The sequence below is a fragment of the Mytilus edulis genome, chromosome 5 (assembly GCF_963676685.1).
Source record: "Mytilus edulis chromosome 5, xbMytEdul2.2, whole genome shotgun sequence".
Taxonomy (NCBI): domain Eukaryota; kingdom Metazoa; phylum Mollusca; class Bivalvia; order Mytilida; family Mytilidae; genus Mytilus; species Mytilus edulis.
Genome location: NC_092348.1, coordinates 22774663 through 22905579, shown reverse-complemented (window position 1 = coordinate 22905579; position 130917 = coordinate 22774663). Strand labels below are relative to the sequence as shown.

Genomic DNA, 130917 nt, shown 5'->3' with positions numbered 1-130917 from the left:
GTAGTAAGTTTCTGATTGTTGCAATTTTTTATATTGCCTGTGTTGCCACTCTGGTATTCTGCAACATGAAATATGGATTTATTGAAATAGCTACCTATAAGCCATGATTTCAAAAATATATCTACACGAAATTGGTTTTTATTAACGAATTTGACTAAAATATGGTTATAATTATTGTGCTTATCAACTTTTTTTGTAAAGAACAACAAAATGGCGTCTATTTAAAAGATCAAACCTGTTGGTTTTGTTTCACCATTCGTAAGTCAGGAACCTGATATTCAGTGATTGTTGTGTGTTTTTCGTTTCTCGTTTTTTTTATAGGTTTGACCGCTGGTTTTCCTGTTTAAATGGTTTTACACTAGTCATTTATGCTTCTCGTTATAGCTTACTGTCCAGTGTGAGCAAAAGCAACGTGTTGAAGGTCGTACGTTGACCTTTGAATTGTTTACTTTTATAAATTTAGACTTGGATTGAGAGTTGTCTCATTGGCAGCTATACCATATCTTTTCACATCTATACATAGTGCAGCGGCGAAATCTGAAAAGACGCTTAGTTAAGGATTTTAATTCACCCAAAGAACACACCCATGGATTTTTTTAAATGAAAGAATACATGTTCAACTTATATTTTAAACATGCCGTAAGAAAATCGTATGGTAGAATTTCCGTAAAAATGACTTTTTATGACGTTATATATAGTGTATAAGACAAAATTCACTGACACACTGAAATGTAAATTATTTTTCGGAATCACAATATTACGGCTATTTTTTAATATGCAAATGCAAGAATATAATTCTGACTATAAAAATAGACAATAATCATTTATAAAATATTGACCATCAACATTTTAAAAACCGTTTTATTTCAGTAGTTGTGTTAAACACGATTTTCAACGGTTTCCTTTAAAAACAGGATTATAATAAAACGCTTCATTTGTGTTTTTTTTGCATAAATATTTACTTTATACAAAACAACTTTTATTTGTTACATTTGTTTTTTAATTTACAAGATTTTTTTAGTTTGAATAGGATACATCAATCTGTTACTCATGTAATTCCGGAATGGCGGTCCGAGCTTATCTAAATCTCATTTTTTTATCACTGTGCAAGCCATTGGAATAGTTTGAATTTATTTCACTTTTAAACATGTTTAAGTGTTTATATCTGTCTTTATATTATTATATAAGTGCTTTGTTGTTAATTGCATTGCTTTTTGATATTTTGAACATATATATTGGATATAAATGTTATGTTTTTTAATGTTATAAACATTGTGTTAAATGATCGTTTAAAAATATTCCGGATCTGTAAGAAAAAATTTCCGGAAAATGTCAAAGTTATGTAGTCGTTAAAAACTTGACCGAACAAGTGCGAATAGATGGACATCGTCCTTATATTGACGTATTGACATTACTTATCAGGCTAAAAGCATGAAAAAATTACTGATAAAGGCAAAGTACGTTTTGTTTATTATTAGCTGGTTAAGAATGGAAATATGAGATAAAGAAGATTGCAAAAGAGAGAGCTGTTTTCTTTCAATCATATCATTTCGCAAAACATTAAGGTAAAATACCGTAGACCTTGTCGTTAATCATACACAAGCTAACAAAATCTTACTCTTTATAAACAAGAATTTATGGAAACGGAGGAGAAAATCGATAGTTCTTGCATAATTTCACCTGCTACAAGAAAAAAAAAATGCCGATGGTTAGGTAAAAGCTTGCTGAAATAAAAGTAAAATAACAAAAATACCATAATCCGAAGAAAAGTTAAAACGGTAAATTCCTAATAAAACGGCAAAATCAAAACGTCGCGAGTTTTTCTAACTTTGATCTGTCTTATTTAACTAAATCAAGTAAATTGTAAAATCGCGATATTAAATCGTCGCGTAATTGACTAAAAAAGGCATTACGTCACCAAACGTATGGATAACAACAATTACTGTAAACCAACTAATTTTCGCGAGCGATTTATTTTCGCGACTTTTGCGAGTAGAAAAATAACGCGAATATAAATCGTCGCGAATTTTTTTAACTTTGATCTGTCCTTATTTAACTAAATCAAGTAAATTGTAAAATCGCGAAATTAAATCGTCGCGTAATGGACTAAAAAAGGCATTACGCGAAATAAAGTATCCGCGAAAATAAGTTGGTTTACAGTATACACCTTCCTAATGTCCTCTTCTGTTGTCAATTCAATCAATCCATCCAAACCTGACCAAATTTATTTGTTTATTAATTGATGAACAAATCTTTTCTGAACATTTCTAACCAAATTCAAACGACCGTTGAAAAAATGCTAGGATGCATGTCGCTTGCAGAAAGCATAAAATTGAGAATGGAAATGGGGAATGTGTCAAAGAGACAACAACCCGACCATACAACAGACAACAGCAGAAGGTCACCAACAGGTCTTCAATGAAGCGAGAAATTTCCACACCCGGAAGCGTCCTTCAGATGTATTAATGAGTACTGATATAATAACTTTATTTCAAATTGGGCTTGCGTTACAATTATATCAGGAATTAGGCAAACTATCAATTAATACATTGTATGCTCATGAGTTTGGAAGCTCGTATGACGATATAATGCGATACTTATAGCTCTTCATCTTTTCTTATTAGCTTTATATTGTAAATACTTTGGCCAAGAGCATCACTGAAGAGACATGTATTGTCGAAATGCTCATCTGTTGCAGGAAAATTGGTATCAATAATGTTATTAACAAGCTGATCAAGTCAAGAAATTGACAAGGTCAAAACGGCATGTACGTTCCAAACTGTGTTGTTCCGTTGTCGTCTAATGATTGTCATATTCAGGAAAGATCTCCTAACAAGTACATTAATACAGAACCGGTGAAAGGCGAGAATACTTTTCATTCTATTGTTAGGGCTGTATTTTAACTGCAGACATACATGACAGGTTCAAGCTATGTTGAACAAATGAAAGTTATACCAGGGCAGGAAAGATCTCTTCAAGTCGACGAGCGAACCAGCTGTGTACCATTCAGTAATCCAAACAAGCGCCTTGAGTCACGCTGTCAAAAGCAAGCAGCCAATAGTGATATATTACCCTGTTCCGACATTTGTAAAACTCAATCATACTTAATTTGAGTTTTGTTGCGATTTCGGTACAGATATTTTTTTTTAAATTTCCACTCGATGTTTGGGTTTATGCAAAGACGCAATGCAAAATGCACTGTACAATGACTTGTCCCTTGTTTCTTTATTATGTACTAGAACACACTCGCGAAATCGCGGGGAAATAGAGCGTATGTAAAGTGTAAAAAAAAATATACTGACTGGAGAAGTTCAGGTGAGGTATCAAAATTCATAGGTACTTAGGGACTGGGCACATTTTTTTGCCCTCCTCCTATTTTCCAAATACAAATTTTTATACCTTCTGTTTTTCTGTTCTCTATGAACATGCATATATACTTTAATTACTCAATACAGAGAATTTCAGGAGAGGTATCAAAAGTCAAAGGTACTTATATATATATATGGGCGTTTTTCAATAAAAGCGTTCCTTTCAGACCAAAAAAAAAATTAGAAAATCAACTAGTCTAAAATTTATTTTCAAGAGTTATTTTGAATACCTCTATTATAGACCTGTTTGTAGACAAAAAGTGCAATTTTAAATACTCTTTAAAATGATATTATTTTCATAATTTGTGTACTGTTTCGTAGGGGACAAACTGCTTCTAAACACACATATTTTTGCAATTTTAAATGTTTCCTATAGACATTCCAGTTTGTTTACTTTAATTATATACTAGAAAAATCTCATTTTTTTCTGAATTGGAGAACCATTTTTTATCGATAAAGATTAGACAGTACTTCACATATGAAGGTACAACTCATGTTACGTAGTGGACATTTTGATGCGTTTCGTAGTTGACAAAACCGTTTCGTAGTGGACAAAAAGTTTCGTAGTTGACATCAACCCTATTCTATGTTAATAAAAACATAATAAAACTTACATGAAACTAACCTTTGTTATTTGCTTTGCACGAATATAATTGAAAAAAGAGTAAAATAAGACTGTATGGTAGTGGTAGTGTCAACTACGAAACGTTTTTCTCCCAAACTTGTTTCGTAGGGGACCGTTTCGTAGGGGACGTATTCACATGTTTTATTTTTTTCTCACAACCTCAATATTGCAATAGTAACAAGACTGACTGTATTCATCAAAGCGTTATTAAGCTGTACACTGATATTTTTTTCATAATTTTAAAACCAGTTACTCAAGGAGATTTGACCCGTTTCGTAGTGGACATTTACAAAAATACGGCATCACTCTGGTCCATTTGATGTGCTCAATTTTTCTTACCAACAGTTTAATTGCCGTTATAAAAGCATCACTTCTTTTGTAAGACCCTAATGTTTATATCTCTTGCAAACAAAAAATTACATTGATTTTATAAAACTGTTTATAAGCAAGTTTTAATGACTTCGTTTCGTAGTGGACATTGTGTTAGGGACACACCTTCTAAAATAAAAAATCCTATGTTAAAAGCTGTTTATTAAAATATGTTAGCTCTAAACATACTTTTGAATTATTAAAGAACTTATATTAAGTAAAACTAATATTTATTTCTACATTTTTTACTATATTTGAGAGTATGAATGTTGAACAGGCGGTCTAGCGACATGCCATTTTGGTTGTTTTGGACCATTCAGGAATCAATATCTTATCAATCCCTCTAAAAAAATAAACTGTTTCTTTGCTTAAAAATGTAATATCTAATTCAATGTACTGACTGCACAAAAAATTACTTGCAAAGATCAAACACATTTTTTTAAGTGGCTGGGACAATAAAGTACGTTTTTATTGAAAAACGCCCATATATATATATATACATCAGTGAACGCCATGAATAGTAAAGAGCCCCCCCCCCCCCCAAGTTAACCATTGGAATTTATAGTAAATTATAACAAATACAGTAATTCATAGTAAATGTATGTAAGTATATAGAAATATGGGGCTGGGGGGGGGGGGGGGTTGCCCCCCATTTCGTTGAAAAAAGATTGTTGATTATATGGGGAAGCATGAGAGCAACCCCTCCCTTTATGTCAGTCAACGCCCCCCCAACCCTCCCCCCTCCCTTATGAAAAGTTCTGGATCCGCCACTGTAAACTAATTGATAGTAAATAGCAAATATTATTCATTTTCGTTTTCCTCCCAAAATAACCTAAACTGAAACACGTTTAGCAAGGATGATACATGCTAGAACTCAAAATGATAACAGAAAGCAAATTCATATACTTTATTTCATAGTCTTTGTATGTTCGAAGTACAGAAAAACACAAACCGGAAGTCTAATCTGACTTAAAGTTTTGTCCAATGACGGGAAAATATCCGGACGTATTCTTTTTCGTTTTTTATCCCAAAATAACCCAAACTTAATGATCATAAGAATGGATGACAAATTCGACTATACATGTTACCTATAGGACACAGAGGCATGATGGTTAGTTTCTTGTGAAAGGAGGAGAAGCGACACCAAAATGAGGTCTTCTCGTTTAATAGTATATCATTCAATAGACGTCAGTAGAAAACTCATAACAGGGCTGTGTGATCCGAAAGGAAAGTCTTCACGCTACCATAACAATCTGAACAAATTGCGGGATTCCAGCCAGGTCTAAATTCTTTTTTGAGAAACATTCTCTAACTCTCACGTCTTTATGTCTTCTCTCCAAACCAAAGTCTGGATGAATGCAAATATTGCCAAGTCGGCTATCGGATCGTCTACATTTTGTTTTGAAAGATAGAAATTTTGGTTTTATTTGAAGGTCAAATATCATCTGACCTCCTTCAAGATTTGACGTTCACATGCAAAGAAACACCAGTTTGAAGTAAGGGTTGTGTGTGCTGCTTTAAAAATAATCATTCAGTACTGAACTTTGTCAATGTCAAACATTTGACTTTTGTGAAAATATCTAAACACACCTGACAGAGATTAATGATGAGGAAGCTTGATTATCTGACCCATTTACGTCTTAAACATGCTTATGACTTTATAAAGTTTAATTTACCTTCAGTTATAATTTACTTTTTCTGTTATTCATACGCTAATGTATGTTGGACAACAAAACCTATTTATGTTGCTTGTGATAGTACGATTTTGACATTCCGAACGTCAAATAACGTCAAAAACGTTGATATGCTGCTTATATATTTCATAAACATTATATAGATACATTTCGATTGTAAAAAAATATATATATAAAGACAGCTTAATTAATAATTTAAAAAAAATTCCTCAAATAGACAGTGGACCTGAAATCAATGAAATTACCTTAACCCCTCCTTTACTTGACTTTAAAGTTTTGCAAACTAGCAATTCGTGTTTAAACTTCATATTCATGAAAATATGATAATACCAAAATTCAAGGCCATCACTGTATGTAAACAAAATCAAGTCCTAATGAACAAAATGTTTCATCTAAGAAAAAAACGTCAATTTAAACTTAAAAAAATAACTTTTTTTTTCTCATAAAAACCGGTTTTCCCTACAGGCTACATATATACTGAATGAAAAATTGTCCTCTGCTTTCTAAATATATTTTTCATTTTTTAATTAAACACAAAACTAACAGTTAGGACAATATTTAGAAATATATAATTGTTGACCTTAGACCTCAATTATGCAAAATTCCGACCACTACTCATGATTACGGCATCATTAATCTGAAAGTTTACCAGTTTGCTTTTCCATTGATATCTAATCCAGTCGTGCGTTCGGCGGATGCATTAATTTTTTTTCTGTTTATTCTACCGCTGGTCTAATAATAGTAAATTTGGTTGTACATTTTAAACATGGATAAACAAAAATATGATGCAAGTTACAGTGATCCCAATAAGTGTTTCTCTATCAATAATATGCATAACATATTAAACTTTTATGGCTTATTGTAAACAATACTATGGTTTATGTTCTTCTCCTACATTTTATGCTGGTATGATACTAAACCACTAATTGAAGGGATTTTGGTTGATTTTCATATGATGAAGACATCATCTTTCAATAAGTTTTACTGAGGTCTGGAGTTGTATTGTCAGTATTTGGTAGTTGTCCTTAGTTAATTCATGTATCATTGTCATTTTGCTTAGTTTTTTTTGTTGTGCTTTCTAACATCGAACTCTTTAAAATGTATTTTTACTGTGTGTATTATTGTGTGTTGTTTATTCTAGATTGGCCAGAGGTTTAGGGGAAAGTTTCAGACAGTAAACTCCGTAGCATGAGATGTCTTTCTAATTTTAATTTATTGATACTTTTTTTTTTATTTAAGTACAACGTATTTTCACTGAACAAGTATCTATCTTTGTTTCCTAAACAGTTGAAGATCATTTCCGGGTGCTAAATTATCTCGCTCTGTTGAATTCTCATTTATATTTTAGTTTAAGCTACAATTGAATACAAAGTGATATTTATTGATACTTAATGCAGTAATGATCTGAGAATGTTTTACTATCTTCGTTTAATTTTTAACCGGCTATAGTACTGTAGTCGTGTCGAGAAAACAATTCATTAGTTCAATATTTTGAGGTATCTTCATCTTTCGGACATTTTGTTTTGAAATGTATTGTGCGATAAAAAAAAAATTAAATACAATTTATAACTGCAGCAAAATTCTAAATGATACAATAGCAACATCTCAACTATTGTTTATATTTTTATCACAAAATACTAGTAGTGTCTTTTATTTATCTTCAAGTTGCTTGCAAATTAAGGTTTCAGGACAAGACAAAAAAAAAACTAAGAAAATACCGTCTTCCTTTTTAGTGGTTTCTACATCTGTGACTTCTTGTTTAAGCGTCTTTGAATTTTAAGTGTGCTTTTTTTAGTTTATATTATAGAAAGCATTCAATACCTTCAGACGTTCTGGTAAATTTTTTAACATGCTATTAATCGTTATATTTTACAGCGACTGTTTGGAAAGACCGACAGAAGAAAACGAAGATATTGAAGATTTATTTAAAAAATTCGAAGTAAAACTAAAAAAAACATTGTGCATTAGAAAAAAACGATAAAACAATCTACAAAATACAAGATAGAAAACTTTACACTCAGCAATATGAACTGGACTCACCACACAACAAAACCTGAAACCATTCAAAGGAATCTCGTGTGATAGAACTTTATTAACTATTTACGTTCATGCATGTTTTCCTTTTAAAATATTCCTCCCTATGTTTTTATGCAATAACCTTATATAATTCTATTAAGGTCAATATTTTTTTTATTCTTTTCAAATTGAAACGCTACATACTACGCCTACCGGCACTATAAGATAAATTGCATGTAATGTAAAGTGAGTTAACACTTAGCAGGTTATTAGTTTTGAACATGCACATTTTATGCAGTTTGAAAGTGAAATGCATCAAATTTGACGTATTTGATACAACCAATGATATTGTAATGAAATTTGAAATTAAGTTTTAGTGCATTGTTAAGTTTTTTTCTTATTGATTTTTGAATCTTAGCTACTTATCGGAGAAAGAGTTTTAATATCTAAATAAAATTGAATATGCTGTCGTCTGTTATTCCTAAAACTACATTTGATTCGTCTCAGTATATATTGGTGTTGTCGTAAAATGCTAATCAAACCATTGAAAAGTATATGACGCAAAACACAAGATTCAGCTAACAAGGGAACTGACGTAAGAAGGAAGTCATGTTCCATGTTTCAGAAATTTTGAGAAAATGCGAATATTAAAAACCAGTTCGAACAATAAGATTCATAGCCATGGACAAGCACATGATAATTAGAGATATGTGATAACTGGGTATATATAGTATGCAACTTTATGTTCACTTAGGTTTACAATGGTCCTCTGTAAAACTGAAAATAATCGAACGAAATGTAACACTGAATAAATTAAGATCATGTACATATACGACATTACTTAAATAACCTAAAGTATCTCCTGCTATATATGGATTACTGATCACACGATTTCAAAGTCAAACGTACGGGAAAATAAGAGACAATATTTCGATGATACTTTCGAAAATGAAAGAAAGGAAATGTTATCAATGACACGGTATACCTAATGACAAGCCAACCCACAAGACATAAGGCCAAAGAACGGACTACAGTCAGCTTATAACAATTGTCTCTATAAAATATCTTGATTTCAATTACACAGGGAAATAAAAAAGAGTATGTATATTAACGAAGTATGTATCGAATATCTTTCCACCAACACTTTCAAATATAACAAGCAAATATTACCATTCACTTATACAAATAATTAATAGTGTTTGATTATCTTTTATTGTGTATCTATAAACATGTCACATATTTCTAATTCGTGTGTAGTTCATCCAAATTCTTTTAAAATTCGACTACTTACATTTATCATGAATTACTTCAAGTTATGGAGTAACATCACTATAATATCGTACACAAAAAAGAACACATGAAATATGTATATACAGACAGATAGTGTTAAGATAAACAAAATCCAGAATGAGGCTTTTCACCGTATTTGTACTTGGATATATAACATAATAGATGTCAATGTGAAGCAGAAACTGCTTACCCTTCAAGAGCAAAAGAGTTCACTCCGGTTTGTAGTTTGTTGATTAGTCTTTAAATTTCTAGGTATTATTTTGTTGATGACTTATCGTCTTTTTGTCGATTTTCCTTTCTTTTCTTTGCAACTACTCAATGAACCATTTGTGGATTCTTATAAATTCTATAGAACTTTTGGACAATTTTAAATCTCGGACTATTTCAAAATCTAACATTGTTTATATAAACATTGAACGACAGAAATATGTGACGTATAAATGTTCTGACGTCAGACACAGCTATGAGTGTGTTTTTAATTTGATAGATGCTTTTGTGTTCTGTTAATTTGTTTCTTTTATAATTGTAACACGATGTTGACTGCTGTACCCATATTTTGACTATTTTATTAATTATGTCTGTTAGGTGTACGCATCATTGTAAGTATAACGGAATTTGATGACTGTCGTACAAAGTGAGAGATTTAGCTCTATAAAACCAGGTTTAATCCACCATTTTCTACATTCAGGAATACGACAGTTTTTGTCCATTTGTTTTTGATGTGTTTTGTCATTTGATTTTGCCATGATTAGGGACTTTCCGATTTTATTTCCCTCTGAATTCAGTATTTTTATGATTTTACTTTTCACTACATATGCTGGAAACATGTTCTTTAATCACAATATCAATCAAATGGCTTACTATAAAAAGGGGAAAGGCTAACAAAACAAACACCAATTCAATATCAATGAGTAGGCTCCTGATTGCAGATGGGCGTAAAAGATTTGTTTTTGTTATGATCTTTCGATGGGTATCACTGTCTATCCATTAGGGAAAGTGAAATTAAATGTTTTTCCATAATTATTATGCTATTTGTATTAAAATGATTCCATTAGTTTAAAATAACTTGCCTTTCTATTATCAAACATACCCGTAATAATTATGTTTACGGTGTATAACGTACAAGAGGAACAACAGAAATAGAATTTCATTTTTCAAACATTTAAAAAGCCTGTATAAAGAAATGTTATTTCGCCTGTAATAGACAATATGTAATTTTTTTCGTGAAAATAACCTAAGAAATATCGCTGATATATTATTGGCTTGCAAATCAATAATTCAAAGCACTTGAATGCGTATTTATTCCACTTTTATGCAATGTTTAGTGGAATGAGATGTACATGTGTTGTACATGTCTAGTGTATTTAGTTAACATATTCATTCCTTTAAAAGAAATGTCAACATTGAGAAGTGGAAAAAAACATTTTTTTTTTCGCCCATCAACAATTTTTCTACGTGTAAACATATTTACATATACTTTTTACCTAAATCATGAGATAAACAACTCATTTCTATAGTTCTATCTTATTGTTGAACTGTTACACCACTGTCCCATGTTAGGTGGAGGGTTGGGATCCCGCTTACATGTTTAACTCCGCCACATTATCTATGTATGTGCCTGTCCCAAGACAGGATCCTGTTATTCAGTGGTTGTCGTTTGTTTATATGTTACGTATTTGTTTTTCGTTCATTTTTGTACATGAATTAGGCCGTTAGATTTCTCGTTTAAATTGTTTCACCTTGTCATTTCGGGGTCTTTTATAGCTGATCATGCGGTATGGGCTTTGTTCATTGTTAAAAGCCGTACGGTGACCTATAGTTGTTAATTTCTGTGTCATTTTGGTCTGTTGTGTAGTGTCGTCTCATTAGCAATCATACCACATCTTCTTTTATATTAGCCCATGTAAAATCATCATTGTACAACTGCACGTTCTTGTCTGTCCATTTATATACAAATCTATGTTTAAATCAGATTACATCATCGACTGCAGTTATCGAGGCCATATCAAGGGATAAGAAGATGGAATCTATTCAAGAAGTAAAACAAATTTTTTTTTCAAAACATCATTATAGCGTGACCATTCATGGTGTATTGTCTCTTTTGTAGCTATAGTAAGTTTTGAGAATTTGAGTGAAAACGATAAATACTTATTTGACAGCTTATGCTCCTTGAATGGTACTAAAATCATATATTACATACTCTAGCATGCGTTCTGTTGTTCAACTCAGTTAGTTTTAAAAGAAAAAGACTGGCTTTGTGAGTTTTAAAAAAGAAAGACTGGGATCTCAAAAAAGAATTTTGATTTCTACGAATGTTCGATCATGCGTCTAATACATGTTTTAGATAACGGAAAACAATTACAGTGTAAGCAAAACCGTAATGATATGCTATCTCATTTATTTAAAGACTAACTTGCTACTTAAAGTAGTTAACCTGCTATTCCTATTGATGACTATTTTGTTTAAGTATACCATACACTTTCAAGATTAAACTCTGCGAACGACTTTCCTAGATGGAGTCAGGCATTAAAAGGTGCTCACTCGATTAATATATTTTGTAATTTAAAAAAAACATATGCTATTTACGGATTTTTCATTTTCGAGGAGTGTCGTTTATACTTTATTAAATAGTTGTTATTGTGAGAGCCTGACATAAATTGGTAAATGAACCAAACAAATTACTGTTGCAATGTTTAAAAGATAAATTTATGAATTGATTCATGAAATAGAAGCCTTTTACGTTTGTAAATAGGTCATTATCAAAAAAACATGCACAACTATGTTATTGGGTCTTTTTAAGTCACAGACATGAAAATATATCAAAATAACACTTGCATGTGTTAGATATGAATGTTTTGTGATACACAATATACAGTTTACAGTATGAAATGTTATATAAACATCCTTTATGTTTTCTTAAAACCTTGAATATAGCCAGAATTAACTGTTATCTTTTATTATAAATCCTTTCAGACTTGAAATAGGAATATTATTCATATCATTTGTTATTATGATTTATCACTTTTAATTGCATTTTGATACATACAAACATTTTTTTTAATGATTTAGGTGTATGTTGGTTTTATAATAAAAAATTTCACCAAAAGGAAATGTAACATTTTTTAAGTCAATGGTGTAACCAAGGGACAAATTAGTAGGGTAAGAGTTATCTTTCGCAAAATTGTGCATTTACAACAGTTTCTCCCTTAGCAATGTTACCTGTAAGCATGTTATGCAAAAGAAAACAAACAATTATGTTGAAGATTTAGTGAAAAAAATCGTAAAGTAAGTAAAGCTTATATCGTAATTGGAAATAGTGTCGATGGTGTACCCTTTATAAAAATCTTTTTTTTTTAAACATTTCCTTATCTTTGAATAATGAAATATATTGATTATAGAAACATGCACCAGTAACAACATATAGAATAGGGGAATGGAGCACTTATTTCGTAAATGAATCTTAAAATACATCTTAAATCATTGGTGTTACTGTCAATGGTGGGACCATTATGATAAAATAACACAAGTGACCAGTTTAGTAACACCACTGAATATATCATGACAATCAGCACTGTTTTGTGTTTCTTTCATGTTTAACAAACGAAACATCATATTATTTATGAAAAACAATACTTATTTAACAAAGTTTTAACAATATGATGTATAACATATGCACAGTTTTCACAAACTGATGTATGCTGGTAACACCAATGACACTATTTAGTAACACTATTGACATTTTTAGTAATGGATGTTATGTTATATCATTTGAGATTTTTTAGCCTAAAAATTATTTTTTCATCTTTTTCTTTTGCCCGGTGACTTTGGCTTTGTGTTCAGTACTTGATAAAGCTAAAATTTGAAATGTGATGTCAATGGTGATACTTTTGTGTCATTGGAGATACTGAAGGGTCAGTGGTGTTACTATATACAAATGCGACATTTTTTATCTTAATTCATAAATGAAAGTGCTTTTAGGTCGTGTACAAAGGATTAGGTATATTATTATCATTTAATCTTATACAATTCACATATATTCAGTTTGAGTGTATTTGTTAGTATTTACAACGACCATAATTAGGACAGCCAACTTTTTTTCGACAATGTATTCTGAAATTTATATTTAAATATAATGCACAGCTATATGAATAATGTCAATACGTCGTAATTTAAACCTTAACAACAAATTGGAACAGTTGTTTGATGTTAAACAATAATATTTAGTACCTAAATGTATGCTTTAAATTGGTAACACCATTGACGCGATTCTATCAAAGGATGACCTAAAATTGTTAAAATTGAAGAAACTCTTCATTTTTCCCATTGCATATTTCTGAATAACGTTGCTACTATACTATAGAATAGCGGGACACATTTAAATGTTTTAAACAATGACATCATTTTTCAAAATATGACTTCGTCGAAATCTGCACTTTTGTTGATAATGACCCAAATAAGGGCGTCAAATTGAATAAATAGAATAATTTGCAGCACATAAATAGTATTGGAAGGATTTTTTCACTTAGACAAGGAAGAAATGTTATGGTGGTTTAAAATATTTAGCCTCAACAAAAGTATGACTTTCCGGTGTGCATTTCGTTTGCTAATCAAAAATTATTTCACAATTTACTCTTAGTTTCTTCTGTTCCTCCTAAAGAAACTGATACTTCTTCAAATGCAAACGTACATGTAGGTAAAGATTTGCCATCAAATTAAGGCATATCCGTTGGTATAATATAGCAGATGGATCGTAATTAATAATTGATAGATACCATAGAAAACAAACACGGAAATGGTATGAATGTTACTGGATAAATAGAAATAAGAATATGTGATGTGGGTACCATTGAAACAATCTCCACCAAGTCACAATCTGTAAAGAGTAAACCACTATAGGTCAAAGTGTGGCCTTCAACACATACACTTAACTCACACCACACAGCAAGCTATAAAGGGCACAAAGATGTATAGATTAAATCAATTCAAACAGACACACCAACACCTTAATCTACAAAACAAAAGATAAATTGCATGTAATGTATAGTGAGTTAACACTTAGCAGGTTATTAGATTGGAACATGCATATTTTCTGCAGTTTGAATGAGAAATGCATCAAATCTGACGTATTTGATACAACCGATGATATTGAAATGAAGTTTTGAATTAAATTTCAGTGCATTGATAAGGTTGTTTTTCTTAATTCATTTTTTTACATCAACGCTATTCGTCGGGGAAAGAGTTTTAATTTTAAAATAAAATTAAATATGCTGTCGTCTGTTATTCCTAAAACTAAATTTTATTAGTCTTAGTATATATTGTAGTGGAGTGATAGTTCAAGAAAAAGGTGCTTATTCTACGACTTTAATGGACCGGCATACCTGCAGGCTAAAAACTGTTTTTTTGCAAAGCCAATACCTAAAGCTAACTTTTTTGCCCGGTTGTAGACATTTCATGCGGTGCAGTTTTTCATAAAATGGAAAGAAAAAACCCATTTGGATATTTTTTCAAATTTCAAGATGTGAAAAAATTAGAATTTTGTTACTTTTGTTTTGTCTTTTGGCATATGATTTTGCATTGTATACAGAGTTTAATTGTTTATACATAATGTTAAACTAGACTTCCTTATTGTTTTTCTTCATTTTGTCCATTTTCACTCAGTTTAGCGAAAGCACACTCTGTATTATTTTAAAGTAGAGGTTACAACATTTGTAAATTTAGATTTCATTGATAATTTCATGATTTTCCGAATTAAAATGTTTAAAACTTCCTATTGTAAAGTTTCAAAGCCATTCCAAGTCAGAATTTCTTAAAAAAATAGCTTTACATTGAGAATTTTTAACTTTGCACTATAGTTCAAAGTATATGATATCACCTCCTCATCATTCTGATGCTCATTTAAATATTGTAGTAATGTTTCTAACCTTCCTGTCGACAAACTGCGAAAAGTCGTGGCCATAACAGAATGCATACTTGCTTTAAACATAAACCTGTTACAATTACACCAGGAGTTTGGCTCTAAATTTTTTAATGAAAATCGAAACTCTCGTGGTTTTTGTGCATGTTATTCTCAAGTTCGTAGATATCGGACTAGTTTTGCAAATTTGGAAATAGACAGAATCTAAGATGTCCTATGTGCCTAATGGTATTGCTGTTCTTAGAAAAGGTATCGTATTATACATCAGGGAGTAGAAACCTGAAACAATCGATAGTAAAAATTCATTTCATTCCATGCCAGGAGTTGTATTTCAGCATCAAAACGAATCATCAAACGCCCACATGAGTTTCCTAAAGGTTAAACGGGGACTAGAAAGATGTTTTACGTTGAATTATCCGAATACCAATCTTATGGCATGTTTACCTTTCGACAAGCCAGTATGGACCACCTAGTTATTCTAATGTTTATGGGAAGATTGTGTCTTGTTTCATTGACAGCCGAATTTATATCTGTCCTGTTTTGGTATTTCTTTTCTTTCGAGACAAAACTTAGATTCGATTCCATTTTCTACAGAAAGTACTGAACAAATTGTTCCATTTGGACCGGTTCATAGGAGAGGCTAAATCTGAAATGTCGTCTGTTGCCTATGCGCTGGGTAAAGATGCAAAGCCTCGACATGGCAATAGTATTTAAAACTATGAAACAATGTTTAGATATACCAAAACGTGCTGGTTAACAATATGTTGTGCAAACATTTGACAACTAATTGTTTGCTGTTGCCCATATGTAAAATGGTCTATTTCAGTCGTGTTCGAGGATGAACGTTGGTACATGAGGCTAGCTCTCATGGGTCTTTTGTTTAATTTAAAAGCATTCGTCAATTGGTGTTAAGACGGAAATCGTTAATTAATATTGAACCAAATGTATATATGTCACAGTTCATTTGCTGGAACACCCAAAAGCGCTGAAGGTATTGAACATTTTTTTTTCTGATTTTAAAGAACAAATGTTGTCATTGTTTGAAGAATTCAGAATACACTCTAGCTTGTAAACAATGACCATCCTTCCCATTTTGGGCTTTGTTTCTTCGTGCAGTTGATATATTGTTATAGAACATTAGGGCTGAACGGAATTGGCAGTGGTTTTTACATTTGAAAATGGTAGCTGCAATGTTGCCATGTTTTTTCATTACCAATCGGACGAACTATGCTAAGTGGACACCAGCCTACATATTGGATATGTTGAATCTGTCTGAAACGGTAAAATTTGTCTTTATGTCAGGTGAGTTTTCAATCAGACATAAACATGGAGCCTTAAATAGTATCTGGAGTGATATGGCTACAGAAAAAACTATTATTAAAGATTGTATATGTTGTAGAGGCATCATAGGACTGACAAAGAAAAAACTGCTGTACGATGAATGCTTACAAGACACATCCTTGCGCATTTGAGTTCTGATATGAGATCAAGATCGGGATTAGCCACAGATGCAGAAATTGAACACGAAGAAAAAAGCCAACGACAATGACACGAGACAAGAAGAATGTCTCTGATTTGATAGGGTATATGCATTCAAATATGACCGATCCACTTAACGTTGCCGATCTTCCTTAGCCATTGATAAATACTAGTATTTTTACAGAAATGAAAGCCTCAATAAATGTTCATGATTCTCCTCTTAAATCTCTTGAACGTGGCAACCAGCTAGTTAAATCTTTTGTGGAAGGTTGCTCTAATGAGTCTGAAACCCATGTCTTCTACAATCCTATGTCGAGGTCTGCTCTTAATACTTTTGATGATATAACCAAGACCTCAAAACTCAAGTGTAAATCAGGTGACTTTGTCAAGGCACATAACCCAGTAAAAAATAGTTCGTCGTGCTTTAGTTCTTGATAATGTTCGTGAGAATGAGACTGTAGTCAGGATATTGGCATATCCTATCGATCCCTTACCTTCAGCTCTGTTCCATGATGATGATTCCATGTGGAAATGTAAATGTGATATAATTCATCTCCTTAAAGAGAAAATTTGCTCTTCTTTCAATCTTCCAAGTTATGATAATAGTTATTAAAGGTACCAGGTTATAACTTGATACGCCTGACGCAACTTTCGTCTACATAAGACTCATCAGTGACGCTCAGATCAAAATAGTTTAAAAGGCCGAACAAGTATAAAGTTGAAAAGCATTGAAGACAAAAATTCCAAAAAGTTGTGCCAAATCCGATAAGTTTTTAAACGGGAGATTAGGAATCGCCGTTAACATTGGAAATTCATTCATTGTATGATCCGAAGCGAAAGTTCAGGTATTTTCAAGATGATCTAAACAAGCTAAGGGTGGAGTTTGCCGCCACAAAGTATGCCAGTCTTGTGAAAATTACTCCATGTGAAAACACGCTTTTACAGCACATCCCACGTGCAATGCTTCAAACGCATGTTTGGATAAACACTCATATTGCTAAACCAGAGATCATACTTTCCAAAGACTCTGGTTGGTAAGAGGGTAAAAACGGTTTTCTCTCGGTTTTCTTTGAGGGACCTTTGTCAGTAGATTTTTTTCAAGACCTTGTTTTTACGTATACGGACAAGGGAAAACAGCTTGCAATAACAACTGTGCATGCAACCAACAGAAATCCGCGTATACCAATATTTGTTCATATGAAGGTTCTGATGGTTGTAGAAATTATTCAACTCACCGAGCACTATTGAAAGAAGACGACGACGAAAACGATGACTGATGACAGGTTTTCAAAAGTTGTTATGCTCTTTGTTTATTAGAATACCCCATACAACCACTCTTTCTAAGGGGTCCATGTATGTTTTTGTAAGACAAGGGCACATAAAACCTAAAAAGTTCATTGAGCTAGAATATAAGCTGCAACTTTAGTCCATCATTAAACTCATTTGATTTAATTGCCTTGTGAAATATTTGTGACTGCAATAAATAAACATCAAAACAAAAACCAATTTGACTACGATTCTTTTTATAAATGCCGTAAGATTCAGAAATATATCTTTAAAAGTACATGCGATGTAAAAAAAAATGTATTGAAATTTGGTTGTTCCATCTTCTATTGTGTTGCTAGTCTGAATGCCCTTTGACATGTGCATTTGGTGGTTTTATTATTTTCAAATTAAGTTGAAAATGAAGTGTCACAGTTGATTTCAGTATGAGTTTCTTGTTAAGTAAAAATTCAGATATTTTTTAGAGACTTTTTATAATCTCTTGTGAAATAAATTGACAATAGTAAAAAATTCAATCACTAACCTTTGACCTTATTTAAAAAACAAATTGCACCATATTTCAATTCTACGACCAGGCAAAAATTAAAGAATAAACATTTCTCTTTCCAAAAAGTCATAATTTAGCCTGCAGGTAGGGTGGTCCATTAAAGTTGAAAAATTGTTGGCTTGGTCACTCCACTATTGATGTTGTCGTAAATTGCTAATCAAACCATTGAAAAGAAGATGATGAATAAAGGCAACAGTAGTATACCGCTGTTCGAAACTCATAAATCGATTGAGAAAAAAACAAATCCGGGTTACAAACTTAAAGCGAGGGAAACGTATAATATATAAGGTGAGAAGAACGACACAACAGAAACACAACATTAATATGTAACACACATGGAAACGACCTATAATATAACAATGGCCATTTTCCTGACTTGGTACAGGGCATTATAAGAAAGAAAAAAATGTGGGTTGAACCTGGTTTTGTGGCATGCCAAACCTCCCGCTTTTATGACAGTGTTAAATATAACATTAAAATGACAACATTACATGATAGAACTACAATACAATAAATGAGATAACATATCGGACAGAGAAACACACGAATAAAAAGGTTTGAAACACAATATTCAGCTAATAAGAGAAACGACGTAAGAAGGAAGTCATGTACAAAGACAAACAAAAATCTGATTCATTATTGGAGGACAATGCATTGTTCATTGGTTCTTAATGGCTTTATTTACTTTTTATGTAAGTTTATGTACGTTATCAATCACATATTAGAATTTGATTCAAGTCGAGGAACCCTAATTTTACCGTCAATGTCCCTTAAATTGTTCTAAATTACATATTATATTCTTCGTGTTCTTGCATGGATAGGTTATTCAACTTGGTCAGTTTTGCAAATGTTCCCGGATGTTCAATCATGCACCATTGTTTTAATAACTAAGAGAAAAATACAGTGGTAGGGCAACTCTAGTGATATTCTTTTTCATTTAAAAGCAAAGACTGCTACTAAAAGTGTTAAGTCTTCTATTGCAACATGTCGTCTTTCATTTCATACCGATAACTGTACTTAGTTTCAGTACACTATACACTTTGTTAATATCATCTTACGACTTTCCTAGATGTAGTCATGCCATAAAAGGGGCCTGCTTAATTAATTTATTTTGTAGGTTTCAAAAATATATCTATGCTATTTACGGATTATTTTACTTTCGAGGAGTGTCGTTAACAGTTTGTTATATAATTGTTATTGTAAAATTCTGACACAAAATGGTAAATTACTTAAACAAATTACTTTTGCAACGCTTTACAGATAACTGGGAAAATCAGTTCATGTATTAAAAAAATAAAATAACCCTCGTTGAAACGTATACAATTGAATTGATAGAATAATTCGTAGCACCTAAATGATGTTGTTTTATTTTGTTTAAACATATACAAGTATCTTTAAGAATAGGTTATGCATATGACCTGATCACATTGTGATTCAGTGTATGATTAAAAAAGAATGCAATGTCATCATTTATATTTACAGTTTTGAATTTGATAGCAAAGTCACACCAATTAATGCCTCGTTCACACTTATCTTTAATTCGAATTGAATTCGAATCGAATTCTCTAATCGCGTTCACACACTCTTCTTTTTGAATTCGAATTGATTCGAATTGGCTAATTCGAATTATTTAATTCGCATTAGAAATACGTTTTTGTTAATCCGAATTAAAAGTTTTAACGTCGTTAAGACAGTAAAGCGAATTTGATGCGTATTCCAATTCGAATTAGAATTGACATTAGGACGTTAATCGTTTCGAAATCGAATTAAACTAATTCGAATTAGTTAATGCGAATTGAATTCGAATTACGTGTGAACTCAGCCAGAATTTATTGTTCTACGGATTTTTGGACTCCAAAAATTAGGGCGAGCGAGCGATTTGAAATCTTTTTATAAAAAAACTTGAAATGCATTTTTTTTTAGGCGAAGCTTGAAAAGTAAATGCGAGCGTTTATAATATCTTTTGGAAATATGAAATAATAGGTTTTGATATTATCAAAACTTGATTTATCACTTGTACTTTGACATTTCTTTAGTTTCTGAAATGTTTTCCCTGTTCACCAAGAAATAATTGATTATGAGATGTGGTACATGTATGTGTGCACATAAGACAATTCTCCACCCAAATCAAGTTTGGAACAATCGCTCAATGTTATAAATATAACAATTATGAGGGGTCAATTTAAGTTATATATTTTTTTGTAAAACAAACACTTTTTGATACAAAAGGACTCATATTTTCCCAAAGAACTATATATCTGTCTGGTATTAAATGGTCAAAACATGACCAGGAATTTTGTAATATTCCTGGATTTTAACATATACCATTTTTATTTCTATGTTATGTTAATGACATGTCTATAAGTATTAGTAAAGACTGCAAAATTTTATTATATGCAGATGATAGTACCATACTATACTCTCATAAGAACCCAGAAGTTATATCGGAGAAACTGGGTAAGAAACTTGAATCTTGTAGCAAATGGCTGATTGATAATAAATTATCACTTCATTTGGGGAAAACAGAAACCATTCTGTTTGGGTCAAAACGTAAATTATCTAAAATTCGTAACTTTGATGTTACTTGTAATAATCACACAATTTCCTCGCAAAATTGTGTGAAATATTTAGGCCCAAATATAGATAATTCTCTTTCTGGAGAATATTTTTTAAATAATATTATTCAAAAGATAAATTCAAGATTGAAGTTCCTCTACAGACAGGCAAAATGTTTATCAGAACAATCAAGAAAGACTTTAGTAACAGCTTTAATTCAATGTCATTTTGACTATGCCTGTTCTGCATGGTATGCTGGTGTCAGCAAAAAATTTAAAGATAAGTTACAAGTATTACAAAACAAATGTGTTAGATTTATAAAAAACACTGGATATAGATCAAAAGTTGACCATAATGTATTGAATAGTATTGGTTATGTTAATATTGAAAATCGTGTTAAACAATTGAGATTAAACCATGTACATGATATTTATTACCACCATTGTCCATCATTTTACACGAAATAGTGAATATAACTTCTGGGTTCCTCCAGTAAAAAGTAAAAAAAAGACACATTTTATTTTAATGGCATACAAGATTGGAATATGTTGCCAATTAAGGTTTAAAAAATAAAGAAAATAAAGGATTTCAAAATTAGCGTCAAAGAGCACTTAACCAAAAGTTATAGCGCGGCTTCATCAGACTCCTTTTTATATATAATCATATTTTTATATAAATTACTTTTTATATGAATTTTTATGTCATATTAATTTGTGTGTTATCTTTTTTTGTACGCCGAACACTATAAGCCGTTTACATGAAGGGACCCCATTGGAAACAAGCTTTTGAGCTTTCATGGGTTATCCCTGATAAAATATCAGCAAATTGTTTCATACACTTAAGGATACTGCACTCATAAAATGCCAATATATTTTACCATATTATGTGTTAGTATTGTCTTTATGTATCGTATATATTGTGTATTGTAATTATAAATATGCTTGATATTTTATTGAATAAAATATTATTATTATTATCAAATCTGGTTGAAGCAAAGAAAAACTTTGACCAATATGACAATGATTTCACCAAAAGAACCTTTGTGAGCATGCTTCAGACTCATAATTACTCCAAAAGTAATCTGATAGACTTTTAAGAATGTCAAGTGGATATTATCAACAACTACTTAATTAGTCTTGATATATATCTAAATATCAAAAAGTAATAGTATTCAAAAGGTTATGCAAAATTATTCTCTTTTCATTTTTTTTTAGTTTAATATATGGATACAAACATAAGTGATACATGTACCAATACAGTAGTTGTTGTGGTGTAAAAGTGTAGTAATTTAAAACATTTACTGTAACAATGTTAATTCACACAAATTAAGAAATAAACAAATGAATGAAAAATGTTGAACATGTAGAATGAATTATAGCTTTAGAAATCGATTAGGCCAGATAGGCCTTATAATCTTTTTTAAAACATAATTGAAGGACCATTTACACTCAGGACCGACTCATCAGTAGGCAGTATAGATGCATTAAAACAACCTAGCATCATATTGCTAGGAGCGGGGGTAGCATTGTCGGGTAAATTTGGTCTGTTTTTAAACTTTGGTCACTGGACATAGATAGATAAGATAAATAATAGTTAATTAAAGTATCACATATTGATCTACATTAAAATACATTAAAACGTTAACATCATAAAAAAAGGATCAATACCCAGCCTATAAAGACTTACGAGACACTGTATATACAAATAAAAGCTATAACAGTTATACTGAAGGTAAATGTTTTTATAAAAAGGCATAGTCATGCATTACATGATTTAAAACTCATTAAATATGTACACACAATTATAAAATATCTATTCATGAATGCTTCAAAATAATAATATAGAACTTCAGTAAGAATTCAGTTATAGTTCAGTAAAAATTTTAGTTAAATTTACAGTAAAAATTCAACGATAATTCAAAATAAATTCGTTAAGTAAAGATTTATAAAGTAAAAATACAAAAAAGGAAATTTTAAATCAATACATTAAGTTTAAACAATATTATATACATTTTTTACGTCTCATAAAACATTTATGGAGTGTATTAGCCAAAAGTGGTTGGATTTCATCACATTTCATTAAAGATGTAAACATGTGTGCAGTTGTTAATATTTCAAAATTGTCAATCAACTGTTTAGCATTTTGAAAAAGTTCAAATCTAATGTCCAAATAGGGCGGACAGTGGGATGTTACGCTGTATGTATTGTTCAGTTTTAACATTTTCTTTGTATAAGCGATAAGTTCGTAGTTTATTTCCGTTTTGCTGATTTCTGTCATTAAAAAGTTCTGATAAAAATTCATCATTATCTAGAATTGTCAGTTTGTCTTTAATTAGATGTACTGCTGTTTTCAATGATATTCGAGTGTTATTGACAAATCTGCACATTCAATAGAGTTTATAAAACCGGTCACTTGCTTGTGCCATCCTTTCCGACGTCTTTAGGCCCAGTCCGACACCGTTGAAATAAGTTTGTCATCGTCTGTGCGTTTCAGCCTACATAATAGACGGATGCATGACAGTTTTTGTTTATTGAAACACGTTATCAGTCCTAAATCGCCACGTACTCCGGAGTTTGATGTTCGTTTTCCTACAGCTAGAAATAATTTGCAGGCTTTGTTTTGAACACTGTTAATCACACCATATTGTTTTGTTCCCCATATACCACTTCCATAGAATAGGATAGGCTCAACTGTTGATTTATACAGCTTGAAGAAAACACGTTGAGTCATACCTCCACTACTTATAAATTTTCCGTATAGCGTGCCTAGTGCACGACTAGCCGACTTGGCCAATTCTCCAACAGCTTTTTGCATGTTCAAATGTTCATCCAGCCAAAGGCCTAGGTACTTATATGAATCAGCATATCCGATGTTGGTATTAGAGCACGTAAATAAATAGTTACTACGACTAATGGATGGGTTTCTAAAATGGACAATCTGCGTTTTGCCTGCATTAATATGAAGTTTCCATTCATTACACCAAGATGTTACCACGTCCAACATTCGTTGTAGTTTCGATTCGTCAGGTGCAATAAGCGCAATGTCATCTGCGTATAGAAAAATACTCTTGATAATTTCATCTATTTTGATACCACACTGTAGATCGTTAATTCGTTGGGTTAAGTCATCTATATAGACGGCAAAAAGGCTCGGAGAAATCAAACAGCCTTGTTTAAGTCCGGCGTCAACATTAAACAATGGAGTGAACTGATCATTTACTCTAACTGTACAAGATACGTTGTCATATAGCGACTGTAAAGCTGACATAAATTTTCCTCGTACTATACCTTCATTTGAAAGTTTGTACCAAAGTAGGTTTCTTTGAACCGTATTGAATGCCATACGCATGTCCACAAAGCAAACGTAAGTTGAAAGTCTCGCTATTTTACGGTCATTGATAATGATGTGTAATGTATAGATGTGTTCCTCACAGCTACGTTTTTCCCGGAACCCGTTCTGTTCGTCACAGAGAATATCCTTAACATCTAGCCATGATGAGAGTCTTCCGTTTAAAACATGACAATAAATTTTACTCGGAACAGAAGTAAGTATTATTCCTCGGTAATTCAGAGGGTTGTTTCTCGTGTCTGACATTTGAAAATCGAATTAATTATTCCCTTTGTCCATTGATCCGGCACTTTCCCAAGTTCGAAGCACCCATTGCATATTAAGTGCAAAAGATCTATTGCTGTTGGGTTTTTCAAAACTTCAGCATGACATATAATGATTGGTTCAAATCGAAATAGAATGCTTTTATCTCCTTATTACTTACCTTGTACATAGAGGTGATACTTCTTTCACAAATCCTTGTACATGAGAGTTGTCTGTAAAATCTTTATTTCACAAAGAATGAATTGCATAACAATGAACTGAGCTCAAAGCAAAGTACCTTAATAACACACTTAGACAAAGAGCTAAATCCAGTAATATACTTTATACTACAGGTCCCTCATGAACATCCATAGATCAAAACCATATCTCAATAACATGCCATTAGTACGGCGGCTTTGTGAAAAATTGTGCTTATCCTGCTACAAGCATGAAATTTGGCATAGACCTTCCTCAATTATTTCTCCTTCATTTCAGATAGGGAGGCACTTGAAAAAAAGTCTCACTTCCGGTAAAATTCAAAATGGTGGACATCATACTTAAATAAGCCCTATATCGAAGACTAGTATGTGAAAAGGTGTTATTAACATGCTACTATCATAATATTTGGTACAAACCTTTGTTTTGTACTACTTTTGGATATATGATATAGATAAGATGTCTTCAAAAACCCTACTTCCGGCAAAATCCAACATGGCGGATATAGTACTAGAATAAGCTTATTTTTAGGGAGGGTAATTGAAATGTGTTTTAAAGTATTGCTACTATCATTATATTGTGCAGGAACCTTTCTTTGGTGCTTCTCATGGATACAATGTATAAGACATATGTCTTTGAAACCCTTACTTCCAGTGATAAACAATATGGCGGACATAGAAATGTTGATAATTTTTCATTTTAATTTTTTTTTTTAATCATTTTTCAAAATGTAAATAAAATGGTTTTTTTAGCTGGTCATTAAACTTTTGGCTGTACGTCATCATCAAAACCACTAATTCTATTCAGCTATATATGTTTGAAAATTAACACTTAAATTACAAAGATGAGTCCTCAATCCATATATTCGATGAAGAGTTATAAATAGATTGATTAAAACAAAATAAAATCTCTAAAGTTCTTAAACATCTTTAGAATGACTTATTTATGGCCGTAGATACATGTTTATTCAAAATGGGAGAGCTTATTTTCCAAATTTACAAAGATCGTGGTATTGTTTCTTACATCTATAACGTACAAGCTCCTGATAAGATGAAGAGGCCTCACAGGGTTCCCATGGATCATATTTTCCCCTTCGCCATTCGTAAGCGATGGACTAATTAGCATAGGAACCAATATCAAGCTTGTTACTCATTCGTACCCGCCATGGTATAATGCACGTTTTACTTGCTGAAAAAGACTAGACCGAGTCGTAGGAATAGCCTCAAAAAGTATTTCCTCTTCCAAAAACACGTTTTTTCTTGCTTCGTTAACATAGTTAACCCCATCTGATAAGTTTGTTCGATCTTACAACAAAACCACGTATCGTTCTATCAATGACATTGTCAAATCCATATCTGGTGATGTTGGCTGATCAATCATCATTCTAAATGATAGAGTCACATCTTTAAACACAATCCATGTCACCAACGCAGTTCCTTTTCAAGCAAACGTGTAATCTCTCAATGTCTAGTGTATTTGGAAAGTCATGGAAAGATGTATATCTGAAGCTTTCCATACTTTCAAATGCAAGCCAAAGTTTGTCTGCCCCTATGTCACTGAAAAACGAAGCAGCAATGACAGCAACATCAGTATCGACTGTTCGAGTCATGACTAAGTTAAGTCTGTGTTTCACTGCATCAGAAACATGCATCTTGATTTAAGTGTCAGCCTCTTCACGTGAACATGATGCTAAGCTTGAAACAACACCATGTGGTGGATAACACAGAACATCCTGAGCAATTGTTGATACAACTACCCTTTCCTCAAAATCTATTGAGCAAGCTGTTGCGAATGAAAAGTTAAAAGTTCTTTCTTATTGTCGTAATCTTGTTTTGACTCTGGATTCGTCTGTGTATTCCCTTTCCCCCTTAATGTAGCTCTTGCTTCTTATAACAAATGCTCATGATATTCTATCTTATCTACCTCGAGATGTATTTCAAGTTTATCACCATGTTCACATTAAGGGGCTGACAATAGAATCATGGTGCATGTGTCTGATGCAATGAAACACGAACTAAAACGAGTCATGATTCGAATAGCCGTTACTGTTTCGCTATTCCTTGACAGGGGTAGACAAACTATGGATTGTGTTTGGGAGGGCAAAAAGCTTTGGATAAATATATATCAATGACCTTTCAAATGCACCTGGCAATGAGTGAGTACACATACTTATTGTGATTCATGTCTTTACCAGTTGTGATATGGTTCTCTGATTGCTTGAAAAGGAAAAAAGACTGCGTGGTAGACATTGATGGCATCTGAAGATGTGATTTTGACATAAAGAATGATGATTGATCAGCCTAAATCACAGAGGTTTAACTGTAAGATCATACAAACTTATCAGATGGGGTTAACATGGTTAGCGAATCAAGAAAATAACTATTTGCGCAAAAGGAAATTGTGGGTATTCTTTCAACTTGGTCTAGTTTTTACCAGCATGTAAAACGTGCAATATACTAAAACAGGTGTTTAGGGGGACGATTTGGGAATTGACTCTTATGCTACCCAGATCAGGCTCTAATTGATGGCGAAGGGACAAAGAGGATAACTTTTAAATAACTCGTTCTAAGGCCTTATCATTTTGTCAGAAGCTTGTACATTGTGAATGTACTGTGAAATGCGGTTCAATACTACAAAATGATACATCCTAAGCATCAGAAACAAAATCCATAAAATCTACAGTTTAAATGGACACATACTACAAGTAAAATATAACCCATACCTAGGCCTACAAATTTTGGAAGACCTCAAATGGACCACCCACATATTAAAGTGGCAGAGAAAGCAAATTCAACACTAGGCTTTCAAAGAAGAAACTTGAAATACTTTCCACAAGATTGCAAAAAAAAAAACCCAGCTTACATCTCGCTCGTTGATCAAAGATGGAATATGGATCCATAGTATGGGACCTCTACATGGTAACAAACATAAATAAGCTGGAAAGGATACAACGGCAAGCCGCAAGATTTATCACCATATATTACAAGTCAAGAGAAGACGGGTGTGTCTCCAATATGCTTGCCCAACTGGAACTACCATACCTCCATACAATTGCAAGACGAACAAGCTAGAAGTTGATATTTATGTACAAAGTGGTTCAAGGGCTCATTCCCGCTATTGAACCAGACGAATTTCTCAAAAAAGGACGTCCTATGAGAAACATAACTGCCAAAAGTTCGAAGAATACCACGCAACAAATATTGTGGAAAAGCAAGTAAAGAATCACTCTAAGTGTTTTGAGATTCCATTCAGCAAAACACCACAATACTCAAACTCATTCTTTGTAAAGACATTGATCGCGTCGAATCAGCTAGACGACACTGTAGTGCGTGCAACAAGCGTAGAGAACTTCAAATCTGCTCTAACGCTTTGTCAATAAATCGGCGGCGCTCTCTCAAACCGTTATATTAAAACCAGAATTGGTATTGACTACGTATGCATACATATACAGATACAGAGGATGTCACGGTCGGTATTTTTGATCCTCAATACTCTTCAACTGTTAACTTGTTTGGCTTTATAAATATTTATTTTGATAAGAGCGTCACTGATAAGTCTTATGTAGACGAAACGCGCGTCTGGCGTACTAAATTATAATCCTGGTACCTTTGATAACTATTTACACCACTGGGTCGATGCCACTGCTGGTGGACGTTTCGTCCCCGAGGGTATCACCAGCCCAGTAGTCAACACTTCGGTGTTGACATGAATATCAATAATGTGGTCATTTTTATAAATTTCCTGTTTACAAAACTTTGAATTTTCGAAAAACTAAGGATTTTCTTATCCCAGGCATAGATTACCTTAGCCGTATTTGGCACATTTTTTGGGAATTTTTGATCCTCAATGCTCTTCAACTTTTTACTTGTTAGGCTTTATAAACGATGCCACTGCTGGTGGACGTTTCGTCTCCGAGGGTATCACCAGCCCAGTAGTCAACACTTCGGTGTTGACATGAATATCAATAATGTGGTCATTTTTATAAATTTCCTGTTTACAAAACTTTGAATTTTCGAAAAAACTAAGGATTTTCTTATCCCAGGCATAGATTACCTTAGCCGTATTTGGCACAATTTTTTGGAATTTCTGATCCTCAATGCTCTTCAACTTTTTACTTGTTTGGCTTTATAAATATTTTGATAAGAGCGTCACTGATGAGTCTTATTTAGACGAAACGCGCGTCTGGCGTACTAAATAATAATCCTGGTACCTTTGATAACTATTTACACCACTGGGTCGATGCCACTGCTGGTGGACGTTTCGTCCCCGAGGGTATCACCAGCCCAGTAGTCAACACTTCGGTGTTGACATGAATATCAATAATGTGGTCATTTTTATAAATTTCCTGTTTACAAAACTTTGAATTTTCGAAAAACTAAGGATTTACTTATCCCAGGCATAGATTTCCTTAGCCGTATTTGGCACAATTTTTTGGAATTTTTGATCCTCAATGCTCTTCAACTTTTTACTTGTTTGGCTTTATAAATATTTTGATAAGAGCGTCACTGATGAGTCTTATGTAGACGAAACGCGCGTCTGGCGTATTAAATTATAATCCTGGTACCTTTGATAACTATTTACACCACTGGGTCGATGCCACTGCTGGTGGACGTTTCGTCCCCGAGGGTATCACCAGCCCAGTAGTCAACACTTCGCAGTTGACATGAATATCAATAATGTGGTCATTTTTATAAACTTCCTGTTTACAAAGCTTTGAATTTTCGAAATACTAAGGATTTTCTTATCCCAGGTATAGATTACCTTAGCCGTATTTGGCACAATTTTTTAAAATTTTTGATCCTCAATGCTCTTCAACTTTTTACTTGTTTGGCTTTATAAATATTTATGTTGATAAGAGCGTCACTGATGGGTCTTATGTAGACGAAACGCGCGTCTGGCGTACTAAATTATAATCCTGGTACCTTTGATAACTATTAATGTGAAAAATAGGATCTCCCGTGCACTGCTGTGTTTGCATGTGATGGTGACTGTGAATAAATATGTTTTTTTTTAGCCAAATAGTAGTAAGTTGAAAAATGTTTTAGTACTTCAGTAATACCAGTTTGTTTTAACCAATCTATCTAAAACTCATTTTTGAAATTTACACCATATTGTTTTTATTTTACCTGAAGTGTGTATAAAAATTTACAATAGAATAATATTAGTGGTTTTGAGGATAGCTAAAAACCAATAGTTTAATGAAAAGCAAAAAAAAAAACCAACAACAAAAACATTTTCTTTACATTTTGAAAATAGTTGAATATCAAAATAGAAAATTGATATGTCTATGTTCGCCATTCTGGATATTACCGGAAGTAAGGTTTTTAAAGAGATGTCTTATACATTGTATCCATGAGAAGCACAAAAGAAAGGTTCCTGTCCAATGTAATGATAGTAGTAATACAATAAAACACATTTCAATTACCCCCCTTAACATAAGCTTATTCTAGTACTATATCCGCCATGTTGGATTTTACCGGAAGTAAGGTTTTTGAAGACATCTTATCCATAATATATATTCAACAGTAGTATATAACAAAGGTTGGTACCAAATATTATTTTAGTAGCACGACAATAACACCTTTTCACATACTAGCCTTCGATATAGGGCTGATTTAAGTATGATGTCCGCCATTTTGGATTTTACCAGAAGTGAGACATTTATTTCAAATGCCTCCCTATCTGAAATAAAAGAGTAATAGTTGCGGAAGGTCTATGCCAAATTTCATGCTTGTAGCAGGATGTGCACAATTCGTGTGAAATATGCTTGTAGCCGCCGGACTACATACTACATGGTTGGATCAGAAGTCCTGAAAAAAGACATGATTTTTTTTATCGTATTTTAAGTATATATTAAATGCACAGGTTAAAACTTTCTTGTGGTATAATCATTATGTATCTAGCAACTATCAATTTGCTACATGCACAAATTGATATAGGTTGAGTGGCCCTCTGTTGGAAATAAGAACAAACCTCCACCTAATTTTAGTCAACTGATGAAAAAACATTCAAAACTATAAAATGTTATCTAAGACTTGTCAGTGTCTATTTACCATTGCCACTGAATCAGTGATATATGTACACATAATTATATACATGTAAGACTATAATTTTAAAGTACATATATAAGACTAAAACTGACATTCGGTCTTTACTGACTAGGGATGGGGTAATTAAATATGTAATGGTAATTAGGTGTAATGCATTACAATTTTCCATGTAATTGAATGTAATGTGTAATTGAGCATTTTTTAATTACATGTAATGGTAATTTAATTAATTACATTGAAAAAAGCATGTAATGCTCAATGACTTTTGAATTACATTTGAATTACATGTACTTTTATGGTGTTACAGTTAAGGATTTGCGTTTAATAATATAAATTGTAAAATTATATATTTTTTTTTCAAGTATTAATATCTATGCTTTTTTAATATATGAAGTCTGTAATTTATTCTGAAGTTTTTATATCATTTATTTGACCTACAGATTTTTTTTGAATAGTCTTATAATATAAAAAAATGTGATAATCATATATAAGGGTTGTTCAGTTTTTAAGAAAGATCTTTAACTAAATAGATTGATAATTAATAAACACCTTGTTAAACTAAAACAATTAAATGTGTCACTGTGAAACGTCTTTCTGAGACAGTTCATTTAGAGTATAAAATCACTGCATACAATCATTTTGTCAAATTAGTATACACAAAAGGATTATAAAAATAAAAATTAACAGCTGTAAAAACAAACAGCAATTAATCAGATTAAAATGTCAGGGGCAATGCCACTATTACAGATATTTTATCTAATTAGCAAAATATTGCTAATATTTAGACATATTATACATCATGTACATTGTTTGTACTAAAAATTATTTCCAATATTGTGACAAGCACACTTTTTAATATTTTTATTTAAAGTAAAATAAAAAAATATTTTAAATTCATTTATAATTTCTTTATTCATATTATGTTTAATTCAAATGAGTTCATTTCTGAGATGTCAAATACCCCTTGATGTATTGGCAAGCTAATAGGAACAAATTCCCTCTCCTATCAATATAATGATCTTCTAATCATTAAAGTTCCATGTCCTGATCAAGCAATATCTTGCACAACATTAGCTCCTGTGAAAGACTATTCACAATTGCTGTTTTCAGACCAGAAGATTCAGATTAATTGACAAAACATTAAAATAACTATATTATATGATTATCAAATGCAACGCTTAAACTATGCTAACATGAATATTTTACACATGCATTATATAAACATGTAAAATATTGTTAAAAAATATCATGATGAAATGTAATGTGTAATTTAATTAATTACTTTAGTAAAGTAATTGTAATTTAATTAATGGTAGCTAGGTGGAACCTAAAACTAAAAAAATTGAAACTATATATCTTAAATATTTCAAATGCATGTACATGTAATAATATAAATTCTCCAAAATTCGCTATATTTTTTTTTGTCTTCTGTTCGAGACTGTATATTGACCTCTAGATGTCTTTCAATTACATTCAGTTTGATGTGTGTGGGTTGATGTTTGATTGTTGTACATATTACAACCAGATGCTCAGCAGGGTGCAGCTTTATACGAGGTCGAACCCGGAACATCTGGGGAACCCAAAGAATTTTTGAAGAAATCTAATAAAGTTCAGTTTAGAACCAAGAAAAATGCTTATTTGGGCCATTTTCGTGGCCCTTGATTCCTTAACTTTCGGACTAAAAGTCCAAAAATCAATCCTAACCTTTCTATTGTGGTCATTAACCATGTGTTTAAATTTCATTGATTTCTATTCACTTATACTTAAGTAATTGTGCAAAAACCAAGAAAAAGGCTTATTCAGGCCCTTTTTTGGCCCGTAATTCCTAAACTATTGGATACCATCCCCCAAAATCAATCCCAACCTTCCTTTAGTGGTATTGAACCTTCTGTTTAAAATTTATAAAAATACGTTCACTAAAACTGAAGTTATTGTCTAGAAACTAAATGTGTCTTCAGACGAAGAGACGAAGACAACATCATACCATTATCAACGCAAAATCTTTGCTGTCTGTCGTATAAAAATTGTCACTTGACCAACAGAAAAACCTTACATTTTGTGTATGTCCAATGCAATATTGGAACTGATTTTTTTAGCAAATGACCCTAAGATGCAAGTCACCTAATATCACTTACTATTGTCAGCTGACCAGATAATCTGTCCCACTTTAACTATTGATGTCTTACTACAATCCCGTTTCCATTGTGACATCAATTATTTTGTATTGTGAAGTCAAAATTTTACAGGAACCTGGGTGATGTCCAGCAATGGCAGACAAATAGCAATAATATGTTTAGGAAAACATGACCTAAAACCTCCTTCGTATATAAGACACAAATACATGGAAACCGAATCAAAATCACAAAACAGCTGTTACTGTAAATGGACTAAAAAGTAAATATGACTTTTAAACAAATGTAGAGGAAAATGACGGGGAAGGGGCCAAAGAATCATATTTTAAGACACAAAAATATCATAAAACAGTGATTTGAAGATTGATGGCACTTTGAATATATACTTCAGACACGTGTTACATAAGCCGGTTTGTTTACAAATAATATTGTCACGTGCTCGCGCACTGACGTCACAATTTCCATCGATCTTGCAATACACTACACAGTTCTCTCATACAGAACCAATTATCGTGCAAACATGCAACGTGAATGTGATTGGTTATTAAATAATACAGAAATGATGTATGTACAGTTTTAGAAGAAATTAGTTCATCAAATAGATTAGATTTTCACTTTTGACACGAATAGGTCGGGTTGACATTTCTGTCATCGGGAATAATATTGAGATAAATGGGATTAAACTGACCGTCAAAAATGTCTAGAGAAGCACATCTCGAGAACCTTAACATTAATAAGTCATACTTACCAAAATTACTCTATATTAATAAACTCTATGTAAATGAAATTTCACAATGATTACGATAAGTAATTTTGATGATGCTGGTTAAACTGGCGCTAAAAATATTCTTACGTCTATTGCTTTACGTAATAAAATGTGTATGGAATTGAGTTTGACTAAAGTTCAGAACAAAAAAAAACGTGAATATGCAGATGCATGACAATATATTTCTGATAAAGTGTCTATATATTTCTGTAAACGAAGTTGCCTGTATACTTCACTAAGGATTACATTTGAGCGCAAGGAGATCTCTAGCTATTTGTGAATCGGTTTATTAACCTCTTTGAACCCAGGGTCGAAGTTCAAGGTGTTAACATATTTACTGAATTTTTTTGCGTTGCGTTTTCATCATTAAGGTCATCTATTTTTACTGCGGGGTTTCACATATTAAATCGGAATTATAGAAAAAATGGAATGTTGTTAGCAGAATCAAATCAGAAAATGAAGAACACTTGATTATTTTCAGTAATACATAAATTGGATTGAGGGTCTGTGTATTCACATTATTTGTAAAACTCTCCTTATTCCTGTGACGCGTGTGCTTTACATCGAGGCTTGCTATGCTTTACATCGACGCCACAGTACTTCAACCAATCAGGGAATGTTTATTTGGGGCATTTAACCTATTTTAACTCAAATTTTGGCACATTTTAATAGTATTAAAAATGGAATATTGTAAGAACATATAAAATAAAAATATGATTTTTTTTTGATTTATTTTTTTACAGCTTTCAATCATCAGTATGATATTTGGTGTTTGGGTTTAACCCCTATTAATACTACGGTTTTAGGGAATATGTTAAAAGACTACCCCGATATAATTTCGTCAAATATATTATATAATGGTTTTAAATATGGTTTTCGTACACATTATACAGGCCAAAGGGTTGCTTATGAAAGCAAAAATTTAAAGTCTGTTTTACAAGATCCAAGTTTAGCTTGGAGAAAAGTCATGAGTGAAGGGGAAAATGGCAGAATTGCGGGCCCCTTTTATTATCGACCTATTTCAAATCTACGAATTTCTTCTATTGGCATTGTGCCAAAGAAAACGGGTGGTTTTCGTTTAATAACACATTTGTCTTCACCAGCTAATGGCGGTGTCAATGACTTTATCGATGAGTTCTATACTTCAGTAAAATATTCAACTTTTGACAAAGCAGTAAACATGATAAAAAAGCTAGGTTTTAAGGCGGAAATTGCAAAAATGGATATAAAGTCCGCCTTCAGATTATTGCCAATGTTTCCTGGCGAGTTTGATTTATTGGGCTTTAAAATTGAAGATTGGTATTTTTAAGAAAAAGTTGGCTATGGGGTTATCTGTGTCGTGTAGTCATTTTAATAGATTTTCATCGTTTTTGCACTGGGCTGTAGAAAGAAAATCGGGAATTAGTGATATTGATCACTATCTAGACGATTTTTTATTTGCTGGAGCGGAAAATACCGACAACTGTCGGAAATTAATGAGCACGTTTTGCAATGTATGCGTTGAATTAGGGGTTCCATTAGCTGAGGACAAAAGTGAAGGGCCAAGCACGAGAATAACATATCTAGGTATAACACTGAAAAAATGCAAATTCAAATCCCATAAAAAAAAAATAATTGAATTGCTCCAAAAGTTGAACGATACCTGTAATTGTAAAAAGATAACTTTAAAACAATTACAATCTTTATGCAGTTCATTGGCTTTTTGTGCCAGAGCTTTACCAGCCGGACTTGCTTTCAGCAGACGTTTATATATTGCATGTCGGCGAGGCAAAAAACCGCATAACATTAAAGGATATTTTGAATGATATTTTTTTATCATTTTTAGAAAATTATAATGGGACTTCTTATATTTTGGACGACGAGTGGTTGTCGAGTTCTGTTTTAAATCTCTTTATCGATAGTGCTGGGGGAATAGGAGGCGGATGTGGTATATATTTTAATAGGAAATGGTCGCATTTTCCTTGGCCTATGAATTGGAAGGAAGGCGTTTTCAGAGACATAACTTATTTAGAATGATCCCTATCGCATTAGCGATTTATTTATGGGGTAGCGTATGGCAAAGAAAGAAAATTATGTTTCATTCAGATAATCAGTCCGTTGTTAAAATCATCAATTCCTGCTCATCAAAATCACCTCGTGTTATGTCACTTGTTAGACACATCGTATTGTGGTCTTTGCTGGGTAGTTTTCACATTAAAACCATATTCCTGGTCATAAAAATGTGTTTGCTGATTTAATCTGTCGTGGAAAATTTCAGAAATACAAGAAATTGGCTCCAAGTGCAGAACCACACCCAACTTTAGTTCAAGCGGACTTTTGGACAATTTTAGACCAGAAATGCTGAGCCTTATTGAAGCCTCAAATTCTTCAAATACTTGGCTTACGTATCAAAATGGACTAAATTCATTTCAAAACTTTAAACATAAAGAAAATTTGTACGACGTATGGCCATGCCCTGTTTCACATTTAGTTAATTATATAGCTTACATGTTTAAGGAAGAATATTCTTATTCCACTGTGAACGCGTACCTTTCGGGCATTAGTTTTTATCATAAGATGAATGGTTTGTTGGACAACACTCACCGTTTTATAGTTCAAAAAATGCTCTGTGGCATGCTTCGTTTAGATAAGCGATATGACTGTCGTAAGCCTATTAATAACTATTGATATATTAACTAGACTTTTAGATGCACTGAACTTAATTTGTTATCCAGTATATGAAACATGTTTATTTAAAGCTTCATTTTCAGTTGCATTTTTTGGATTTCTTCGTGTTGGAGAAATTGCAAAATCTAATTTTAATGAGAATCATATCGTAAAACGATCTAATATAACAATTGATAATAATTCAGGGTCACTTTATATAGTAGTTCCTTCTTCTAAAACTGATCAGCTGGGTAATTCAGTAACAATCGTTCTGGAAAGGTATAAAATTAGTTCAATTTGTCCTGTTCAGTTGATGTCGGACTATATTGCCATGAGACATAACGATGATGGACATTTATTTTGTCATGCACACATGAAAACCCTAACGAGGTACAAGTTTTCTAATATTTTAAAGAAAACACTAGCATTTCTAGGTTACAATCCTTCTGAATTTAATACACATTCTTTACGTATTGGAGCTGCAACACAGTCTTTTCTCGATGGTTTAGATGAAAATAGTATTAAATTGAAAGGTCGATGGAAATCGGCTGCTTAGAAAGGTTATATAAGAACAAACCTCGTATAGTACTAAAACACTTAATTTTAGGGTACAAGAAAGATATTTGGGTAATTGGCTCTTCAATTGTCACAAGAGCTAGTGATCACGCTCATATTAAGCCTATAGGTGATTCGCTCGGATTAGAGAAAATTAGATGTCAGTTAGTTTGGATCGGTATGTCGGGTATGAAATGGCTGAATTTGGTTAGTTTAGTACAAAGTATTATCAATTGGAGAAATATTCCGTTTGCTGTTATCATTCACTGTGGGGGTAATGACATTGGGGACACACCATGTGGTGAATTACTTTACCATATGAAGTTTACCATAGCCATTCTTTCAAAGATGTTACCGGACACTGAAATAGTGTGGTCAAATATTTTACCTAGATTTAAATGGAGGCTCTCTAATAATACTAGAGCTATGGAAACTACTAGACGGAGAATAAATAGGGGAATGCGTTCTTATTTGCCAATTAAAAATAGGAGGATACGTTATAAAACATACATATTTTGAAGATAAACATCTGTTGTAGAGTTGTCACTGATTCAGACGTATATATATATATCGTATATATATATATATATATATATATATATACAACTCGTCTAAACATCAACCCAACAATATTAGATCTGTAAATTTGCTTTCACAAATTTTTGGTTCTTCCCTCGCCGCGATTCGAACCCATGCTACTGTGATATCGTGACACCAAATCGCTTGCACTGAAGCCGTCCCGCTAGACCACACGACCACCTGGGCTTTACAATAATAGAGCTTTCGCTGGCCGTGTGTTACCTTTCCTCGTCAGTTTTAATCTAGCGGCGTACTACAGTACATGATATATAAGACATGAAGATGTTATTGTTACAGATCAGCTAAATTATCTATATATAAGGATCCTACAAATTAATGTAATATACAGTCACAGAGAATAATTATATTTATAAGTACGTCTGAGTCAGTGACAACTCTACAACAGATGTATCCATAGGATCGCCATCAATGATGGTGATACATGGCTGTGTACATAATGTATATACAACTCGTCTAAACATCAACCTAACAATGTTAGATTTGTAAATTTGCTTTCGCAAATTTTTGGTTCTTCCCTCGCCGGGATTCGAACCCATTCTTCTGTGATATCGTGACACCAAATCGCCTGCACTGCAGCCGTCCCGCTAGACCACACGACCACCTTTGCTCTACAATAATAGAGATTTCGCTGGCCGTGTGTTACCTTTCCTCGTCAGTTTTAATCTAGCGGCGTACTACAGTACATGATATATAAGGCATGAAGATGTTATTGTTACAGATCAGCTAAATTATCTATAGTAAAGGATCCTACAAATTAATGTAATATACAGTCACAGAAAATAATTATATTTATAAGTACGTCTGAGTCAGTGACAACTCTACAACAGATGTATCCATCGGATCGCCATCAATAATGGTGATACATGGCTGTGTACATAATGTATATCAAGTTTTGATTGACAAGTTGGTTGTGTTTCTTTGTTGCAAGAAATGCCATGACAAATTTACAGCCAAATAAATCTTAATTTCTTTAATGCTTTTGATTCATAGTTTATTTGTTAGAAACTTTTTTTACTATTTCAAGAGGCCCAAAATACTTCCGTTATTGACTCTCGTTCTGTTTTGTATAGATTAGTTGCAATAATCAAGGACATTGCTAACCATAGACTATTCAAACCAGTATCGACTTCATCCAAAAATGAGAAAAACGTAATATCAGAAATCTGTACAAAAAACTATACATGATTACTTTTAAAATAAAGCTACACATGTTATTTCTTATACTTACACCAAGTCTATTGCATCCAAGATTTTCAACCACAAGAGGGTTTTAGAGGCCTTTAACCTCAAAGATGTGAAATCCAAGCCTCCGGATGGCTCATGTGCATCGTCACAATACAATTATAGTCCAGCTGGTCATGTTATTACTGGTGACCTTGGCATCGTTACAAATGAACAACTAAGAGAGTTGTTAGTCAAGGGACCAAAATATAGAATTCCCCAGCCCATCAACTGGAAAAAGAACTTCAAGTTACTGATGGATGCAGTTCAGGACCATGCAAGAAAATGGATAAAGCGCAAACGAGACGAACCAGAACTGGACACTTTGTCTGAATGGATCAAAGCTATTCGATCGTGCATTCAGAAGCGCATTCAAAAGTTACTATGTACTCTGAGCACAAGAATCCGGATGTTGTGGATGCTTTATTTTCTTTGCATGACAAATATGTCGTTGTTCCAGCAGACAAAGCCTCTAATAATATTGTCTTCATATGTAAAAACCATTATTTGCAATGTCTCACAACAGAGCTTAAAATAAATAGAACAACTGGTAATCCTACATATTCCTTAACATCATTTACCAAGGACGAGATTTTACAAAATCATAAATCTGTCCATCTTTCTTTTGGTATCAACTTCAAAGAAAGGAAGAACATTTACCATCACTATACTCGACACCAAAACTACACAAAACTCCATATAAAGAACGATACATAGCTGGATCGTCAAAATGTTCCTAAAATACTGACTACTATTCTTTCTACAGTTAAAGATTGGCTTCAAAAATATTGTGATCAGATATATTCTACCAGTGGTGTTAACCAGATGAGGGTTCTAAAAAAAATCGAAAGATCTACTGCTTAATCTTCGATCACAATCTTTGCAATTTTGCAGCAACATAAAGACTTTTGATTATATTTCTACGCTTGAAATACTATTCCAAATGCTCAGTTGAAAGATCGACTCCGACATCTCATTAAACAGAGCTATTTCTATAAAAATGGGAAGTGTAGATACAATTATTTTGTTTTGGGTTACAATAATTCATATTTTGTGAAGAACCACACTGAATCTACAAGAAAATATACTGAAGATGATATTATCAAAATGCTGGAATTTTGTATCGACAATATATTTGTTTAGTTTGGAGGATTCATATTTCAACAGACAATCGGTATTCCAATGGATACTAATTGTGCACCCCTACTAGCTGATTTATTTTTTTACTCGTATGAAGCAGAATTCATTAAAACCCTTCTAAAAGGCCACCAGAAAAAGCACCTAGCGAAATTCTTCAATTTCACTTTTCAATATGTTGATGATGTCCTATAATTGAATAACCCATATTTCAGCCAATACTTGCATCTCATATATCCCAGTGAACTTGAAATTAAGGATACTAGAATGACTGCTTCATACTCTGCATTGATTTTTTCCTCAATATTGACACAAATAGACTACTTCACACGAAAATCTGTGATAAACGGGACGATTTCAACTTCCCAATTATCAATTTCCCATTTCTCAGCAGTAACATACCCTCTGCCCCTTCGTATGGTGTTTATATATCTCAATTGATACGTTATTCTCGTGCATGTTCACACTATACGGACTTCATATACAGGAGTGTGCTCCTAACGCAGAGAAAGATTAAAAGTGACACTCCGTAAATTTTAAGGACACCATCACGAATTGGTTGGTCCATACGATGTTTCTTTGTCCAAACTAACTATGGACATTTTTACCACGTGTAAGATTGTGGTTTGTCATTACATCGTCTGATATTTATGTTACCGAACGTGACTTTTTTTTGCTGAGTATGAATTCGTATTGCTTTAAGACGTTGCACGGTACTTTTCAATCCCAAATTAATTTGTTGGGTTTTGATGTTGTGTTTGTTGTAGTCATCGGATTTTGTCAAATGTGTTAACGTTTGTAGTTGTAAATCGAATTTTTTTTAAATTTTTTTTTTGTATTCGTGTGTTGTGTTTTGGATAACTACTCATCCAGTTCATTTGGTAGATCTAGTTTTGGATCAACGAAATTTACACGATATATTTGGTTTGCAGTTTGATCAGAGGAAACACCGACAAAGCTAGACAGCTGAAGCTAGATAATACAAGTAATTATCTAATTACTACTACAATTAAATATTAATTTGTATTATAATTTTCACTGATATTAATATAAGTTAGATAAGTCATACCAATCTAATATTGAATTTCATCCAAATTCTTTCTTAATTTTCGGAACACGTTTTAGAAATTTAAAAAAGACGTCAATTTGGGCTTCGATGACTACGGCTAACACGGCTGTGATTTTGTAATGCATTCGTTTTATTCTATAGCTAGTCACCACTTCAGTTAATCATGTATATCTATTATATAGTCATTTTATGAAATGTACTGTTTGTAAAACTATGTATTATTCTTTATAATAATGATGATTTTGACCCAGGCGGATAGCCCTATCCTCACAACTTTTTGGAACCTTTGGTCCTCGGCGATCTTCAACGTTGTAGTTGTTTTGGCGTTCAAACTTTTTTCATCTGAGAATAGTTATGTATGGACGTAGCGCGCGTCTGGCGTATACACATATTTTTTAACCTGTTACCTTTTTATGGTTGTTGTTTGTTTGTTTCTCTGTCCTGTATTTTCTCTCATTTATTTATTGTAGCCCTGTCGTGTAGTATTGTCATTTTGGTGTTGTAGTTGACACTGCCATTGGAGCGGGAGGTTTGGCATGCCAACAAACCAGGTTCAACCCACCATTTGTTTCATAAAATGCCCTGTACCAAGTCAGGAAAATAGCCATTGTTACATTATTGTTTTTTTTTTCTCTATCGATTTATGAATTTTGAACAGCGGTTTACTACTGTTGCCTTTATTTAAGTTATTTGAATCTTATAGAATTGGTAAATCCCTGCTGCCTAATAAAAGAGGCTCGGGTGATTTTTGTTTTTTGATTTTTTTTTTTTTGGGGGGGGGGGGGGGGGGGGGGCTTTTTTGAATACTAAAACTTAAGCATTGAACTAAAACAGAAACACGTATGTGATTTGAATACATCATTAGCCTTTGGTTTTATGGAACCGTTGTCTTATTTTAATCATGTAATGTCTCGATATGAATATATAAAAATAATTTAAAACTTTCCTTTAAGCTGTTAAAGCTGGTGTTTTATGAGATGTATATGTGCTTATATATAATTTTTGATGTCATTTTTGAGAACTTATTATGTTTTCAAAAAATTATCATAAATGTAAATATTCAAACTTCTAAGGCTGTGTATACCACATGCAGTAGATATTGGTGAACCTTTTGAACTTTCAATTTTATTGCTCCTTAAATTTGGTTTTAAGCGTCTTGTGTAAACGAAAAGCCTATATGGTGTACAAAATTTATTCAGCCTGGTTTCATTTACAGATTTTTACAATCACCAGGCCAATGCCACGTGGCAACGGATATTTCCTCATTAAAAGTACTCCAGTTCAGTAGTTAATACCGTATAAATTACCACAGTTCACTTGATACTAGTGGTATAAGGAAGACAATTCAACTTGAGTTTCCTTACTAATTTTTATTCATCTTATATTTTTTGTTATAACACTCTACAAATTATATAGTTTATTGGTGGTTTATTTCATACGAGCACAATTATATCACATGCCTTTTGAAAGGAATATAATCGATGTTAAATGTTTAAGTTCTTAGAAAACAAACAAACGAAAAACAATGGCAGCAATTCCGTAGAAATTTCACCGTTTTATGTAGGAAAAAGAATACTTATGACAAACGTTAACCTAATTTGCTTTTGTCAACGAAGCTTCCATTTTGTTTCATTTTTCTGGAAAGGATACTTTGAACAACTCTTTAGTAAATTGAAATAAATTCATGATCTGCACTTCGTACACGTAGAACATCACATGTATTTTCCCGGAACATAAATGGATAAGGTTTCACAATTTTTTGGTATGTAAGGTCCTCAGTGCTCTTTCGCTTTATACTTGTTTGGTTTTCTAACTTTTTTTATTTGAGCGTCACTGGTTAGTCGTATGTAGACAACACGTGCGTCTGGCGTATCAAAGTATAAGCCTGGTACCTTTGATAACTATTTACACCACTGGGAAGATGCCACTGCTGGTGGACGTTTCGTCCCCTAGGGTATCACCAGCTCAGTAGTCAGCACCTCGGTGTTGACATGAATATATTATATGGTAAAAATATTTTATAAATATACTGTTTGTAAAATTATGAACTATTCGAAGTATCAAGGATTTTAGTTTATGCTATAGTAAACCGATCAGATGTTTGTTTAAGAGGAAATGCAAATAAATACATATGTCACTATATCACAACTACATTGAACACTACGTCTTTAAAATGGTCTCGCATTACCCTTTTGAAAATTAAAACATAAAAGGTTAATCTGCCATACACTATTTAGATTATTATATTTTTCAGTGACATCAAACTCGATTTTTTCAAATCAAATCATAATCATATCCTGCTTCTATCGTACTGATGGTATTTAGTTATCAAAGGTACAGGCAGTCTATTTAACACAATAGTACCATCTCCATAAAATTCCATCCTGGTATCTATGAAGAGTTTATGATATATACATTGACGACATACAGTTAACTATGATTCATGGTTCACGACAGACACCAAATGATGCAACTGTTGAATCCCTTTTTTCAAAACTCTACAACTCTAAAATCACATATTACATTTATATATGCCAGCATTGAGAAGAAAATACCAATGGGCACTATCACTGTGAAAATGATTATTTCGGAAGTAGATTTATGTTGTATAATACAGTTTGACAAATAGCCATGTTTATACAAATAGAAACAAAATATATCTGTAATGGAATATTTTCAGTGGATCTCTTGCTGGGTTGCCTTGAAGTTAAAATAGAGCATAATGACTGCACGTATCAACCTTGTTATAACTACATTAAGTCTTGGAAAGTATATTATATCAACTTAAAAAAAATCTATGTTATCTAATATTTACACTTTGCATTGATGCAAAGTAATTATCACTTTTGAGTCTCATTTCGCTGACAGGGCATACATGACAAATTGTTTAGGCGTTATACCACCAAATTATCGTATGTCACATCCGGTTGCATACAAAAATAGGTTGAAAGTAAAACTATTATAAGTAATTAATGTTACATTTTATTGCTGTAAAACATTTCTAGGTCATCAACATATATATCTTATATTTCAGTTGGGGTTTATGCTATATAATATTTCGGAAATTTGAGGTTACATGGTTACTAAAGCTAGTACACAGGTTGAATAAGGGGGTAAATTTGATTGGTTAATTTCCAGTGATGGATATTTTCTAATATACAAAGAAATGGTATGTGAAACTTAGGCCTTATTCTATTGCACTGGACAGGATAAAACTTTACTCATGCAAAGTATTTCTTTATTTGAAACAAAGATAAATTCTGCCCATTTTTTTAAAAGTGCAATTTTAACAGACTAATATGGGAAATCAATGGTGGTATTATACCTCATATGGGAAGCTGTACATGCACCTTTGACCTGGTGAGTACTCTCATGTATTAACATAATCATTTGTTGATATTTAAGTGAAACATTACAAAACATTAAATATTATGAGTGGATTGGGTCTCCAAAACACATTTAATGAGAAAATTACCTTGAAATAGGACTCTAACATGATTTTAGTTGACAGAACAAGCCATTATAGTACACATTCACAATTTCCATTCTCAATTTTATTATACTAAGTGTTTTGTGGAGCTTTTTCTTCTTATTTCTTATACTCTGCTATAATAGAAAAAATCCTAAGAAATACTTTAATAAATATATAGTTATAAGTAAATGAAATGATTTTTAAAGCAGTTTCAACAAATTATTCACATTAAGAGATGCTTTGTACGTCCCTCTCTGGAACGTGGCGTAAATTCAAGTATTACGTAAGGACTTATTGAAAAACTTGCATATGCATTGTTCATTCTGCTTGAATACTTCAATTACTCATTCATTATAACATTTCTATCATGAGTGAAAGGTATCCTATTATTTTTATTTATTGGACTCAAAAATTGAAATTTTAAGAAAATGAGAGGTATACATGGACCAAAAGAGACCTTTTAAAGAAGACAAAGAGGTCCATAAGTGTTATTTATCATCCGTTAGTCATTTTTTGTATGATATTCAACTGTTTGTAGGCAGATAAGATAAATATTTGATCATTTATTGGTCCACACTATATTCTAACATGATGCGGCTTGGTTTGGATTTGTCGAAGAAATTTTGCTCTGTTCGCTGTAGATGTCGTCTTTCATTATACTAGATTTTTCTCTCAAATTATTGAACAGATCATGCTAAAACTTGATGCTTAAAATAAACAGTATTACAAAGGAAACAAATCTTATTCAGTGTATTGTACAAAAATGTCTTCTTTAAAGCCCTATCAATTGTCCACATACGTCAAAACTGTCAGACAACTTGTTATAACAGTTTTTGCCATTTAATGACAAATGTTACCTTTTTCAGCTCACCTGGCATGAAGGGCTAAGTTAGCTTTTCTCGTTACTTTGCGTTCGGCGTCCGTCGTCGTTAACTTTTATAAAAATCTTCTCCTCTGAAACTACTGGGCCAAATTAAACCAAACTTGAACACAGGGATAAAATGTAGATTTTGGCTTATAGCTATGAAACCAAAGCATTTAGAGCAAATCTGACATCGGTTGAAATTGTTTATCAAGTCACGATGTATATGCTCTGAAATTTTCAGATGAATCGGAGAACCCGTTGTTGGGTTGCCACCCCTTAATTGGTAATTTCAAGGAAATTTTGCCGTTTTTGGTAATCATCTTGAATATAATTATAGATAGAGATTAACTGTAAACAGCAATAATGTTCAGCAAAGTAAAATCTACAAATAAGTCAAAAGACCAAAATGGTCAGTTGACCCCTTCAGGAATCATTGCCCTCTATAGTCAATTTTACCTATTTTTCTTAAATTTTTGTAATCTTTTACAAAAATCTTCTCCTCTTAAACTAATAAGGTAAAGTGTAACCAAACTTGTCCACAATCATCATAAGAGTACTATGCAGTTTTAAACATGTGTCCGATGACCCTGCCCGCGAACCAAGATGGCAGACATGGCTAAAAATAGTACATAGGGTAAAATGCAGCTTTTGGTTTATATCTCTGAAACTGAAGCATTTAGAGCAAATCTGAATGATAGCAAAAATTTTCACTAGATTTAGATATATCTGCCCTGAAATTTTCCGACAAATCCGACAACCTTTTTTTGGGTTGCTGCCCCTGAGTTAGTAATTTTATGGAAATTTTACAGTTTTTTGCTATTATCTTAGATACTATTATAGTAGCTAATGATATCTTATACTATAAATTATGATTTTAACCTTATTTTACATGATTTCCAAAGCATCAGTAAATACAGTTGAGCGACACATTTGTGCCTATTATCTTAAAAAACTATGATAAATAGAGGGAAACTTTTTACATGTATTGCAAAAATGTTCACCAAGACAAGTTCTACATATAATTTTACATAATCAAGTCGTCAGACAATTCCCTTTTAGTGATGAGAAAAGCTCACTTGGCCCTATGGGCCAGGTGAGCTAAAAAGAGTTAAATTAAAGAAATCGCGTAAATTTAACAATTGTTTAGTTTAAAAACAGCTTATTTAAAAAAAACAATGATAAAAAATATAGGTCAGCGATTAGATATATAACAAAAAAAGATATTTCAATTTCAATGAAAAACATGGCATTGTTGCACCCAAGGGAGATAATTTGGAGTTTGGTCAATTATAATAACATTTTAAAAGTGATATGAGGCCATTGTTTAAATTTGTCGTGTTTGTGTTTTTAAACTTCGCAATAAATGAAAAGACATCTATACTAATAATTTGCTTAAGTTAATTTAAATTAAAAGTTATTTATAGTAAAGACGATAACAGTTCATATCTTTTTTTTTTTTACCGTAATCCTACATTTAAAAAAAACGTCAAAATCGGATTTTTCAACAGGACAACAACCCGACCAAAGATTAAAGCTGGTAACTGTACACCTAACTAATAACCTCAGTTTCAAGATCACGTGATATTTACACGAAATCAACAGGTAGCATATTTACGCAGCCTTGTGACATGTAAGGATAGCTTTGCATTGTATATATTATTATTCAATGTTCAAAATCATTTTTCTTGGTAACAGTCAATTTTTAATATTCTTTTAAATTTTAATTCTTCAAAAGATTTCTATTTGGAATGGAATAATGTGAAGAAATCCCAAATTTAACTTTCGTTTTCGATAGACTCGTACATAACTGTAGTTTTGTTGACACTGTTCATGGTGCACAGGTTCACAAACAATCATCTTAGAAGTATTATTTTGTCACATTAACACGGTTGTTGAGACACATTACAATGAAAATCGTAACAGCCTTGAAAAACATACCCGGTGTGTTGTCTTTATATAATCTTACATGTATTGTCCTTGTCAATGACCATGATGACAATGGGTTTTTTTTTCAAGTGACAAAAATTAACACTGCATGCAGAGTTTCATTCATATTATATACACCTTTTGCGAGAACGGTCTTGAGAAACGATGATAGTCCGTCGGAAGGGGACGATAAACGGCTGATCCGTGTTTAGAGATGGTCATATCTCTTGCACGTAAAAGTCGTCCTTGTAGTCTCCGAAAATACTGCAGGATTTCACTTTCGCTTTGAACTTTGTAGCAATATTAATGGTCTGACAAGTATACTATCAATTGAAAATAATGAAATCTAAAATGATATGTATTCGATAAAATTGAGAATGTAAAAAAGGAATATGTCAGAGACAACGCCCCGATCAAAGAGCAGGTAACAGCCGAGGGCCACCAAAAGGTCTTCAACGCATCTAGAAAATCCCGCAAACATAGGATGGACTCAGCTGGCCTCTAAATAAAAATGTGTACTAGTTTAGTGAAAAAAGACTAAGCTGAAAAACATACACATTTTTTAAATAAACTAAAAGAAAAAGATAAACATACAATACTTAGGCTAGAGGCTCCTGACTGGACAGATGCATGAATGCAGCGGGGTTAAACAAGTTGTGTGAGATCTCCACCCTCCTCCTATACCTTAAGGTACATGTAACAAATGAAGCTGAAATTGGGTTTCCAAGTTCAAGAACATGTGCATGCATTTTGAAACGGATATAGCCAATGTTACAAGAATACCCAAACATGTATACATGTTTAGAATTCAATTCTCAGCAGATTTCAAATCTGTAAAAATACACTTTAAACAAAATTGCACAAGTTCTGTATCCATGGAAACATTTGGTGTTTGTTTTCTATGTTTTTCTTCAAAAATTGCTGTTAGACACCCCCATACAGACTTAAAATTATCCATTTAATAAAATCTCAATGAATATCAGACATACATTGTTTCAACACTGAATGATAGCCGCCTCAAAAAAAAAGCAATTGCGAGTCTTTCTGCTCCTTTTTCCGTAAATTACCTTTCAAAAGATCGAGGCATATTTACACAATTCAAAAACAGTCAACAAATGCTGATATAGTTTTAGAGGCATTGGTGGACTAGATATGAATTTAGATCCGAAATTTACAATTCTACTGAGCAAACCAAGAACAGTCTCCGGGACAAGTTTGCAATTCCGCTAAGTGCAAAAGTTGTCACCTTAATTTTTGGAGTTAAGTCAAAATGAAGTTGATAACTTGGTTGGTATTGGTTACCTGATATTTGTCCTAAAATTTTTTGGCTCTAGCACCACTGTTGAAAAAGTTATGCCCCTTTTTTCAACAATTTCCTCAGAGGAAAAGTACTTTTCTTCAAGGGAAATCAAATTTCCCTAAAGGAAAAAGATTTTTCCTCAAGGGAAATTGTTTTTTCCTCAAGGGAAAAAGATTTCCCTTAGGGAATTTGCTGCATAAATATTTCCTTTGAGGAAATTCTATTTCCTTTGAGGAAATTCTTTTTCCTTTGAGGAAATTTGCGGCTTCAAATTTTCCTTTGAGGAAATTTGTGGCTTCAAATTTTCCTTTGAGGAAATACTTTTTCCTGTGAGGAAATTTCTAGCTTCAAATTTTCCTTGCAGGAAATACTTTTTCCTGTGAGGAAATTTTTGACAAACACTTTTCCTTGAGGGAAAATTCAAGACAACAAATTTCCTCTAAGGAAATCATTGTTCTTCAAATTTCCTCTAAGGAAATTTCTGAACACCAAATTTCCCTTAAGGAAATGTTTTCCCTTATTTTTACTAGTTAAACATTTCTTCACTATACCACGTATACAAACAGTATGAATATAATTTTACAAGACTGAATAATTGATACAAATGATATTTAAAACTTTAATAAATGTTTGACTCAACATTTTAATGACATTGAAAATTAATACAGCCTGTTTGTCTAGGTCTAGGTATGACTGGTATTGTTCTTACTTTTTATATAACTTTAACTTTGATTTATAAAAAAAAATTGTAGCAAAGGATTTTGTTTTCTTTGTAATTGTTTCAATCCAATACATAAATAAGCAACCAATTTGAATGTCATACCATTTGTGGTGTTCTAAAGAATTTGTTTATATTTGCAGATTAAATAATAATAATTAAAAACACTTTAAAGTCTTTTCCTGTTATTTTAAATTAAAATTTTCTTCTGTTTCAGCTTCTGTACAGTTATTCAATCCACTAAGTAAGAATTCAGTGAATACATTATTCCATTCACTAAACATTTTCCTTCAATTCTAAGAGAAAACATTTTTGCAAATTGTTCTTCAATGATCTTCTTCCATATACTTGATATGAGGGAGCGATGTAAATGAGTGGATAAAACTGGTGTTCCTTTTTTCAACAACAAAATAGTATTTTTTCGGCATTTCTCCTTTCTTTCGACTAATATATATAATATGTTGTTGCTTTTATACAATAGTGTTTTTGTGTATCTATGATAGAACTCCATTTTGTTTATGGCCATTATCATGTGATTATAATGAAATTTCCTATTTCTTTTTTGCAGGAAAGCACACAATCCAGTTCAAATTAATCCAATTGCTCACTATTTAGATAAATTTCAACTTTAAGTTTCCTATTCAGTAATGACCTATTGATCATGAAAACCAAGATGTCTGATCACCTATAAATACACAAAATAAACAAATAAAATGTTATAAATGGAGAGAGAAACAGCAATAAAAGTTTATTTTGTCATGTTTATTAACATTTTAAATATATTTCCTTTCCTACTTGTGAATGCTTTTGTCTATAGTTCTTATATTAGTTGATTTTGTGCATTTATCAATCTAGCTAGCTTTCAAGTTGAGGCAGTTTGTTCTTTATATAATATATATATGTTGAGCTGTTAAACCACTGTCTAAATTCAGGGTAGGGTTGAGTGTTCATAAACCTGTTTTTTATTACATGCAGTAGTTTTTATGGATTTTTAACTTAAGCTGTCAGTTACTGTGAGTACTTAAATTTGTGTCTTTTCAATTAAGGGAAATATATAAATTTCTTGCTTACTGTAAACCAACTAATTTTCGCGGGCGATTTATTTTCACAAGCAATTTATTTTCGCATTTAGAAATATAATGTGCATATAAATTGTCGGGACTGTTTTTCATATATATCTTTCCTTATTCATTTATTAAAACACATTAAGTAAACTTGAAAATCACAAAAAAATAAATAGCTGTGATGTAGACAAGAACGTATAAAACGCAAAATAAAGTATTCGCGAAAAATTAGTTGGTTTACAGTAGTCCAGTCTGTGTTTACATCATTGGTTGTCTGGTGGAGAGTTGTCTTATTGGCAATCATGCCACATCTTATTTTTATATAACCTTGCCGTATTCCTATTGTGCCTGTCCAAAGTTCAGAGCCTGTAGTTTTTGTCAGTTTAGTCTGACACTAAAATTTAGTGGTTGTTGTTTTGTTTCATACTGGTCATATTTATATTTTGTAAGTTATTTTGTTATAAAATAGGCAATTAGTTTTACAGTTTTGATTGTTTCAATTTTTCATCTGAGGGTCTTTTTTAGCTGCCTACTTTGACTATAGGGTACGGGTTTTCTCATTATTGAAGGTCGTCACAGGCCTACAATTGCTTTCTCAAAGCCATGATCAATAGTTTTCATATTTAATAAACCACATCTTTTTAATTTTTATAGTAATCATGATAATCATCTTTCAAGTTCAATAACTTTTTTAAAAATAAAAGTGGCCTTACCATTTAGGTTTACTTGGCTTCTGCAAATTTTAAATTGCCTATCATTTCTGTTGTTAATAATTTCTCTGTATCTTCTATAGTTCTTGTCCTATACATAAAAAAGTAAAAGTTATTATTGAATGACATCTTGCATCAATATTTTTTTTGCTGTTTAATTAATGTACATGATGTATATTAATGTGTGTTTAATAAAAATCTGTACCATGAGTGCTTGATCAGCTTGTTGCCCTTTTAGTTGGTCTTTATGCTTTAAATGAATTTTAATGATCAACTAGAAAAACTATGAGCACTGCGCAAATAAGACCCCTCCCCCCCCTTCCAAAAAAAAAAGGACATGCACACACAGTGGTATTCATTGACATAAAACATGAAGATAATATGGCTCCATTTAGAGATATCTCAAGTGACTATAAGTTTAAGGCTGTGATTTTTTAACAAATACATTTCTAAAACCTTCCAAAGTTTGAAAACGGACAGATTTTAAATAACTTTCCAACAACTAAAGTTCCTTAACTCTGCATCTTATACAAAGATACATGATAAATAGTGGATGATACTCCAGCTTGCATATTCTTCAAAGTTTTAAAGGAACATAACTGAAGAACGGTAAAAGTTTTACTATTAAAATTTGAAATTGATCTGATTTTGTGGTAAAAAGTATTGTTTTAAAGTTTAATAAAATTTGATTGAGGTAAACTTAGGTTTTTTTTTAGATTTTTAAAGAACATAACTCTAGAATAGTAAAAGAGACACTACCAAAATTCAAACTTAATCTGTATTTTGTGGTGATAAGCATTGAGTATAAGTTTCATAACATTTGGTTGAGACAAACTAAAGTTTAAAGAACGGGAAACAAAAAAATCAGCATTTTTTCCCCATTTGTAAAGGGGCATAACTCTAGTACAGTAACACTGACATCACCAAAATTCAAACTTGATCTTGAGTATTGTTATAACAAGCTTTTGTAAAATTTTAATCAAATTTGGTTGAGGCAAACTAAAGTACTGTAAGAGAACAAAAAACAACTTTGGGACAGACAGACAATCAAGTGTTAAACTTAATGCCCCCTCCACTACGGGTCATGAAAATGAAAAGGGAGTTTATGTCAAGATATAAAAACAATTCACCAAAGTTTCATAAAAATTGGTGAATGCATTCTTGAGACTATCCAAATCCCAATAGTACAATGACATACATCAGAATTTTTTAAAATTGAAAGGAAAATTATCATGATTATGTTATACAAAAATAATTCACCAAGTTTCATGAAAATTGCTCAAAGCATTATTAATAGTATACTGTAAAAATCCCCCCCCCCCCCTTTTATGAATAAAATCCCTAACTTTAAATTACATACCGGGTAATTCAAAATCTTTGAATATAGAAAAGGGACTTAATTATATCAATAGATAATTCACCAAAGTATTATGAAAATTTTATGGATAATGTATTCTAATTCCAAGACTATCTAAGACATGGTTTGTTTGAATTTAAAAAGTTGGAATAAAGTACCTACTTGAATTCAGGAGAATTAAGAGCAAATCAGGCTATCTTCTAGATTATCTGACAATTGACTGTAGAAAAGGAATTTTCTTTTTCTTATTTAGCTATTTGTTATCTCTGTCCTTAATATCTACTGATCTAAGCAAATTTTTTCACATTTTTTTTTCTCTTTTCTCTCTTGTTATCTAACAATAACCAAAAAAAACAAAGAGAAACTGACAATGCCAAGTCAAAACACAAGATGCAGAAAAGAAAAACAAAACAAAACACTAAGCGACACCAACATCACCAAAAAACTAGTGTTGAATTCATGTACTCAGTCAGTCAGTGAGAGTTGGCAGATCCTGACCCACTATATTTATGCTTAAAAACCTAAAAATCATAGAGTACTAAATATATTTTGTAAATACTTGATTAAAATGTTGTCATAAATAGCAAAGACACCTCTTAGTTTTGAGAACCACATGTGTTAATTGTGCGAGTATAATCATGATAATCATGATTGACTTTTAAAAGCCTATATATTGAAATTTTCTAAAAATATTGCATGCATTTATTAATATGACCAATTTTAAGAAATGCAAAAAGATGTGAGATGATTTATATAATTGTAATGTCAGGAATTTACAGTAAAGGCTTTTAACCCCACTGCATTTTGCACTTTTCCCCAAGTCAGGAGCCAGAAGTTATGGCCTTTGTGACCTTTGTATGATTTTTATTTTAGTTTCTTTTTTTTTTATATTGAGGAGTTTAGTATGACGTCCATTATCACTCAACTAGTATACATTTTTGTTTAATGGCAAGCTAAAGCATGCCTCACAGGCACAGATCCAGGAGGGTCCGAGGGTTGGAACCCTTTTTTTTTTTGGACGATCAATGCATTTGAATGGGGACATGTAGTTGGACCCCCCCCATTTGTCCTGGGTAAGGAACCCCTCCTTTAAATGGCTGGATCCACCCCAGCCTCAGGTTGTGGGATTTTCTCATTGCATTGAAGACCCATTGGTGACCTTTGGCTGTTATCTGCTCTTTTGTCAGGTTGTTATCTCTTTGACACATTCCCCATTTCCATTTTCAATTTTATTTTCAGTTCTATAATAAATGTTAGACTTCTTGTTGATTTGGTTTCACATTTCGGCTTTGTCGGAGGAAAGCGTCCCAGAAAATAGCCTTGCAAGACGTCATAATTATTTGGACTAGGTTTTCACCACTATCAACCAGACGTAAGTCTCTGCATCAACATTCAGACATTGTAAAGAATGATATATATTGAATGATATTAATTCAAATAATTTGAATGAAAATTTTCCCAAAATGTTAAATCCTATGTCTGAAAAGGAATTAAAATCTATTTGTATGTATATATTGAAGAAGCTCTTGATTTGAGAGACCACCATACCGTTTCACCAGATAATAATCTTTTACATTAGTTTGTGCATATGCATTTATATATATATATAAATCTTATATTGTGTGTTTTAAGTAAATATGAAAATCTAGAATAATACTGAAATATAAGTTTATGGTATCAATATCAGTTTATAATGTATTTGTATACATAGAATTGGCTCATGACTTGTTACATGAATCTTTATTTCATTTATGTGTTGTTTTAATATTATAATTGTCTGTATTTGGATCACGCCTCTATTGTGCTCTTTCCAATAAAATATTGAATTGAATTGAATTGTAAAGATTGTCGCACTGTGGAAGAAACAAGTTTTGCGCGTTAACAAAAATATAATTGTCTGTGCTGACAGGTTAGTATGTGTGCATACCAATATTTAAATTTTCTAAGCCTTGTTTTTGAATATTTTGTCCATTTCTTGGTAAAATACTGTCAGACCTGGAGTGCTGTTGTTTTACAAAAACGATCAAGTAATGTAGGGGAAAGAAACTAACTTAAAAGACCAAAATAAGCCACAACTAATGGGGGTCTCATTGGGGGTTCTGTTCACGGATCCCGCTTAGTTACTATTTTTTTTTAATTCCCGCTTCCCGCTTACACTATGTAAGTAAGCAATTCTGATATTTTTGTAATTTCCCGTGTCCCGCTAAACTTCATTTCCCGTTCTCACGGCACAATCAGGGCCGTAACTAGGGTTCGAATTCAGGGGAGGCAGAGGTTTGGGGGCCGCAGACTGAGGCCCAAAGATCACAGGCACTTGTCTGTGCCTGTGCCAAAGATAGGGGGATTGGGGGCGCAGCCCCCCTGCCGTTTTTTTTTCTCGCAGTAAAATGGCTAAAAAGGACCCGTTTTCCTTCGATTTACTTGCTTTAATAAACATCAGTATTGCTTGAACCTGGAAGTAATTTTTATGCAAAAAACAAACTGAGATTGCTGTTCGGGGTGACCCAAGCTTAAGGCTTCGTCTTGAAGGCCGTACTTTGATCTATAATTATCAACATTAAATACATTGTGACCGCGGATTTAGTTCTCAATATGGTTAAAAATCACCCGCTTTCCTTCGATTTCCTTACTTTGAGAAACATCAGTATTGCTGGATCATTGAAGCAATTTTTATACAAACCATTATTATCTGTATTTAAAGATATTTTTGTTAGAAATCAAACTGTTAAGTTAAAAAAAAACATATAAAGCAAGATCATAGAAAGCAAGATATTTTTTTTTGTCGAGGACCTTGAATTTCAATATTGTTGAAAGCTGAACAGACATGTATATAACTACAACAAAGGACTTTCTAAACTAGTTTATACTTATATTAGAAAGTCTCAACTTCAACGAATGGGAGTGTTTAAGTACTAAGGCATTGACCATAATGTTCTCGTACGATCGGCCGGGAGACGTTAATAAATGACCCAACAGCTGATTCAGCCGGTAACGAATTTCCGATATCATAAAAGATGAAAGGGAACTTCCTCTGCTTAATGAAGCCCCTAAATAAATGTGAATAGTTAAGTTTTATTCAAAATTGTCGAAAGTAAAGTTTCATATGTGTTCTCGTACGAATACTGAATAACAGACGAACGGCCACACGAATTTTTTTTTACTGAAACGGTTCACTTTCGGTAAAAAAAAATCGGGAAAATGACAGATATATCACGTATCATGATAACACTGTTAAAACTGTAAACTTGTGTTGTTTGTAATATAAATTCAAGTTCTTCGTGTACATATTGTCAATATTTCATTTTATTACTTCAAATAAAAAATAGTGTAGAAAATTAAGGGGAGGAAAAAATATATGCCATTACGTACAATTATGCTTTGAATCTTTGTTATTTTATTCATTTAACCTTGATTTGATATTTTGTCATACATAATATATATTTATTTATGTGATGTAATATGCGGGGGAAGACAGCATTATACTTGTATTGATTTTCCTGATTTAATAAAAACTTGAAACAAAAAATCCGCCTCGACAATCCCGCGTCCCGCTCAAACCCCCCTAATAGGTACATAAATAGTTTACTATGCAGTCAGTAGCCAAATACACATGTATATATACTTTTAGACGACCTTATATATATAGATCCAGCCATTTTAACAGGGTGGGGTCCCAACCCAGAGTAAAGGGGGGGAGGGGGGTTCCAACTGTATGCTCCCATTCAAATGCATTGCTCGGCAAAAGAAAAGGGGTGGTTCCAACCCCTGGACCCCCCTTGGATCTGCCAATGTTGATATGGTTCTGTCCCAAAAGTAGTACACTGCACTGTAAAAGTCTTTTTTTTTTATAGAGCCAGTGCAATTTTACCTCACTGTTCTAGTGGAACAGTAAGATTTTGCCATCACTTGGTGTCTGTCATTGTTCGTCGTCGTCTATCTGGTGTTCTCCTCTAAAACTACTGAACCAAGTTTTTGTTTTGCTTTCTGTTTCGTCAAAAAACATTGTGATCATGGCTAAATAAAAACAAGGGAGTAAAGGTAGTTTTGGCTTTTATCTCAAAACCCAAATTAAAGCATTTAGAGCAAATCTGACACAGAGTTAATTGTTCATTATAGGTGAAGTTCTATCAACAATAAATTTTCAGACAAATGTAACAACCCATTGTTCGGTTGCTGCCACTAGATTGGTAATTTTAAGGAAACATTGCAGTTTTTATACAACTGCAAAACGTTTTTTGCGATCATATATTGGTATCATGTAGTCGTCGTCCAAAGACATTTCGTTTTCACATAATTACTTAAGTATAAGTTAATAGAAATCTATGAAATTCAAACACAAGGTTTGTGACCACAAAAAGGAAGGTTGGGATTTATTTTGGGAGTTTTTGTCCAAGTTTAGGAATTAGGGGCCAAAGGGTCAAAAATTAAACTTTGTTTGATTTTATAGAAAATTGAATTATTGGAGTTCTTTGATATATATATATGCCAAATCTAACTGTGTATTTAGATTCTTAATTTTTTTGGTCCTGTTTAAATTGGTCTACCTTAAGGTCCAAAAGGTTCAAAATTAAACTTATTTAGATTTTAACAATATTTAAATTCTTGTTGTTTCTTTAATTTACTAAATCTGAATATTTACTTAGATTTTTTGTTATGGGCCCAGTTTTCAAGTTGGTCCAAATCGGGGTCCAAATTTTACTTCATTTGATTTCAACAAAAATTGAAGATATGGGGTTCTTTGATAGTCTGAATCTAACCATTCATTTATATTTTTGATATTTTGGCCCGTTATCAAATTGTTCCACATTGAGGTCTAAAGGGTCCAAAATTGAACTTTATTTGATTTCATCAAAAAATGAATTATTGGGGTTCTTTGATCATGTTGATATGCTGCATCTAACCATGTATTAAGATTTTGAATATTGGACCATATTAGAGGTTAATTGTCAATTTAATTTTTTTAAGTACTTGGACCACATTCATTCTGTGTCAGAAACCTATGCTGTGTCAACTATTGAATCACAATCCAAATTTAAAATTCAGAGCTGTATCAACATGTCGCACATGATCAAGCTTGAATGTTGTGTCCATACTTGCCCCAACTGTTCAGAGTTCAACCTGTACGGTCGTATCAAGCTTAGCCATGCATAGCATTTTTATTGGTTATTATCTTGAATCTTATTTCTGATAAAGATATACTGTAAACAGCAAATATAATTAGCAAAGTAAGGTCTACAAATATGATATTAATACATCCAAAATTGTCAATTGACCCCATAAGGAGTTATTGCCTTTTAAAGACAATTTTTCACAATTTGTTCATCTAGTTTGCTTAATACTCTAAAGAATCTTCTCCTTTGACATTGCGTAATCTATTTCAGCCAAACTTGGACTGAATGAGTTTCAGAGTAACTAGTATAAAGTTTGTATTTTATTTCCTTTCACGTCAAGAAACATAGTCACTTTATTATGTTTATAGTAAAATGGCTAAAATAGAACATAGGGGTAAAATGATCACAAATGGAAGATTGATGCAAAAAATATCTGGTGAGCACTTCAGGCTCTTGAGAGCCTCTTGTTTAATTGCTTCTGTAAGTAATATATATTACATGTAATTTGAAATTTTGACGAGTGAGACACATACAGATTATACTGTAAACAATATTTCAGAGTCAATCGAACAAATCATAGAAGAATAGTTGAATCATGTCTTTATTGTCCAATGAAAAGTTAGAACGAACACGAAGAAAAAGTATGGGAATGTTTGTTTTTAAACTATTGACCAGGGTGAAAGTCTTTGAAAGTGATGACTGGCAAAAAGTCTGTGAAATGAAATAGCACAAATATTCCATTCTTTTTAAATATTATTGTATATAAAGAAAAACACATACTGATGTTTAATAATAGTTTTTAACCTTTTTATGTTTAGGACAAGAAATATAGAAAAATAATGAAAAATATAAACAGTTACAATAGAAATGAGCGGCAAAACAAGAAAAACATAATACAACATTGCCTAAATGGTAAGACCACTTCTATATACTGCACATGTAAATTCAGAAATTATTGCTTGCATTTATTATTGTGATTTTTCACGAATGGACAACTTATTGTGATTACAAACAAAAATCTGCATAAAGATATATATATATATATATATATATATATGTATGTTTTTGTTATCAAAATATGAGTTATTTTTGCGATACTCACCCAGTCACATTATTCGCATTACTAAAAACCTCTCGATTATTTCAGAATTACAGTAATAAAAGTAATTGCCTTTGAATGATGACTCATATAAAAATAAGAAGATGTGGTATGGTAAATGAGTGACCAAATATCCACCAGAGTTCAATGAAGTGGATGCAAGAAATTAAAGGCCAATGATGAGCTGGCCTTCAATAATGAGAAAACACTTCCATATATAGGTCAGCCAATAAAGATCCCAACATGAAAATATTTAAACAATCCAATTTAGTTCGTCATGTTCAAAGTCAATAACAATCAACCTTACCATAATATAGGACAGTGGTTCAAATAACACAACATATGAACATTCTATAACAACTATTGCAAGCGGCTCAACTTTAAATATCACTGCAAGGCACTAAAATGCTAAACAACGGATATTAAATCTTGGACACAAAGCACTGAAATAAGAGAACTCATAAGTAAGAATATCAAATGAAAGTTTCTCAAAATTTTTCATTAAAACATGATAAAATAAGCTTATTTATATTGCTGTTTTTTTCTCCATTTATAACATTTTTTTTTAATTTTGTGTATTTATAGGTCAGATATTGGTTTTTATGATCACCAACAGGGCCTGCAGGTCTATACTGAAGAGGAAACTTAATTGTTAATACTTTTCTACATAATTGGATTAATTAATGTGATTTTATGGAAAAAGAAAAAGAAAAAATTCAACAAAATTGCGATAAACAAAATGGAGTACTATCAAAGATGCACAAGAACACAATTGTGTAAAATGTAACAACCTACATATTCACTGATGGATTATGGAGAAATTAAGAAAAAAATAGTATCTTTGTCATGTTTGTTGTCGAAATAAACACCTGCTTTATCCATTCATGTACATGGCTCCATCATATCAAATATACCATGTACCTTATACAGAGAAGATGTTTGAAGAACAAGTTGCCAAAATTTATTCAACCAATTGAAGGAAGATGTCTTGTGGATGAAATTATTTATGCACTGAACTGTTATGTAGGGGGTCGATTAATTGTACACAGCAGCTGAAACAAAAGACAAGTTAATTTAACATGGAAAGTGTTTATTTTATTTAATATGCAAATATGAGCATAATAGTAATAACATCACAAATGGTATGATATTCATAGCATTTTGCTTATTATTGTATTGTTTTAAACATGTTAAACAGTCAGCCTTTTGTTTTTGTATGTTTTATACTCACCATGAAAATTTGTATTAAAGTTTTAATTATCTTTTGTATCAGTTATTCAGTCTAGGAAAAATTATATTTATACTGTTTGTACTGTTATGAAATTTCCATAGAGGAAAAATAGCGGAAAACATTTCCTTAAGGGAAATTTGATGTTCAGAAATTTCCTTAGAGGAAATTTGATGTTCAGAAATTTCCTTAGAGGAAATTTGAAGAACAATGATTTCCTTAGAGGAAATTTATTGTCTTGAATTTTCCCTAAAGGAAAAGTGTTTGTCAAAAATTTCCTCACAGGAAAAAGTATTTCCTCCAAGGAAAATTTGGAGCTGCAAATTTCCTCACAGGAAAAAGTATTTCCTCAAAGGAAAATTTGAAGCCGCAAATTTCCTCAAAGGAAATAGAATTTCCTCAAAGGAAAACTTGAAGACGCAAATTTCCTCAAAGGAAAAAGAATTTCCTCAAAGGAAATAGAATTTCCTCTAAGGAAATAGAATTTCCTCTAAGGAAATAGAATTTCCTCAAAGGAAATATTTATGCCGCAAATTCCCTAAGGGAAATCTTTTTCCCTTGAGGAAAAAACAATTTCCCTTGAGGAAAAAACAATTTCCCTTGAGGAAAAATCTTTTTCCTGTAGGGAAATTTGATTTCCCTTGAGGAAAATAAGTACTTTTCCTCTGAGGAAATTGTTGAAAAAAGGGGCATAACTTTTTCAACAGTGGTGCTAAAGCCAAAAAATTTTAGGACAAATATCAGGGAACCAATACCAACCAAGTTATCAACTTCATTTTGACTTAACTCCAAAAATTAAGGTGACAACTTTTGCACTCAGCGGAATTTCAAACTTGTCCCGGAGACTGTTCAAGGTTCATTGACAATCTCTTCTCTGGAATCATACCTTTCAATTAAAACTACTCGCACAGCATCAAAGGAGTAGGTCCGGTAAGGACCGATTTTGGCCTCAAATTTCAGGTTTATCTGATGAATGATTTTGACCACTTTTTAAACACTTTAGTGTCTATTTCATTTGATTCAATTAGTTTATGTAAAAGATTTTAACTGATTTAGTCATAAAAAACTATCCGATTCAAGCTCAAATATGAAAAATCTATCAAATATGCCGAAAAATATCACTCTTCATATGGTTTTTGTCAATAATGAAAGCGGCCGCATACGTGTTCATCCTCCACAACCTTTATATATGTTATGTATTATCATAAAATACAACCTACATTTCAATATTAAGGATGAACACGAATGCGGCCACTTTCGTTTTACACAGAAACCGTCGAAAATTTAACTAAAATGCTAGAATTGTGGATATTTCAGTAATTTAGCATGACTTAATGGTGCTACTACCCGATACATGTGCATTGTATTGTCAAAAACAGCCCTTATTTATGTAGCAGGAGCATTCTTCTGTCCAATAAATAACTTTAAGTTTACATTTTAACAAGTTTGTAAAACTGCTATATTTTGGGGCCAAAAAGGGGTCTTATTGGACCTACTCCTTTATTTTTTCTTCAATTTTAAGTACTTGTAACTTGATTTTCTATTTTATTTAAAAACCTCACAGGGGCCAAAATTCGAAACTAACACTTCTAACTGTGAAATATACAACAATACGCACAGTAAAACAATTATCAAAGGTACCAGGATTATAATTGTGTACGCCAGACGCGATTCGTCTACAAGACTCATCAGTAGACGCTCAGACACTATGAGTAAATCACTGTCAATACCAACATATGAAATCCTTAATGAAGTATCAACAGTATCGTAAATGTATCCTTTCTGGATTAGTCTGTTGAAAGGTTTAGTTAGTCTTTGAATGTCGACATTTTTGTGCTTTGTAAAGAATATTACCATAAAAGATTGGTAATGAAATATCCGAACCTATAAGACGTCTGCATGTTGATTTTTATTTACGACAATCTAATTAAAATTAAAACTCCGCACTGGCTTGGTCGCTGCGTTGGAGCCGTGTTCATTATTAATATTAGTTTTATTTAAAATTCAGTTTAACAGGATAAATTTCTTTAGTATGCAGCTTTTTTAACGCACTTTGCCATGGTTACAGTTTTCGTTGTCTCGAACATCTTTTGAACTGAGTTTTACTGTGCGTATTGTTGTGTGTTTGTTTTTTTAAACATTGGCTACAGGTATATAGGGGGAGCGATGAAATCTAAAAAAAATATGCTTAACACCGCCGCATTTTTGCGCCTATCCCAAGTCAGGAGCCTCTGGTCTTTGTTAGTCTTTTTTCATTTTTTATTTTAGTTTCTTGTGTATATTTCGGAGTTTAGTATGACGTCCATTATCGCTGAACTAGAATACATTTTTGTTTATGGGCCAGCTGAAGACCGGCTCCGGGTGGGGGAGTGTCTCGCTGCATTGAAGACCAATTGGTCGTAAGCTGTTGTCTGTTCTTTGGTCGTTTTGTTGTCTCTTTGACAAATTCCTCATTCTATTCTCAATTTTATTCAATATATTTACAAACTCGCATTTTTATACGCCCATTTACGGGACGTAATATGGTATACCGTTGTCAGTCTGTCTGTCCGTCTGTCCGTCCGTCGTCAACATGTCGGACATTATCTCAAAAACGCTCAAATCAATTTGCATGAGACTTTGGTGATTTTTTAAAATATCTATCGAAGTGAGCTCTCTGTTGTTTTTCTTATAAATCTTAAATTTTACATTTTAGAGTTATATATATGGGGTTTTATTCATTTGTGAAAGGGGGATTTTCCAGTTTTTAGACAATAACTTTCACCAACTTACAAGAAGTTGTGGTGAATTGTTATATCTATTGACATTAGGTCCCTTTCGATTTTTATAAATTTCGATTTTAAGTTTCCGAGTAACATAGATTAATTCACAAAAAAGGGGGATTTTTCAGTTTTCGGACAAAAACTCAAAACTTCTTTCAGCAGTTCTTATGAAAATTTGGTGAATTGTTTATATCTATTGACATCAGATCCCTTTCGATTTTTATAAAATTTAGATTTTACGTTTCCGAGTTACATAGTTTTATTCACACAAAAAGGGTGAATTTTCCAGTTTTCGGACAATAACTCAAAATGCTGTCAGCAATTCTCATGAAACATTGGTGAATTGTTTATATCTATTGATGTAAGCCTCCTTTTGATTTTCAATAATATCTTGTACTAGTATGACATTGAGAATTAATTGAACGTTATTTGTTTATAGGCTGACAACAGATTCACTAAGTATCGCGCAACAGCACAGGGTATTGCACAACAACAAGAAATCTTAAATTGATAATTATAAATAATTCAATTCAATTATTATTAACCAATTTCAAATCTTTGACTACATTTATTCAGAAACCTTTATATATGTCAAATATTTAATTACCGTCCAAATTAAATTCAGGCCTGTATCAAGCTACAATATTGTTCCCATTTTTGACCCGAAAGTCCAGGGTTGGACCTCTGCGGGCGTGTCTAGCTGCGCTCAGCGAAGCAGTTTATTTAATTTATCACATTCATTGATATAATTTCATTAAACAATGGGATTCAAAGGTTTTTAAAGGGATTTGAAATTGATACCTGATAAAAAAAATTATCAGACCAAGGGGAATGATTTAAACACGAGGTCAAAATCTAAAAAAAATAATTTTACTTCATTTATTCATATTTGTCTCTGTTGTACTTATAAAACAAAACACAAACAATTATCTGATAACAATAAACGTGTCATGTGTACAGTACGTGGAGTGGAGTGGGTGATTGTTTATTGCATATAAATTCATTATTACTCTTTTGCAGAATAAAGTGATGGCCGAAGCAGAAGAAAGAAAAGAAGAGTATTATCTACGACTTTTAACCTTTGTCATTGGACCAGCTACAGAAGTTCTTCAACTCTTTTTCGAGATAAAAGTTTTAAACACGTTGGATTTCTTCATATTTTTGGAAAATCATAAGCATGCCTTATTTCATGAGTTATATCCATCTATTCCATGTTGTGAGTGTAAAAAGCATTTATTGGCGAATCCACAGAAAAAAAGTCGTCTAAGTGATCTTCAGTTTGATACATTGTTTGACATAGACGAAAGAGAAGAAGTGAAAGACCATAAAATAAAACACGAATTTCGTATTAAACAATTATGTCTTTGCAGTGTGTCAGCGAAACAAACGACTTCTGTGGTGTTAATGGATATCACACTTTTGTCTACTGTTATTAGGTCGTGTTGCCAACCCTGGTCAATTTCTGGAGATCCAAATTGGATAAAGGACATTAAAAAGATTAGAAATTTCATAGCTCATGTTTCTTCTAATAAGGTAACAAAGTCTCAATTCGATCAAAAATTTGCGTTAGTCGAACAAAGAGTAATGGATATAGCAAGTGTACTAGGTCCTGTACATCTAAACATGATCAAACGGCAAATTTCTCTTTTTAAAGTTAGCAATCTATCGACAATTATTGACTTTGACCTAAAACGGAATAACACTGACAGTATCCATAAGGTAAGTAATAGAGATACAAATTTCATCAAATATAGTTTTTGTTATTGCTTGCATGATTTCAACATTATCATAAAAGCAAACACTAAAACAACTTATGTTGGATCATTCCTCTCATTCAAAAATTAAAACAGAAAATTGTACAATATAAAACTATCCACTAAGTCAAGTCCAAAATGATCACTGTTGGTGTTACTATGAGGTCTTACACAGGTCCATATTCGATTTTGACCTTAAAATTGTACCTTGCGCAATTTTTGAGTCAAAATATAACACCAAAAGATTTACCTGACGTGATATTGTTTTGGTTAATATTAGAATATTAATCAGTGGAAAAAAGAGTAAGTCGATACTGACATGATTTATAACAAACATTTCTTAAACTTCCCGGTGGATGATTCTATTTACTTTAGAAATCAAATATTTATCTTACGCAGGCAAAGTTGACTTCATATAATTTCGCAATTCTTTGCTTACATGTACCTGACCCAAAGTGGCCAAGTGAGCTTTTCTCATCACTTGGTGACCGTCGTCCGTCATCCGTTAACTTCTACAAAAATCTTCTCCTCTAAAACTACTGGGCCAAATATAACCAACCTTGGCCTAAATCGATAGGGTATCTTAGTTTAAAACATTTATCCGATTACCCGCCACTTAATTAAGATGGCTGCCATGGCTAGAAATAGAACATGGGGGTAAAATGCAGTTTTTTGGCTTATATCTCTGAAACAATCTAGCATTTAGAGCAAATATGGCATAGTTGAAATGTGCATCAGGTCAAACTTCTATCTGCCTTAAAATTTTGAGATGAATCAGACGACCCATTATTGGATGGCTGCCACTAAATTGGTAATTGTTAGGAAAATTTTCAGTTTTTGGTTATTATATTGAATAAATTATTAATAAAAGATAAAGATAAACAGTAAAATTGTTCAGCAAAATAAGATCTACAACCATGCAAACATGATCAAATTTGTTAATTAAACCAATAAAGAGTCCTTGCACTTTAAAGTAATTTTTTGGCAATTTTACATAACTTTTTGTATCTTAATATATAAATTCTAAAGATTTGAGCTACAGGTTTAAAAGATTTGGGTACTCGAATGTATCATGTATTTATATAGGCCGAATATAAAATTTTCAGAAATATGAGAAAATGCCTAGGATTATGTTATTTTTATTGAACGTTGTATTTATTTATGCCATTCTAATATAAATTTTAAGAAAATAATACTTATCTATATGTTATCTATTTAGTTAAAACTGTAGCGGTAAGGTAATCGTTAACAGCTTTAGAGCAATAAATATATATGTTCCAGAGTATTTGGACCGTACGCGTACAGTCTGATTAATATCATTAAGAAGTTGCTTTAAGTATATAAGTTACAAATGCAGGTAACAGATCAACATAACTTAACTCTCAAATTAATATGGAAAAGTTCCATTGTAATTGAAATAAAAACTTTATTTTTTTAACTATTTAAAAAATTCACGCTAATTAAATCTGTTAATATCTTGTTTTAGCATGTCGATCAGTAATACATTAATTGAATTATGATCATTGAAATTGACGATATCGGAAGTAAACATAATGTGGGAGGACAATTGTTTTAGAATATTAGAAACTTTACAAAATAATGCAAATGCAAAGGAACATGAATGAACTGCAAACATGTAAATGTTAAACATATTACGTTACTTGTGGAAGCAAGTGTCACCTTGGGCGAGAGTACCAAAATAGGATTCAGATATACAATTAAACTAATATTTAATTTCAATTGTTCATTTGTTCATTTTATCCATCTAATTGTAATGATAACAATTTATAAACCAAAAATTAAGATTGTGATTAATGTTTGTTTAAATTTAACCCATATGATCCAATAACATGTATGGTCAGCTCGTACTGGACCATACGCGTATACTCATACGGTCCGACCGTACGCGTATGGTCGGACCGTACGAGTATACGTATACGGTCCGGACCGTACGCGTACGGTCCAAATTCTCATATGGTCTGGAACATATATACAAGTGTTAAAAAAAGAAACAACAAGACTATGATTATGTATATACGTTAACATTTTCAAAAATTAATCCTCAATTGACAATAGCATACATTTGTAGTTTATATTGATAACTGAGACGAATAATAGTTCATTGATAAATCAGAGTAAGCCCCGAAAAGTGAATGTGATGGATCTAGTACTTGAAGTAGAATTTTTTTTTAATTGTGTCGTTTTATTTTTATTTTTTTTAAACTAACCATTTGTAGTTTTATATCAATCTGTTGAACTTGCAAAAACTTATAAAAATATAACCACCTGATATTTTCGTATTGAAGTTTTTCAATACGCCCCCAACCTCAAATTGGCTAAATAAAGGAAAGCTAATTATTTCTGATAGTATATAATGGTCATAACTTTTTGTGTCTTTTAATCTAAGCCTTAGTTATTTGGAATGTGGATGTATCATACTGGGGTTAAATCTGGTATCATGGTAACATTCATGTGACCTTCAAATTTGACCTTAAGGTCAAATTAATGTATTCTTCGCACGAAACACAACCAGGCCATAACTTCTGTCTTTTGACCTAAACCTTACATTTTTGGCATGTGGATGTCTCATCATGAGGCAGTGTGCCCCATTGAAACTTTGACCTTCAGCAGGGGTTAAGAAAATTAATTATATATAATTGTTTTTAAGTTAAAAGCAAATAAGTCTTAAAATGCTAGCAAAATTAAAAAGTCATTTCACCTCCCATGCCGCCAAATATCAAACTGCAGTTCCAAATTCCACGTTATTTCTTTGGCACCCTTATACTCTATTCCGTCATAATCTTGAATTTAAACTTGACAAAAAAATTTTACTTCAAAATTGCATTTAATAATTCTGAAATATACAGAAAAGCACAACAAAAGAAAACAAATTTCGCTATCCCTTCGAAATTAGAATTTGATAAAGCTAAAATAACATTATCTTTTATCAAAAAAGTGTTATTCAGTTTCAACATTATAGTTCTAAATTTAGACTTTACTTTTCTCGTATAACATCATGAAGAAAGTGTTTATGAACTGTGTAATCGTAATTAAATTAAAGAATAAAGCCTCAGTCACACCTTACCGGATAGCTCGAACGGACGCCTAATGGATAACTTTTTTAAATGTCCATTGAACGTCCGTTAGGCGTCCGTTTTGTACGGTACTCGTCCGTTTCGTTTCCGTTTTGTATCCGTAACGTGTCCGTTATACATCCGTTGGAGGTCTGGAAGATAAATTAACCAACGGACTTCTAACGGACGTTCAACGGATAAAACGGATGGTGAACGAATGAAAAACAGACTTCTACCGGACATATTATAACGGATAAACGGATGATGAACGGATCTGAAATGGAAAAAAGGCAAATTGAAAATTTCGCGTCAGAAATGACAATTATTGGTATGTCAGATTTCTAAGGTTCATGAATTTTTATTATTCATAATCGATCTTAGAGTAAAGGCACGTCTTCACAATCAATCAGCTCTTATTCAGGCCAGACACTGCCCTTTGGCGGCATTTTGAAGAACAAACCAAAACCAGTTACACAGAAACATTTTGAATATTTATGCTATTTACATGTATTATTATTGTCGACTTTAATTTTTCCGTATATCTTGTTCATCCGTTTTATTCGATACACTTCCGTTAGGTGTCCGTTATATGCGGTACTTGTCCGTTGGATGTACGTTCGACATCCGTTCTGTCCGGTACGTTTCCGTTTCTCGTACGTTGCATATCCGGTGTGTGTCCGTTATGCATTCGTTACACGTCCGTTTTATCCGGTCAGTACATCAACGGACTCCCAACGGATAACAATTTTGTCAACGGACAACTTTTATTTTCATCCGTTAGGCGTCCGTTCGTGCTATCCGGTAAGGTGTGACCGAGGCTTTATGCATCCGTTCGAGCTATCCGTTCAGGTGTGACCGAGGCTTTAGGTTTTTACCTCGATTTCTTTAATTTCATCCTGATGAATACAATAATCTCATACATTAAATGATACCTTAAAAACAGCAACAACGGTTGTGTTACGTACCAACCGTACCTAATACGTAGCGAATAGGGAAAACATTCTGATCAGGATCTTTTAAGTTCTCGCATTTTGCATGTGATTTTAAACCGCAGCAATGAAACAGACTATAAGTAATAGTTATCTTGTCTTAGGTATTCTGTACCCCCTTTATAATTTACCACTAATTCATTGATTAAGTTCGTGTAAATCTAAAACGCCACAACAGACACTGTGCCTGTATGAAATAATCCATATGGAATGTACACGGAATATAGTAGGAAAATTGCTTTAAATTCCTACCAGAAAAGAGTGATATTCTAGTCAGACAGTAGTAGGAATCCACACGGAAAATAGCCGAAAAATTTAAATTAGCAGGAATTTTCTAGTAGGAATATTGTATCTTCCTACCAGGAATATGCAAATTAGCAGGAATAATTTAGTAGGAAAATAAATTTCTACTAGAAAACCTGGTAGGAATTTTTCAAAATTCCACCCAGAAAAATATTTTCTAGCAGGAATCTAAAAATATATAAAATGTAAGTGTATATTCACAAATACACAAATGGGTCAATGATAAGTTTGAATCTCAACAACAAAGAACAAAGGAAATTCATGGAATAAATTCATTTGAAAAAAAATGGACTTTTGAAATTTATAAGGAAACTGCAATAAATGCAAGCTATAAAAAGTATTATACATAAACATGTAGATATACTAGTTTAATGAACAAATAATGAGTAAGATTATGCACTATTGTTGAATTAATTGATTACTAAATATGTTTGGCAGGCAGATAAAAAAAATCATCTTGAATGTATAAGAATTACCTTTAGTTTTGATAGGCCATATTTTCCTACATTTCTATATTGTAGTTGTGTGACCCTAGCTTACAGCATTGTATGCCAACAGAACTTTTCATTCTTTCCCCTCCAACTTTTGAATTTGTGAACTGGAACTAATACTTGCATTTAACATCGCAAAATGTGTGTCATTAGCAAACGGGAACCCAGTTCAAGATAATTTTCCAGGTAGAAAGATTTTCTGGTAGGAATTTATAAATTAATTCTGGTAGGAATCTTAAACATGTAGTAGGAAAATAAATAATCAAATCAGATTTTCAAAACAGAAAAAAATCCATACAGACTTTTAAAATTTCACCTAGTTGTAGGATTTTGGAAGTAGGAATATTAAAAAATCCAGTCATTTTTTTGTTCATTTTCCATGTCCGCCTACTTTCTATATGGAATCTTTGAATCTAGGTGGATTCCTACTTCATTCCTACTAGTGTCTAGGTGGAATCCTACTACTTATTTCGTACGGGTAGTGAGGCATATTAATTATATTGATCATTTTACAGATTCTTGAAATTTTCGTAGAAGATCAAAAAAGAACACTTGAATCATTTGAAAACCGAACAAAGAAGTTGGAAGACAGTACCAACGAAATAAAAACAGAAATATTTAGCAGTCTTCAAGAACACAAAGGTAATACTAGTGTAGTGTTCTCCAATTGAATAAGTATATGGGACAAGATCTCTATCAATTACTTTGGAATAATAAATGTAGTTGTGATTGATAATTATAATGCGAACCTTGGCTCTTTTTTTTTGTCTGGTTTTATCTTATTGATTTTCCAATGAATGCTTTCCATTTAAATTTGTAATTTTGTACAAAGTATTAATACATTAATACTTCCAAAATCGTAAAATAGTTATCACAAGTACCAGGATTATAATTTAATACGCCAGACGCGCGTTCAGTCTGCATAAGAATCAGGCCATGTTCTCTGTATACTTTTCAGTTATATTCCAGAAAAGGTTCATTTTTGTAATTTATATTATACAATTAGCATTCCAAAATTATTGTGTACATATGATGCACTATGCATTACTTTTAAAAAAATCATTAAACAATTTCATAAATTATGCAGAATCACTGGTAACTTAAGTGAATATGTTTAATTACTATATAATAAATAGTAAGAATTATACAAATTCACTAGAATAAAATGTCAGGAATTATACATTATAACTGGAATGGAGGGAGAGGCAACGAATAAATTAAGTAAAATAATTTATTCTATGAAATCATACTTCAACATCTTTTGAAAAATAAATAGCAAAATCGTATTATTTCAAAAATGCAAATATAGTCAAATACACACAGATTATGTCTCCAAAAAACAAATCAGAATTGATTAAACTATGTAAATTCATAAAAATTATTCACACAGGTGTACATGTATGTGCTCCTGGCTGGAATGTACTTCATGTATTGTCTTAGTAACTGTTTTGTTTGTTCTGTCATACTGTAAATATTGTCTTTACCTATGAATTTTTACTACAAACTACATTGTAATTTGGATGATATTTACTACGGGGATCTGGGTGGGGGTCCCTCATTTCTTTATTCTTGATCAATGTTTACCTAACTTTTATCTAAATTGTATGTTGTATCACACTATAATTATTATTCTTTTCTGTTAAATTTTTGTTCGTTTATTTTTGTCTACTCCTCATTTTTTTAGCCCTTTACTTTACACTTTTTGTCCCTTATTATCCATAATCCAGACCCTTTACTATATTGAACATTTGTCCTCGTTGTCTTTTTTCCGACGTAGTCGGTATAGTTTCGGTTTGTGCCCTTTGAACTTAAGGACGCTTAACTATGGCAACAGAATACGCATGCTCGAAAATCCTTTCTGTGATTGGACAAAATGCTGTCATGGTGGGTGATTTGGTTGTGTTTGAAAAAACGTCTCGTTAATTATATCGTGATGGAAAGCAATTGAAAAACTATAAATATTTGAACTAGATCTTACAAAGATTTATATTTTTATTAAAATAATTGTTTCTCCAATAGCTCTTTGCATCCATGACAGCTGTTTATTCGGGACAATTATATAATTTTTAATGTAAACTTTGTTGTACGAACGTACATGACTTTAAGAACGCATCTACGCAAATATTTGGTCAGTTCTACTTCTAGAACAGTTCTACGGTTAGAATCGATTTAAAAATTTTACGGCTAGAATTGATTTATAAATTCTACGGCTTGAATTGATTTGTAAATTCTACGGCTAGAATTGATTTATAAATTCTACGGCTAGATTTGATTTATAAATTCCTCTGAGATAAATTCTACGGTTAGAATTGATTCATGAGTTTTAAGAACTCTTTGTCTTAAATATAAGGCTTCGGCAAAATAGCGATTTATATAGAATTTTGATGTTTTGTCAGTTTTATTACAGATTTTAAATCAAAACAAAATGTTTAACCCAGTCATATTATGCATGAATGTTTTTCGTTCAGTTTTTGTTCATAAATTAGGCCGTTAGTTTCCTCGTTTGAATTGTTTTACATTTGTCATTCCTGGAGTCAGGATGACTCGTATATTAAACTTAAGTTAAACCAGGGACATATATACACATGTGTATATATGTCTCTGGTTAAACTGACCATAATTGCATTTAATCATGTAAATCTATATACATGTAGCCACAAACTGCAGTAATACAGTTATATTTTTAGGCCAGGATGGATGGGTGTTGCTAAACGGCGGAAACGGAAAACGGAACGGAATACGGAACGGAATACGGAATGGAAACGGAAACGGAAACATAAAGGATTGTACAAATGATAGCAATTATATAGGAAAACAACTACTACCAAATTTTGTTTGCATCAATTTATAGTCCTTTTTTTATTCAAATTATTGAATCGGTACGGTAAACAAATATGATATCTGTTTCCGAGTAGTTTTCATACCTCAGACGGACCCGTTGAACAAGAATCTTTACCGCATCAACCTAATTTGCTCTTTTTTTCTGCAAATCTATATAGCTAATTACAGTAATTCAGTTATAATTTTAGGTCAAGAAGGACTGTAATATACAAGTTACAGCAATATTGGAAAACAATGACCATAACATTTTGTTCGCATTAATTTATAGTGCCAGCGTGTCCTCTTTTTATTCAAAATATTGAATCGAAAACAAATATCAGTAGTTTTTATACCTCAGACTAACGTAATAAAATCTTTAAACCGCATCAAGCAAAACTGACCATATTTGCTCTTTGTTTATGTGAAACTATATAGCTGCACAATAATTCAGTTGTAATCTTAGTTCAAGATGGAGTGTAGTATAAAAATAACCACAATATTGGAAATTAATGAGCATTAATTGAGAGTGCCAGAATTTCCTCTTTTTATTCAAAATATTGCATAAAAAACAGATATCAGTAGTTTTCCTACCTTAGACTGACTTTCCACATCAACCAAAACTGACCATATTCGCACTTTATTATGTAAATCTTAATAGCCGCATAGTAAATTACTTACATTTCTATATCAGGATCGATTGTATATTACAAATGGCAGCAATATTGGAAAACAATAACTACAAAATTATGCTCGCATCAGTTTGTAGTGCCTGAAAAATATTGAATCGTAAACTAATTTCAGTAGTTTTGATATCCCAGACTGACTCATATAACAAACTATTTGTCCGCATCAACCAAAACTGACCATATGTGACAGCATCAACCAAAATTGACCATATTTACACTTAATTATGTAAATCATAATATACATGTATATATATATACATGTAGCCGCATAGTAAATCACTTATACTTACATATCACGATGGATTGTATAATACAAATGCCAGCATTACTCATGATACCGGAACACGACTACAAAAAAAATCCACATCTGTTTAGAGTACATGTATCATCATGTCCTCTTTTTATTCAAAATATTGAATCGTAAACAAATTTCAGTAGTTTCAATATATCAGACTGAGTCATTTTAACAAAATTATTTGACGGCTTCAACCAAAACTGAACATATTTACACTTTATCATGTAAATATATATGGCCTCATTGTAAACCAATAATATTTCTATGTCAGAACAGATCGTATGATAAAGATGACACCAATTTTTGAACACAATGACTACCATGACTACAAAAGTTTGTCCACATCAATGTTAGATTACCATTATTTCCTCTCTGTATCCATAAGAATAACCGTCACTAAAGTTAGTGGTTCGTGATGGTTTGTTTTTTAAACAAAACTACATGTATTTAACGGCATCATCCAACACTCACATGACTGATTCATATACTTTAAAATGAATAGTACATGTATGAGAAGTTCTCTTCTTGGACAAGACAAGACAAGTACTTTATTAAAGTCTCACCACTTGTTACATATAAAATATACAGCTTTTTAAAACACACATTAACAACAAGAGCCACTCTTTCAAGAGTTATTAGAGACTATAAAACATTTTTTCTTAAATTATAATACAAATAAAAGTCAACTATCATGAATATAAAATACATTTTCGCTTTATTAAAATTCATAGCAGATTTGTAAAAAGAAATATAAATTTTTCACTGTCAGACATATGTAAAAAAAATTCTCATCAACAATACTAGCATGGTTAAAAATAACATTACGAATATCTGAATATACAGGACAGTTTAACAAAACATGTTTTTCATCTTCAACGTCATCAGTACAGTTAAAACATAATCTATTTTTCAATATCAATATTTTCATAACGACCAGTTTCAATTCTGATGGGTGCTACACCACATCTAAATTTTGCTAATTAATAATAAAAGCTCTCCTGTATCTACCTGGTATAATAACAAGAGGCTCTCAAGAGCCTGAATCGCTCACCTGGTAAACAATGCCTTCGGCCATGTTTTTGACGAAATAGAAAATAAAACACAAACTTTATTTTATACACCATACTGATCATTCAAATGAAGTTTGGTTGAATTTGGTTGAGTGGTTTTAGAGGAGAAGATTTTTTAAAGTTAGCAAATATGATGAACAAATTGTGAAAAATTGTCATTAAAGGACAATAACTCCTTAAGGGGTCAATTGATAATTTTGGTCATATTAACTTATTTGTAGATCTTACTTTGCTGATCATTTTTGCTATTTACAGTTTATCTTTATCTATAATAATATTCAAGATAATGACCAAAAACTGCAAAATTTCCTTAAAATTACCAATTAAGTGGCAGCAACCCAACAATGGTTTGTTTGATTCGTCTGGAAATTTCAGGGCTGATAGATCTTGACCTAATGAACATTTTCACCCCATGTCAGATTTGCTCTAAATGCTTTCGTTTTTGAGATATAAGCCAAAAACTGCATTTGACCCCTATGTTCTATTTAAAGTAAGGGCGACCATGTTTTTTGACGGATCAAAAATCGAAGCACACACATTGTGCAGGATAATCTAAGGAACTATCATGCTAAGTTTCATCCAAATCCATTCAGTAGTTTCAGAGGAGAAGATTTTTTTAAAGTCAGCAAATATGATGAACAAATTGTGAAAAATTGTCATTAAAGGACATTTACCCCTTAAGGGGTCAATTGACAATTTTGGTCATACTAACCTATTTGTAGATCTTACTTTGCTGATCATTTTTGCTGTTTACAGTTTATCTTCGTCTATAATAATATTCAAGATAATGACCAAAAACTGCAAAATTTCCTTAAAATTACCAATTAAGTGGCAGCAACCCAACAATGGTTTGTTTGATTCATCTGAAAATTTCTGGGCTGATAGATCTTGACCTAATGAACATTTTTACCCCATGTCAGATTTGCTCTAAATGCTTCCGTTTTTGAGATATAAGCCAAAAACTGCATTTGACCCCTATGTTCTATTTTAAGTAACGGCGGCCATGTTTTTTGACGGATCAAAAATCGAAGCACACACTTTGTGCAGGATAATCTAAGGAACAATCTTTTTAAGTTTCATTCAAATCCATTCAGTAGTTTCAGAGGAGAAGATGTTTGAAAAATTGTTAACGACGACAGACGACGACGACGACGACGACGACGACGACGACGACGACGGACGCCAAGTGATGAGAAAAGCTCACATGGCCTTTTAGGCCAGGTGAGCTAAAAATTAAATAATTTTCTACGCCATATACATTTTTGAACATTCTATATATATGTACGTAATTTATTTTTGTCATCTGACATAATCTTGTCATACCATTCTTCCTTAAATTTTTCAAAACATACATTTTCAATATTCTTAATTAAATCGTTGTTCAAAATAGCACCATTGCACAAATATTCCATATCAAGTTCTTTAAACTTATTTTTTACTCAATGCCATTATTTTTACTTTTTTACATGTGTTACTCCATATAAACACTTTTTTTAATTTTTATTGTATACTGTAAATATATTTTGAAGAATGATTGATTTTGTTTGTAGCCTAACGTCCAGGGGCAAATATTTCATTCATGTTCAGATCGAGTATATTTTCTGACGTCCATGACTCCCAGATATCATTTATAATCGTTATGTATAAGTCTGTCTAAATTGACGAGATGGCGCAAATGTACATGTATACTTGGTATCTGGATGATTCGTTCCAACTCCGATTCGTACCAACTAGATTTAGTCAGTTCTACCTAGAACTGATTCTGACAGTTCTACTTAGATTAGTTCTAGGGTAGAACTGTTCTAGGTAGAACTGTTCTAGGTAGAATTGGATTGATGGAAAGCAATTGCAAGTCTAGTAATACTAGCATCATGTGATCAATATTTTGTAATATAATTACAATAAAATACTTATACATGTAGTATGTATACGGAGTCTCCCAAATAAGATTTTTTGCTATCGTAATTCGGATTGATGTTGGAATACATGGATGTTAGGTGTCACTTTTATACTAAATAGTCCCATTACTGACACCAGGTGTAAAAAAGGGGGGTCAATATTCCTTGACTCTTCAATACCTTTGATTTTTTACTAAACTCATTGTAAAAATTGTGGAAAGTCTTTAAAGCAGTAGAACAAACAAGGAAAAATCAACAAAAACTGATCTTGATATTGTAAGGTTATGTTCCTCTAGTCCAAAATGAGATTTTCAAGTATTTTCTATCAACGGCTTACATTACAGTCAGTTTTAAATTGAGCTGTGAAATTTATATAATTATATGAGTCGCATTATGCTCAGAAAGGTTGTTTTTAACTACAAATTGATTAAGGATTAAGAATAAACAAAACAATAGATTTCTGATCACTTTTTTCTGCTCTTTCGGTGTCAGACCAGCAATTCCTCCCTTTAATTTAGAACATATGTAAAAGTAGCCCTACTCTGACACAAAATAGTACTCTCGCCCAAGGTGACACTTGCTACCACAGGTAACGTAATATGTTTTACATTTACATATTTGCAGTTCATGCATGTTCCTTTGCATTTGCATTTTTTTTGTAAAGATGCTAAATATTCTAAAACAATTTTCCTCCCACATAATGTTTACTTGCAATCCGATATCTTCAATTCATGTGATCATAATTTAATTAATGTCTTATTGATCGACATGCTAAATACAAGAGATTAACAGATTTAATTAGCATGTTTTTTTTTTTGTTTTTTTTTTTAATAGTTAAAATATAAAGTTTTTTTTTCAATTACAATTCAATTTTTTTAAATCAATTTAAGAGTTAAGTTATGTTGAACTGTTATATGCATTTGTATCTAAAAAACTTGACAAACTTCTTAATATTAGTCAGACCGTACGCGTACGGTCCAAATAATCATACCGGGTCTGGAACATGCATATACACTGAGCCCATTAACTCACAAACAAACAAAAGTACGAAAGTTTATAAACCAATTAATTCCTTTAGATATTCATTTTTTCTGTAAAAGTGGAGAAAAGAATCTGTGCAATTGAGTTGATATTTAAACAAATTATACGAAAAACGTACTACCTTAAAGGAGTAGGTCCGGTAAGGACCGATTTTGGCCTCAAGTTTCAGGTTCATCTTACGAATGATTTTGACCACTTTTTAAACACATAAGTGTCTATTTCATTTGAATCAATTAGTTTATGTGAAAGATTTTAACTGATTTAGTCATTAAAAACGACCCGATTCAAGCTCAAATATGAAAAATCTACCAAATATGCCGAAAAATGTCACTTTTCAGATGGTTTTTGTCAAAAATGAAAGTGGCCGCATCCGTGTTCATCCTCAATCTTTATATATGTTATGTATTATCATAAAATACAACTTATATTTTAATATTAAGGATGAACACGAATGCGGCCACTTTCGTTTCACACGAAAACCGTCTAAAATTTAACTAAAATGCTAGAATTGTGAAGATTTCAGTAATTTAGCATGACTTAATGGTGCTTATACTCGATATATGTGCATTTTATTGTCAAAAACAGCCCATATTTATGTAGCAGAAGCATTCTACTGTACAATAAATAACTAAAAGCTTACATTTTAACAATTTTGTAAAACTGCTATATTTTGTGGCCAAAAAGAGGTTTTACTGGACCTACTCCTTTGCTATCTGAAACAAAAAAACTTGAAAAAATGTTTTATAATGTATTCATTCAAATGAATGGTTTGTGTTTCAATTTAACGATGAACGCAAAGTGAAAAAAATATCCTAAACGTCTAGCTTGTTTGTGTTGTTATAGCCGCCATCTAGTTGGTTTCAGAAAGTAGTTCGGTCAACGTAGTCAATCAAACAAATAATAACGTAAAGAGCCACTACCGAAAGCCCGCTCGACCAATCATATAAAGGTAGTTCCTAATAACTAAATCATATAAGAATCATCTAACCAAGAGTTGCAAGAGGTGAAATTGAAATCATCCCTTTGTTAATTTTACGGACACCATAACCAGTATATTGACTGTTATGGAATATTCGTTTCACAGATGATAACGAATATGTTCCTAATGTCGTAACTATAGTCCCGTACCCTTTTTTCGAGTGTGACCTACCGAATTAGACTTATTACCGGGTTTGTACTATTATGAGCAACACGACGGGTATATAAATCTGTATATACTAAAAAATAAAAAGGACGAAGACAAGCAATAATGTACCTATAACGTAATATTTTTCAAGGTGAGTTTCTCATTTATTATTTTAAGAAAAAGGGAAAAAAATGTTTAGTGGAAAAATAATCGTTTGCCAAAAGTACGATAGACGACAAAACTATGAACAGCAGTACTAGAAATCACTAGGCTAAAAACTTAAAAATTTTGCAACACAATGCCCATCTAAAACAAAATAGAACTATATAGGTAGAATGCAAAAAATTAGAACATTAAAGATGAATAAAAATATACTAATGATAGCATTCTCCGTCATAGGTACACCCGAAGCTTATATCGTGTATACACATCATATTAGTAGAAACTATACCATGTATGTGAGTTTATTTTTGTTTAAGGTGCACGCAAATCTAGATTTCTCAACTTCCAATTGTCTTTTCACAGATCTCACAATTGGCATGCACAATGTTGTATTTGAGGTAATAACAACATGGAAAGATGAGCTGTCTAAAGCAACAGATCCCAACAAAAAAGGACTTTTGCATGGTATGCACTTTGTGTTTTAATTTAGCTATTAGTATTTCATATTAAAACTTTGTATTTGTTTAGCTCTAATATTGATATAACGTATAAAACACATATATTCCAGCAAACAAAAAAAGACCTATAGTTTATTTAACTTCATTCAATTCCTTGGACGCATGAGAGGGTTTTCGATTATTATACGTCACTATACGTAAGTATTCTATGTCTGTTTTAGTTATCATATTGGTTGAAATTGGAATAAAGACATTCTTGTTCTCATTACAACACTGTGTCTAAACTACTCCGGCAGAAAAGTTTGAAATCAATAGTACACAAGCGATAGCCGTTCAAAAAGTGCTATATTCGACTCTTAGCTGATGAAAATGAAAAGTGCTCTCGCTTTGTAGATTAATTCATTTACTAGAATAGCCACCTGCATCAATCAACAAATTTTACCACAAACGTGAGTGCACACGTTATGACATGAGTAGTATCGTTTAACGTTGTTGTTTACTCCAGAAGATTCGTCTATTTATAGATAAAAGTTACCTGTGTAAAATCTAATTGCTAAAAAAGAGACGACAAATCCGATACTCTACGGGATTGAAGGACATTTACTAGGTTTGGATTGTTCTAACCAATCAATAAATTTTGATTATTCACGTCTCATAATATCTTCCAATCAGGTAGCAAGAAAAATTCACGCTATCGACTCCTAGGAGTCATAATAATATCCGGTACGGTGACGGAAATGTAGAATATCAGTTTATATATTTGTAGTTTATATGACATTGAAGAATCTAAATAACCATATAACTATTTTCGATTGTGTGATGTAATATTTTTTACAACCGTTCTAGATTAATGGACAAATAAATGAAATGGTTAATTTAGTGATCTTTGCCATGAACTTGCTTGCTTTCTCTTTAAATTTTGCACAATGTATGGAGAGAAAGGTAAGAAAAGAAAGATATAAACACGGAGATTGCAAGACTAGTCAATATGATCACCTCAATACTTGCATTTCTGTGCATTGAACGAAAGGAATGAGTCAAAATTGAAGGCATGGTTTGGTCAATGTGTACTACCCATGCAGTTTCATTCTAAGATTTCATAAAGCAGAGCTCGTTGGAAAACCTTTTTTTTCAGAGAATAACTTATATTATAACCTGTTGGAAATCGTAATCACTTGAATTCCTGCTACAATGTATATTGGAACACAACTAATTTCAGTTTTGTTTTGTATACTAATACTTTTACTGGAAAATAAACTAGAGGCTCTAAAGAGCCTGTGTCGCTCACCTTGGTCTATGTGAATATTAAACAAAGGAAGCAGATTGAAAATTGACTACAAAGGTCAATAACTCCTACAGGGGTCAATTGACCATTTCGTTCATGTTGACTTATTTGTAGATCTTACTTTGCTGAACATTATTGCTTTTTACAGTTTACCTATATCTATAATAATATTCAATATAAAACAGCAAAATTTCCTTAAAATTACCAATTCAGGGGCCGCAACCCAAAAACAGGTTGTCCAATTCATCTGAAAATTTCAGGGCAGATAGATCTTGACCTGATTAACAATTTTACTTCATGTCAGATTTTCTCTAAATTATTTGGTTTTTGAGTTATAAGCCAAAAACTGCATTTTACCCCTATGTTCTATTTTTAGCCGTGGCGGCCATCTTGGTTTGATGGCCAGGTCACCAGACACATTTTTTAAACAAGAAACCCCAAAGATGATTGTGGCCAAGTTTGGATCAATTTGGCACAGCAGTTTCAGAGAAGAAGATTTTAGTAAAAGATATATAAAATTTACGAAAAATGGTTAAAAATTGACTTTAAAGGGCAATAACTCCTAAAGAGGTCAACTGACCATTTTGGTCATGTTGACTTATTTGTAAATCTGACCTTGCTGAACATTATTGCTGTTTACAGTTTACCTATATCTATAATAATATTCAATATAATAACCAAAAACAGCAAAATTTCCTTAAAATTACCAATTCAGGGGCCGCAACCCAAAAACAGGTTGTCCAATTCATCTGAAAATTTCAGGGCAGATAGATCTTCACCTGATTAACAATTTTACCCTGGTCAGATTTCCTCTAAATGCTTTGGTTTTTGAGTTATAAGCCAAAAACTGCATTTTACCCCTATGTTCTATTTATAGCCATGGCGGTCATCTTGGTTAGTTGGCGGGGTCACCGGACACAATTTTTAAACTAGATACCCCAATGATGATTGTGGCCAAGTTTCAAATAATTTGGCCCAGCAGTTTCAGAGGAGAAGATTTTTCTAAAAGATTACTAAGATTTACGAAAAATGGTTAAAAATTGACTATAAAGGGCAATAACTCCTAAAGTGGTCAACTGATCATTTTGGTCATGTTGACTTATTCGTAGATCTTACTTTGCTGAACATTATTGCTTTTTACAGTTTATCTCTATCTGAAATAATATTCAAGATAATAACCAAAAACAACAAAATTTCCTTAAAATTACCAATTCAGGGGCAGCAACCTAACAACGGAATGTCAGATTCATCTGAAAATTTCAGGGCAGATAGATCTTAACCTGATTAACAATATTACCCTATGTCAGATTTGCCCTAAATGCTTTGGTTTTTGAGTTATAAGCCAAAAACTGCATTTTACCCCTATGTTCTATTTATAGCTATGGCGGCCATCTTGATTAGTTGGCGGGGTCACCGGACACAATTTTTAAACTAGATACCCCAATGATGATTGTGGCCAAGTTTGGTTAAATTTGGCCCTGTAGTTTCAGAGGAGAAGATTTTTGTAAAAGTTAACGCAGGACGACGACGGACGACGACGACGGACGACGACGGACGCCGGACGCCAAGTGATGAGAAAAGCTCACTTGGCCCTTCGGGCCAGGTGAGCTAAAAAGTATTAAGGTTTTGTAACACAATTAAATATTTTTATATTAATTGTGTCCGTCTTGAAAATTGAAGGACGCACATTTATGCCTTGGACAACAGGATGGTAATCTTAAATTCTTTGGATGTCCTGTTATACCTAAAAAGGGGAGGTAGTCGTTTAAAAATAAATATTCTGAAAGTAAATGTGCATCATAAAGCAAGATTATAAGACAATGGTATATTCATGCAGAATCGGCATAGAATATGAATTTCAATGCGGCGCAAAGGTTCATAAAAATAATGCGTTAAAATCGATTTCCCCTCATTGTTATATTATATAATAAATACAAATGAGTATAATAGTCACCGGTTACCCAGAAATTTCAATAATTATTATCTCATTGATATTTTAAAAATAAACGGAGTTTTATTTCTACGTTGTGTAATGAATAATGTGCATTGACAAATGTTCTACAATGAAATCATTGTGGTCGAGTTTATGATTTCCCAATATGCACACCGAGGATTTTGGAAAAGGGCCTATGCATAAATAAAGGCAACAGTAGTATACCGCTGTTCAAAACTCATAAATCCATGGACAAAAAACAAAATCGGGGTAACAAACTAAAACCGAGGGAAACGCATTAAATATAAGAGGAGAACAACGACATACCACTAAAATGTAACACACATAGACAAAATACCTCGAGAATAACAAATATAACATATATATATATAACATCAAAAAAAGAATTTTACATCGCCTAGCTTAGTATAGGGAATTTTTTTGAAGATTTTATGCTTAAACATATATAAATCGTGAAAAATATGATAACACGATTATGTCTAGCCACTTAAAAGGGGGAAGGGGCCGGGCGGTGTACTCCCTTTACACCCGCGAGGTCCGCCACTGATATAATGTTACTACATTGCATATCGTATCCATCATAATAAAAAACGGGAAAAAACAGATGCATCCACCATTCACACGTTTTTATAAAGGCTCTGTAAACAAATAAATTAAGCCCGTTCCATGTGACTGACTTTTTTAGTTTGTTTTTATGTTGTGCTAGGGTTGATTTTTTTTTTGATTTTTTTTAAAAGAGGTGGGGGGGCTAACTCGTTCAACATTGCAATTTTGTATGAGCCCGTACCAAATCCAGGGTTTTGTAATTCGGTAGTTGTCTTTGGTTGCTGTATATCATTATATGATTTTCGTTTTTTTTTTACATGAATCGGGTCGTCAGTTTTTATAGTGGTTTTTTTTTTACATTTTTCATCCAGGGGCTTTTTTAGCTTGCTATACTGTATGGGCGTTTCTTATTGTTGGATCCCATTTGATGACATAATTTTGCGAGCTTTTAGATTATCCTAAATAAGACGAAGATATATGGACGTAAAATTTTGCAAGCCAACTTTTATTTATCAAAAGAAATAATTCGTTCAAGGCGTAATCTATTGATCATTTTAACATAGGTAGGCATTATAATATTATGTGTTAATATGTTTAGACCAAGCGTTAGCAAGATATTAATTACTGACAAGTAGAATTTCTACCCATGTTGCAAAGAGGATAGGGTATGGCACGATATACTTATTTCGATTCTGAAGAAAGCTTTGAAATTGTGTACTTCTAAACGGACCTAAAATGCACGTTCAAAAGGCAACACTTTTGATTTGAGGAAGCCAAAAAGTTCTAAGTCTTTCCCTGACTGCCCTTCAATAAATGCATAAATGATTAAATGATAGTAAATGTATTGGTTACATAGGGTATAGTATAGTAAATTATATTAGCTTAACTCTTTTGATATATTGATATGGTAACACAATCATACCACATCTTCTAACTTTTTCTCTAACAATCATCTTAACATGCATGCTTAAGGAATAAATGTAAGTGCATGCTATAAAGTATAATAGTTTTAAATATCAGTTCAATAAGGCTTTGAACATGTACTATAGCATTTGCAAAATGTCTACTTCCTATTTCGAAATGTTTCCGTTTAAAATATATTTTAACAAGACAGATTTGTATTGCGATAACATCTATAATACATGTATAATGACTCACATATTGCATTTCTTCCTAGGGACAATATTCAGATCCGTGTTAACGTAGCTTTTATAAATTTATGGGTTCAAAACTAAACAGAACCGTATTATATAATGAGTCGAAACAGGGTCCTTTAATTATTAATTATTGCAATAGACAATAGTATAAATCAGCATGGTCATGAATTCATCGATTTTCTAAACGAAGCAAAGTTTTGTGTTTTAAATGGTAGATTCGCCGAAAATGACAATTTCACTTCTATTTCACGCAAGGGAAAAGCTGTTGTTGACTATAGTGCATCAGCTAGTCTTCAAAAGCGGTCTAGTTAAGGAGTTTGTGTTACACCCCAGGGTACCGCGATTTTTTTGGATAGAATTCAACTTCATTATCTTATTGATAAAATACAAGGTGTTAGACTAAAAAAAAAGTGTCCAAAAGAGGTTTAAAAACGTCCCTTTCAATGGTCCCCTCATTTAGCTATCACGACTAAGTAATTTTTAATTAACATTTTCAATATAAAGCGATTAAATAAAATTAAATTATAGGTTTAAACAACTAAAACAGATATAAAACTATCATATTTAATGTAACTCTGAAGATGTTTTGTTTTAAAAAAATGTTTATTTACAATACAAACAGTCCGTTTTTTTGGGTTGAAATTAAGGCTTATTTCCTCTTTGCATACAGAAATTCGTAATGCAATTGTCCGTTTTTGTAAATTAAAATTTAAAATTGACTGGTATGCAATGTTTAAACTATTTGCAGTATTTATATATCGTCTAAAATATGAATTATTCAATAAAACATATGTACGTGCAAATACTCGTGAAATACCGGAGATCATCACATTACCGTCTTCGATTCAGTCGATAATATATTCATACCTGAGTGGGCACACATACGCACTTTAAGCTTATTAATTTGCAACTGAAAACAAACATTAAATTGACGAGTATGTTGTTTTTGTGAGACACATTATTTTATAAAGTAAATGTGTAAAAAAAATATTTATGAAAAAATGAGAAATAAAAGTATTTTTTTGCGTTCTGAAAGGGTGCACTCTATCGAACTCAATAAAGGTGTGCTTGTGTACATTTTGTGTTTAAGCTATGTCGTGATTGAGTTAAGATTATTAAGTCATTTAATCGACAAACATTGCTTTGAAAGAAGGTCAAATAGTCATTTGGGAAATTTGTTAAGACTTTTTACTTTCTTCGACACAAAACTATGTCAATTTGACATATCGTCTGGTTACTATTTATTTGCTTTTCGTAATGTATACATTGTTCCTTATTTGATAGTGTTTTTTTCCCATTTTCTTTCCTTCTTGCTCAGATATATTGCTTCACTGTTGAATGAATTTAGTTTTGCTTTTTTAATTTTGTACATATTGTCAAATGATTTTGTTACTTTGTTTGCATTCATTTTTTTGCAAATGACCGTCAAACCTATTCCCGATACATGTCAGCCTATTTGCTTCATATGCAAAATATCCATCCTGATACGCATGAATATCTTTCATTTGGTTGTTTTTTGTGTTAAAAGAAGCTCTCGTGGATTTTCCAGATCTCCTGTTGCCCAAACAATAGAGGAAACATTGAACAGAGATACAAAAACAAGAGGTGGCATTGTTGGTTTCAGTTAAAATCAAAGTTTTACTAAATGTTGGTTGTTAAATGCACATGAAAGAGCTTCAATATCATTAAAATTTCGAGATTTGGCAGGAATTGTTAACCCTGAAACATCCGCACAAAAAGAACTTGAAAAACTCAAATGAAGCGAGAAGAAACTGACTATTAAAATTGGTTCAGACACTGCAAAGGTGGACAAATCTATTTGAAACATCTAAGCAGTTATCTGGCTTTTTTATGTACTGTTGCGTCTTCGGAATTAAAGTGCGACCTTCCAAACGCGTATGAAAAGGGAAAGTCGGCATCAGAAAATGTCATTAATGAACGGCTTATTTAAAAGTCAACCAATATCTTCAAACTAATCAAAAGACAATCATTGCTTACATTTTCAACAAAGGAAATAAAAGGTTAACAGTTAATGGGTGATAAGAACAGCATCACATTGAAAGCAGATAAAATAAAATTGCAGCCTGCATGTCATAGCCCAGACAAGACAGTTGGATATACGAGAGGTTATCCGGTTTGAATTATGTCCTCTTTCATGGTCTCTTGCAAACGTTAATAATACACCTGTAAAGACAAATAAATCTGTCCTAGGTTGTCTTTAAGAAAAGGACGTTAAACAAATGCAAGCCATTCCTGAGGAAAGCATGGGGATATTTGATGGTATGGCAGTTATTCAATCTTTTACTAGGATACCAAGTACTTTTTCTAATTTGGCAATTGTTGTTTAATAAAACACCCTTTTAGTTTCAGAAAGAGCTCCCCGCATTGATTTTGTCACTGATCGGTATCCCACAATATCCATTAAAAATTTAGAACGGGATCGCAGGTCCTTGGGAGGTCAAATCATTACGACAATTTCTAGATCAAAACAATCTTGTCCTCGGTAATTGAAATTTTTTTTGTCAGTTGGTAGACTAAGACTAATACTATTAGTATAATAGTCCCATTTTATTTGTATCATATGGTAGTATGTGCCACAAAATATATGTTGAAAATGAAATAGTGACAATTATAGAATGCATTGAGCTTCTAAGCATACAGGGAGAAGCCGACACAAAGATGTTTCTTCATGCAAAACACGTAGTTGACAAAGGTTACGATTCCATTGGTATAAAATCGTCTAACACGGATGTGGAAGTATTGACCTGCTATTTTCAGAATTATATCAGTTAATATTATTAATTCGTATATTTTATCAAATTTGATTCGTTTAGGGATAGTCACATGTTAAACTATATTTTCGAAGGTAGAAATTAATAATATAACAAATATAGCCTTTGTATGAGGTCAATACAGGATATATCGACCCAAAGAAGTCCTCAGTCAATATACTTCTTTCAGGTCAATATTATACAAATATAGCCTTTGTATGAGGTCGATACAAGGATATATTGACCTGAAAGAAGTATATTGACTGAGGACGAAGTCCGAGGTCGATATACTTCTTTGGGTCGATATATCCTGTAATGACCTCATACAAAGGCTATATTTGTTATATTATTAATTTCTGACCATATTTGTATCAAAATCGTCATTTAGGTTTGTTGGAATTGTATAGATATTACATTGTCTCCTTGACAATAACAACTAGTCTATTTCATTTACTTTTTTTTAGACATCTTTAATTATGTATTTGAAGATTTTTTTTGTCAAATAATCGATCACAGATATCATGTGTTTCAAAACGTTAAACAATATCCTGAATTCATTACATGACGTCACAAAGTATATTGGTTTTTAGATATTCTAAAAATAACCGTGCAATATGCTTTTTGCAAGTCAATATATGCGTTTTGCTATCCGCCGTTTTCTCTCTACCTTCGAAAATATAGTTTAACATGTGACTATCCCTAAACGAATCAAATTTGATAAAACATACGAATTAATAATATATCCTTGTATCGACCTCATACAAAGGCTATATTTGTATAATATTTTTATTCCAAATGAAGATTAATAAATGTGCAATTATCATCTACGGCCCCCAACAAAAGATGCAATGTTAAAGCAGATCAAGCGAGCCAACTTTCAGGCAAAGATTTGGAAATCTGCTCTTGTTAAAAAAACTTTAATATAGATCTTGAAACCCTGAAAGTTCTTTTATTTTTGTAGTACTATGTGATGTACATTGCTTATGTTTGTGTTTGTCATTGATTGATTCCATGTTTTTTCCCTTTCTTACCTTTGAATTTTGTTCAACTGCCTTTAGTTACTTGATGCTCTATGTTTCAATGTAAAAAATATACCTTTTTATCAAGAAAACTAGTATGTTTGCTTTGTTTCATTCAAAATCATGAATTTTGGATATTACCCTCCCCTCTTTTTTCTTGGTCCTATACGATTTAAAAATTAAATAAAAATTAGTCTCCGTATTAACAAGATATGATTTGTTCAATTTGATAAGAGAAATAGTACCGAATACTTGGTTACATTTTCTTTTTTCTGTATATATGGGTTAAACAAAGATTTTGATATACTCTTAAATAAGACCCCTTTTAACCCCTTTTGGACACTTTTTCAAAAGTCTAACACCTCTTAAAATATTCTTCAGACATTACTCTTTGGATTTATACAAAAACATTGTGGTACCCTGGGGTGTAACACAGAACTGAAATTTTACCTTACCAGCTGATGGACTACTATTTTTGTGTTCCGCATGACTCTCTCAGTAATTATGATAACTTTAAAGTGCTCCCAATACAGAGTATTGTGGACATGCATAAACTTCAACCTTTGATTGGCGAAAGGTCAAAACTACCGGACCATTCAGTGATTACATGTCATCTTAAACATACGGTTACTGATTTGATAGACGAAGCGCAACCGATTGATCCGTTATTTAACCGTACTCGTTATAGACTAGACAGGATACCAGGCGACTTTATGTCAAGTGAACTGAGACGGCTAGCAATAGTCAATATTATTGATCAGATAGAGCGAATTAGAGAGACCCAAGAAAATATTGACATGATATACAGTGATTTGTGCAACGTGATTGTCGCTGAAATGGACGAAAAAATACCGAAAGCAATGTCAAGCCCATCAAAAAAACGCTTTAGACATACAAAACCGTACTGGAACGATACATTAGCTACAGCATGGAATAAAATGCATACAAAGGAGAAAGAATTTCTAAAGTGTACTGGCAATAGATATACAAAAACGGCAATAAGAAAAGATTACGTTGATACACGAGACAAATTTGATAAAATGTTAAGAAAAGCGGAACGTGAATATAGAAGAGCGAAAGCTACGGACTTTGAATCGATATCTGTAAATAATCCGAACGAGTTTTGGGAGAAAATAAGTAGACTTGGACCTAAAAGGGATACATCTATTCCAATGGAAATTATTGACGATAACGGGAATTCTGTACGAAAAGAAGCTGATATTCTAGAAAAGTGGCAAACGGATTTTTTCAACTTATATCATGGTGGAAATAGTGAACAGTTTGACAGCGATCATTATAATCGATCAAAAGTGTATAAAATTTTATTAGAACAAAATATGAATGACCCTTTATATGAACCAAATGCATTCATTAACGGTAACATAACACGTGAAGAAACCAGTGACATAGTGATGCACGCTAAGAACAAATCTGCCTGTGGTCATGATCAAATACCATACATTGTTTTGTATGGAAAGCCACATGGGACCCCCCGACTCCGTGCATGTTTTGTTTAGTACTTTCACGGCCGTGTAAGATTACCGAACCCGTGAATGTTTTTTCCGATTCCGCGAATGTTTTGGACCGACTCCGTGAAAGTTTTGGACCGATTCCGTGAAAGTTCCTGACCGACTCCGCGAATGATATAGCCCGACTTATTTAACAAACTCTCTTTAAACGCAATGCCAGTTGACATACTCGGCCGTGCAAGATAGATGCCGACTTTGATAACTTTATTTCAATTACATAGCACATTCGCGGCCGTGTAAGATTGATGCCGACTTTGATAACTTTATTTAATTACATAGCACATTCGCGGCCGTGTAAGATTGATGCCGACTCTGTAGTAGTTAATTTGATTAAAACGTTAGTAATTAGTGATGGTCGCGGCCGTGTAATACATTCCATAAATACAATTTATTGCCGACTGTGTCAATTTCATACATATCATTAGCGATCTCCATGGAATCATTAAAACCATTATAATTATATAATGCATAATTATTTTGTATTATTCGCTACTTGTCATTGTATTAATATGTATTTGACAATTTTATTCTTACCTCTTATAGTTTTTTAATATTTGATCTAAAATTTAAAATAATTTAGAAGGGAATTTTGTTGGGGGTGGGGTTCTTTGTTTATGTAAACGGTATAAAACGAGAATATATGCGGATTTTTTTATGTTACTATATTGACAGTACCGCCCCTAATTTTGATAACTTGCTCCACATGAATACAATATAGAATTAATTGCATAACAGTGTGGTCGACAGTAAAACGTTTGTAGGTTGTAACTTGTTTGTCAACGGCTATGATTTTATGCTCACCCAGTCTGTCAGAGGCCTTCCAGTGGGGATTGAAATATTCACTTGTTACACATTCCGATACATAAAATGAAACTTTCTTTTTACAAAGCTTGAAAGGAATTTGTTTTAAATATTTATTATAATCATCACATACAACCGTGTCATTTATAAGAATAATAATGTTCAGAGATGATATTATTTAATAATAATAAAAAAAATAGGTTTATCCATTGTAAAAAAAACTATTAAGTTGATGGGGTTAATTCACAAAATATCTCATTGATTAAGAGCACAGCTACTTCTACGGTGTGATCATTTAAGAATGGCCTACTATTTATTCAATGCGTATACATGTGGGTTTTGTTTGTGAAGAGTTCTGGATAATTAAAAAAAATCATTTGATTTCTTTGTTTAATACCATAAAACGATTCATTCTTTCAGATATTTGTCACTTTGCCTTATCTTCAAGTCCAACACAATTTCTCACGTTTCTTACAAAACTTATATTCTTGAGATGTATTCTTTTGTTGAAAAAAAAATGTATAGATATAGATAGATATAGGAAGATGTGGTATGAGTGCCAATGAGACAACTCTCCTCCCAAGTAATAATTCATAAAAGTAAACCATTATAGGTCAAGGTACGACCTGCAACACGGAGCCTTGGCTCACACCGAACAGCAAGTTATAGAGGGCCCCAAAACTACTAGTGTAAAACCATTCAAACGGGAAAACCAACGAGAAACGAAAAACACATATGAACTACATAAACAGACGACATCATGCATTGTAACTTTTAAAGCCAATTAAGTAAAAAAAATAATCTGAAAGAACGTGCGATATCATATTAGGAAAATTGATGGTCAAACCATAACAAAAAATCAAGTAAAGAATTTTAAGTATTCAACCTTTATAGCTTGCTGTTCGGTGTGAGCCAAGACTCCGTGTTGAAGGCCATTTTTATTTATTTTCAAATTACAAAGGTTATTCCTGATTAGTATTTTTAATTATTTTATTTAGGCGTTTAGAACCTTTGGTGACCTCACAGTTTAAATTTCTATGATAAGTACGTCGTGAGCAGTTGGCATTACAGACGAACGTTCACCTAATTTTCCCCAGTCAATGAATGGCCATAGCTACACTGTTATGAATTTCATTCTATTAGATGTTCTTTTTTTAGTGCGGATTATCTTTTTTCTTTTGCTGTTTTATAATGCATGCATACAATTAGTAGCAGAACCAGGAGACAAGTTTAGCAATTGTTATAGTTTCACGAAAAGAACTGTCTATCATTTTTTCTTTTGAGGATACAAATATCATATATAGATATTCATTATTCCTACTAGAAAATATAACTATTTCAAAGGTTTTAAAAGTATGTTCCTGTTGATTTATCCTGTAAATGGGTTTACTCATTAATACTATCTCATAAAAATTAAGAAAAGTCACCAAGAAATAACTTGTTCAGTATCAACAGAATATTTTTTCATATGTAAAGATGTCTGATAATATATCGTTCGAGAAATACGAGTCTGATAGAGGATAACTTGTCATCGTTGTCGAAGAACATAAATTTCGTCAGGCATTTGTTAGAGAAATTAGATGGAGATACACAGATATTCGAGTTGTTCTAGGCTTTTAGATTATTTACATGAAACTAATACTCAGAAACTAGAAAGACAGATTTTGAGAAAAGCATGCAAACGAAAAAGCAACTGGTATGTTATCTGAGCAACCTCCTACAATAATTAATATTTGAAATATGTTTAACCTCCTTCGTTCAACTATACATAAAACAGAGAAAGAAGGAAGCTTCATCCAGTTCAACAAAAAAATCAATCCGAATTTCACAAATTCTTGATGATATTTGGTGTTGCAACAAACAAAGATGATTCAGCATATTTTATGTATTAAAATGACTTTAAAATAACTCTGCCAGGCGGTAAATTGATGGTCCTATGCATGGATGAAGGAGGAGAGAAGTCCATTATTTAGTTGATATATATAAGTAAAAATAAATAAATTCATAAAATTGGCGCAATTAGATGTTGTTTTTTTGGCGCAAATGATACCTATAATTTTTAAATTGGAGTGGCGCAAAAGTAGCATTGGCGTAAATAAGTTGTGGCGCAAATGAGTTCATTTTAGGCGCAAAAAAGATATCGCCCATCAATAAAACCCATATTATAATTGATATTTAAATGTGGAAGTATATTATTCCATTGTTTAGAGTTTAATAAAGCTAGAATTAACTATTTTATGTTATTCTTGATTCACAGATTCAGCTACGAGAAAGTGCATAATAAATTTAACAAATCGGTTCTAGTAAATAAGAAAACATTATGTAACATTGCTACATAAGTGTTATAAAATAGGAAATATAACATAAGTATGAGTTATGACAATTTCCGCTAGATTTGTTTATAAAAACTCAATTATTTAAAAAAAAAAACATGTTAAAAAAGGTTACAGAGTAAATAAATTTATGTCTGAAGATGGAACATATACATTCTGTATGTGCCTGCATGTCCCAAGTCGGGAGCCTGTTCTTCAGTGGTTGTCATTTGTTGCTGTGTTACATATTTAATTTTCGTAAATTATTTTGTACATAAATTAGCCTACCGTTAGTTTTCTCGTTTGAATTGTTTTACATTTGTCATTTTTTGGGCCTTTTATAGCTGACTATGCGGTATGGGCTTATATCTATAAACTTGACTTGCTTAAGCTTGATTCGAGTGTGAGGAGCCGTTATCCAGCTTGCTTTCGTCAAGCGTAAAACTGTCTTAGGAAGGGGGAAAAGACCAGTAATAATTCTTATATGATTTGCACATTAGAAAATACGTTAATATGATCGGTCGAGAGGGCTTCCGATAGTTGATACGACGTTTTTTATTTAAGAAATAATTCATGGAAGCCATAGATTTGTTGGAAATTTACACGCGGCCTGGGCCGTGATATTCGAACTTTATCCTGATCTCACTCCCAAAAAAGGTTCACATTGTGGTTCGCGGTATACATATATCGCTCGTACAGTAAAAAAATGTGTAAGGGTTCCGCGGAACCCAGTGTCTCGCCTACTTTTGCTGTTAATCACACACTCATCAAAAATGATGAAAAAAATCAATAAAATTATTCCTCTCGATACTATCTTTTGATTGTCAGAAGCTTCTGTCCAAGTTTGGTAAAAATCCAGGCTAGTTTAAGAATCTTAAAAATGTTTTAAATACTTTAACTGCAGACTGTATGTAATGTTGACTGGAAGAAAAACTAAGTCCATTTATAAGTAAAATACGGGAAAAATGGAATTTTATTTTTACAAAATTTACTTCTGGATACTATCTCCTGATCATAAACAAGCTTCTGACCAAGTTTTGTACATTTCCAGGATAGTTTAAGAAAGTTATCAAAAATTTTTAAAACTTTAAACACAGAGTGAATGTAATGTTTCCTGGCAGAAAAAACTAAGTCCATTTATAAGTAAAATACGGAAAAAATGGAATTTTATTTTTACAAAATTTACTTCTGGATACTATCTTATGAACACAAACAAGCGTCTGTCCAAGTTTCGTACAATTCAAGGATAGTTTAAGAAAGTTATTAGAATTTCAAAAACTTTAACCACAGAGTGAATATTTGTGGACGCCGCCGACGACGCCGACGCCGACGGAATGTAGGATCGCTATGTCTCGCTTTTTCGACTAAAGTCGAAGGCTCGACAAAAAGAGAGCGAATAAACCCTGACAATGAGCGAAAAGAAGCACCGGACGCTTCACGTGTTGACCAGATTCTTGTTACCCACCAGGAGCACCTGGGAACATCCCCTACTTCATGAGGTGAATTTATATGTCTTTATGCTTTTATGTAGTGTCTTAATACTGTTGTTATTCTTTTTTGTCAATATCGAATTTTGGCATAGCGTTAAAAAAAACTCTTAAGAGCCTGTGTCGCTCACCTTGATCTATGGGCATATCAAACAAAGGATAGATATATACTCTCCAACCTTTTAGATGAGAATAGACTTCATGACAAAAATCTCTATTTTGTTTTATCTTGTATTACTGATCTTTGAGTCTGTTTAGTTTCTTTGACTTTATTAATATTAATATTTTTATCAACTTTGTATTTACATTGTATCATAGATCAAATTTATTCGTTCAGTGTATGTTCATTGTGTTACTACGTTTTTTTATTGAGTTAAGCCATTCCAATTGATATTTTATAGTGTGTCTTTCTATGTTGTCATGTTACACTATTGTTTCAGATAAGGGAGAAGGTTTGGTACCATTAAAACATTTAATCCCGCTGCAATTTTTTGTACCTGTCCTTAGTCAGGAATCTGATGTTCAGTTGTTGTCGTTTGTTGATGTGGTTCATAAGTGTTTCTCGTTTCTCGTTTTTTTTTTATATAGATTAGACCGTTGGTTTTCTCGTTTAAATGGTTTTACACTAGTAATTTTTTGGGGCCCTTTATAGCTTACTGTTCGGTGTGAGCCAATGCTCCGTGTTGAAGACCGTACCTTGACCTATAATGGTTTACTTTTATAAATTGTGACTTCTATGGAGAGTTGTCTCATTGGCACTCATACCACATCTTCCATAAATCTAATAACAGAAAATTCCATAGACATCTTTATACTCGCCAAATATACTACTTTGTTTAACTTAGTAGTTATTGATAGACAAATTCATACTCTTGAAACTGTCCCATGCATATGACATTATAGGTGTTGTCTTGGAAACATCTAACTTGTAATTGGTCATTTGTATTCATGTGATTGCTGAGGGAACATGTGATATTTAAGTTTGTTCCCACATCACAATTCATTAAGTTGATATCTACACGTGAATTATATTAACAGGACGAGCCATTCAAGCATTTTGAGGCATTATATTTTTTCCCCATATCACAATTTAAAATATGATATCAATAATATCCGTATGAGGGTGTGGATACGGTTTACAAAATAGAGAATAATATGCTAATAATATAGAAATGAGAATAATTGGCGCCAGATACAAAAGAAATGAGAATAGTGGAGTGCTAGAAAATAAAACGAATAATGGGATGGTAAATCATGAAGAATAGAAAGGGATAGAGAGAAAAAAAAGTCGAAAAAGTTAAAGAAAACAAGTATGAAGACTCTAATCCAAACACTCATGTACACTTCATTTAAATTTGTTTTTATCATTTCAAGAAGAACTATTTAGATCACTAATGTAGTTTATAAAATAACCAGAGCCGGCTGCATTCTTGCAATGTTCAATTTTGGCATGTTACGTACTTGAATGAATTGAATGTTAAAAATCCATTCAGACATTATAACGAAAAGGAATTTACAAAATATTTCAATAAGTCAGTTCACATTTTTCGCGAAGTCTGTCAAGAACTTTCACGGAATCGGTTCATAACTTTAAGGTAGTCGGAATTAAACATTCGCGGAATCGGTCAACAACTTCACGGAGTCGTTCCAAAACGCGAAGTCGGTCAACAACTTTCACGGAATCGGTTCATAACTTTCACGGAGTCGGTATAAAACATTCGCGGAATCGGTCAACAACTTTCACGGAGTCGGTCCAAAACTTTCGCGGAGTCGGCAAAAACATTCACGGGATTCGGTAATCTTACACGGCCGTACAAGTACTGTATTATTACACTGTAAAACTTGCACGGAGTCGGGGGTCCCGTATGGCTTTCCATAGTTTTGAAGAATCCCGTAATAATAGATGCCTTGCATAATCGTTTTCAGTGGATTTTCGATACTAGTACTATTCCGTCGATCTGGCGAAAGTCGATTATTTGTCCTATTTTGAAAGACTATAATACGGACGCTAGAGATCCTATGAATTATCGAGGTGTTAGTTTGTTATCATGTATCAGTAAATTATACAGCGCTTTAGTTAATAAGAGGATTGCGAACTATTTAGAAAACAACGATAAATTAGTTGACGAACAAAACGGCTTTAGGAGAAACCGCTCTTGTGAGGACCATATTTTTACATTGAATAGTGCAATTCGAAACAACGATAAACTTTTTGTGGATTTCATTGACCTAAAAAAAATGCTTCGATTTTGTTGACAGAGAAATGATGCTTTATAAACTGTTAGTTAATAATATAGATGGTAAAATCTACAACTCTATAAAGAGCATTTACAACAGTTCCGAATCTTGTGTTAAACTGAATGGAAAGTTAACTGACTGGTTCCCCTGTACAACTGGTGTAAAACAAGGAGACAATTTATCGCCTACATTATTTTCAATTTTCATAAATGACCTAATAGCTGAGCTGAACGAATTGAATATTGGCATTGACATCTCAAACAGGAAATTATCGGCCTTACTTTATGCAGACGATATAGCTTTATTGGCTAAAAGCGAAAACGATCTACAATTATTGTTAGATAAGCTCGGGGACTGGTGTAAACGCTGGAGAGTCTTAATCAACACCAATAAATCAAAATGTGTTCACTTCAGAAAATCAAAATGTAAGCAGACTGGATCGGACGAAATAAACTCGAAGTTGTTGACCAATACAAATACTTGGGTGTTATATTTACATTTAACGGAAATTTTACCACAACCGCCGAAGCACTGTCAAAAGGGGCTGGTAGAGCACTTGGAAAAATAATTTCTAACATTCACTCATTTAAAGAGATTGGAATAAAGTCATTCGAAAAACTATTTTACTCGTGTGTGGTGCCTATACTAGACTGTGCATCCGGAGTTTGGGGGAACAGAAAGTTTCAAGCCATAGAGAACATCCAGAACCGAGCTATACGTTACTTTTTAGGAGTTCATCGTTTTGCCCCACTTCTTGGTATTTATGGGGATATCGGATGGATCCCGTGCCACTACAGACATTGGGCTAATATTGTGCGTCTCTGGAATAGACTTGTTCAATTTGATGACAATCGCATTACAAAACAAGCCTTCAATCACGACTATGAAAAATGTAAAAATAATTGGTGTTCTGATTTCAAAGCTTGGTATAGTGGACTATTTTGAGCACAAGGACGTTATAAGTATGACTTTGTTCGAATCCATCTTGAAGGATTACTATAACTGTTTATGGGCAAATGACATTGTGAAAACTCCAAAGTTGAGAACTTATGTGAAACTAAAGGCTAATTTTGGAATAGAAACTTATGTTAAATTAAATTTGAACAAAACTGAACGATCTTTCCTAACACAGCTGAGATGTGGAATTCTTCCTTTGAGACTAGAGACGGGTAGATATAGCGGCGAAAAACCAAATGAACGCTTATGTAAGTTCTGTAACAGCAATTCCATGGAGGATGAGTGTCACTTTATTCTCCACTGCTCCTTATATAATGACTTGAGAGAATCTACTTTTAATGATATATTTTCGGGCAATGAACTATTAAATATGACAAACGATGAAAAAATTATCTTTTTGATGACAAACTACCCTAGAAAGCTGGCTAAGTATACAGTGAAAGCGTTCCGGCATAGACGTGAAGTGTTATATACTTGAACAGTTTGATAAACATTAAATTGCAATTCCAGTTGACAGTATTGATTGTATTTGACTGTAATATGAAAATGTAAAAAGGTTACTCCATGGGTCAATCTGAATATTTCCAGTTTCTTTATTATAAATATTAATTTATTATGCATTCAACTTGACATTTACTAAATCGATCTTCTAATAGCTTCATTTTTATGCCCCACCTACGATAGTAGAGGGGCATTATGTTTTCTGGTCTGAGCGTCCGTTCGTTCGTTCGTTCGTTCGTTCGTCCGTCGGTCCCGCTTCAGGTTAAAGTTTTTGGTCGAGGTAGTTTTTGATGAAGTTGAAGTCCAATCGACTTCAAACTTGGTACACCTGTTCCCTATGATATGATCTTTCTAATTTTAATGCCAAATTAGAGATTTTACCCCAATTTCACGGTCCACTGAACATAAAAAAATGATAGTGCGAGTGGGGCATTCGTGTACTGAGGACACATTCTTGTTTTTATATAAGTTTGAATTTTTCATTATTAATTAATTTTGCATTCAACTTGACATTTATTTTATATATAAGTTTGAATTTTTCAGTATTAATTAATTATTTTGAAATTTAGCTTAATATTACCTTTTATTAATTTGTTTGAAATCCGTGATAAAAGAATTACGTTTTATGATTTGAAAGTGACTTATAGACCCAATGGGTCGGGTGTATTTTATTGTGTATGTAATATATTTGTACTTTACTGAAATGTGATTACACATGTCACTATAATAAACATTTACTTACTTACTTACTTACTTATTACATGACCCATTTCTTTGATTCCATGCACAGAAATGCAAACAGTGAGGTGCCTATAAATACTATAGTCGTGCAATTTCGTTGTTACTGTCTCTCTTTCCATACGTTTCTGTAAGAATATTGTGCAAAATTTAAAGAGAAATTTAACAAATTCGAGGCATAGTTCACTCAATTCACCATTTTAATATTCCTTTTTACTTATTTCATCATTAATCTAGAACGGTTGTAGAAAATATTACATCTCACAATTGAAAATAAGTGTTATGCGTATGTTCCCGACCATATGAGTATTTGGACCGTACGCATACGGTCCGGACCGTATCGTATGCGTATACTCGTACCGGACCGTATGCGTATACTCGTACGGTCCAACCATACGCGAACGGTTGGACCATATGATAGGACGAACTACAAAAAAAAAAAATGTACATGTAAACCATAAATGTTATTGGACATTATGGGTTAATTTTAGAAAAACATTTATCAAAATCTATAGATTTTACAAATTAATTTTATCACATTTAGGTGAATAGCGAGAAATATATCATCAACCCTACACACTAATCAGGACAAATGCTATCAACAACTAGTATTATTAGAGTAGCAAAGCTAAGTACTGCATTCATTCTGTGCATTTTTTGACACGCTTTTATCACATTTTCGACGGATTTGTTTTATATAGTTTTTGTCCAGTATCTTTGACGGTTTGTGTTGTAAAGTTCCTAAATATTCTAAAATCTTTTCTTCCAACATTCCGACAACTTCAAATTCAGTGAGCATGATTACATATCATGTATTACTGACAAGATATATACAGGAGCTAAATAGATGAAATTAAGGAACTTTTTTAAATAGTTAAAATATTAAGTTTTTATTTCATCAACAACTAACTTTTTTAGATTAATTAGAGATTTTAGTTATGTTGATCAGTAATAAACAATTGTATCTAATAAACTTGACCAACATCTTAAATAAGCCAGACTTACGCGTATTAGTATTTTAAAGAAGTACGCATACGGACCAGACCGTACGCGTACGGTCCAAAAAAAATCATATGTTCTGGAACATGAATGCATATTCTTCAATATTCTAAAAACCAACAAAAATATCTACAGAAATTCTAAGTTTGTCCGCCACCGTACCGGATATTATCTACTATATACTGGGGTGGTTTTGACACATATTAAAACTACCAGTCTAAACAATCATTAGGAACAAGCGCTGCGGTCGTATTATATGTTAAATGGGTGTTTCTTCAATGATTTTTTACATTTTTTATTATATATTTTCTTTGACTCCATTTCAGATGATGGCATATGCTATTTGGAATGGAAACTGGCAACACCAGATAGCTGGGATATAGATGAAATCAAGGAAACCTTGGAAAATTTTTCATCTCTGATGGGCAAATTTTTCCGAATAGAGTTTGTTTACAAGGGATCACTTGTTATTCAGACTTCAGCTCAGCTAAGTTTCTTGCAAAACGACGACGAATTTCAACTGGCTGTTGAGTCCTTTTTAAAAGATTTCCTTGACATTTGTAATCTTGATACGGATACCAAAACCATTGTTAAAGTAAAGATTACGATATCCAATGAGAAATTTGAATCAAGTGAGTAATGTATCAAAGCTGCATCCTCTCCCTGCTTTTGGATTCCAGTAATCACGGTGGGTATGGTTGTCCTGCGAGAGAACGTTCTGTGCTGGTGATTTGGTCCTGTCAGGTGCTGGTGGGTCCTGATTCTGTGCTAGTGGGTTTGTTTACATTGTATCAGAACGGCAATAAAACAACCGTTGTGTTGCTTAATTTTTCTCTGATACATGTACGTCATTAGTACCATTCAAAGAATATTACAACAATTTTTTATTGCAAAAGTCGTGCAAGTTCGCAAAACGAAATTGTCCTGACGATGTGCTGGTGATTAGAAAAACGGTCCTGGTTCTGTGCCTTTATATTTTAGTTAAAAGTGGCATATATTCAAGATCATTGATGCTGTACTGTTATTGACTAATTAACTGTTGTTTGCTTTCTTGAAATTGACATTGTTGTGAATCTGTTTCCTGTTATTGAGAGAAAAAAATACCCCTATTTTTTATTGTTTTTTTAAATTAATCTTATTTATTGGCCTGTTAATGGAACCCTTCTTGCCCGCTTTTAAGATAAGAAAATATGTTTACGATTTTCGGGATTACGATCATTTTGCAATATCACCAAAATACGTTGCAATTTATACAATACTTATATAAAGTAGATGATGTGGTATGTTTGTTGTCAATGGACAAATTTCCATACGAAACCAAAGGAAGTATTGTTAACACTATACGTCATCGTACGACTTTCAACAATAACCCATAAAATAAAAATGTAAAAAGGTTTTGCATAAAAATAAAGAGCAAAAATATAGAACAAAGGACTTTCTGAGTGTTTGAATCATATGTCTTTAGCAGCTTAAAACACATTTGTTTGTGAACAATTTAGTGCTGACTATAAGAATGACAATAGTATTGCGGGTTTGTTTGTTTTGTTGTTTTTTTTGGGGGGGGGGGATGGGGGCCGGTGAAAGTTTTAAGCTTGAAATAGTTTTCCGTAAGATTTAAAAGTTGTATTTTAAAAGAAAAATGTATCTTATAGCTATTTAGAATCACTTGCTGTATCTGTAAGATTTTTTCAACATAATTTTTTTGTCTGAACGGTTGTCAGGTATTTTTTTTTCGAAAGTTCGATAGAACACTAAAAAACATTTCACTATTTTATGAAAGGGCAGACTAGAATATTTCAGAGAATGAAGACGAGATAACCTAGAGAACACTAACAAAGCTAAGATTTCTTAGCTTTTTCATTTCAAAATTCCAAAATAAATAAATATTTTTGATAAAGAATTACGAGGGAGGAAGTGAACAATATGTCCTACTTTTCTATATTTAAATATTGTTATGAATAAAAATCAAATGTGCCTTAATTCTAATTGAAAATGAGTAAATGGAAAAAATACCCTACTAAAATACACTTTTATTTTAATATTGGTAATATCACTAAGCTTTTCTAAGCTTTTAAGTTTTGTGTGTCATACTCACCTTCTCTGTAGTAATGACTCCTTACTAAGATATTTCACTTCATTCATTTTTTTTTTCTGCATTTTTTGATATTGTGAATTCTTAGTATTATTATATTAAAATGTAGCCTTAATTTATGTTTAAAAAACTGAATCTAAAGCCAGATATATCAAACATTTTTGTTTCCATCTATCCGTTTACACAGTCAGAAGTCTACTTCGTCAAAGTTATCTCCCCATTACGCCAGTTCATTTTCACAATCCTAGAAATGGAAGCCATTGTAGGGATGACGCGCTACCAATATTGCTCTTGGAAACCGATAAATTTATCCATATTGCACCATTACGATCCTTATATGTCAGTTGTATTTTAAAGGACAAATGTATCAACTAGCTAATGAGCATCAGTTAATAATCTTGTCTGCATTGATTCAACTTAAAACTATTGTCTGATCGGTTGTCAGGTAGAATTTTTCGAAGATATGCATTTTCATCATCCAACTTGAAAGACTGTCGTCAAGTACTTTCAGTAAAAAAAATAGCTATTCGAACACACCTTCTCTGTTTTGTGACTCATTAGATAGCTATTTCACTTGACCCATATATTTCATCTTTTAGTACTGTAATTTTTGTGTGTTATAAAGTCAACCTGTAGCTTTAATATATAAAAATGATAGAATCTGAAGCGAGACGATGTATGAAATATTCTTACTTTGTACGATATCAAGACAAAATACTCAACTCAAACACGCCCTAACATAAAAAGGTGCACTCGATTTTCTCTTTTCGATACAATTGTTACCCATTTTTTTTAATTTTTTCTTCAGTCACATAATAGAAGGGCAGACACGAAAATTACTGAACTAATAGATTGATATGTTTTCCGTCCGTGGTAATTTTTTCATAAAAATCGGAGGTTATGCATTTTCTTCATCCAACTTGAAAGATACCCATGTCGTCGACTTGATATCTAATTGTTTTGCTTAACTATAATGTACTAGATAAATTGAAAACTTATGCAAATGGTGTTTTTAAAATAAAACACCTCGTAGTTGAGAAGAAAATTGCAATTTTGTTTGTTTCTATTAACTTTTAAAAAATTTGTCACTACAGTTAACATTACAGTAAACATTTAACTCCTTCTCTAACATAGAGCTTCAATTCTTTTGTTCTATTTCAACCTGGTTTCCGACTGTACAGGACTTTAACAATCAACGTAAACACGCCTTGAAAGTAAAAAGCGTACTCGGCTGTCTGTAATCGACCATTTTTAGACACCCTCCTAAAAAAACAAGCCGGGGGTGGGGGTTCAGAGATGCAAATTAAGTACTTAGATCAATATTTTATCTTTTCGTGTATGGTTTATGACCCTTCTGTGGCCTGTCAATTACGAAATGTGCAAACTACAATTGTATCAAAACAGCACAGACAATGAATAATAGAGATATCATTTTGTACATATATCAAGAGGAAACTTCTTGCAAAGCATTATTATTTATAGTTCATTATTGTATTTGGTAGAAAAAGGGAATTTGGTGAAAATAAAATCACTAATTTTGTAGAAAATTCACAGACTTTTGTACAGAGATTTTTGTTATGTTAAGCATGGGATCAACACAAGGATACATTATTCTTAAAAATCTTTTTAAAAGTATTTGAAACTACCGTTTGCTTTGTTAATTGTGCCTTCAATTTCAAAAATTAAAATATCTCGTAGCTTCATACTACCAATTGAGTATAAAACAAGTATATAAGTTTAAAAAAGAAATTCTTAGATTAAACACCTACATTAAACTTTAATAGGTCATAACAGTTTAAAACAATACAAATCTACACACACACACAAAACTGGCTTGATTTCAACTGGTTATCAACCCGAATCGCTATAAGATCATATATAAGCTCACCTGTGTCGAGGGGTCGTGTGAGGTTGATGTATTGTCTTGGCGTCCGCAATTACAAAAAGATCTTTTCTGAAATTACTTGACCAAATGTTACCAAATGATTTTTCAAGAGTGAATCTTGGAAAAAACAATATTCATTAACAAACATGACCACTGTCTGTTAAAATGTATTCGAGTTTTTAGTTACAGCCGATTCCATTGAGTATGTAGGCAAACGCGGGCAGGTTAATGCGGTTTCAAATCGATTTTTGCTGATTGCATCGAAATTTCATCTATTACGACATTTTCGAAACTATGCGAATTTTGATTGGCTCAATCAGACGTTGGGAGAATTTGCTATGGAGTGGTGAGTTTTTGGCTACACCGAGGTCAAGGATTTATCAACTTCTTGTTTTTTGACAACAGCATTGCGACGTTAACAATATCTTCACCCATGATCATTGTTCCCTTGAACACTTACAGTTTTGAGTAAGAAAATCGCCAAAAACTAAGATTCATCAACGTCAATTTTTAGCTTGTCACGTCACACTCATTATCATCAGCTGTTGAGCACCTTGTCACAGAAGTCGGCAAATGGAAATCACAATGGAAAGGTGGATGGATTTTGCATACATTTTGAGGTAAATACGTTGTTAATTGTAACTCTTTATCACTGGTACGCATTTCTTCAAAACATTCATAATTCGTCATTTATTAAAAAAAAACGACAGCGAAAACCGTTGATCTTATCATATCATATGAATCAATAAAGTTAGCTAAATGGAAACAATACTCGGAGAAAGATTGTTATAATATTAGTTATATTAGACTTGATTTTTTCCAAGCTAACTGTTACATAATAATATACCCCCCTTTTTAATTCCTCCTTGGTTTAGAGTATTATGCAATAAATTAAAACTATACATAGCTCCATAACTTGTAGTAAGGGGTGCCCCCCCTATATTATTATATCCACCCAGTCTACCTCTAGGCTTAGTCATTTTTTATACTTTTATACACCACCCACACAAATGAACAATGTTGGTGTTTTTTTACATGTTAAACAGAAAATGACACTGTTTCAATTCAGAATTGGTTTTTTTTTCATTGTGATTTGGGCATGAATTTTATGAATATAAAAGTTGGATTTGTTTCACAAATAGTATTATATCCAAATGTCATTTTCTAAGTTTATGGGAAATTACCAGTCATACAAAGACAAAGAATTTATAAATGCATGTACAAACAAATAAAGTGTACTACATGTATTAAGTCATATTTCAGTTAACAGGCTACTGAGATTTTACAAAATGAGAGAATTTGCTCATCTCAGTTCATATATTATCCAATTTAATTTTTAGTAATAGACATGAAAATTTTAAATTGATCACCACTTTTATTCAATTGACATAAAGACTATTGATTACTTGTAGGATTTGCTTGATAAAATTAATATTAAAATGTTATAATCCAAATAAGTGATTATTAAATCTACTTTAAAAGTTGTCAATCTACATTGATGTAAATATTTCAATATCATACAGATTAAATACCTAACAGGTTTTTTTTAAAACAGTAGCTCCTTCATTGCCTATTTCCTACATGTTTTAAAAAACTTTTGGTGTGTTTAGTGCTTTTAAAGTTTTGATTATGCAATTTTATATTTGTCTTTTGCAGAATTTTTATTAACTGGGGAAGTCTGCATTATCATGTAAGCATTCAAATATTATAATTATTGTTATTGACACTTATTCTATAGTCACATGAAATGATATGAAAGCTATTTAAAGATTAATTGTTTATGAGTTTAGATTAATCTATTTGTTAAGAAAGTAAACAAACATGGCAATTATTTTATTAAAACATGTAAGTTTACTATTGGTTTTACCAACCACTGCTTATAGGCTAATTATAAAGCTTACTCAAATTTGATTATATTGCAGTTCTCTTTTTGTATCAGAATAACAATAAGATAATTTTTATGTTCAAAATATTAATAACAGGGCACATAAAGAGCATATAAATCAAGTACAATGATTGAAGTAATAGATATTATGCATTATACATGTATCATAGCAATGGGGCTTATAAATTAATTATATTGTATATAATAATATTATTTTTTTTGCAGGATTTTAAAATGAATGAGAAACAATGGCTACTTCAAATATAATAGCACATTTGATAAAATAAATAAGACACAAGGACTGCACTTTTCATTCTAAGGACGATCAACAAATGAAACCCAAACAAGGATATTATTTTCATATCAGATTCCTGTACATGATATATAAAGAGAAAATTAATTTTCCTGAAAAGACAACTCTTTACTTATACATATGACATAATGTGTGACAAAATGAATGGAAACAAGACTGTTTTAACTCAACTTTTAAAAGGAATACAAATTAGAAGCTAATTTTATTAAAAAAAAAGTGAGAACAACATTTACTGTATGAAAAAGCAGGTTCAACAAAAGGAAATTATTGTTGGAATGAATGAATAACTAACTGCAATAGTTCATGATCAAACAAAGGAAAAATTTATAAGAAAGTGGAATATATATGATATGTGATATTGTGTCCTAATTGTGTAAAAAAAAAAGAGGATGTTTCACAGAACTTTTACTTCATAAATGTGTCACTGTGTACAAATTGTGATTTCATCAGTCTGATAAAGTATATTTAGCTGTGCTCCATGGGATATTAAATCTAAATTATTAATATTGTTTATTATAAATATGAATGTGAAACAAAAGCAAAAGTGTCAGGAATGATGAAATGTGAAACAAAAGCAGAAGTGTCAGGAATGATGAAATGTGAAACAAAAGCAAAAGTGTCAGAAATGTTGAAATGTGAAACAAAAGAAAAAGTGTCAGGAATGATGAAATGTTTTCACATACACATTAGCAAATAGATTCATCAATAGGATCACCCATTCCCTAATTTCAATGATTGTGAAACATGTTTTATAACAAAAACTAAAATCTCTATGTAATTTGGTTATGATGGTCAGTTGTGACACATTGAAAATCACACCACATGAAGGAAAATAAGTCAGTTTTGCTGTGTATTTTGAGATTGCCCAGTAGTGTTTTCTGTCAGACACTGATCATATATTCCCTTACTGATGTCTGCTAGTATTATGCTGATTATCCTTTAAAATAAACACATCATTGATGATTAGCATAATATATTATATTGATATAAATAAAATATAGATAACCAAAACAGTTGTCCCAGTTCATGATTTTTTTCTAATTTATAAAGAATTAGGCCACAGATACATAAGTGGGGGTCTGAAAAGGGGGGAGGGGGGTCAATTAGTTGTTTAGAGAATTTTTCTCTTTTATTTTTATTTAAATAGCATCTTTTCTTTACCTTGCAATATTATTATTATATAATCTTTAAAAAAAACTTTACACCCTATATATACCTATATACCTGTTTACTGTACCTTAAAAAGAAGGCACAGATTACAGCTAATTTCCTAATGCATGTAGAGCAAGACTTTGGTTACATTGCTTGCTTTGTTTGTATATTGTACAATAATAATTTAGATAACATTCCAATTGAATTTAACTATCATATTAACAGGTTTAAGTTTGCCTATATTTATTGTTTGAAGATGACAATCTTAAGTGCATTTAAGCTTGGGTAAATGTTTATACAAACAAAACAAGCAAGCCAACCAAAGTTTTACTCTACAAGCTTTAAGAAGTTAGCTGTAAAAGAAAATATTCTGCAGTTTTAGAATCTTTTATTCTCATAAACTAAATACAAAGTTAGAGAGAATGGTACATATATACATAAATAGAACAACACATATTCTGAAGTTTGTAGTGTGCTTGAATGTGACACAGAATGTTTCATTGAATGTGTAAATGGTGTAAGGGTATGTGTAAAAAACATATTGCAGGATTTGAAATATAATTAAATTTTCATTTGCTCTTGGACTATCATATTTGGTATAAATTGATTTAATAGTCCAATACTTACTGACCATCCTAAGGTGGTTTTTTTTATGAAATCAGCATCTATTTTTCTTAAAATATGTTTCCTATCAGTATGTGTTAATTAAATTTATTGAGAGAAAAAATAAGCAGGAAATTGAATATATATTCCAAGCTGTCATTATATATGGCGTGATTGCCACTGTGACCAACGACCGAATGATGTACAGTGTATGGCTCTGTGTGATTTATAAAGAATGAGCAAGATTCAAGATTTTATTGTACACTCTGACACGGTTTACACTGTTACAAGAGGCAAAACCCAAACATGAGAGGCACATCATCTGACAAAATAGAAAACACTATTCAAAGAATTGTCTGATTGATTAAATGGTGTCTAACAACACTTTCCGCACTGTTGTTCGAATACACGGAGGTCATGTTTTATTTGTAGATAAAGCTACAGTGTCCGTAAAAAAATTCAATACATATATTTGTTTGCACAAACAGAAAGAAAAGGGCTTCATACCCCCATTATAAATAAATAATGTTTTTACAAAATTATAAGACATCCCCATTCCACTCTGTATTGCTGTGTGATGGAAATACAGTCTTTTTGTCAAAATTAGGTTATGAATGATGCTCTTTAGTCATGCACATTTTGTCAGAATGGGCATATCCAACAAGGTAAATGAAGCACTTGTTTCTATCCATGCCCACTTATATATACGTCCCTGGGCTATCCATATATAAATAGTTCTATTTATATGGATAGTCGATCTTCCCATGGATAGAAACAAGTGCCTGTGAAATGAAGACTGGAAAATGAGGACTACTTAATAAGTACTTTATTCGATCAGTACCAGGTGCCGAACGGTGACGTGAAAAAGCCCTTAGTGTTCTGTTATACACCGAATCCTCCATTATAGCCCCTGGCCTACTCTCTGCTGAGACACTGTTGTCAATGGCATTTAGCCCGATGGCCACAACTTCAGAAAGTCTGTCAGTTTCTCTTTGGTTTGCCATGTTAGATTTGCGCCAACTTTTAGACTGTTCCTTTTAATACTTAAACTGCAAGGGTAACCAGATTATTTGCAACATCGAACTGAATTGCTATTGATTATATGATTGGTGGATTTTTTTCTACCATAAGGGATACTTTATTTCAACTTAAATAAGAAAAGAGAGATATCTTATTAAATTTATAAGATATCTCTATTATTTTTTAAGATATCTTATTAAGTAAATAAGATATCTCTATTATTAACTATATAAAAGATATCTTATATAGTTAATAAGATATCTTATAAATTAATAGAGATATCTTATATTTTAAATAAGATATCTTATATATTTAATAAGATGTCTTTATAAACATTTTAATAAGATATCTTATTTAATATATAAGATATCTTATTTAATATATAAGATATCTTATTTAATAAATCAGATATCTCAATTAATATATAAGATATCTCATTTTGTTATTAAGATATCTCAATTAGTTTATATAAGATATCTCGAAATTGAATAAATATAATAACGGCGTGCCATAAAGCCGATGTGTAATATTATCTGATCTAGTATTCTCCGAGTAAATATATAGTTTGTTTCTTTTATTAAATCAATTGATTATCGAAAAGTACAACAAAAAGTACATTTAGATAAAGATCAGCAACAATTTCCCGATGACTGAAATTTTTATTTCTGTTTACAGAATTACTTCCCTTTGAAAGTCACTTGTGCGTTTGTAGACAATGTCGGACCCGAAAACTTGTGAAACACGTTAACTTTGACTCAAAAGTGCTAGCGTGTAGAAATGATGATTTTTCGAGTCAAGTTAACGTACGGAAAGCTGAATCTTAATATTTTACGAAAACTGCTACTCGGTTCATGTTGTTTGTACCGTGTAAGAGGGTGGTAAAGGGTTATTTTCGTGCAACGTGATCGCCGTTTTTTATTTCACGTTCAACGTGTTTTTACTTTTTTATTTGACGTACAGTCGTGCAAGACGGGTGCCTCGTTCAACGTGTTCTGCTTATTTAATTTTACGTGCATCGTGATTTTCAAAGTCTTATTTTGCATGCTCGGTATTTTTCAAATAAAATTCAAACACTTGGCAGGGATCGTCAAGAAATACTTTTTTAAAAGCCGTAAACCAATTATATCATAAATTTGTATACTAAATCGGGAATATCAAGTAAAACAAAGAGTTAATATATACAAGAAGGTCACAAAAGGTTCAAATAAAAGTATTTATTTTTCGTGCAACGTTCATTACAGAAATTATTTCACGTTCAACGTGAAATTATGTCTTATTTCACGTTTTTTTCGTGCAAGCACCCCCCTTTACCACCTTCGTGTAAGTATCAGACGTTATAATATCTGAAGGTCATAGTATTTTTGGCGCAATTCAGTCGAAAATCTCAGTTTATTTAATCAATCTTTTTATTCAAAGTAGGCGAGTAGCACTTTTCTATTACTTTGGTACATAAGCTATCCACAGATAACAATACTTAGAAATACAAGACTGTCTACACGCTAGCACTTTTGAGTTTACTGTTTTCACGTTTATAAATAGATTTTGAGTGTCACGTGATAACGTGGAAGCTATTTCCAAATTTCCACCTCCTACAAATAGAAAACAACTTATGAGATATTTAGGCATGATAGGATTTTACAGGAAATTCTGTTCAAATTTTGCTACTGTTGTTCAACCATTGACTCATCTTTTACGGAAAGATTCTAAATTTATCTGGAGCGGAAATTGTCAAAAAGCTTTTGGAAATAGCAAATCACTTTTAATTAATAGTCCAGTTCTGATTACTCCAGACTTTGAAAAACAATTTAAACTTGCCGTTGATGCAAGCGATGTAGGAATAGGAGCTGTTTTAATTTAAAGGCGTCAATATTTTCGACCTTAAGTTCAAGAGCCTCTTCACCTAAAATTTCTGCATCAACTAACTTGTCTATAACCAAATTTTTTATAATTTGTTTTCTCATAGATACTTTAAAATCTAATTTCAGATGTTTAGCAAGCAACACTAATTCCTCTTTCTTTAAATTATCAAAACTCTCCAGGTCTGGCGTTTTCAAATATTTACCGGCATCAAATGCCATTTTGTAGAATTTTGTTGGCTAGTTATAATACAAATACTAAACAAATTTTGAATAAAATATTTTTAAGATCCCGGACGAGCCCCCAATTTCTGTTACGGCCAGAAATCGCCTTTAAATTGTAGCCAACAAAAGACACAAATCAATAGTAAAATTTAACAATATTTAATATACAAAAGTTTACAAAAGGTATTACACAAATATTACTGTTAACTTAACTGTCAAAATATGAGTCCAATCTGTTATCTTTATCTGTATCCGGAAATCTTTCGGAATCCAATTTGAATATTACGTTCACTACTAATGTCACAATCCAGTATGATGTTGTTTGTAGAATAAAAGTGTCAATCCAAATGCTGTGAATACTAATGTCTATCAATGTCTATGTCCAAGTTTAATTATGAGAGTTTAACTTTAGTGTCTGTATATATAGTGTTGTCATGGAAAATTCTCGAACACTCTATAATGGAACATTGTGGAAAATCCTGGAAAGTTACAACGGAAGTTTCTGGAATAACGCAGAAGTTTAAATTACGCATCTTTTATAAGGATCATTCTAGAAAGTTCCAATCATTCTGTGATTGTTCCAGTGATTCCTAAACTGCACAATTATAAGATTATTTGGTAAACAACTATCAGGCCATACAACACAAATTAGGCCAACATAAATAAACATAATAATTACAATATCATAACAACGTGATAATTTGAAAATATTATTTTTGAAAACGAAAATTCATATTGTCAACATACTAGCAAAACTAAAAAATATAAAATAATACACTATAAATAAGTCAAAAAGTCTTTTTATTAAAAGTTGAAATTTTAGTATCATTTTTTTATTTTTTTGAAAATACAGCATTAACCTACCCGCGAAGGTAATATCTTTGGTTAGCTTGCTTGTTAGCTAAACCGTGAATTCATTGTTAGGTAAGGTATACTACCCTCCTTTCGAGGTAGCCTGGTCCTACAGACAGAAAGATGTGTCATTTGTCGGACTAGTCTACTCTTAAAGTAGGATAGTTTACATAACCTTACAATGACTTTTCTGTTCAGCAAGCAAGATAACCAAAGATATTCCCTTTGTCTACACACTCATTGAAATCGGCTTTAATATTGCAAAGGTTTAAGCAATTAGGGCAAAACTTACCGAGTAAAAAAATCAAAAGGCCAATGTCTATCTACCTTGCACATTTCAGAAAATTCAGATCAGATAACGAAACTGGGTCCAGCATTATTTATAAGCAATTTAAGATTTTGACCCTCACAGTTTCCATTCAGCACAAATATTCTCGTTTTTACAGCTCTTCTATAAATATATGCAAAGCAAACCATTGATCAAATTGCATGCTATGATTGTTTGGATGTTTGTAAACGACATGTAAGTAGTCTTTTTACTATGTACTCGAATTTGTTTGGACAATAAACATTAACTTCAATTTCTGTCAGTTTGTATTTGTCCAATCAAATCCAAGTATGTATTGAAACTCCGCCTACCTATTGTTTGAAAACATCCAAGCAAACATAGCAAGCAACTCGATCAAAGTGGGTTTTTTTGCATGCTTTTATAGAAGAGCTGTACTATATAATGCAAAGAAGCGTTTAAGTCTTTCACCAAAAAATAAAATTTTCTTTTTGTCCTAAGTAAACTTCCGTACCATTTCCTTCCATTCAGGATCATTAAATTGAACTGTAAAATGTTTCTTGGTACCTTCTTACTTCCTTTATATAAGTCTTATGTATACATAATTATGACATTAACTGTTGTGAGCACAAGATTCACTGCACACTTTTAAAGTTCTGCTTCATCAAACATTAAAATGTGAACTTAAGTTTTTAGACATTTTTTAATCGACACGATTGGGATTTTTGTATATGAGAACATGGTTTATCTATTAGTTGAAAATGCGGCTTTAAACTAGCTTTCAGTACCTGCGAGCATTCGTTGTTCAATAATGTGTGTCTTTGTGTTATTATTTTATGTGATATATTGTTGTGTTGGTACACCACTGTAACAATGAAGGAGGAAATGAGGAGGGTTGGTTGGAAGTGGGGAGGGGTATGTGGAGCGCAAACAAACATGTCTATGCGGCATGGGCTTTGATCATTGTTGAAACATCAATTTAAGGGGCATTTAATATCTTAATAAAACTATTCTTATTTTAGATACTATATATTGTTATCTTATATTGGACGAAAGATGTTGCCCTTTTATGTAATTATGTAATACAAATTACGATCATTTGAAAACACATATTAAACAGCCAAATGGATGCACAATTTAAAGCTAAAATAGGAGTCATAGATCCTATTGACAACAATTATCTGCCCAATTTTATTGATTTTGTAACATTTGTTTCAAATATCACCAACTTCTTATCCAAAATCACCAGCACCGTATCAGGACCCACCAGCACAATGACAGGACCCACCAGCACAGTATCAGGACATGAATAAATTGAGAAAATGCTAAATTTTAATAAATTGCAATGTTTTTTTCACAAAATAGTTTTGCCGTGTGGATTGCGGTATAGAAAGCGGACTCTATGAGCATTTTTGTTTTATTTTTTCAGTTCTAGATTTTCTGAAAATGAGCAATTTTGTGTTACGCTCACTGAAACAGTTTAGAGGGTCAACTTTTTAATGGTTTACCTATGAACCCATAAGAAACAAACTCTCAAATGTTTCCTTCCATTTTTTATGAGTGAAAACGTCAAAAATCATCATTTTCGTCTTTGTTTACCCTTTTTTATTGATCACCAGCACCCGTCAGGACCGAATCACCAGCACAGAACGTTCTCTCGCAGGACAACATTACCCACCGTGAGGAATCATGTATCGTGCACACCTTACAAAAGGGTTCTCAAATTGCTCATTTAATGACAGTTGTATTCAGACGAAAGGTTGTCTCCTATATTTATTTTGTGACTGTCTCTTATTCCAGCTTTGATAAGTGTTTGGTAAAACATTAAATTTTCACTTCTGTTCTCGTACTATGAACAACAAAAATATTTATTTTGTGATATACACTTTCGTACTCCATTGTATACCTTGCAACACAATTATTTCTATTGAACTGTGTAAGTTATTTTTTTTGTGGAATTTTGTTCAAGGTTATGGTTGTTTTTCTAATATTGTTTTTCATCTAACCCCCTTGTATGTGTCATAGATCAAATTTATTCGTTCAGTGTATGTTTACTTGTTTTTGTTGATATGCCTTTTCAATTTATATTTTATAGTGCGTTTTTCTATGTTGTTATGTTACACTATTGTTTAATGCCGGCGTCACATATGGGCGTATCTATACAGACCGGCGTGCACCAAACGCGTTGAAAACGCTACAGATATGTTCGAGACACGTTAAGGGCACGTTGTATACGCTTCAATATCGTTCGACTTTAACAAAAACGTGTGCGGGTGTGTTTTGTAACAAACGCCCAATAATAAAACGCCCCAGACACGCTACGTATAATCGTCCAAGATACGCCCAATAAACTTTTAAAACTCGTTTTGCACCGAAACAGATGTGATTGACAGAATGAATGCATTCACAATTACAAGCGTATTGTCAGCGTACATGATTTTTTACCACGGCCGGCATACGTCGGAGCTATACGCTGATGTGTGACGCCGGTATCAGGTTGGGAGAAGGTTTGAGCCTATCTAAACGTTTAAACCCGCTGCATTAGTTTGCACAGGAAACTGATGTTCAGTGGTTGTCGCTTGTTGGTGTTGTTCTTTTTTTTATTTTTTATTGATCTTTTTGGTGTTTAAACTACAGTGCATACATACATTTTTACAATACATAAGTGAATAACATGATATTTTTATGGCATTGTTATACTATTGATATTTTACGAATAAGACATAGTAAAAAAATTACAAGTAAATGATGTGAATACTCAGTGTATGATACCTCTTAAGGATACTTTGGAATACATTAAATATATATGATCATATCAAAAATAAATTTAATTAAATAACTTCCATAAATCCTCCCCATCTGTCGACAAATGACTCGTATTTGTCTTTAGAAAGATATAAATATTCTAATATCTCCAGCCTTCTTTTCAAAAATTTAAGAAACGCTTGCACAGATATTAACAGTCTGTCTAATTGTGTGTTCTTAGCACAGTTGATGTAATACTTTGCCTGTAGAATACAATAATTTAAAACTATGTTATTAGAATTTAATACACCGAAAATTACACTGTCTTTATTTAAAAATATTTTTACTCCAAATACTAAATACCACCAATTAGAAAATTCTCTCCAAAATCGTTTTATTTCTGTACATTCAAAAAATTTATGCTCTATAGTTTCTATTTCTTTACAACTGGCACATTCATTGGTTAATGAAAGTTTATATTTTTCAAGAAGATAATTATGTGAGACTATTCTGTGTAACAATTTATATTGGAAAGCTTGTAGTTTGCTTTCTATAGTACATTTAAAAGCTAGTGAATAAATATTTTTCCACTTTTCGTCACTAATTTCTATATTAAAACTTTCTTCCCACCTTTTTTGTGAAATAGGAGAAACACTTCCCCGATCGATAAAAAGTGAATATACATCTTTAGCGAATAATTTACTGATAGGCATTTTTTTATGCTCAAAAACGAAACCAAATGAGTTGCTGTTAGGCGACATGTGTTGTTGTAATAACAAATCCTTCCAGTCACGTGGTATAGCAAGTTTAATAGATAGAATGTCTACAAAAGTAACATTCAGGTTATATTTTTTATTAATAGCATCATGAGACAAAAATTCGCCTTTATCATCTACAATATCATTGATGAACCGTATGCCTTTCATGTACCAAGATCTGTAAAAAATACTCGTTCTGTCAACTTTGATAAACGGATTGAACCAAATAAATTCTTTTCTAACATGAAATGTATTTAACGGGATGAATATACCCTTGAAACGTTTCCAGGCAGATAACACTTCTATATAAAAAAGAGGTGCTTTTAAATTTAAAAACTCAAATTCACATCTGCTCATAAATAAATCCTCTAAATCAAAAAGGGAGAAAAATGCTTTGGAAACATGTTTCCATTTGGAGTCATGTTCTGACAAAAATCTTTTTACCCACATAATACGAAATGATAACAGTTGTACTTCAAAATTTGGGGCTTTCAGTCCCCCCTCGCTAGGAGACTTTTGAATGACTTCCGATTTAACTTTCGGAGTACCACCATTCCATAAAAAACTATTAATGTCACGTTGTATTTTAATTACATAAGCTCTTGGTACATGTGTAGATGAAATGACATAAATAAGCTTCGATATTGCAAGTGATTTAAGTATTACTATTTTACCGATCAAGGAAAGGTTTCTGATCCTCCACATTTTAATTATTAATTCCATTTTGTCTATGCATGTATCTAAATTAGAACAAACCATTTCTTCAAAAGCGTTAAATTTTAAACCTAAAGTTTTAAAACCATCTGTCCATTTAATAGGAAGGGAACCTTCTTTGTTAACTTTATTTCTTCCAACCCATGTTGCTTCGGTTTTAGAAAAATTGACTTTTAACCCTGAACACTTCTCAAAATCATTAAACGAATCTAATAAAATTTGCGCAGAAAATACATCTTTCAAAAAACAAGTGGTATCATCAGCCAACTGTGAAATTTTTATTTCAGTATCACCAATTTTAATACCAGATATCTTATTGTTTTTACGAATACTTATTGCCAGCAGTTCAACGGCCAAAATAAATAAAAAAGGAGACAAAGGACACCCTTGTCGAACACCTCTCTCAATTTTGAATGGACTAGAACTAAATCCATTATTTACGACAAGACTAGATATATTTGAGTATAAAGTTGAGACCCATTTCCGGAACTTGCTACCAAAATTAAAACAAACCAATGCTTTTTGAATAAATTTCCATTCTAGCGTATCAAACGCCTTTTCGAAATCGACTAGTAATATAAGCCCTGGATAATTCTTTAAAGCAGTAAACAATATAATATCAGCAATGAGTCGTAGATTTTCACCATTGTATCTACCAGCCACATATCCCGTCTGGTCAGGATCTATAAGTTTCGGAAGAAATAATTTCATTCTTTCCGCAGTGTTTCTCGTTTTTAAATAGATAACCGTATACTTTTAAACTATAAAAAAAAAAAACAGCAAAAGCAGCAGCAACATCAGCATCAGGAGATCTTTGTGATATAGTGGCTCATCGGAAGAATGCTTACCTCTAATATGTCTTTGAAGATCGTGCGGCCACACCTTTGAGGCAAATACTGCAATTAAAAATGTTGATCCCAATATCATCTAATTTAAACCGGTTCAAACTGGTTCTTGTTTCGCTGCACAGAAATGATTCCTTCACGTGCACAACAATTAAAAAAAAAAGGAGAACAAGAAAAAGAGAAATCTACGGAAGCCGTAAAAATATATCGTTATCTCGATAAAACGAAACTGTATTTTTGAATTCGTCATTTTGATGTTATCTAACAAATAATCAAATTAATATGAGAAAAAAAAGTTCATAGCACTCTTTAAATTTTTTAACTTAATTCATTCATTTATCTAGTTTCGGAGAATAAACTAGTGGATTTCCCTAACTATTTTTAACAGAAAATCCTTGCTTCAATGAATGGACGACCTGAATACCAAAACATTTATATAATTAAAATATTAAAATACTCAACTTTATCTTTTTTGATTTTTACGTTACGTTTGCTGTTCTTAATCCCATATTTATAGATATAACATGTCCATTGTGCCGCAATGACCATTAGAGGGGTTACGCTTGAAATTAAGAAATAGCCAATTTTAAATAATGGAATGGACTGCTACGACTCTTTAGCCCCTAATAACATACATACCTTATACTTCATTCGAAAGCTTATTTATAGATAACAAAAGACATATAGTCAATATGTTCCGCAACGCTTATTAGAGGAGTAACACAGACCCTTCGGCCCCTTTATACACTACTTCAAAGCTTATAGAAATAGGGATAAAATGGTATATTTAAAAGCTTTTCGAATGAGGTATAATGTATATTTGGAATTAGGAGCTGAATGGTCGCAACAGTCTATTCGAATATCCATTCCATTACTCAAAATTGGTTATTTCTTAATTTTCAAGCGTATTTTGGCATTTATGTCCTCGGTAACCACTCTAATGGTCATTGCGGCACATATTATTTATAACCATTTTGTTTCTCTATTAATAAGCTTTCAAATGATGAATAAATTTTTCCTTAATTAGGGGCTGATGGATCGCAGAAGTTCACTCCATTATTCAAAATAAGCTATTTTATAATGTTCACCCGGAGGGGATATTTTGAAAACTGGAAAGGACTGTTGCGACCCTTTAGCCCCTATTTACATACATACATTATATCTCATTCGAAAGCTTATTTATAGAGAACAAAAGACATATAGTCAATCTGTTCCGCAAAGCTTATTAGAGGAGTAACACAGACCCTTCGACCCCTTTATACACTACTTCAAAGCTTATAGAAAGAGGAATAAAATGGTATATTAATAAGCTTTCGAATTAGGTATAATGTATATTTGGAATTAGGGGTTGAAGGGTCGCAACAGTCTATTCCAATATTCAAAATATCCATTCCATTATTCAAAATTGATTTTTTCTTAATTTTCACGTGTATTTTGGCATTTAGGTCCTCGGTAACCTCTCTAATTGTCATTGCGGTACATACTATTTATAACATTCTGTTCCTCTTTTAATAAGCTTTCAAATGGTGTATAAAGTTTTCCTTAATTTGTGGCTGACGGGTCGCTGAAGTTCATTCCATTATTTAAAATAAGCTTTTTTTATAATGTTCACCCGTACTTCTTTTTTTATGTCCTTCGTTACTCCTCTAATATGCGTTGCGGAACATATTGCCTATATAACTTTTGTTCCTGATTAATAGGCTTTCGAAAAAGGTATAATAACAGCAAAGGTAACGTGAAAATAAAAAAAAGATAACGTTGAGTATTTTAATACTTAAATATATATGTTTTGGTATTCAGGTCGTCCATACATTCAACAAAGGAATTTCGGTTAGGGAAATCCACTAGTTTACTCTCCGAAACTAAATAAATGAATGAACTACATGTAATTAAAAATTTTAAAGAGTGCTTTGCACTTTTTTTCTGATATTAATTTGAATATTTGTTAGATAACAACAAAATGACGCATTCAGAAAAACAGTTTCGTTTTATCGAGATAAAGATATATTTTTATCGAGATCTCGATATATTTAACCGAGATAACGATTTAATAATCCGAGATCTCGTTTTAATAAATCAAGATAACGATATAATAATCTGAGATCTCGATATAACAGTTTTGTTTTATCGAGATAACGATTTTTTTTTATCGAGATCTCGGTAAACTGTTTATGTTTTATCGTGAATTAGAATTAAAAAATATTTTCTATTTTTTTTGTGTCCTCTTACGCCTTCCGTACATTATCGCTTTACAAGTATACATTTTTTGAGAAGATTGCTATAGCTTTCGTATTGTTGCTTTTGTACGGAAGCCCATAAGGGACCTACAAAAAACTAAATTATATCGTTATCTCAATATATATTTCGTTATTTCGAGATAAATAAATCGTTATCTCGATATATTTATATCGTGATCTCGATATATTTATATCTTTATCTCGATTTATTTATATCGTTATCTCGATATTTATTTATATCGTTATCTCGATAATTATATCGTTATCTCAATATTTATATGGTTATATTGAAATATGTATTTCGTTATTTCGAAATATGTATTTCGTTATCTCGATATAAATATATCGTTATCTCGATTTGATATATATCGAGATAACGATATAAATATATACAGATAACGATTAAATTATATCGAAATAATGATATCATATTATTTCTGTAGGTTCGTACTTATGTCCGTTAATCAGAACCAGATAAAATAGTGTACACCTGTAAACATGTTATTGACAGAAAGTGTATAAAGTTACTTATTTTTTATCATCAGATGTGCTTTATCGCTTAATCTAATTATGAGAGTGACGTTTTAATCAGGACTATATGACATTAACTAAGGGGTTTAAAGAAATCGAAAAGTAATACTACTGATTTTTTTTACGATAGTCATGTTTATAAGATAAGAAGTACAAAAAACTGAAAAAAAGATAAATATTCTAATCCTATTATCTTTAAACGTGCATCTATTAATAATACCGCCTACTGGATTGAGTGACTGATTAACTGATTGATATAAATAGTATATCTTGAAGAATTCTCACAGTTGTTATAAGCATGTCTTAGTTACTGTAGTAACTTATTTAAGAGGTAGAATATTCTTTTCATAATTATCAGACTTATAATCTTAGGGTTGGGTTTAAAGGGTTAGGTTAGCGTTAAGCTTATCAGAATCCACGTCCGTTTGTGAGGATATACCGTCAACTTTAAAGGGTGTGACATCACTAATAGTGTCCCCCTTGGAGGATAGCCTGGTTCAACATTAAGGTATAGCGTCTAGGGTTAAAGCCCAAACATGGCGTCGGCGTCCCGATGTCAGGGTCACATGGTCCAAACCTTGGTTTGAGTCCAGATTTCAGGGTCTTATATATATGTATGACGTCAGTGTTCAAGGTTTGAACCGAAATATGGGGTCGGTGTCTCGATGTCCGAGTCACATGGTCCAACCCCAAGTCCGCATCCCGATTTCACGGTCTAATATGGCGTAGGCGTTCAGGCCCAAATATGGCGTCGGCGATCGCGTCCAAGCCCAAATATGGCGTCCGGCGTCCGAGCTTTAAGGCTTGTAAAACGCATATAATACTACTATACTCTCCACTGTAAATGAATTTCTAAGTTTTCTTTCTCGTGCCTCTGTTTCACTGTGGTATCATCCTACGATAAAATACAAATACTGATTGGTGAGCATTTTTGATAGGTTTATCAGTAATATTTTGACAGTTTAGGTTAACAAAATTGAGCGAAATGTTCTCTCCGAGATGTTTGGTTTTGGAACCTAAACTTAAAATGTTGAATTTGTTTATGTAATATGTTTAACTTAACTCTTAGTTTAGTTCATATTTTCATATTATAAATACTAATTATTTCTCTCATGTAAGGATAATAATGTCTAAAAATGCCATATGGATTTTTTAACTTATCTACATATATGCATTGCATATGCTGTTAGACGCATTTGCAAGTGCTCCCGTTGAAATGGGTAGTTTCCAAATAAATTTATTTCTCTACATTTTTTCTACTTTATTATAATAGCCCTGCTTGTTATGTTTTTTTGTATGGAAAAGATGTATGTGACATATGATTTAATTTTAATTTTTTAATCAACTATTTGTTCACATTGCATGCAACGTTTCTGTGAATTTCCACTATTGTAACTGAACACTTCATCTGTTGATATATAAAGTGACCGTTTCTGATCAATAGATACCCCTTTAAGTTAACTGTTACACATATATTATACTTATGGCGATAACAATAAAAAGTATTAATATTTCTGTTTTATATAATAAAAGTCTGTAATGGTCCTTATTATAGATCCTCTTTTTATACCTTAGGATGGATTGTTTGACATAGTCGGGAATACATTATTTCGACGGATTTTATTTCATAAAACTTAAAGGCTATTTCTGTCTATAAGTTGTTTATCAACATTATCCTTTGAACTGCATACAATGCAGCAAATATTTTGAAATGAAGGTATTACCTGAAAACAAACGTTTGATATATCATTTTATATCATTTTATTCATGTCTTAAATATTTTTTTAGTTAAATCTGACGTAATGAATAATGCTGACAAAGCAACTTTATTCTTTTTCTTTTAAATTTTGTAGTACAATCTATTCAGTGGTTGTCGTTGGTTCATTGGTTGTCGTAGGTTCAGTGGTTGTCGTTAGTTCAGTGATTGCCGTTGGTTCAGTGGTTGTCGTTAGTTCAGGGGTTTTCGTTAGTTCAGTGATTTCCGTTGGTTCAGTGATTGCCGTTAGTTCAGGGGTTGTCGTTAGTTCAGTGGTTGTTGTTGGTTCATTAGTTGTCGTTGGTTCAGGGGTTGTTGTTGGTTCATTAGTTGTCGTTGGTTCAGTGGTTGTCGTTTGTTCAGTGATTGCCGTTGGTTCAGTGGTTGCCGTTAGTTCAGTGGTTGTTGTTGGTTCATTAGTTGTCGTTGGTTCAGTGGTTGTTGTTGATTCATTTGTTGTCGTTGGTTCAGTGGTTGTCGTTTGTTCAGTGATAGCCGTTGGTTCAGTGGTTGCCGTTAGTTCAGTGGTTGCCGTTAGTTCAGTGGTTGTTGTTGGTTCATTAGTTGTCGTTGGTTCAGTGCTTGTCGTTAGTTCAGGGGTTGTCGTTGGTTCAGTGGTTGTTGTTAGTTCAGTGATTGCCGTTGGTTAAGTTGTTGTCGTTAGTTGCGGGGTTGTCGTTAGTTCAGTGATTGCTGTTGGGTCAGTGGTTACCGTTAGTTCAGTGGTTTCCGTTGGTTAATTGGTTGTTGTTGATTCATTAGTTGTCGTTGGTTCAGTGGTTGTCGTTAGTTCAGGAGTTGTCGTTAGTTCAGTGGTGGTCTTTGGTTCAGTGATTGCCGTTGGTTCAGGGGTTGTCGTTAGGTCAGTGATTGCCGTTGGTTCAGTGATTGTCATTAGTTCAGTGATTGTCGTTGGTTAAGTGATTGTCGTTAGTTCAGTGGTTGTCGTTAGTTCAGTGGTTGCCGTTAGTTCAGTGGTTGTTGTTGGTTCATTAGTTGTCGTTGGTTCAGTGGTTGTTGTTGATTCATTAGTTGTCGTTGGTTCAGTGGTTGTCGTTTGTTCAGTGATTGCCGTTGGTTCAGTGGTTGCCGTTAGTTCAGTGATTGCCGTTAGTTCAGTGGTTGTTGTTGGTTCATTAGTTGTCGTTGGTTCAGTGATTGTCGTTAGTTCAGGGGTTTTCGTTGGTTCAGTGGTTGTCGTTAGTTCAGTGGTTGTCGTTGGTTCAGTGGTTGTCGTTGGTTAAGTGGTTGTCGTTTGTTCAGGGGTTGTCGTTAGTTCAGTGATTGTTGTTAGTTCAGTGATTGCCGTTGGATCAGTGGTTGTCGTTAGTTGAGGGGTTGTCGTAAGTTCAGTGATTGCCGTTGGTTCAATGGTTGCCGTTAGTTCAGTGGTTGTCGTTTTTTCATTGGTTGTCGTTCTGTCAATGATTGCCGTTGGTTCAGTGGTTGTAGTTAGTTCAGAGGTTGTCGTTGGTTCAGTGGTTGTCGTTGGGTCATTGGTTGTCGTTTGTTCAGGGGTTGTCGTTAGGTCGGTGATTGCCGTTGGTTCAGTGGTTGTGATTAGTTCAGTGGTTGTCGTTGGTTCATAGGTTGTCGTTGGTTCAGTGGTTGTCGTTGGTTTAGTGATTGTCGTTAGTTCAGTGGTTGTCGTTAGTTCAGATATTGCGTTGGTTCAGTAGTTGTCGATGGTTCAGTGGTTGTGGTTTTTTCAGTGATTGCCCTTAGTGCATTGGTTGTCGTTGGTTCAGTGGTTGTCGTTGGTTCATTGGTTTTGTTGGTTTAGTGGTTGTTGTTTGTTCCGGGGTTGTCGTTAGTTCAGGGATTGCTGCTGGTTCAGTGATTGTCCTTAGTTCAGTGATTGCTGTTGGTTAAGTGGTTGTCGTTAGTTTAGGGGTTGTCGTTAGTTCAGGGATTGCTGCTGGTTCAGTGATTGTTCTTAGTTCAGTGATTGCCGTTGGTTCAGTGGTTGTTGTTAGTTAAGTGGCTGTCGTTGGTTCATTGGTTGTCGTTATTTTATTAGTTGGTTCATGTCTGTCATATGTACTTTTCGTAAATTGTTTTGTTATAAATTTGGCCGTTAGTTTTCTAAATTTGTTTTATAATATTGTTTTATGTCGGAGCCTTTTATAACCAACTATACGGTTTGGTTTTGAGGTACATCCGTTTTTCCAAAGAAAGTTTCTTTCACACATATCAAACACCTACTTCTTGATTCGTTTAATCACAACTACAAACTTACGAGTAAAGAAGTTGTTTTATATTATTATAACACTTAAACTTTAATAATTGCTTTTATTATCATAGTTCATATAACAGAGCTAAAATCAAATTACTACAATTTAAATTTTCAGAATACGTAGTATCAAAGAAAATAGACCCATCATGGTTAACATGCGATCCATGCTCTACAAAAAATGACTCATCAGAGGCTATTCAGTTTTGCTCAGAATGTCAGCATAAGCTTTGTCGGCAATGTATGTTGAACCACAATTTGAATGCAGAGTTTTTCGGGCATCATTTGACTGACATAGCGACATTATCTTTTGAGAACTTTTGTGTTAAACACGAAGGCAGAATTCTCGACTACTTTTGTGTTGTACATGACTGCTTATGTTGTCCGTCTTGCAAGGTCGAGGATCATAATTCGTGTCAAAAAATGCTTTCTTTGGAAGATGCATCAAAAGATGTTAAACATTCAGTTATGTTTCAAGACGTGTATAATTCTATATTTAACATTACAACGACATTAAATAAAGCAATCACAAGTCAAGATGTAAATAAGGAAAATCTTGATCATGACGAAGCAGCAATTTTAGGTCAGCTTGCAAGTAACAAAGCTAAAATAATTAAACGACTAGACGAACTTGAAGGACTGATTATACTTGAAACTAGTTCGTTAAAGAAAGCACAAAATGCTAGAATTGATTCACATGAAAACAGTTTATTGCAAATGAAAAAATCAATTACAAAGATATCAAGGAAAATAGATCAAGAATGCAAGTATGGTTCACAATATCAGTTGTTTGTCCTGATTAATAAGTATAAACTAGAAATTATTGACATAGAGATTAAATTTCGGAACATGCTGCCAAATCTTATGACAAGAAGCATGAAATTCCAACCAAGAGAGCATATTCAAAATACCATAACATCTTTGGGATCAACCAGACTAAACATCCTGCAATACAAGGCAAATTATAAGCAACCAAATATTCAACAAGTTGAAGTTCGATCATCAGCTTCTCAACTGCAAACGGAGTTTACATTAGTTTCTGAAATGCCAACAAGGTTTACATTAAACCGTAGAATAGAAATCAAACAATCTAAAGGTATACTGATCAGATCAATGTGTATTACAAATACTAACCGTCTACTATTATGTAATACTATAGGTACCAACCTGTTGGTGTATAATGAGCAAGGCGATTACTTACAGGATTGTAAATTGTCTGGCACCTCATACGATATAGCTGTTATACCTGATGAAGACAAAGCTGTCGTTACGTTACCTAAAAGGAGATCAATACAATTTATCGACATTAAAACAATGAAAGCTGGTTCTACACATTCCGTACCGAAGGATTGTTGGAATATTGCTATTGCCAACGATAAGATTTATGTCGGTGGATATCTTACCTTGCACATTCTTGACAAACAAGGGAACAGTATAAATAAAGTGAATGTGCCGAATGTTGGTCATATAACAGATCTACACCCAGGTCCTGATGAAAGTGTTTACTATATAGATATAATGTTTAATGCTATATGTTGTGTTACGATTGAAGGAGAACAACGATTTAGATACACTTCATCCGATCTACACAAACTAAATGCAGTAACTACCGACAAGAAAGGTAATTTATACGTAGCGTGTGAAAGTTTAAATACTATCCAACGAATTACACCAAAAGGAAAACTTCTTGATAGCATCCTGAACGCAGAAAATGATATAAACAGACCTACAGACATTTCCTTCGGTAATGATTATCGAAAGCTATTTGTATTGAATCACGTCGAAGATAACACAAATGTACTCGTCTTTTCGTGTTCATAAAAAGAATTTTAAAACATATTCTAAAAAAGGATTTTCAGAGAATGATGTGAATCAATTAAAAATAAAGACAATACATTTACTTTATCATTTTTACTTTATATAACTATTTGTTTGACATTATTTTCAAACTGTAATATAACTTGAATATCACTTTGATAGACACTGTCTCTTTTTATGAGCATGCAAGCCAAACACTTTAGGTATATCAAATAATCAATCCGGAGCAAACTTAAAGTAATCTTTTTTTTCTGAAGCTTGTCTGCCAAATTTAACAAAACTTTACTTAAATGGCCCGATTGATATTTACTTTAAAAGTATATCTTGGGATTTTATCCAACAACAAACATGCTGCTGTTGCTTTCAATAAAACCTAGGATTATTTGTATTTTGTAGCTTATATCTTTTGAAAAAACTATACAGTAAAAGCAAATCGAACATTTATTAAGTTGGCAAGCATGTCAATGTCTGTCTCAATTAAGTAATTTTTTTTTATAAACTCGGACTTACCATTAACAATGATTAATGTGTAATTCCTCCTAAAATAATATTTTGTTTTATTTTTTGTAGTTTACAGGTTTATGGAAAACTATTATAGATAGTAAGAAATTAAAAAAAACCAAGCAGATCTTTTAAAATGAGTCAAATGGACGAATTTTCAGTTGTCACCTTATTAGATATACTGTACCTTGTGGTTGTTATTGGCCTTGAATTACTTTTTTTTCTATCATGTCTATTTGCGCTGTTTTTACAAATATAGTATGAAGAGAAACAGTATAAAGCAAACCTGTTTTGCACAACAAGAACTACAAATCAGTCATCATGGTCAAATTTGCAAACACAGATTCTTTATAAAGGTTAAAGTTGAATGTTGATTTATTTATTTTGTTGGGCATTTTGTCAAGAAATACATGTATTGTAATTACGTAAAACTTTAAATCAAGAAAAAGGTCAGCAAATACGATCTGCAAGGAGTTAAAATGACTAAAATGTCACACTAGTGGTAGGATTTTTTTTGTATTAGAGCGTCATTGATAAGTCTTTCGTTGGCAAAACGTGTGTCTGGCGTACAAAATCTTAATCCTAGTATTTATGAAAGGTTCATTGACAACCAATGGGTCGATTCCACTGCTGGTGGAAGTTTTCAACCTGCGGGCATCATCAGCCAAGTGGTCAACAATTCTATGTCGACATAATTTATCATTGATTAGTTTCTATCATGCATTGACAGTTTCCCTTTGGTATCTTCTGTCCCTCTTTTACATAAGATGTATTTGGCAAAACCTTTTGGAATTTTGAGACCTCCATGTCCTTTAATTCCGTATCGTTCTTAATCTTCTGAATACTTTTATTCAAGCATCACTAATGAGTCTTGATACATACATGTAGTCTGTTGTAGTCTTGTGTGCACAAAACGCACATTTGGCGTACAAAACTTTGATCCTGGTATATTATGTGACGAACATTATTCGGTTACCTTATTTATGTTTAGAAGTTTATCTGTAAGGGAGTCGGGAAATGTTTAAATACAGTGAATGTTCACATAACAAATTCTACTTCCACTTTCGTTTGTTAATGACGTACGCTAATTATGGTTGTAATACGGAAAATAATTTCTGAAGTTTTGGTACTGGATCCGATCCGTTCTGATTGAAAATTAAGTGCTTGATATTAAAGTACTATAGGCGTTATGTGAAAACGTAACATTCATACGGAATATATTTATTTTTGTTCAGAGAATATATGCATTTTCGTATGATATTATTCTAGTACTAATATATAAGGAGATTGTCATGTGGTATACATTAAAGGTGACAACGTTATACGGTCCATTTGGACCAGTGACAACTTGGTCCTATACAAGGACCAGGGCCGCAATGGAAACCATATTTTCATATTACAAAAGTACTGTAAGACAAATTGGATCAAACTTTAAAATAAGGTTAAGTCACAGTTCCAATTAAGCGTTCCTTGTATTGTACTCCATTGTTAGATTAAGGGTTTCATTTGTATACTTATACTTTCTGCTTTATAGATGATGTTCTCTCACTAAATAATTCAAAATTTGGTGACTATGTTGAACGTATCTATCCCAATGAACTAGAGATAAAAGATACAACCGATACAGTTAAGTCGGCCTCATATCTTGATTTACATCTAAAAATTGACAATGAGTGTTGGTTGAAAACAAAACTTTACGAAAAAAGTTTGATTTCAGCTTTCCAATTGTGAACTTTCCATTTCTAAGTGGCAACCTTCCAGCAGCACCTGCATACGGGGTATATATCTCCCAATTGATACGATATTTCCGTGCTTGTATTTCCTATCATGATTTTCTTGACAGATGTTTGCTGCTCACAAGGAAGCTATTAAACCAAGAGTTCCAACTGGTGAAGTTGAAATCATCCTTTCGTAAATTTTACGGACGCCATCACGACTTGGTTGAACGTTATGGAATAACCGTTTCACAGATGATATCGGATATGTTCCTAATAATCCCCTTCCCTTTCATGAATGTGACCTACCGAATTAGACTATTTGCCGGGTTTGTAATAACATGAAAACACGACGGGTGCCAAATGTGGAGCAGATCTGCTTACCCTTTTGGAGGACCTGAGATCACCCCTAGTTTTTGGTGGGGTTCGTGTTGCTTAGTCTTTAGTTTTCTATGTTGTGTCATGTGTACTATAATTATTTGTTTGTTTGTCTTTTTTTATTTTTAGCCATGGCGTTGTCAGTTTATTTTCGATTTATGAGTTTGACTGTCCCTTTGGTATCTTTTGCCCCTTTTCAGGAAACACGTTACCATATGTAAGGGTTAGCCAACGATACACAACAAATCCAGGAAAGTAACCCTGGTACGGATCTACGGGTACATAGTTTACTCTGGCGTGTAGGACCCCACGCCCGTTACAGAACTTGGTGGCAGTGGTGAGGTTTGTTCGCAGTATAGTTGGTTAGTTAGATATACACAAATGTATCAGTCGGTATATGGTCAGACATCATTTTATTTTATAAAAATGGAAAAAGCCGCAAATTTGTCTGCCCTATTGTCTAGGCTTGAGAAAAATCTTCAGGACACCTTGTGAAGGAGTCGTCATTCACATTCTACACCCACTCCTTGGTTTGCAAGTGACTCCGGGATTATTACCACACAGGGTAATGACAAAACACATGTTGACAACCCTGATTCATAGTACCCCAAAAGGTCCACATTATAAAGGTATTGGCACAAGACCAAAGGTCTTCAAAGATGTAGGAGCTTCAAGTCAATTGTAACCTCATGATAATCAAATTGTTAAGGAAAACCCCGCCAACTTGAAGTAGAAAAACACTATTTAAGAGTTGTAGACAATAAGGGAGCTACCATTTGATTTTTATGGGGGGGCTAGGATGAAAAATTTTATCCTGCATTTTTTTTTAGTTGTAATCTCTGTCCTGCCTTTTTATTTTTCACTCTATTCGGTCCTGCCTTTTTTTTTATTAGTTTATCCTGACTTTTTTTTTACCAAAATTGTGATCCTGCCTTTTTTTTTTTTGCAAAGTGTCTCATCCTGCCTTTTTTTTTACTCAAAATTCCTGTCCTGCCTATTTTTTCAAATTTCATCCTAGCCCCCCCATAAAAATCAAATGGTAGCTCCCTAATGAACAGGTGGTAAAAGAGAGTCGGAGTCTCATAATAGGTTGTCGGATAAAATAGGGGGCATGTAAGCAGCATTCAATGATCAATTGGCAAATATGCGTAAAGAGTTAAATACATTTAAGAATAAAGCCAACATGTCTGGGCCAGTTGATGGGTCTACATTTCTTTGCTATAAGTGTGGTAAACCCGTCAACATGGCTAGAAATTTTAATGCTCCTAGAAATACGAGAAATAACAACCAAGGATCGCCAGGACCTTCGGTTAGGCGTACGAACAATTGTAGTGGTATACGGAAACGTAAATCTTTGTACCTCGGCTCAAATACACTTTACAATGAGGCAGGGCTCTATGTGGAGTGACTTATAAATGGAATGGAAGTTTCTTATTGATTCCGGAGCTACAGTTTGTTTGGTGTCGGAAAGTAGTAATCCTTTTTGGAAATTTAAGTCTCGTGATAGGCCAAGTCTAATGGAGAGTCTTTAAAAATCATAGGTAAGGCACTGTTTTCTGTTAACCTTGGTAGCTTTCATTGAAGGTGTTATAGCAGGTTTGTCAGTGGAAGGTATTCGTGAACTAGATTTTCTTCATACAAACAGTTGTAAAGTTGATTTAGGCAGTAGAGTAATGGAAAGTGATAATCAACAGATACCTTTTTTACTATAGGGTTAGGCGTTTATCAGGTAGAAGTGAAATATAAAGTTAGCATAGCCCCAAGGTCCGAGGTCCGAGGTACTAATCCAGTGTGAAGTACTGAACTATGATTCAGCTGTTCTAGTGACTGGCATTATTGAACCCAGTGAAGAACTTCTTGATAGAGAGAAGGCTTTTGTAAGGTAGTTTGTTGTAACGTCTGACAAGACCGTTCCTGTTAGGCGGTTGAATATAAGTGACAGTGTCCATGTACTAAATGTTGGTACTGTACTGTGGTATGAAATCTCAGCGGAGCTAAAGTGGTTAGTCAGGTAGACAATGAAAATGATTATACTCTTAGTAATAAACTGGAAAAGTTATTAGATAGGTCTAGTGAGAATCTTAGGCATGGACAAAAGGACAAGGTCAAAGAGTTATTATTAGAACTTAAGCATCTGTTTGCCGTTCGAATTCGGATCTTGGACAAACAAATATTGTAAAACACAAGCTTAAGATTGACACTGGTGCTGCAATGCCAATACAGCAGCCACACGGCGAACCCGAATATGTCTTAGGGAAGAGGAAGATCAACATATTAACGATATGTTGGAAAGAAAAATTATTGAGCCTTCGGAAGGACCATGGTTCTCCGGGATAGTTTTGGTTAGAACGAAAGATGGGACCACTAGGTTTTGCACTATAGACAGTTAAACGCATGTACTATCAAAGACGCGTATCCTTTTCCCCGAATTAATGATTCGCTTGAGCAGTTGTCAGGAAACATGTTCTGGATATTGGCAGGTAGAAGTAGAGCCATCGAATCGCCCTAAAACAGCCTTTGCCATTTTGTTTGGCGAACGTCCCTGTCACCTTTGAGCGGCTAATGTAGAATGTAATGGCAGGGCTCCAAGTGCACATTTGTCTCGTATATCTAGATGAAATCACAGTTATGGCTAAGACTATTGACGAAATGATACATAATTTACATAGTGCAGGGCTAAAACTCAAACCGAAAAAGTGCCATTTGTTTGCTAAAAAGGTTACTTTTATCAGACATGTTGTTGCAGAATCGGGTGTCGGGTGTTGACACCAACCCCGATAAAATTAAGTATATAAAGGAATGACCAGTTCCCCAGAAGGTGACAGAGCTCAGATCCTGCTTTGGTTTGTGTGGTTATTGTCGCCGGTACATACTACATTTTTCAGATACGGCTAAGAGCTTACACCAAATGACCGAAAAGGGTCAAGAATTCCTGTGGACATATGATATTTAGGAGGCTTTGGAAAAACTGAAAGGCAAATTAGTCAGTGCCCCAGTCCTCAGTCATCCTGACTTCTCCCAAACATTTCTTCTTGATAAGATGCAAGTAACAGAGCGATAGGTGGTGTTTTATATCACAGGTAATTGATGGCGAGGAGCATGTTATTGCATATTGCAGTCGGATCCTTTCAAAAACATAGCGCCTGTATTGTGTTACTAGGTAGGAACTGCTAGCCGTGTTCCATTTTGTTAAATTTTTTCGGCATTTCTTATACGGTAGGCGGTATATTGTAAGGACAGATCACAGCTCAATACAATAGCGCATTAAATTCAAAAACTCAGAGGGTCAACTATCCCGTTGACTGGAAATTATAAGATC

General features: G+C 32.6%; 1 protein-coding gene and 1 long non-coding RNA gene across 2 annotated transcripts; one reads left to right on the top strand and one right to left on the bottom strand.

Annotated features, from left to right (window-relative positions):
- Positions 1–49456: 49456 nt before the first annotated feature.
- LOC139522328 (uncharacterized) lies at positions 49457–54667 on the bottom strand. The gene is made up of 3 exons (XR_011664388.1): positions 54465–54667; positions 51184–51271; positions 49457–50091 (listed from the first exon to the last, which is right to left on the bottom strand). It is a non-coding gene; the product is annotated as an uncharacterized lncRNA (long non-coding RNA).
- Positions 54668–69884: 15217 nt separating this feature from the next.
- Positions 69885–125048, top strand: LOC139525436 (uncharacterized). The gene is made up of 4 exons (XM_071320762.1): positions 69885–69990; positions 78810–78911; positions 99525–99830; positions 123305–125048. Exons 2-4 carry the CDS (start codon positions 78824–78826, stop codon positions 125005–125007), a joined length of 2097 nt encoding a protein of 698 aa, XP_071176863.1. The 5' UTR covers positions 69885–69990; positions 78810–78823; the 3' UTR covers positions 125008–125048.
- The last annotated feature ends 5869 nt before the right edge of the window (positions 125049–130917 follow it).

Bases quoted from the DNA above. Each gene is read 5' to 3' on its own strand.
- LOC139525436 (XM_071320762.1), top strand. From the start codon at position 78,824: ATGCACAATGTTGTATTTGAGGTAATAACAACATGGAAAGATGAGCTG. The intron at 78,912-99,524 runs GTATGCACTTTG...ACTCCATTTCAG, and splicing joins CAAAAAAGGACTTTTGCATG to ATGATGGCATATGCTATTTG. The intron at 99,831-123,304 runs GTGAGTAATGTA...TTAAATTTTCAG, and splicing joins CAATGAGAAATTTGAATCAA to AATACGTAGTATCAAAGAAA.